This window comes from Artemia sp. Qi Xiang Cuo, chromosome 16 (genome assembly GCF_049724085.1).
Source record: "Artemia sp. Qi Xiang Cuo chromosome 16, ASM4972408v1, whole genome shotgun sequence".
Classification (NCBI taxonomy): Eukaryota; Metazoa; Arthropoda; class Branchiopoda; order Anostraca; family Artemiidae; genus Artemia; species Artemia sp. Qi Xiang Cuo.
In genome coordinates, this window is record NC_142809.1 from 31,187,134 (window position 1) to 31,331,312 (window position 144,179).

The following is a 144,179-nucleotide window of genomic DNA, read 5'->3' on the forward strand; positions in this document are numbered from 1 at the left end:
GCGGGTATTTCAAAGGCGTCGTCGACCCAAGTTGAAAGCAGACAAGGCATCTTATTAACCCAGACTGATGACATAGTCCGACGAAGGAGCATTTTAGCGAGGTACTAAATCAGATTTCTCCCACAACTACTTTAAATATCCCTGAAGAACCACTGTTCGATCTTGGAACATGTTCCGGACCTCTCATGCTAAGTGAAGTCAAGGAGGCCCTAAAGACTTTGAAAAACGGAAAGGCTGCAGGCAATGATTGCATATCACCAGAATAACTGAAGTACGGTAGAAGCGCCCTAGCCGAACCCATATTTGAACTTATTTCCTGTGTTTGGGATGAAGAAAAAGTCCCTAGTGAATGGTCAAAGGCAGTAATTGTAAAACTCTTCAAAAAGGGACAAAAGACTAAGTGTGATAATTGGAGAGGTATTGCTTTACAGTCTGTTGGCAGCAAAGTCCTATGCCAAATAATTCTTAACAGGATTCAGAGGAAAGTGGAGAAAGTTCTGACAGATGAGCAGCACGGATTCCGCCAGAATAGATCATGTTGTGACCTGATATTTAGCCTGAGAGTCCTGCTGGATGAATCCAATGAATGGCAAGTTCAGCTACTTATAGTATTTATAGATTTTCTCAAAGCCTTCGACTCGATACACCGTGGAACCATGTGGAAGATTTTAGTGCATTATGGAATTCCGACCAAAATTGTAAATATAATTAAAGTGCTATATCATGATATCATGTGCGCAGTACAGACAGAGGGTGGCCTAACGGAGTGGTTTTCTGTTCAGTCAGGTGTAAGGCAGGGCTGCATTCTATCACCATTACTGTTTGCCATAGTGATATATTTTGTTCTCCGTGGATGTAGTTTTAGTGGCGGTCTACAATTATTTCCACTGAGAGAACTCAATGATGGTGATTTTGCTGACGATGTTGCACGTATTACCCACGACTCAGAAGACATGCAACCCAACATTAATGAACTCGGTCGTATGGCAAATGTTGCCGGACTCTCCATAAATGCTAACAAGACCAAATCAATTTCGAATGCAGTCATACCTGACTTAGCCGAAGGACATTTGGTTAACAACGAGGAAATTGAGGAAGTGAGAGTTCAAGTATCTCGGCAGAATTCTTACGCAAGATGCCAATTCCGAAAGAGAAATACTGTGCCAAATAGCATTGGCTGGGTCTGCTTTCAGCTACCTTAGAAATGTTTGGAGAAATAATAAATATTCCCAGAAGCTAAACCTTAGAATTTGTAATAGCAATGTGGTCTCCGTCCTTACGTACGGCTGCGAAACTTGGAGTATCACTGCTCAGCTAGAACGATGACTCCAGGCATTCGACAACAATTGCCTAAGGTCTATCCTAAATATACATTGGACGGAAAGAATACGAAATGATGAAATCTATCGTATGACAAATCATACCCCCATCCTTGATCTCATTAGAAATCGGCAATGGATGTATTGGGGGCATATGGTGCGAATTGGGTATGGAAGGCTGCCGCACGACGCATGGTGTTGGACACCCCCCGGTCTCCGCAAATCAGGGAGACCGAAAATGACCCTTGGAAGGTCGCTAAAGAAGGAGGCAAAGCTTGAGAGGTCCTCGTTGGAGGAGCAATGGTTGAAGGCTCAGGACAGGTCGTCGTGGCGAACCACTGTTGCTGCCTTATGCGCCCCCAGGCGTAGGAGGACCTAAGTCTAAGTCTAAGCCAGGTATGAGAGTTACAAGCATGCCTTTGTGGTTATGAGCTTGCCCACTTTGTTCACCCGAAGACACGATTGGATAATGAGACTCGGAAAAATCACTCCTGTCAAATAAGAATTGCCGCTCAATTCTTCCTCCAACCGCACCGACCCCCAAACTCACCAGGCATCAGAACAGACTACAATCCGTCAAGTGCCGAACAAACAGATTTGCAAATTCCTTCGTACCATATTTTGTTAGCGTATTAAATACGTGATATATTTTTTTTTCTCAAAATGACTGTAAAAATAGCATAATTTAGCGTTCAGTTTTGTTTGCTACGAAAGCTATTTGATTAAACGAATACGAATACGAAAAAAATTACATGATTGCCTAAGAAACCCAGGTGCTTTTAGGGGCATTGAACGGGAATTTGCAACCACTCAAATGACCTTCCCCATACTTTCATCTTCTTTATTTCAAATATACTCCCGGATACCATCTTGGGCTAACCACTACTCAGAAGTGAACCTTACGTTTGCGCCAGCTATTAAGGCAGATTTCTCCCTTGCCTATGTAAAATCATTATTCCATGCATTTGAGTCTCAGAGATATGACCACCACCTCCCAAATTTTGTGGATGTCTCAAAAAAGGGATCCTGGACTGCTTGTGGAGCTCACTTCCTATCTTTATGTATAGCAGCTGCAGAAAGGCTCCAAAATGGTGTGAGTATCATGAAAGCCGAAATAGCTGCCATCAACATTGCATTGGAAACCATTATAAAGATGCCAATTCTTCCAAGAAACATCCCTCGTATAATTTATTCCGACTCGAAATCAGCCCTTGCCTCAATATCACCAGAGTATTCAGACTACCCAGACAATGATATCTATACCACTCTTGTAAATAAATAAAAGGTCAATTAGGGATAAAATCCTTTTAATAGACAGTGATGATGATAATAGTAATAGAAATTCACAAAAATATTAGATATTTCGGTCACATATGCAGTAACCGGCATCAGTAGTAAAAACTAAACTAAAACAACTTAAAACAATAGTTTATATACACATTCAAATAAAACTACATATTGTTTAATTCTCTAATTCTTTACAAAGCAAAGGCAGAAGCTAGCCTCTTTGACCTTCTTGGATTCGGTTCATTAGCGTTCAATGATATAACACTTGGACAGAGGTCAACTAGATTAGGTAAATAATTTCTGAGACCACACTGGCTAATCATGATAAAACGAAAAAAAATATATAACACTTTTTTGTCTCATCTTAACAGTTTGGATTCCAACCTTCAGTTCACCTTGGAACTGGAAGATAATAATAAACTGCCTTTTTAAGACGTAAATCTCTCAGCCTTTAATATTTGATTAATAGAAAACCTACACATAATGTTAGGTATTTGCAATTCTCTTCAAACCACCCTCCTTGTGTAAGAAGAGGAATGGTTATATCTTTAGTTGATCGTGTCATAAGAACGTGTTCCAAATCCCAAATAATCCCAGAATTGAATTTTCCAAAGGACATTTTGTTTTGCAATGGATATCCCATCAAGTTACTGGAACCCATCATAGAAAAAATAAAAAAAAAGGCAAAAAAGGATTCATTATCAGTAGAAAGGCCTCAGAAGGTCCGAACAGGACCACGTGGTCCTGTCAGCATTTTTAATACTGACGGGGTACCTAATAAGGGCATAGAGTCCCTAGGGGAGATGGATTTCTGAGAAATTGATTGCGTAATCAAAGTGTGTCAACAACAACAACATCGACCTTGACATTCACTGAGAGCGTGCACTTACAACAACAACAACATCGACCTTGGATCACCTGTGCTGTCGACCTCAATTCACCTATCGTGAATCAATAATTCGCCTTAGAAACAACAAATTAATTCCCCTTTCTTGACAGATCAATCAACCAATGACATCATCTGCCAGACTTTAAAAATTTTCGCATAGAAACGATTCTCCAGGAATAGATCCAAGTCATTAATGTCTTTGCCTCGGAAACAACTCTTGGTCGAACTCCAAAGGATATTAATAGCCAAAGGTCATGGAAACATTTCTCCAAGAAACATCTTAGCGATGAATTGTTTTAGCGCGGGAATCAGGTTTCTTATTAATTTGAAATGCATTAGCACAGAGATGCCAAAAACAAAAGGAACACGCTGAATTACGTTTAGGGATTATAAGTGTTTTAGAGAGGTTATGGAATTATTTCGGCGAAACAGATAGAGACATTTTAAAAGAAGATTTTAGGAGAGATTTTGGAAGAGGTTTTGAGTGTGGTCGTTATAATACACAAGTTTCATTTGAACAGTGTTGTGAGGTCCTCTACCCCAACCCCAAAGGGCTCCAATCCTCCTACCCCAACCCCGAAGGAAGCCCCCGGTCCTCAAAGGCCCCCCAAGCTCCCAAAGGGACACCAGCGCCCCCAAAGGCCCACCCAGACCCCCAAAGGCCCTCCCCGGGCCCCCCAAAGGCCCATCGAGCTCCCAAAGGACCAACGGGGTCCCAAAGGCCCTCCCCCGGGCCCCAACTGCCCCCCCGGCCCCCCAAAGGCCCGACATGTGCCCCAAAGGCCCTCACTGTGCCTCAAAAACCCTCCCCCGGCCCTCCAAAGGTCCCCCGGACCCCAGACGTGCAGCCGGACTGCGCCAGGGGCCCGCCACGCTCCGCCGGGCTCCACTGCAGGTCAGGACAGCGTCACTGGGGATGTGCCGCAGGGAGGCACCGCAGGAACGTGCCGCAGGATGCGCCGCAGGGATGTGCCGCAAAAAAAAAAGTAAACAAAAAAGTAAAATTTCGAAATGTTATCCCTCCAACACCCTCCTCAGACCCCCCACTGTCCGCAAAGGTCCCCCGGGTCCACACAGGACCCCCCGGCCTTCAAGGGCCCCCGGATACCCCCAGGTCCTTCCCCGGGCCTCAAAGAGGCCCCTCTCCATTTTTTTAATACTTTCTTATGGCTGTATTATATCTTTTCAGAACAAGTTCAAGACCCTATTTTCCAGATTCACTTTTCAGAACAACTTCAGAGCAAGTTCCTTTCTTAATGTCCCTCCTAAACCAAGTTTCAAACTTGAAGTACTTATCTTGTTCACACACAACTATACTCTACAGATTTGGATAACTCAACACCAAGAAATATTTTTCAAGAGTCCTTTCAGAGCAAGTTACTTTCTTAATGTCCATACTACACCCATTTTCCACCTTGAAATACTTATCTTTCTCTATCACGAAAATACTCTACAGATTTTTTGTTACCTCAACATCAGGAAATTCTTTTCAAAGACCATTTCAGAGCAAGTTACTTTCTTAATGACAATCCTAAATCCATTTTCCAACTTGAAGTACTTATCTTTTTCACCGAAACTAAACTTTACACCTTTTTGGTTACCTCAAAACCAAGAAATACTTTTTAAAGACCATTTCAGAGCAAGGTACTTTCTTCCTGTTAATTCTAAATACATTCTACCACGTTAAGCACATATCATTTTCAACCGAAACTTTACTTAACAGCTTTTGGGATACCCCAAAACCAAAATATAATTTTTAATGAACATTTCAGAGCAAGTTTCTATCATACTTTCACTCCTCCACTAATGTTCAAGATCTAATTAATTATAATTTCCAACAGCAAATATACTTTAAAGCTTTTTGGTTACATCAAAACCAATAAATAATTTTCAAGAACCATTTAAGAGAAAGTTGCTTCCATAATTTCAGTCCTGAGCCACATTTCCAACTTGAAGTACTTATCTATTTCAAGAGCAATTATGCTTTACAGAAATTAGGATACCTAAACAAAAATACATACTATTGAAAGATCCTTTCATATCAATTTACTTTCTTAATGTACCTCCTAAACCAAGTTTCCAACTTTAAGTACTTTTCTTTTTCGATCACAACAAGACCTTACAGGTTTTTGGTTACCTCAAAGACAAGAAATACTTTTCAAGGACCATTTCAGAGCAAGTTACTTTCTTAATTTCACTCCTAAACTCATTTTGAAACTTGAATTATTTATCTTTTTCATCCAAAACTATACTTTACAGATTTTTTGATAACTCAACACCAATAAATACTTTTCAAATAACATTCAATATCAATTTAATTTATTAATGTCACTCCTTAACCCTTTTTCCAAATTTTAGTGCGTATATTTTTCACCACCAAAAATACTATACAGCTTTTTGGTTAACTCTATGCCAATAACTAATTTTATAAGACCATTAACGAGCAAGTACATCTCTTTCTTTAAATCAAAAACCAATTTCCAAAGTTTAGAAATAATCTTTTTAAACAAAACCGAAACTCTACAGCTTTTTGATTACCTCAACACCACGAAATACTTTTATAGGACCATTTAAGATTAAGTTACTTTCTTAATATCCCTCCTAAGCTCATTTTACAACTTGAAGTACTTATCTTTTTCACCAGACAACTATACTTTACAGCTTTTTGGTTACCTAAACATCAAGAAATACATTTCAACGATCATTTAAGAGCATGCTTGTTACTTACTGCACATCCTAACCCAAGTTTCCAACTTGAAGTACTTATCTTTTTAAACACAACAATACTCTAATGCTTTTTTGGTGTCTCTGAAACAAGAAATAACTTTCAAATACCTTTTCAGTTCAAGTAGCTTTATTAATCACACTCCTAAATCCATTTTCAAACTTTAAGTAATCATATTTTTGATAAAAACTATACTTTAAAGATTTTTAGTTACCTCAAAACCAAGAAATACTTCTCAAAGACCATTTCAGAGAAAGTTACTTTATTAATTTCACTCCTAAGCCCATTTTCCAACTTTAATTACTTATCTTTTTCCCTCACAACTATAGTTTACAACATTTTGGATAGCTCATCACCAAGAAATACATCTCAAAAACCGTTTCAGAGCGAGATACTGTCTTAATGACCATCCTAAACCCATTTTGAAACTTTAAGCGATGATAATGTTAACAGATAAATATACATTACACATTTTTTTATTACTCAAAGACAATAAATAAAATTAAAATACAATGTAAGATACGTTTAATTTCTTAATACCCATCCGAAACCCATATTACTACTTCAAGTACGGATCTTTTTTCACACACAATTATACTTTACAGATTTTTGGTTACCTCAACAGCAGAAATTACTTCTCAAAGACCATTTCAGAACAGGATAATTTCTTAATGTCCCTCCTTAATTAATTTTCACACTTGGAGGCCTTTTCATTTTAAAAAAAAACAATTCTGCACAGATTTTTTTTTTCCTCTACAACAATACATACTTTTCAATGAGCAGGTCAGAGGACGTTTCTGAATTAATGTCTCTCCTCAAACCATTTTACAAATGGAAGTAATTATATGTTTCATCCCAAAAATATACTTTAAACGTATTTTGTTACATAAAAACCAAAAAATTATTTTCGTGTAACATATCAGAGCAAGTTAATTTCTTAATTTCAGTCCTAAATCAATATTCCAACTAGAGTCACTTATATTTTTAAACCAAAACTATACTGTAAATCTTTTTGGTTACATCAACAAAAATAAATAATTTTCAAGGACCATTTGAGAGCAAGTTGCTTTACTTCTTTCCCTTATAAACAAATTTTCAACCTTGAACTAATTATATTTTTTACCGACACTATACGTTAAAGATATTGTGATAACACAACAACAAGAAATAATATTTAAGGAACATTTCAGAGAAAGGTGCTTTCTTACTATCAATTGTAGGCCGATTTTCAAACTTGAAGCACATATCTGTCTCACCCGCCCCTATACTCTACGGCTGTTTTGATAAACCAAAACCAAAAAACACTTTTCAAGGACCATCTCAGTGCAAGTTACTTTTCTAATGTCCATACTAAACCAAATTTGCAAAATTAAGCAATTATCTTTTTTCAACCAAACCTATACTTTACAGCTGCTTGGTTACCCCAACACCAAGAAATAATTTTTAAGGACAATTTCAGAGTAAGTTGCTATCCTAATGTCACTCCTCAACCAAGTTTCAAGATCGCAGCACTTATCTTTTTCACCAGCACATATACTGTAAAGCTTTTTGGATACCTAAAAACCAATATATACTTTTCAAGGACTATTTCAGAGCAAGTTGCTTTCTGAATATCACTTCTAAACCCAGTATCTAACTTAAAGTAATTCTCTTTTACATCACAAATACACATTACAGCTTTTTTTATACCTCAAAACCAAGAAATACTTTTGAATCACCTTTTCAGAACAAGTTTGTTTCTTAATTTCCCGACTAAACACATATTATATCATTAATTTATTATCTTTTTAAGAACCAATATAACTCAAATATTTTTTGATAACTCAACACATAGAAATAATTTTCAACTAAATTTCAAGATAACGTTACTTTATTATTGTACCTAAGCCAACATGAGACCTACTTTAAGTAAAGATCTTTTTCAACATAAAATATAACTAAAATAATTAGTTTTAACTAAACAAAAATAAATACTTTTAAACTAACATTTACTATCACTTTCCTTTATTAATTTACATAAAACACAAAGAGTCACACTTTAATTAATTATCTTTTTCACACAAAAATATTCTTAAAAGAATTTGGGTTGAATAAAAACCAATAAATACTTTTCAAAGACAAATAACGAGCAAGTTACTTTCTTAATTTCCATCATAAACACATTTTTTAACTTTACTTACTGAGTTTTTTCACAAGAAAATATAATTAAAAGCTGTTTGTATACATCAACACCAAGAAATGCTTTTCAAGGACCAATTCAGAGCAAGTTACTCTCTTACTCTCCCACCAACACACATAGTACCACCATAATTACTTATATTTTTCATCAATACTATAACTTTCAGCTTTTGTTATTCTCAAAACAAATAAATTATTATCAAAGACATTTTCAGATAAATTTTCTTTATTAATGTAAATCATCCACCAAAATTCCAAATTGATTTACTTATCTATTTTTAAAAAAATCAATAAATTAAAGCTTTTTTTTTACCTCAACACAAAGAAATACTTTTCAAAGACCATTTCAGAGCAATTTACATTCTTAATCTCCCTCATAAACCAATATTCCAACGTTAATTACTTATCTTTTTCACTCACAACTATACTTTACAGCTTTTTGGTTACCTCATCACCCAGAAATACTTTTCAAAGACCATTTCAGAACAAGTTACTTTCTTAATGACCCTCCTAAACCTATTTTTCAACTTCAATTACTTATCTAGTTCACCACACCTATACTATACAGCTGTTTGGTTAACTCAAAACCAAGACATTCTATTCAAAGACCATTTCAGAGCAAGCTACTTTCTTAATGTCACTCCTAAACCCATTTTGCTACTTGAAGTGCCTATCTTTTTCACCCACAACTATACTTTACTGATTTTTGGATAACTAAACACCACGAAATACTTTTCAAAGACAATTTCAGATCAAGTTATTTTTTTAATGTCACTACTACACCCAATTTAAAAATTTTAATTATTTTAATTTTATCCCACAAATATACTTTACAAATATTTGTTTATATCAAAACCAATAAATAATTTACAAATACCATTTCAGAGCAAGATACTTACTTAATGTCCCTCCAAAACCCAATTTGTAAATAGAAGCACTTATATTTCTCATCCCAAAAATATACTTAACAGCTTTTTGGATACCTCAACACCAAGAAATACTTTTCAAAGACCATTTCAGAGCAATTTACTTTCTTAATGTCACTCCTATAACCATTTTCAGACTTGTAGTACTTATTTTTTTTCAACATCAAATTTAATTTACCTCTTTTTCGTTAACTCAAAACAAAGAAATAATTTTCAAAGACCATTTCAGAGTAAGTTAATTTCTTAATATCACTCCTAAACCCATTTTCCAACTTGAAGTACCTATTTTTTTCATCCGCAACTGAAGTTTACAACATTTTGGTTACCTCAACACTAAGAAATAGTTTTCAAAGACCATTTCAGAGCAACTTACTTTCTTAATCTCCCCCCTAAACCCATTTTCCAACTTGAAGTACTTATCTTTTTCTCCCACTTTCTCAATTAAAAATAAATTAGTATTTAATCGATTCTTTTTTTTCAAATAATATAAAAATTTTCCACTTCGGTTCAGATTTTTCTCAAGGGAATGAAAAATTTAAAATAATGTTCCAAATTTTCTCAACAAAGTGATGAAAAGTTTATGATCTCGTCCGAATTTTACCAAAGAACACTCTCAAGTTCTAATTTATCCAGGGAAAACAAAAATCTTACATTTCAGTTCTTTATTTCACAAAGGCATAAATAAATTTAAAATTCAATTCTAATTTTTCGGTGGTAGATAGAAAAAGTAATAACAAACTTGTGAATATTTTCATGGAAGATGAAAAGTTCATGTCCAATTTAAAATTATTTTCTTGCGAAAACACACAAAATCAGAAAAAATGTTCAATGTTCCTTTAGTACCTACACAATTAGACTAAAAATTAAGATATTTATGCAGAGATTCAACTAGCTATGGCTAAGTTTGCTAAAGACAAGCTATTTTCATGCAAAAACACACAAACTCAGAAAAAATTTTAAATGTTGCTCGAGTAACTATGCAATGAGTTTAAAAATGAAGATATTTATGCAGAGTTTCAACTAGCTATGGCTAAGTTTGCTAAAGACAAGATATTTTCTCGAGAAAACACACAAAAACAGAAAAAAAATTATCATTTTTCATCTTGGCCCTACTATATTCGGCTTATATGAAGTTATATATTGAGTGTGTCAACTAGCTATGTCTTAGTTTTCTAAAGACAAGCTATTTTCTTTCAAAAAAACACAAAATCAGAAAATATAGTGTTAGGTTAGATTAAGTTAGGTTAGGTTAGGTTAGATTAGGTTAGATTAAGTTAGGTTTGGTTAGGTTAGGTTAGGGTAGGTTAGCATATGTACGCGCGCGTACATAGGCTAACCTAGCCTAACCTAACTTAGCCTAACCTAAGTATTTCTTGGTGTTGAGGTATCCAAAAAGCTGTAAGGTATAGTTGTGATGAAAAAGATAAGTACTTCAAGTTAGAAACTTGGTTTAGGAGGGACATTAAGAAAGTAACTTACTCTGAAATAGTCATTGAAAATTATTTCTTGGTGTTTGGGTATCCAAGAAGCTATAATGTATAGTTTATGTTGAAAAAAGATAAGTACTTCTATTTTCAAAATGGGTTTATATGTGACATTAGGAAAATAACTTGCACTTAAATGGTCATTGAAAATTGTTTTTTGTTTTTGGGTTATCCAAAAAGCTGTAGAGGATAGTTTCGGTGAGAAAGATAAGTGCTACAAGTTGGAAAATCGACTTAGAATTGACATTAAGAAAGTAACTTGCTCTGAAATGGTCCTTGAAAAGTATTTCTTGGTTTTGAGGTAACCAAAAAGGTGTAACGTTTAGTTTGGGTGAAAAAGATAAGTGGTTCAAGTTGGAAACTGGTTTTAGTAGTGAAATTAAGAAAGCAACTTGCTCTGAAATGATCTTTGAAAATTATTTCTTGTTGTTGAGGTATCCAAAAATCTTTAGTGTATAGTTTAGAGTTAAATATATAATTTACTCAAGTTTGAAAATGGTTTTATTACTGACATTAAGATAGTAAAGTGCTATCAAATGTTACACGAAAAGAATTTCTTTGTTTTGAGGTAACCAACAACCTGTAAGGTATAGTTGAGGGATGAGAAATATAAGTTCTTCAATTTACAAAATGGTTTTAGGAGTGACATTAAGACAGAAACTTGCTCTTAAATGGTCTTTGAAAAGTATTTCTTAGTGTTGAGGGATCCAAAAAGCTTTAAAGTATAGTTTTGGGTTAAAAACATAAGTAATTCAAGTTGGAAAATGGTTTTATGAGTGATATAAAGAATGTAAAGTGGTCTGAAATGGTCCTTGAAAAGTATTTCTGGGTTTCGAGGTAACCAAAAAGCGGTAAAGTATAGTTGTGGGTTAAAAAGATTAGTACTTGAAGTAGCAAAATGGGTTTAGGAGAGACAATAAGAAAGTAACTTGCTCTGAAATGGGCTTTGAAAAGTATTTCTTGGTTTTGATGAATACAAAAATCTGTAAAGTATAGTTGTGTGTGAATTATATAATTACTTCAAGTTTCAATATTGGTTTATGAGGGACATTAAGGAATTAACGGGATCTGACCGTGTCTTTGAAAAGTATGTCTTTTTTAAGAGTCATCACCACATCTTTAAATTAGCTTTTATAGTTAAATATTTCCTTACTAACATGGTTAATAGTTTTTTTTTCGTGAGATCAATAACGTAAAGTGATCTGACATGGTCTTTGAAATGAATTTTTTGGTTTTGTGGTATCCAAAAAGCTGTAATTTTTTGTTTTGTTGAAAAATAGATAAGTACTTCGAGTTTGTAACTTGTGTTAGAAGGGACATTAGGAAAGTAACATGCTCTGAAATGGTCTTTGAAAAGTATTTCTTGGTTTTGAGATTTACAAAAAGCTGTAAGGTATAGTTGTGATGAAAAAGAGAAGTACTTCAGGTTAGAAAATGGGCTTATGATGGAGATTAAGAAAGTAACTTGCTCTGAATTTATCCTTGAAAAGTATTTCTTTGTTTTGATGTAAACAAACGTCTTTATAGTTTAGTTTAGGGTGAAAAAAATAAGTACTTCAAGTTGCAAAATGGGTTTAGGAGTGACATTAAGAAAGTAAATTTCTCTGAAATGGTCTTTGAAAAGTATTTCTTAGTTTTGAGGCATCCAAAAAGCTTTAAAGTATATTTTTTTGTGAAAAAGATAATTACTTCAATTTTGTATTTTTTGTTATGAGGTTAATTAATATAGTAACGTGCTCGGAAATGGTCTTTGAAAAGTTTTTCTTGGTGATGAGGTAAACGAACGGATTTAAAGAATATTTTGTTTTGAAAAAGATAAGTACTACAAGTATTTAGATTGTTTTATTAGGTTCATAAATAAATAAAAGTGATCTTGACATTTCGTTGAAAAGTAATTCTTGGTGTTGAGTTAAAAAAAAAGATTTAAATTATCTTTTGGCTGAAAAAGATAAGTCATTATAGTTAGAAAATGTGTTTAGTAGTGAAATTAAGAAATAAACTTGTTCTGAAAAGGTGCTTGAAAAGTAGTTCTTAGTTTTGAGGTATCAAAAAAGCTGTAAGGTGTATTTCAGATAAAAAAAAGAACTACGTCAATTTAGAAAATGTGTTGATAAGTGACAATACTAAAGAATCTTACTCTGAAATAGTTATTGAAAATTATTTATTGGTGTTTTTGTATCCAAAAATCTTGAAAGTATAGGTTCTGTTGGAAAAGATAATTACTGCAATCTGGAAAATGAGTTTAGGAGGGACATTAGGATAGAAACTTGCTCTGAAATGGTCCTTAAAAATTATTTCTTGGTGTTGAGGTATCCAAAAAGCTGTAATGTAAAGTTGCGGTTGAAAAAGATAAGTACTTCAAGTTTTAAACTGTGTTTAGAAGTGACATTAGGAAAGTAACTTGCACTGATATGGTCTTTGAAAAGTGTTTCTTGGTTTTGAGTTAAGCAAAAAGCTGTAGCGTATAGTTTCGGTGAGAAAGATATGTGATTCAAGTTGGAAAATGGACCTAGAATTGACAGTAATAAAGGAACTTGCTCTGAAATGTTCCTTAAAAATTATTTCTTGGTTTTGAGGTAACCAAAAAGGTGTAAAGTATAGTTTCGGTGAAAAAGATAAGTACTTCAAGTTGGAAAATGGGTTTAGGATGGTCATTAAGAAAGTAACTTGCTCTGAAATGGTCTTTGAAAAGAATTTCTTGATGTTGAGGTATCCCAAAAGCTGTAAAGTATTGTTGTGATCGAAAAAGATAAGTACTTCAAGTTGCAAAATGGGTTTAGGAGGGACATTAAGAAAGTAACTTGCTCTGAAAGGACTCTTGAAAAATATTTCTTGGTGTTGAGTTATCCAAATCTGTAGAGTATAGTTGTGGGTGAACAAGATAAGTACTTCAAGTTAGAAAATGGGTTTAGGAGGGACATTAAGAAAGTAACTTGCTCTGAAGTTGTTCTGAAAAGTGGATCTGGAAAATAGGTTCTGGAACTTGTTCTGAAAAGATATAATAAAGCCATAAAAAAGTATTACAAAAATGGAGAGGGGACTCTTTGGGGCCCGGGGAAGGACTTTTGGGGATCCGGGGGCCCTTGAGGGCCGGGTGGTCCTTTGGGTGCCCGGGGGACCTTTGAGGACCAGGGGAGGACCTTTGGGGGTCTGAGGAGGGCGTTGGGGGGCTAACATTCGAAATTTTTACTTTTTTGTTTACTTTTTTTTTTGTGGCGCATCCCTGCGGCACATCCTGCGGCGCTTTCCTGCGGGGCCTCCCTGCGGCACATCCCCGGTGACGCTTTCCGGACCCACAGTGCATCCCTGCGGCGCATCCTGCGGCGCGGGCCGGGCCCCCGGTGCATTCCTGCAGCAGGTCGGGGGTCCGAGGGACCTTTGGGGGCCGGCGAAGGGCCGGGGAGGCCTAAGGAGGGTGTTGGGAGACCATGGAGGGCCGGGGGGGGTCCGGGGGGGGCAGGTGTGCCCCAGTGGAGGGTCTTAGGGACCCCATTGGTCCCTTGGGAGCTCGATGGGCCTTTGGGGGGCCCGGAGATGGCCTTTTGGGGTCGGGGTGGGCCTTTGGGGGCGCCGGTGTCCCTTTGGGAGCGTGGGGGGGCTTTGAGGACCGGGGGCTTCCTTCGGGGTTGGGGTAGGAGGATTGGAACCCTTTGGGGTTGGGGTAGAGGACCTCACAACACTGTTCAAATGAAACTTGTGTATTATAACGACCACACTCAAAACCTCTTCCAAAATCTCTCCTAAAATCTTCTTTTAAAATTTCTCTATCTGTTTCGCCGAAATAATTCCATAACCTCTCTGAAACACTTTCGCCCAAATAATCCCTAAACGTAATTCAGCGTGTTCCTTTTGTTTTTGGCATCTCTGTGCTAATGCATTTCAAATTAATAAGAAACTTGATTCCAGCGCTAATACAATTCATCGCTAAGATATTTCTTGGAGAATTGTTTCCATGGCGTTTGGTTATTAATATCATTTGGAGTCTGACCAAAAGAGTTGTTTCCGAGGCAAAGACATTAATGACTTGGATCTATTCCTGGAGAATCGTTTCTAGTCGAAAATTTTAAAAGTCTGACAGATGATGTCATTGGTTGATTGATCTGTCAAGAAAGGGGAATTAATTTGTTGTTTCTAAGGGGAATTATTGATTCACGATAGGTGAATTGAGGTCGACAGCACAGGTGTTCCAATGTCGATGTTGTTGTTGTTGTAAGTGCACGCTCTCAGCGAATGTCAAGGTCGATGTTGTTGTTGTTGACACACTTTGATTACGCAATCAAGTTCTCAGAAATCCATCTCCCCTAGGGACTCTATGCCCTTATTTGGTACCCCGTCAGCATTAAAAATGCCGACAGGACCACGTGGTCCTGTTCGGACCTTCTGAGGCCTTTCTACTATTATCTCCACAAACTCCAACGGATATCATCCCTTTAGTGGGTGATAAGAAAGTCTTTACTGTTTTGGTTTATTTTCCCAAATTAGGTAAAAAACTGCAAAGAATTATAATAAACATAACTTAAATGTCACCTTCAAAAATTCTAATAAAATTCAGAACTATTTTAACTGTGGCAAAGAAAAATCGTGACGTATTTTGGGCATTGGTGTTTATAGGGTTCCGTGCTCTTGTGACTCTTTCTGTGTTGGAAGAACCCACAAGCAACTGTGGACACATGTCCTCAATCGACAAAGCTATGGAGCTACGCCAAAGGCCTGAGACTTTTGATTCCGCCTTGGCTCAACATGCTCAACGTGTGTATGACAACCCGCTCCATTTTGTTTTATTCGATAACATCTCCATTATTGCCCCTGCTTAGGGTCTCATCCAAGTTTTCAGGGAGGCAGTTTAGATAAAAAAAAAGTACACTCACCGAAAGGTAGCTCTCAATAGAGACACTGGAGAAACCTATTTGAGCCCCATTTAAAATGAACAAGTTAATTCTGATCGTTTTTACTTAAATAAAAACAATCACATTTTGCAACCTAACCGAATCTGTGACAATGTTTTACCTGGAAAGCGTTTAGCTTTTTAAAGTGCTCTGTATAAATTAAGAATTGAATTTTCCCATTCATTTCTGTATTTTTTTTATTCAGCTAACCTTTCACCGTTACATGGAAAGGGTCGTCAAATTTTAGTTGTGTGTTGTTTTAAGGTTTGAAATTTTTTATAGTATCCTTGGATTTTTATTAGAAATTTTATTTTATTATCTAGCACTGAGGACTGAAAGTGGCGGTTTTGACCGAAATATTTGCATTTTAGTCCACATTTGCCACTGGCTTGTATAATCCTCTTTTTTTCTCTTTTTAACTATTTTTTTCGTTTTAACTACATTGAGTGAATTGAACTTTACTCTGTCAGATTTGAGTAAATTATCGTAGATAGAATTTAGCCTAAATTCACCTGTGTCGCGACTCAAAGCAATGTTCTGGAATAAGATTTTCTTTATTTCACGAGTTTCACGAAAATTTTGCTTTAAACCCCGATCCCTAGAAATCAAAGAGACATTCTCGAACAAAATAAAATGGTCTGGAAAATAGAAAATATGTTTTGAAAGGGCTGAAATAAAATCTTAGGACATAGAATCTTGCTTTAAAGCAGAAGAAATAGAATCTTTATGCTGTAACAATTTCATTTCCAAATTCTGGTTAGTACGTCCCACATATGAGCTTCCGCAAGTACATGGGATCTGATAGGCCCCACTTTATTGCCCCAATGAAGTTAGATCCTTCCCAGAATTTAGAAAACTACCCAAAGTATTATTACTCTTTAAAGCTACCTTTAGACCATGACTCTGTAAAATTTTGTATATTTTGTTCGATAATTTCTCTTTGATTTCTAGGGATCAGGGTTTAAAGCAAACTTTTCGTGAAATTCTTGAAATAAAGAAATTATACTTGAAGTTGTTTAACAGAACGCCCAGTTAGATTCTGGATTTTGAAATTCAACTTATAAAGAAAGATTGTTTTGAAAACCGAATCATAAGTTTAAATTTGGTTTTCTTTTGCTATTTTCAGTTTTGGACATACTGGATTAATGTTTAATTATTAATAATTGAACGCATAATAAATTGAAGAAATTGATCTTTTTTCCAGGAATTCTTACCATTTAAATTTTTGTTTCATTCGGTGTGTAAAATTTAATTTATTTTCTTTTTATCTGAGAATTGTATTTGTCATACCACCCTTTACCCTTAAACGTATTGACCCAGCACTCCCTCGCAATTATTATTCTGATCCCTTCACCCGTGTAATATTTTCAGTGGGCGTAATTTTTAAACTGCAGTTTTAGGATCTTTTTACGGTCTTGCAAACCTGTTAGCTAGGCAAAGGAAATTTTACGGAAAATATATTCTGCTCAAACTCGGGATAGCCAAGTAAATTTGTTTAAATATCTAAGGCCTACCTTTACAACTTTTAATACTTTAATAATTAATAACCCTGTATGAAGGCTAACTCCGAGATAAAAAAAAAATTAAAAGAAAATGTGGTATAATTTATTTTTTCCTAAGAACTATCCCTAAATACTATCTTCTTACCGTAAAAAATGCACAACTGCCTCCCCCTCCTAATGAGGCCAAATTTAGCTACAGACTATGAAAAATAGAGGATTCAAACGGAAGTAACCCCAAGAAGAAGAAGAAGAAGTAACCCCAAAAATATTATCCATAAGAAAATTTACAATACAGCTTAAAGTAAAAATTTGGGTATTAGGCTCATGTTATTTTTTTTTTTATCAAGTTTTAAATATTTTCGGACATATTTATCACGAACAGTTGGTTAATAATGCCAAATAATGTTAGTGTGAAGTAAAAGAATTAATCAATTTTATATGATTTGTAGCCTACAGCTATCATATCCAGGCATTAAATGGGCTGATATAAAAGTGAGACTGTAATAAGCATTAAATTTGGAATATGGATGGTCAAAGGGTTGGTGGGAGGGTTTGGGGTTAATTGGTTACTATATAGTAATTACGAGGTAACCAAAAGTAAGAAAAGCATAGTAGAAACATACAATGAAAAACATGTATGTTCCGAAGGGACATTTTCCACACGGGGGTGGGTATTTTTCGAGGTTATTTTTTGGATGGGATATTTTCCGCAGGGGTATTTTCCGTGGGGAGTATTTTTAGCAGGGGAGCATTTTCTGCGGGGTATATTTTTGTGAGGAGGGGGGGGGTATTTTCCGTGGGAGGTTTTTTGTGTGTGTGTGGGGGGGGGGGGGGGGTAAACACCTAAGTCCTTCGAAGCAGCATGAAAAACCAGCAATGTCTCAATTGTCATCAAAATTCCCTTTTTAAATTAAGTTTAAATTTACTTGTTTAGTTTAGTTCTTGTTTGTTTTAAGTTTTAATATTACCCCGTACTTATAGGTTGAATTTTTCTATTTAATTTACTTATATAGAAACCGCAAACAATATTTGTTTTTGTTTTTAAATATTTTAATGAATATCTGAGATTAATGACTTAATAAAAAATTGCTCCTGGTATTTACAGTTCACATGTGTTCACTATTTTTCTTCTTTTCTTTGAAAACAAATTTGAAGTTTTTGCCGCAATATCAGCAATGTGTTTTCAGCTATGGATTCCAATCCGGGGCTCTGGCTCTAAAACCTATTTTGTAAAAGGCTTGATCTACTACGCAGATACAAGCCCTACTTAAGCCTGAGAACAAAGCTAAAACCAATTTTGGCTCCCAAATTTTCGCAACAAAATTCCATTTTATTTTTTCCCCGAAAAATCCCCGAACCTTGAAAACCTGTCCCCGAAAACTCCCCGAATTTTGAAGACTTGTCCTCAAATTTTAATTTTCGAGAGTGGAAGCCCTGCGTGTGCCTAAGTAGAGTAGGAGGTACCATTTCTGCCACTTTATGTTCCTTCCGGTTTTTCTGGTAGGTAATTCTATTCTACAGGGGCATTACACCCTTTCAAAGAGATTTACGCAATTTCTAGTTCAAGGTAAATACATGTTTTTTTTTTACCATCTATTGAATTCTACAAGGCCCCCGTACCAAACAGGTTTTTTTTGATAGATATTCTATTATACTGGTCATTACATCTTTCTTTGCCACGAGATTTACGCAATTTCAAAGTTCAATGTCTTTTTTTTAGTGATAAATCAAAACCAGCATGTCTTGTTTCGCTGTTATGCAATTATTTTTTGTATATATTCAGGTTTCAAATTAGATTCTTCATCAGTTTTGAATAGTTTATTCAACTTAACACTACTGCCATTTTTTGCGAACATTTACATAGAAAAAATGGATAATTCTAAGCAATTTCTGGTGAGTAAAATTTTCTCATTATTATAATAAAAAGAATTTGTCTTGTCATTAAGTTAAGGAAGAAATTCTTTCCTTACACTAGAATTAAGGGTACTTATGCACTTAGAAGCCTATTGTTTAGGAGCTGAAACCTCTACATAGTTCTCTTATAGGCTAAAATTTACGGTGAGATTTTTATCAAGATCAGTGGGTCATTTTAGGGATGTTTTTGAAAAAAGTGCTTAGCTTTCGATCGGTAATTTGGGATTAGAATAAAATGTTGATTCTTTTAATGTATTAATTGTTACAACAGCTTCCTTTTTAGAGTTTCGGTTACTATTAACCTGATTTTCTTCTATCATATAGTTCGTGACCTCATTCTGTTGGAAAAATTAGTTCACTGATATTTTTAGATCATTGTAGTGATATGGCGCTTTTGGTCTTTAGACAAGGAACCAAAACAATTTAGGATCTTTACTGCTTATTATAGTTTAAGAGTTAAAGATTATACTAAAAATATAAATTTGTAACAATTAGTATTTTATTTTGATAATAAAGGAAAATATAAATATTTATTTAATTTAAAAAAAAAAAAAAAAAAAAACTCAAGTAAGGTTTTTTAAAATTTCGTGGCAAACCCATTTTTTGTAGAATTAATATTCAGTTTCTAAAAAAAGTAAATTAAAAACCCTTATTTTTAAATAAATATTTTTTTTAAACTAATTTATATGCCTAAAATAAAATTAATTATTTTACAAAATAAAAATTCATTTTTTTTAAATCCTAAATTTTGCCTTTTTTTTTCAAGGAATCGGATATGTGCAAAAACCCCCCTTCTGACAAGAAATAAATATATAGAAAATGTGTATTATTGCAAGCTAAAATACCATCAATTATAGAATATACAGGTCTAATTACACACAATCTGAACCAGTCATCAATTACAAAAATTATAGCTACATTGCCCTCTAGCCCCCGTATTAGCTCCAAGCATGATGGAGGTATGTTAAAGAGAGAATTGACTGTTGTTCATAATGCCTCAGCTCATCCTACTGAAGATCGTGAGCTTGACTCCAGTCATGTTTCTCCATGCAGTTCAGATATGGAAGCCAAGTCAGAATTCGTAAGTATATACATAACTTTTTCTGTTCATATTTTCAAAAGTAATGTAAAGTTTCTCAGGCGCATTGCTTTTGATGAGTAAAATTTAAATTTTGTTTCTAAACTTTTTCATTTTATTTCATTAACAAAATTAGCAGTATGTAAAGTAATAATTATAAAGAATTTATATAAAAAAAAAAATTAAATCGTAACTACTAACAAAGATGAATTAAAATGAAATAATTACGATATTAAAAAAAAAATAAATAATTGAAAAACAAAAAAAAAACAAAAATAATTTTCTATTTAATAGTTGGCAACCATTCTTAAACTGGCATTGTTGCGCTAAACCATTTGCGCGCATCCAATCCTTATAAGATCTCCCATCGCTAAATTTGAATTTTTAATCCGCCCGACAGGTATAACTCGAATTTTAAGTGCTCCTTGCAAAGTGGGCTTTAAATAACAGGATGTCGATCTTCGATAAGCACTTAACACAGGAAAAAAGTTTTTAGTAATCTCTAATTATGTCTTCACAGCGATGTCAAGAAACATTATTTGGGGCGACCTCATTTCATCGAAACACTTAGGTGTTTTCGAGACAGAATTTGAGGCTTTTCTATTTGAACAGTGTTGTGAAGTCCGATACCCCCACCTCGAAAGGGCATCGATCCCCCTCCCTCAACGGACGTTCCCGGTTCCCAAGGGTTCTCCCCGGGAGGGGTTGGGGGGAGGAAGAGCGGTGGGAGGCGCTGCAGCAAGTAGCGCGAACCCGATAAGTAACACCGGGATGTGCCGCGGGCCAGGGATCTACCGCATGATGCACCGCAGGGATGCGCCGCGGGGATGTGCCGCGAACAAAAAAATTGCTTGATAAAAAAAAGAAAAGTGTGTTATAATTGTGATAAAACTTTCGTCAAAGAAAAAAAAAACTTAATCCATTCATTTTCTAGTTTCAGGGGGAAGCTGTGAAAACTTCTGCCTTCCCTGGCCCAGGACTTCAAAGTATCATGGGTAATTGCCCCCTCTCACCGGATGTTAGTGAAAGTATGTTATTTGATATTCCCCTTGATTTTCGATTTACAGCTGGAAATCCGGATAGTCTTATGCACATTTTTTGCCTTCCGTTGTCCGAGGACATTCTTTATGGCAGAAGAATTAGGATTTAATTAAGTACTTTAAAAACCGGGATTGAACCCGAAACCATCATAATACCCCCGGACGTAATGAATTTTTACCTTTAAAAATATTCACTAGATCCTTAGAGAACGTACAGTGTAGTTTATAACCCTCCCGTTGACCTTGCTGACATTCTAGTATCTGAAACAGTTACTATTCTCCATAGTTATATCGACAAAAATTTTAAAATTATTGAGAGTCAGCCAACTAATTTGTGAGGTCGGGGGGGAATTAGAGTCACATAGCCCCAAAAAGTGTTCCGCCGAATGGGACAAGACACGGGCGTTTTTTATTTTCATGTACCGAACGGTCAAATTACTTTTAACCCAGATCTCTACGAATTCCTCTTAACTAAAATAAGCCGGACAACTACAGAAATTTATGCTTTTGATAAGATTAGTGAGAGGGGGAGGGGGTCCACCATTTTATAGATTGAACGCATGGATCTGAATCTCAGTAGATTTAAAAAAAACTTTATTTTAAGGGGAGCGGGTAATCCAAAAATAAAATGTCACCCAGATTTGTTAGCTGCCAAAGGGGCTCAAGGTTTCGGATTTGACACTGGACTGCAATGTTTTAAGTACGCGTCTTTAGCAGCAGCCCATAAGACATTATAAAATGAATCAACAATGAAAAATATTTACAAACTTGCACTTAACGGTGTAAAAATTTTCCTTAAATTAATTTTGTTGTTTTTTTTGGTAATGTTGAGGTTTAAATTAAAAGAAAAACCATATCTTTATCAAGAAAATTGAATTGTGGGGGGGGGGGGGTTTGTTCTACAGTAAGACATAGAATTTGCAGATGGGGAGAAAAAAACGGATAAAAAAGGGGTTTTGTATTCAGTGAGGACACCGATGATGGAAAATGTTAAAAATTTGGAATAGATTATTTATCGGCCTCCTAAAGATGGAAATTCGTATGGCCATTTTTTCCCTGTTATTGCAATAATTCGACTCCTATCTCAAGGCGTTCAGAAAGGAGAACGTTTCTATTGCGCAATGTGTCTGTCCTCGTTCACATCCGAATGACCGTTTTGAGATCACATGGACCATTGCAAAATTCATGGGAATCAGAGAATAAAAATGCCGGCAGAAGGCAGACACTTTACAGTTTAAAATTTTTCAAAATTCTCTTCTGCAATCTGATAAAGTGTCTTTGGACTGTGAAACAAGACTGATTGAGGTATCGGACCCATCAAAGCCAAATATAGTCAAGGAACACAAACTAGTTGCGTGTTCCTCTGCGCATGCCCATTGCGACACAATACATACCAGGATCGGTGGAGAGTTTTTTTTACGATGGTCGAGGAGGGCATTAATTACAAGCTTTTTGATTCTTTAATAAAAACAGCCCAAAGGACAATGCCAAAATTATGTCATTTTAACTACCCGAAAGCATAATCGGATACGGGACGGTGGGTGTTGGAAAAGAGAACAATTTTTTGTGTGTGTAGGAGGATCCTTACTCCACAAGATATGGGCCAGGACCACGCCCATCTTATAGACCCTATTTCAACGGGGAAAAGTAGCTTTCGGGATTTGTATCACTATTTGCGTAATTTAAAAGTTTATAGACAGAATGGTATTTCTGTTTTTATAAAAAACGCGACATCCGACCTGCAGTATGGTAAAGGAGCAAGGACTCATCTTCAAACACCTATCCCAGTGGATGATGCATTGACGATAGATAGGTGTCGGAACAAAATCATACCTAAATCAGCGGAAAATCTGCTTGTTTTGGAATTTATGTGGAAATATACTGAACCTGGCATTGAGCGCCCAAATAAAATTCGCTTCTTAGAGTCCTACTATTTGTCTCCCTACTTACTAAGTGAATTAATAATGATGCAAAAAAATGATGACGGCTGCAATGCTTTTCCTAATCTCAATCAACAATCTCCAAATTATTTATAATATGGGTAAACACTTAAGGAAATCTATGCTAATGACCATTATTTTTCCCTGTCAATCTTCGCTGAGGAGACCATTCTTTGTCGTGATTCGTTTCACGATAATCTTCATGATCGTAGGTGTACCCCCGATGACTATAATTTCGCAAGGAAAATTGGGGCAGAGGAGGGGTTTAAAACTAGCTTTGACTATTGCAAGCTATATTTGTAGAGTGACGTATTAACTTTGCTTGACATCATTTAAAAAAATACGGATAAAATCAATGAGGAGGTGAATCTTGATTTGGGTTATTATTTTTCTTCGCCTCATCTAGGGATGGACCTCCGCCTGAAAATGCGGGGGGGAATAATTGGGATAATTATTGAACTTGATCAGATCATGGTCATCAAGAGGTCTATGAGGGGGGGGTTTTGTTTGTCATTAGGGCCGTATATTTGTTAATGATCCAACGGTAGATAAGATTGGGACAAAATTAACCGCTGTGTTCTTCAATATGAATTCTCTATACCCCTCAGCCATGTCACATTATTCAATACCTTGCGGCGACTATAAATGGCTCAATGACGCTCAAGCTCCCCATGTCCCCAACATTAACAGTGTTGAGGAGAATGGGCCTGTTGGATGTTATTTTGAAATTGATGGAGACATACCAGTCGAGCTTCAAGATTAAGGAAAGGATTTTGTTTTCCCGTGTAACAATAGACCTGTGACTAAGGACTCTTTGAGTACTCGCAATAGTCGTTTAGTCGCGGTGGACGGATTGCATTTGACGACTAAAAAACAAAAAGTTATTGTTGACCTTATGATAAAAAAAAACATATTTGTGCACAAAGTAGTATTAAAATTGCTTATCAGACACGGTTTCTATGGCACAAAGGTTAGCCGATCAATTAGGTTTAGTCAAAATCATGCCCTAAAAACGTTTGTTGACCCCTTTTTTAGCAAACTTTCTTCAGCAGTGACGAAGGTTGACAAAGACAATTATAGACTCATTTTAAATTCGGCTTTCAGCAAAATGTGTGAGAGTGTTTGTAATAGAGATCTGTACAGTGTCATGGCTGACTATGCTCAATGGGCATGAGTTATAGTCAAACCCAATTTTGCTTACGGCCCAATCCGTTGTTCAGAAGAGTCACTTTTGACTAGGAACATGAGACGCATTGTCTTGAATAAAAACCGTGAAGATAGCAGTGCTATCTTGGAGATCTCACAAAAGCTCATTTTGGAATTTTACTACAATGTGGCTAGGGTACAGTGGCCGGAAAAGGGGCAAGTAGAGGTCTGCTACGGTGACACGGATTCTCTACTGTTAAAAGTAAAAACATTAAATCTAATTGATGATTTGGCACACGGTGAATTTACCAGTTCACGGATGGACTACACCAATGGGAGTAGGGTTATTTACCCTTAGATTTTAAAACGTCGGACACCAAATATGATTCTATTTTTTAATTCTGAACCAGGTCGCGATTTGATTTCCCGTGGTATGTTTGTAGGTCCAAAGGTGTACTTTATACAGACACACAACGATGAAATCAAGAAACGTTTCATAGGAGTACCGACGTGCTATGTGGACAAGAATTTCGACATGAACATTTATGGGAATTGTATTGTTGAAAATGCAATTCCACGAGCCAAATTGTTGGCAATTCATTCATTGAACTACAGGAACTTTACTGTAAATGTAGAAAAAATAGACATGAGTACCATTTCCGACAAGGTCTATGTTTGTCAAGATGGTGTGACTACCCGCCCCCTTTATCAATATTTAACTCCAGACCGGGTCGAGTGTACTGCCCATAGGAAAAGTCTCGTTTTAAATAAAGTCCTGTAACTAATTTCCTAAAAACCTTTTGGGGGGGGGGGGGCCTCGCGGCCCGGGAGGGGGGGGGGCCGGCCGCCGCCAGCGCGGGGGGTGCACCGTCACCAAAGTTATCTTTTTTTTGGACTTAGAGCAGATTTTTTTTTCAAGTGCCATCTCTCTAATTTAATGTTTTTTTCTCTATAAATAAACAAAAAAAAAATTTTTTTCTCTCTGTACCTATGTAAATGTTGTATTTTTTTATAAATAAATTTTAAAAAGGTGTATTTTTTTTTTCAAGTGCTCTCTCTCTCTAATTTAATGTTATATTTTTTTCCATCTAAATAAACAAAAAAAAGTGTTTTTTCTCTTTATCTCCATTTAATAGTTGTATTTTTTAATATGATCAAATTTAAATAAGTGTATTTTTTTTTCAATTCCCTGCTACTTTTTTATGCTCATATAATAAAAGAAAAAAATATTATCCTTTATCTTTGTCTTTGTCTTCTTGTATTAAAGGGGCTGAGTCGGCGTAGGGAAAAATTATTTAGTCATTAGACAATTAGGGTCTACAGTTAGTTGTCCAGGTGAACTTTTTAAAGGAAGTTGTATCAATTTAAAACACCGTTCAGGTTTCTTCTGTGTGGGCCCTCAATGTCGGGCAAAACAACACTCTTTACTAAAATAATTAAAAATTGTGGTGAAATGTTTGCGGAAAAGCCGAAAAAAATCTACTATTGCTATAGTATTTGGTAGGAGTCATACAATAAAATAAAAGCAATTGCTGCCACCACCATGGGATCGGTGCAGATACAGTTCATACAGGGACTTGATGTTTTCAACATTATTGAACCAAACTCTTGGCTGATCATTGACGATCTGGCTGAATCTATTGAACAATGTTCTCAGCGATTGTTGCAAATGTTCACTATTCGTTCTCATCATGAAAAGATTTTCATTACTCTGGTTTTGACAAATCTATTTCATCAGAGCAAATGTATGCGAACAGTTGCTTTAAACTGGACCTACTATATCATCAACAGAATAGTTTGTGAGTCTTTGTTACTAATAGCCCTCAATAAAAAAATCCATTAGGTAGACTTTAAGAATCTACTCTCAGCATATAATCAGGCAACTAATAAACACCCTGGTTATATACTAGTAGATCTTAACGATAAGAGACCTAATGATCTAATTTTACTCATAGATATTTTTAGCAAGGAAATTACAGTATATTTCTTGGTGAACACCAAAAAGAGCTAGTAGTCGCTATCATGACATTGAAGCAACTACATGAAAATAGGCATTTTTTTTCAGTTTTAAACACTTCAAAACCTCTCCTTAGAAAAATAATACTCAACACGGTCTTGACAATGATTTCATTAATCTAATATCCGAACTTTGTTTAAATTTTACCGAGGGTATTTTTCAAGTACCAGAAGTAGTTAAGCAACAGGCAAAGCAACATCGTTCCATTGTACTTACATTGACATCTAAAAACAAAGGAAGGAATTTAAAAAACAAATGAGTTCGTCAGGTAGGCGGTAGCATTTTCACGCTTGTACTGCCAATAATGGCAGGACTTGTAAACAGTTTTCTCTAGATGGCAAAACCCTATAAATTGACCCAGATAGAAGCTGATCTCTCACCCGGCGAGCACTGTGTTATCACTACTTTTCTGGTTGACGTAAATGAAAATAGTGAGGATGATAAAAACTGATTTTACGTCTAGTTGATCTTCATCGAGTGGGAAAACACTATCGATCGCTGCACACTGCTGCTGCTGATCTCAAAAAAGACACACTACCACAAGCATCCGATGTTGCTGCGAGGGCTGCTGGTGCCGCCGCTGGAACACAATTAAAGAAAGAGGACGTAAATTAATTTGTTTTGAAATTTGTAAATCTAATCCCCATAACTTATGGTGAACAAATTACACGACTCTTAATTTCCGGCTGGGGAATTGATGAAATTCAAGCGGAGATATATGGGGATGAGATTATTATTAAAGGCATGAGCCATATTCATATATATATGCGGTATAACATTGCTACAACTCTTAAAGGACTCTATTCTGATGACACAAGTTTATAAAACTTTTTAAATAAACTCAAAATCACCAAACTTATTATTTGCAATAGACTAATTCAAAATAAAATAAATGAACGTGCATCATCAACATCATCAACATTAAAAGATGAACTTGAAAAAGAAGAAGATTTCACATCAATTTTGGAAAATACTAGCACCCCACTGATAGCTAGACAAAAGCGAAGACGTATCAAGTCAACGTCACCACCAGCAGAAGCCAGTATGCAAAAGGGTAGCGGACATTACACAACGTGTTTACGTTCAAAATGGCTGAAGTTCAAAAAAGTGCTTATGAAAATATTGTCGAGGCGGGGAGTTTAAGTCCCCCCACAACTCTTTCCGAAGTCACAGGTTCTCGCACTAAAAGTGTACAAGACTATCTACAAAATGAACCAAGTTACACTTTGTACAGAAATCATATACTTCGTGCCAATCAATTTCGAAAAATTAAAGCCTTTTACACTTTGCATATAATGCAAGCACATATCCTGACTCTAGATGAGCTTCAAAGACGTCAAAATACACAGTACAAGTACATTCTACTTGCAATCAGTTTTTTTAGTCGCTATGCATATGCAAGTCCGGTGCGATCAAAGAGAGGTGTTGAAGTTGCTAAGGCCATTGAAAATATTCTCAAAAAGTATTCATAAAAAATAATTCAAAAGTATCTTGGTAGTGAATTTGTTAATCCTCATTTTGCAAAAGTAATAGAAAAATATAGTACACTGCTGTATCATAGTCACAGTCCTATAAAGGCTGCATTGGCCGAACGATTGATAAGAATCATTCGACTTTTAATTTCAAGATATTGTACATTGAAAAATACGCCGGCTTTTATTCATGATCTAGATAAAATCATTTTGATTTATAATCAACGACCTCATCGATCATTGTCCAACTCTTCACCGACGGAAGTTCATCAGTCGGATCATAATACAATTAACACTTTTCTTAAACAATATTCCAATGAATCAAAAGTCAAGAAGAAGAAAAATAAATTCAATGTTGGTGATACTGTTCGAATTAATAGAAAAACTAATGTTTTTGAAAAGTGGAATTACTTGTGGTCAACTGAAATTTTTAAATTGTCAAAAATCATATACAATAAAAAAATAGATTATATACTGAGTTATAAATCAGATGTAGAGAGTATCTTCTGCTTTTATTAATATTAACTTAAAAAATTTAAAAATGATAGTTAAGCCTATAAAATTGAAAATATATTAAAAACGCGGACTCGCGGAGGTAAGAAATAGTTACTTGTTTGATGGCTAGGGTACTACTATTATTTTGATTCTTGGATTGGTATTGAAGATATTGACAATATCTCATGATTTCTATGGATCTTTCATGCACAATGTTTCTAATCATCTATACGATGACTTGAATACAACAAGTGATTTTTTGGCAAAACTCTCCCCCACCGTCAAATTTTAAGGTACACATGAAGTGGCTCTTTTTAACAGTATTCTCAAAAATGCCAATGATATCCTGAGAAATGATCGTAAATATGAAATAAAAATTAGACCCTATGATTGGCAGCCCTCAATATGTGATAATTAGCTACGTAAAAAAATCAAGGTGCTGAATGACCCATATGTTGTCGTACCCAATTTGGAGCGCGCCGGCATGTATGATGTATGTCGCACTCTCTAATAAGGAATTTCTGCTCGTACATAGGAGCATTTCATTTCACCGTTTCACAGGCGGTGGGCAAGATCTACATTAGTTAACCCATAGCAAATGAAACGGATGTTCTAAGATATAACCTCCATAATGTACTTTGCTTTCTGCTCCAAAAAACAACCTTTAGAATAAAATGGCATTCTAATTTCATTTTTGACGAATACCAACCTGCCCTCTCCACAGACACTTGTATATTTCTCTACGCTTCATTTGTGGAAACATCTTGGGTTGGTATTTCAACTGTCTCCCTCCTACGAGTTCGTGAACAAAAAACCAATCACGAACCTGTTCATTATTACAATATACGGCTTTGTAAGTGTAGTCCAGCAAGCACTTCATATGCCAAACTCTGTCAGGTAACACTAAGAACTGAATTAGGTGATTCTATAGCAATGACAAACTGATTAGCTTTTAGTAATTGTCATTTTCTCACCTGCTTAAACGACAACGACGGTAAAACCACCTAAAAAATGAACAATAGAAGAATTCAGTTTGTCTTTCAAGATATTTACTGTACTGTTGGTGCCCTGAGTCCACGTCAAATAGGCAATGGATTGGACTACTACAAGGGGCGTACTACAATGTCTGGCTATGGTCTTGGTAGCTGGTTTGCTAGGCTATTTCGTTCTGCACTACCCCGTGCCAGAAAATATTTTGTACCTGCTGCATCAAATTTTGCTGCTTCCACACTACAGGACTGGGGGTCGGGCAAGAATTTCAAGGACAGTGTTAAGGAAAATATTAGATCTACAGCCAGAGTTGTTGTTGAACAATTAAAATCTCTACAAAATGGAGAGGGATTGAAAAGGATGCGTTCGCGTCATTCAGCCATCAGTCTCCTCCCAGAAGGGAGGCAAAGGACATCAACAAGGACTTTGAGAAATAAAACAACGAAGGCCAATAAGCAGCAGAAGAAGAAAAAGAAAAAGATTGTTAGATCAAAGAAGGATTTCTTCTCTTAAGATGACTTATCTACCCCACACTGACTCATATCTGTCTATCATGTCCTCAGTGAATCTATTCAACTATAAAAATGGGGAGGTCAGTATCAAGGATTGATACTCTGAACAATTTCACCCTCAGGACCCCCTCTTGGAACATAGACATTATCAAATATTTTCCGATGAAGACTCTGTCATTGATTTGTCGTCAAATTTCATTGATTTAAATGTCGTGGTGAAGAAAAATAGAGATAATACAACTCCAAATGCCAGCGATGGTCTGTCCTATGAAAACTGTATTCTACACAACCTATTCAAAAAAATTAATGTATTTATTAATGGAACATTGGTGTGCACTAGCAATAATTTATCAAACTATGCTAGCTACATACAATTTATGATGATGACGCCAAAGGCGTACAAGGAGATGAGAGGACAATCTTTGGGCTATGAATATAGAACAGGTGTTGATTCTGACTGTGAGTTTACTACTGCAGTCACGCTGGAGTATCTTCTAGTTTTACAATTAAATGATGAGTTATTCAATATATCCCAATGGCTACCCACCACTGTCATGATTGTCATAAAGTTACATATGGCTACGTCTAATTTCATTCTGAGAAAAACACTTCCTGCGTCATGCGATGAGATTGTCATTATCTTATCGGTAAGTCTCCACGTCTGGAAACAAAAATTTCTGAACTATTTTGCATTGGCAGTGGAGAAGCTAAGAGCCAACGGTAACTACATGAAACTTCGTGTCCCCCCTCCAATCACCAAACAACTTCTCAGTGCAATCGGCTCTCGTAGCTATAGTAAGTCACCATTTATCAATGGAGAAATCCATTCAAAATTGGCTTTGACCTTTATGAAGAGTGGCAGCGCTGTTGGATCCTGGACTGAATACCCCCATGATTTTAATTTTTTCGGTCTATCTAGCCTCGTTGGCAAAGTGAATGGTATTCCACTGTACACTCATTTGATAAAAAATACTATAGGAACTCTGTACGAGTTGACCATGCAATCTCGAGATCATGACTCTTAACTATTTAAAAATAGAATAACCGATTCAATGTTTTCAAAAAATCACCGGGTTATTGTTTTGTATTTGTCAATCACGCACGATATAACAACAGTACAATCTGGGAATGTAAATTTATAGTGTTCGTTTGCCGATGCTCTGGCCGAGAGTATCACACTAATATCGCTGAGTTAATTTGAAAAATATTGTGAAATAATGCACGAAGTCATTTTTCTACTTTACCTAGCGCCATGAACACTAACCAAATAATCAAATTATTTAGTATGGATCCAAACTTGTCCCAGTACAAGTCCTTTTGCAGACCCTCGGACTTCATTGAAAAAATTCCAAGTGTTAACAATACCCTAATCATTGTTAATAGCAGTCCATTGACTTTGAAGATTGGTCATTGGCTATGCATCTTTCAAACATCAAAGAATCTTGAATTTTTTGATCCTCTTGGCCTATCGTATAAATTCTACGCTCTATACATCAGCAACTTTATTGAAAGCAGGGGGAAAACCATTATTCAAAATCAACGAAGAGTACAGGATTTAACGACTAAGACATGTGGCTTTCATGCACTACTCTTTTTCATGTTCAGATGTCGTGGCTACACCTACAAGCAGTTTCTCAACATCTACGTAGATTTCCCTCAATTGAACGATTTTATAGTTGATACTAGACTTAAAAGTTTATTTAATATTTATTTTAGTGCCCTGATAATAAAATTTTATAAATATTTTCGATAGACTGTTTATTAATAAAAAAAAAAAATTTATATAAATGATAAAACGACTTTTCTACTCTTTAGATTTCATCCACTACTACTAGGTATTTGTCAACAACAACTAACGCAGGTAGATAGTCTGAATTCACAGTGTACTGATCCTGATGTACTGCAATACCAGGGTCAAATATTCTACAGTAGAGTGTGACTTCACTCTTGTCATATCTCTTTGTATAGTCAATGATACTATTCTCATTAATTCTATAGAATTCACATGTTTCAATTTGCCTATTTGAAGCAATTTCACAACCAGTGTCCTCAAGTGTCGAATCACAGTCCTTCAAAGTCAAATAAAAATCAGTTGGATTATAATCATAACACCCAGTGTCTTCACAACGATGACGTAGAAACCATATTCTTTTGTTGTTCCAACAGTTGAATCGTTGACCCGGTTCCTCCTCCCAGAACAATCTAAAACCACGACGATACCAATCTCGTACCAGTAAACTAAAAAAAAGGTTAGGATTCTTTCCAATCATACCGGGATATGTACTCTCCCACTGATTACATTTATCATAATGACAATTGGAGCATAGGTGACCTATAGGATGAGATTCACACAACTCTTCAAGACAGGAATTGAAACCTTTAATTTGAACAGCAGATCCTCTATGCAATTTACATGGGTTGTATAATTTAAACTTTTCATCATACTCATCAATCATTGTGCAATTTTAACATGATGACCAGCTGCCAAGTGTGTACATAAATACATTACATGTATGGAACATTTTTTCATGTGTTGAGACTCTCAATGCCACAATGAAATTGAGCTAGCAACAAAAAAAATTGTGTGATAGAGAGAGAGATGATTAAATCCTCACTGGTCACCATATGTACCATGAAAAAAAGTACATAAGATCTAAACTAAAGATTAAAAGCATAAACACAAAGTCAGTGTTCCGTGTTAGAATCGATAGAACACACAATAGCTTACGCTCATATGGACATCGACGACTATGATTCATGAACTAGTATAATTATTTATATTCAGTTTTCACTATGTTAAAAAGCATTACCCGATAAAATATCGTCCTTTTAATATACAGCAATAGAAAAACTTCATATATAATCAAATGTTCGTCAGTATGAAATTGATTCCACATTTTAATTAAGTACACGAATCTATCCATTTTTTTTTTTTTTTTAGTAATAACACACACCCACCATACTTAAGAATGCCCATAATTTATTTTTTCTAATACGGGGTATAAACGATTGAAAGATATAGAAAGAAAAAAAAATACCCGATTCTTCTAAACATTGTCACATAACCGTATTGATACAACAATAATCAATTATTCAGGGATCTATTGTAAATATATTTCTATAGTAAAGGTAATGCTGATTAAAGTTTATTTATATTAAGAGTATTCACTTTTCCAGCAAAACACAGCCGCTCCTCCTGCTTAAATTTGCTTAATGATATCACATATCTAGCATACATAGTGTCCCATTCAAGACATAGTCTACAGCCAGCAGTTATTTCCACAGATACATTAGGTACTCGTATATCGTTGCTGCTGCTACTGTCGGTTCCATCATTAATCTCCAATAATGTAAATGCACCACTCATTTTTTTTTCTCCACTAATATCCTTGCAAATAAAAAAAACTATTATCTTTGAATTAAAGTGTCTTAATAATATTAATTGCACAGAAAACTATTCCTTTTATTCAAATCCTAATCACCAATCAAGTTATACTCGTTCCTCTTGGCAAAGGTGTAATGACCTGTAGAATAGGACTACCAGAAAAACCTGTTTGGTACGGGGGCGTCGTAGAAGTATAAGGCTATGTGAGAGGATACTCACTCTCTTTGAAAGGGTGTAATGTCCCTGTAGAATAGAATTACCTACCAGAAAAACCGGAAGGAATATAAAGTGGCAGAAATGGTAGTTCCTACTCTACTTGCCTAGCCCTTTAGTTCTCAGATAAGTAGCGGGGTCTTTCACCAAGACATCTCTGCCTGGCTTTTTACTTGTAGCCCTATTTTATTTATTTTTTTGTGATGATGGCTAGACACATGTCTAGACCAGGGTTGCTAACTTTTAGGTCAATGAATATGTCCCTTGAGCATCCAAAAATGTGTCCTTTTCACCAAATTATGTCCGTATTTTGTCTATAATATGTCCATAATATGTCCATCTTGAAATATCAGAAACTAGTTTTTTTACGACTTGAAAACCTCTTTCAATGCGGTCAGTTAACATCGAATATAATGAAAACGAAAAAGATTCATTTAGTACATCCATAGAAAATGAACTAGTGTGAAAGCACAAAAGTCATAAAAACATGTTAACAGCAAAAATCTAATTATTGGAGCTTAAGGATCATCTTCCTACGAGAGTTTCACTTGACAGGTATGGTCGGCATGAGGGTCAGCATTTTGACTTCTTTTGGTAGCTTTTTGTTAATCAGAGTATTTCTTGCGCATTTCATAAGGGACAATCCAGGAGTCAAGCAACGTTGCGGAGCGCTAGGTAGATGGAGCGCTTTGGGGATGTGACATCCCTAAAAGCATACGTACTGGACCTTTGAACAATGCTGAACAAAATAGATGTCAACAAATTCTGATTGGATGCTCGTTTTCGGAACTGATAGGCGGGGGGGGGGGGCTCAAATCGCTTTTGACTCCTATAAAGGGCACTAAACTTCAAACAAATGAGCCCCCTCTGAAGTTTTTACGACTACCCATTCCATAAAACCTTATATGCCTCTGGGGCATAACTTACAACCCTTGTCCCAGGGCTCTTAGGGATTGTGTAAACGCTGATGGCATTATTATATGTTCTTTGGACCATTTTTAACAAAATTACTATCTAAAAATTTCTGTTGGATGCATCTAGGGAAAAGAAGAAGTGGGTGGAGGGGGTAGCAGGTTTGCCTCTGGCCACTTCTGACTCTTAAAAATAGCACTAGAACATCTGATTTTCAATCCAGTGAGTCCCCTCCAAAGTTTATAAAACCAACCCTTCCATAGAAATTGTATATGTTAATAATGGGGAACTAGTATAACTCGTGGCCCTTGCCCTGAAAGCTTTTGGGGGGGGGTCATCCAAAAAAATACAATTCCTGGAACTTTTAATATATACTGAACAAAATGGCAATCTCAAAATTTTGATTGGACATGCTTGGGGAAATGAAGGGCGGGGGCGGGGGGGGGCTGTTCGCCTTCCAATCACTTGTGATTCTTATTAGAACTTTCAATTTCCAATTGAGCCGCTTTCGAATTTTCAACGACAACCCTTTCTACACGATGTGCCTTGGTCAGAAGTAAAAAATAAAGTGTAACCTTATCGCTTTTTCATTCATTAAATAAAAAACAAGTTTTTTTCTATCTGAAGTAAGGAGTAACATAAAAACAATACAATCAAAAATTATTCCATATATTAGGGGAGCTGCCCTTTCCTTAATACCCCTCTCTTCACGCACAAATCTTTTCAAGAGCTTTTAAAAAAATTTTTGATTCAGTTACACGGTCGTTGTGTTTCAAGAATCGATCTTAAAAAAATAGACAGAAGGTCGAACATTAGCGCAGAGAGGGGGTTCTTGAGGAAGGAATAGCCCCCATCATATAGTGAATAATGTATTTTCGCTTTAAGTTTTAATGTCACTCCTTGCTTTCGGTAGAAAAAACTTTTTTTTGTAGTTATTTAGATAATCCTATCGTTTTTCAGATAATCCTAAAAAATCCACCCCCTCTGTATAAAATTTCCCCACGAAAAATTCCTCTATGTAAAGTTCCTCCCATGTAAAATTCTTCCGCCGAGAAATTACCCTCGGACAATTCTATTCCTGCTGCAAATCCTTCCCAGAAATTTTTTCCTTAAGATTTTGCTCCTTAAATTTCCTTAAGATTTCCTTAAGATTAAGATACTCCTTACCATACCTTTATTTGAAAAAAGACTTGTATTCGTTTAGTTTCTGATCCTTTTAAGGTCATTGGGCACTATTTGGAAAATACCCCCCCCCCCCTAAAAATTTTAGCCCCAGAAATTTTCCATGGAGAATTTTTCCTGGTGATAGTTCCCCCATGAAAATTTTTCCCGTGGCAAATCCCCCCCCCCCTCCAAAAAACAACATCCCAAGAAAATTCCAACTCCGCTGAAAACTCCCCCCTGAGATTTCCCTCAAAGTGTCTCTACATGTGCAATGGGATAAACAAAGAGAAAAAGACAAATAACATACATTCTGTATAAAAATTCTGGTAAATTCTCCCCATGTAAATTTCCCCTGAAAAATTAACCCCCAGAAACTTCCATCCCAATTGGAAATTCCCCCATAGATAATCCATCCCCAGAAGATATCCTTCCTCCCTTGGAAAATGTCGGTATACTTCCCTATAACAAATAGGCCTACTATATGTAAACAATGGGCAAATGTCATAACTTATGGCCCTTCCTCTGGTGGTTCTGAGGGTTCAATCATCTCCAAAGACATATCTGTTCATATGGTATCTCAAAATTTTGATCAGACAACTTTCAGAAAAAAGGGCGTGGGACAGGGACTAGTTTTCCTCCAATTTTTTGGTCACTTAAAAAGGACAATACACCTTTTAATTTTCCCTTGAACAAGCTCTCTTGTAAAATTCTAGTGCCACTGGCTCGATATGATCGCCCCTGGAAAAAGCAATAACAACAAATAAACATGAATCCGTGATGCTTTTTCTGGCAAACACTACAAAATTTTATTTTTATAGATATAAGCTTGGTACCTCTACAGTGGGGTTTTCTGATGTGCTGAATCTGATGGCGTGATTTTCATTAGAATTCTTTGACTTTTATGGGGTCAATTCTTTGACTTTTAAAATTCTTTGACAAATTTGCCAATATTTTTTCGAAAATTTGGCAAATTTTTGTCAGGCCCACTAATGGGTAACTTAAAAAATATCATATATTTGGAATCAGCACAATAAGCTAATATTTTGGTACATCTGTTGATTTAAAAAGTGATTCCAGATCATCAAGAATGTATTTTTTTTTTTTTGCTAACTTTTCATTTTCAGTTAGTAGTACTTGATAAATAGATAGATGTTTATGCCTGACTAAAGGAAGCCGGAAGCAATTGTTAACGAAAAAGGTGTCTGCTTGACTATTATCTTGACTGTAGCGTAAAAGCAAGGAGAAATAAAATCGTTCATAGATGAAAGAATACAAACTCGTAAAGAATTTCAAGAGTATTTGCAGATAGTTGTCTGCGGGAAAGAGCAAGCAACTCTGAAAAATAATGAAGTTTGTAAAAAGAAAAACGTTGGTACAAAAATTAGTAGAAAATAAGTAGTTAAGCAAATTTAGTGCTAGACAATTAGTTTTAATACTGATTTGGGGGAAAATGACATTTTGTTTCACAAAAATATGTATCCAGCGGGGAAATATTCCATTTTGTGCCATAAATTTGCAAAATATGTCCCTTTTATGTCACAAATTTTCTAAAATATGTCCGTTTTTTGCCCTATTACGTCATTATGTCCCGGCACACAGGAATATGTCCACTGGACACGTCCAGATGGCAATGCTGGTGTAGACATGGGATTCTAGCTAGAAATGATTGTGAACGGCCCCTAACTAAAGAGAGAAGAAGAAGAAGAAGAATTTCCACTAGTGTTCCCCTAAACTTGGAATTAATGACCAATATAGCTGTTCTAGTGTTAGGCGGTAAGTTAACAACGTGTTTCTTAAAGTGTTTCACCCATCCCCTCGAATGGGTGAATGCGTAGCCCAAATTTTATATTTTCCATGCAGTTTTTGGGATAGGCCTAGGCCTAATTTAGCAGTAAATTTTTATCAAATCATATTATTGACTTACAAATAAAGTGAATGTACCACTCAATGCCTTTTTTATGCTCTTTCCAATTATAATAATCGGTAAGTTTTTACCAAATCATATTATTGACTTACAAATAAAGTGAATATACCACTCTATGCCTTTTTTTATGCTCTTTTTGAATATAATAATCATTTTTGTCAGAAATGAATTTTAGCCCTCACCCCCTATATATACCAATTCAAGGTATATATTTGCACATTAGGGGGGTGGGGCAAAAGTTTAATCTTACCTCTCATTTACATCAGAAATAAAATCTACCCCCACCCCCCTAATGTGCAAAGATATACCCTGAATTGGTATAAATAGGGGTGGGTTGAAATTCAAGTCTGATAAAAATCATTATTATATTTAGAAAGAGCATAAAAAAAAGGCATTGAGTGGTATAGGCTATTCACTTTATTTGTAAGTCAATAGTCTAATATGATTCATGGGCGCCCATAAGCTGAATTCCAGGGGGGGCAAACTTTGCCTAATTGCTACTTTTAATGCTATATAATAGAAATCTCAGAACAAAAATATAAAAATAAGGCAGCATCATTCGGCCAGGGGGGGGGGGCAAGAGCCCCCCCCCCATATTGGCACCCATGATATGATTTGGTAAAAATTTACCTAATAATCATTTTTGTTGGAAATGAATTTTACCCCCACCTCTATATATACCAATACAGAGTATATATTTGTCTATTAGGGGGGTGGGGGTATATTTTTTTTCTGATGTAAATGGGTAGTAAGTTTAAATTTTACCCCCACCCCTCTAATATACAAATATATACCCTGAATTGGTATATAGGGGTGGGGTAAAATCCATTTCCAACAAAAATGATTATTATATTTGAAAGAGCATAAAAAAGACATCAAGTGGTATATTCACTTTGTTTGTAAGTCAATAATATGATTTGGTAAAAATTTACCAAAAAGGCATCAAGTGGTATATTCACTTTATTTGTAAGTCAATAATATGATTTGGTAAAAACTTAACAATTTAGCTTGTATGAAATTGAGGTAATAATATGATTTGGCGAAAACTTACCAATTTAGCTTGGATGAAATTGAGTCAATAATATGATTTGGTAAAAACTTACCAATTTAGCTTGGATGAAATTGAGGTAACATTTTTGCAGTTCATATTATTGACTTACAAATAAAGTAAACATACCACTTGATGCCTTTTTTATGCTCTTTCCAATTATAATAATCATTTTTTTTGGAAATGCATTTTACCCCCACCCCTATAAATATCAATTCAGGGTATATATTTGCACATGAGGGGTAGGGGAGTAAAGTTTAAACTTACCTCTCATTTAAATCAGAAATAAAATTTACCCCCCCCCCCTCTCTAATGTGTAAATATATACCCTGAATTGGTATATATAGCAGTGGGGGTAAAATTCATTTCCAACAAAAATGATTATAATATTTGGAAAGAGCATAAAAAATGGCATCAAGTAGTATGTTTACTTTATTTGTAAGTCAATAACATGAATTGCAAAAAAATTTTACCAAAGTATGTCCTAGGAAGGTGTTTTGAAGTAGGCCTACCTACCTCCACTCCTTCTCCCTCTAGAGGGTCCTGACCTTTAAAAATCTGTGTGTTTTAAAAGTGAAACCTTGCAAAATAGATCTTCTGCCTAAATGAAGTACAACAAAATTTTTTCAATTTCACAACTTTGCTCAATCCCAATTTATTAGGTGTAGAAATATGCAAATACATTTCCTAGATTTTCAAAAAAAGACATCAATATGGCTTAAAATTCTACTTAAAAAACAGGAATTGCATTTTCAGAACTAAAGCCAGAGAAAAAGAAACTGATAACTAAAAATTAAGGTAAAATGTTTTTTGTCAAAATTTCAATATGTATAGAGACCTTTCATGTATACAAATTTCAGGACCATCTAGAGAGAAGAAGTAGAGGTATTTACTTCAAAATACCTTCCTGGGACATACTTTGGCCTGTAGATCCATCTCTGAAAGTTTCATTTTCCTGACCTAACCCCTGTCAAAGATTGCCAAAACTAGCTAAAGTATAATTTTACCAAAAATTGCTATTTGCAGCTGAATCAGGAATGGTTATTAGCTCTATTATTTTCCTTAGTCTTAATAGCCAAGGCTAGTAAAATATTTTTTTAAAACAAAGGTGACCTACAGGCTAAAGTAACCTATGGGTAAATATTGAGCAGTTAATGTAATTGATCTACATATAAAGTGAACATACCACCATTTTTATGCTTTTTCTGATTATTATAATTATTTTTCTGACAAATTCAGTTTTAAGCCTGTTTTTTACCCTTAAAAATGATAATTCTTTTCTATGGTTTTTTGGTATAAAAAGGGTTAAAACATTTGTTTCAAACTTACTATTTCATAGTAAAATCCATTCTGTTAAAGTTATTAATTTAACTAACTTTTTCCACAAGACAATTTTTCAAAGAAAAGTAAAGAGCTCCACCAAGCCAAGAATGAGCAAAAATTATGCCAAATGATCTTCCAAGCATAAAATTAACACATATCACAACTCAAAGCAAGTCAAACTCAAAGCAAGCAAAAATTAACATGATTAGAGCTGATAACCCCCATGACTTCTCAAGACCAGAACACAATTTGCACACTGCTGAAAAAAAATGACAATGGATTGTCAGTTTAATTGACATATACTGAGATTTCTTCCTTAAAGGTTTGTTGATTTTTTATTTATAGAATTAAGAAAGGTGAACACATTTCAAGTGTATTTTGTTTTCAGTAAAGTGCAAATTGTGTTCTGGTCTTGAGAAGACATGGGGGTTTCAGCCCTACTCATGTTAATTTTTGCTTGTTTTGTGTTTGACTTGGCTATTTATTAAATTTCTGTTTGTTTTGAGTTTCATTTATTTGTTGATAGTGATTTTTGGTAATTTTACATTTAGAAGATTATTTGACTTAATTTTTGCTCATTCTTAGCTTAATTAAGCTCTTTACTATTCTTTGAAAAACCTTTCTTGCAGAAATTTTTTTTGAGCTAATTATGTTTGGTTTTTTAAGTTAATTTATTTTTGTTTTTATTAATATAGTCTTTTTCTTGAAAAAAATAATATTTTATATCTTTTCAGTTTTTCTTTCTATAAGAATCCACAGTATGGGCAGCTATTTGTATGTTGGAGGAGCTTTTTCTACAATTTTTAATCCTGACACAAACAGTATAATTTTAAATTTAATTTTATAGCTTCTGAAGTTGACCTGAAAAATAAAACTTAATATCATTCCCAAGAGATTCTATCTATGCCATTTGACAACCTGGATACACTTGCACTCTTTTTATTTATTTCAAATTTATTAAAAGGGCTGTTTGCCCTCCAATCTCTTGTTAGACTTCAACAGGGCACCAGACACTTGTGCTGTAATTAGAGTGCAAGGGGGAGGACTTCCCCCTTCATGTATCTAGTAAAAACATTTTAAACAAAGTGAAAACATTAAAAAAAAATTTCAGTAGCCTAAACTGCAAATTATGTTCTGGTCTTGAGAATGTATGGGGGCTGTCTAAAACATAATTGTCAGAACTTTAAACAATGCTTAACAAAATGGATATCTTAAAATTTTGATTAGATGGGTTTTGGGCATTGATGGGTGTAGGGGGGGGGGAAGCTTGTTGTCCTCCAATCACTTTTGACTTACAAAAAGGGCACCAGTCCTTTTGATTTCCAATCAAATGAGCCTTTTTCAGAGTTTCCACAACAACAAATGATCATCTCAAAATTTTTATCAGATGCATTTTGGGAAAATATGAACTGTTGGGGGGGGGGGGAACCCACCCTCTAGTCACTCTGAATCTTACAAAATGCACTAGAACTTCTGATTACCAACCCAATGAGCCCCCTTTGAAGTTTATACAATAACCCTTTCTATATATATATTATATGCCCCCAGGGCATAACTTAAAACCCTTGCCCTGAGGACTGTGTGTGTGTGGGGGGGGGGGGTTGTCATCCTCAAAGACATAATCTCCAGACCTTTCAATTGTGTTGAACAAAATGGCCATCTCAAAATTTTGATTGGATGTGTTTGGGGAAATTGTGGGCATGGGAGGGGGGTTAGCTGCCCTCCAATCACTTTTGACTATTAAAAAGGTCATTTGCCCTTTCAATTCCAATCAAATGAGCTGTTTTGAAGTTTCTATGACAACAAATAGCCATCTGAAAATGTTTATCAGATGGATTTCTTGAAAACCAAGGTGTGGGGGGGGGGTATCCACCCTTTTATCACTCTGAATCTTATAAAGGGCACTAGGACTTCTGATTACCAATCCAATGAGCCCCCTCAGAAGTTTATACAATCACTATTTCTATATGTACCTTATATGCTCCCAGTGTGTAACTTAAAACCCTTGCCCTGAGGGCTTTGGGGGGGGGGGGGTGTCAACCTTAAAGACATAATTTCCAGACCTTTCAATTATGTTGAACAAAATGGCTATTTCAAAATTTTGATTAGATATGTTTGGGGAAATTGTGATCATGGGATGGGGGTCTGTTGCCCTCAAATCAGTTTTGACTATTAAAACACTGGCCCTTTCAATTTTCAATCAAACAAGCTGTTTTCAAAGTTCCTACAATAATAAATGGCCATCTCAAAATTTCTATCAGATGCATTTTGGGAAAACCCTAAATGGTGTGGGGGAGGGTATCCACCCTCTGATCACTCTGAATCTTTAAAAGGACACTAGAACTTCTGATTACCAATCCAATCAGCCCCCTCCGAAGTTTATACAATCACCCTTTCTATATGTACCTTATATGCCCCCAGGACATAGCTTAAAACCCTTGCCCTGAGGGCTGTGAGGGGGGGGGGCTCATCTTCAAAGACATAATTTTCTGACTTTTAAATTACTTCGAACAAAATAGCTATTTCAGAATTTTGATTAGATGTGTTTGGGGAAATGGTGGGTGTGGGAGGAGGGTCGTTGCCCTCCAATCAACTTTGACTATTAAAAAGGGGACTGGCCCTTTCAGTTTCAAAGCAAATGAGCTGTTAGTATAAGCTTTAAGTTACACCTTATTGAGTTTGTTTTAGCTTAATTTGGTCCCAAAATTTTTCTGGGGTTGCTGGTGAAATAAAAACTATTTGATTTTGTTCTTGGTCATAGTAGTAATATTCTTCATAATCTAAAAACTTAACTAGTTTTGTTGTTTCTGTGACTTCTGCACCCACCTGAGAGGGGTCAGACTTGCCTCCTAGTATGGGATAAATCTGACACACCCGGGCAGATCCTGTGTATACAGAGATAAAAATTTTGTCACCTTAAGACATGATAGAGGATACCTCTATGAACAGAGAAACAATACAAAACAAAAACTTTTGTTAATAGTTTGTATGTGCCACAGAGGAACACAGGTTTTTTGCTTACTATTGGGTAATTCCAACAGTGTTGGTCTTATCCTGTACATAGAAAAAGTCTCTGAGAATGGTATTTTTAAAATTTTTATTGTAAATATGAAAAAGGTAACACCATACTTCAAATAAGGGGAAAAATTGTAATTTTAATTTGTATAAGAGACTTTTTTTTAGTTGAAAAAAAGTAATTTTTATTGAAAAAAACAATTTCAATCAGAATTGGAGGGAGTCAACAGAGCAAACTTTTGATCACTTGTGCTTCTTGTACAGAGTGATGACATGCTGAATTTCGAATGACGGTAGAGTGAAGGGACCAGCTACAGAAAGCTTTAATGGTCCTGCAAAGATGTATTCTTCTTCAACTATGTCAACGTCATCTTTTTTTGGCCATTCATATGAATAGTCAGCTATGCTCAGGTAGCAAAGATATTTTATACAAACGCGATTTTTGTCAGGAAAATCAAGTACCCTTCTGATATATCAGCCTTGTTGATCCCGTTTGGTGTCGTATGCTACAGCATAGTATTCATTTAATTGTTTTTTTAGCTTCTTTTTCTGTTCTTCTTCATTCTCAATGTCAACAGTATAACTTATGTCCATTTGGTCAGTTGAGGAAGCAGAGAGATGTCATAGTCTTCACTGGAAAGATCATCTTTCTTTTTCTTTTTCAGCTTTGGCTTGATTGTCTTCTCTTTTACTTTCCCTGTTTTGTGCTCAAACTTTTCTTTTTTCTCCTTCTCTTTTTTGTTCAAGCACTCTCAAAGCATATACAGAAGCGATTATTTCAGCTTCCTAAGCACTACTCTGCCTACCAGATGTCCTGGGTGCTGAGGCATCAAGAGGGGGGTGGTGTACTGAGTCCAAGAGAAGCTCTTCAAAGGATTTCTCCTGTGTATGAATCTTTTTTAGACTAACCAACACTGAAATAGTAATCTCATCAGTTGCAATAGTCACTGTGGTTGTCACTCTTGTTAAATTCTTACTCTCTGATTTCTTTGTCTCAACATGTCATTTTAATTTGCCTGGATGAAATTTTGCCTTGTCAATCACATTGCAGTTGATACATGCTGGAATAGCAGAATCATAAATTTCTGTCACTTGAAATGATTTTTTAATAAGTGGAGGGGTAAGGTAAGTCTCCCAGATCTGACATAAAAAATTTTACGAGTCCTTGTTTTGGTAAGATGGGTGTGCTTGTAGCCGGTTCACGAGCTTCTGCTCAGTGGACAATTTCAGCCCTTTGAAAATAACTCTGTCAAGGGGCTGCAAAACAGGGGCTAGCAACTTAAGGATAGTAATGTTCTTTAATGAAGCGAGTTCCACAAGAGGCAAGGATAAATGGGAGCCATGGCTGTCAAGAATAAGAAGTGCTTTTCCTTTCACCTGAGGGAGGAAAACATCTTTAAACCAGTTATAGAAGAGGTTCGGTTTCATCCATCTTTTCTTAGTAGCTGAAAAACATGCATCTGGACAGTCTTTAATTGGTAGCCATGAACTCAATGTGTTTTTCCCTGAGAAAACTACCAATGGTGGTAGTTTTTCACCTGATGCACTAATACATGTGAGAATAGTTGTGTTATCATGCCCATTGCCACCAGTTCGTCGCGTTGCTGGGGATCCTTTCGCGCGAGCGATTTTGAGGCTATCAGGATCACAACAAAACGGAGTTTTGTTCAATTTGTAACAATATTCTGGTTTTTCTAAGATGTCAAGCTCTTCTGCTGTTTTCTGTAGCAGGTCCTAAAATCCCAGAATGATGAAAGGGTCTGCTTGTTGCATAGCCCTCAGGTTTTCAAATTGCTCAGGTTTCTTAAGCAAGATGTTGTTTTGTTTCTTAAATCCAAACCACCAGTCTTCACCTGGCCGGTTGTTTGTGAAATGAGTACTAATTTTGTTCACACTAATATATTTTTGCACTTCATCTAGGAATTGTTTCCTGATAAGCCCCATTCCCCATTTTTCCATAAATTTCAGTGAATTTGCCATACTCTGCTCAACTTGAGGTGGCAGTTCCAGAAGTCTTCTGTGAGTAACAGCAGGCAAGTTGGGGAAATCTCTTTGCTTCTTTGTCTGATCAATTAGTGTTGTCTTTGGTATGTTATAAAGCATTGCAGCTTTTTTTAAAGACATTCGAAATGATAGAACTTCATCTTTGGCTTGTTTAAACTGTTCAGCAGTATATTCTCCACCTGCTCTGTTGTTGCTTTTTCGGTTGTATTTGCGCGGTATCTGGAAGGAATGCAGCTTTATAGTAAAAATAGTAAAGCGTAGAAAAGAAAAGCAGGCACAAGAAGAAAAGGAGAAAAGCGTTTACAGTAGAAAGAAGAAGAAGAGCTTTGAGCTTTTCGATTTATATAAAGAAGAAGTACAAGAAACGATTAACTAATCAAAATATTCAGAGAAGATCCAAAGAAGAAAAGAAGAAAATATTCAAAACAATTGTGTAAGAGAATGTGAAAATTTTGTGAAAACAGGACTATCAAGTGAAGTTTTCTTGATTATTTTTGATTTAGATAAAGTGGAGAATTTATCTCAACCATGATCCCAATGAAAATACCCCCTGAGAAGGGAGATACCAATAAACAAATGCTAGGCCCCATCTCCCCATTACCAAGTGACCTTTCTGAGAACTCAGACTCCAATGAAACCATGATCTCTGTCAACTATGAGGACTCAAATCACCATGATGATGGCCTCAAAACTGTTACTCCTAAAAGATCCAAGAGAAAAGGGTACACCAGTTTCTCCCCATTAAAAACAGTTTCTACTCCATCCCCATCTTTTTTGGAAGAAGAGCACTTCATCCACATTCTGCCTATCTCTTCTGAAACCATGTTCCAAATAAAAACATCCAAACAATTCGACTTTAGCTCTACAAAATTCTGAAAATTAATTTCAACCTCAACATCTATAGAGATGTTTCAATATTAATATCTATTCAAGCCGGCTATTAATATGCAAAAACGACTGTGTTGTCACTCGATTCCCTTGGAGGCATTAAGGTCCATTCGAAGAAATGGATTTGCCCTCCCCCTGCCCAAACAAAAATTGTCATATACAATATCCCTAATGATATTCCCAAAACTGATTTAAAGGATGGCCTTATGAACTGCAAAGGCCAAAAAATATCAGTACCAAAAATCACCAGACTTAGAAAAACCAAACAATGATGGCATATACATATCTAAATCCTACCTGTTCATCCTGGACTCCAACCTAGAGAATTTCAGTGAACCTATATCCTTATTTGGCCAGATAAAGCCTTACAAAGAGTATAAGGCTAAGCAAATACAGTGTGAAACATGTCTGATAATGGGTCACACAAAACAGCACTGCAAAACAAACCTGAAAAGGTGTAATCTATGCCAAAATATCCATCCTCCAAACACAGTAAACTGTGCAAACAAAAAATTAACATGCATTAATTGCAAAGGTCCCCATTCTTCTGAAAACAGATCTGTATGTCCAAAATACAAGTCCAGAACAATGGCTCTAAGGTTGTCTGAAAAAGAAAACATCCCTTTTCAAAAATTAAACTCATGTTGCATAATGCATATACACCTGAATTCTCTCACACAACCTACTCAAAAAACTTTACAGCATAAAGCTACAAGGACCCAACCACAAAAAACATTCCCTGGAATCAAGAATTTAGACTTCCACCCCCTCTTCCAACCAGAGACCAAGACCCAGAATCTTCTAGTAAACCTGCAAAACTGACCTCATCAAAATCCCAAAGGAAACATCAGAAGAAAATCCAAATCTACTTACAAACTTATGCCTCTACATATTCAACTTCAACTCACTCTCCAGTACATCCCTTGCAAAAGATCAAAAGTCCTCAATTCTAGAAGAAATCGCTAATACCTACTTCCCAAAAAGTCTCAAGGAAACAGCCAACTCAAATTTCAGCACTATACTCAATAAACTAAATTTATCTATGAATGGCTACCCCTCAGTTACCTCTATCCACCACAATTTTGCAATGGAATGTGAGATCATTAAATGATTATAAAATTACCGTCCTTCTTAAGTATACTTCTTCACACAACATAGAAATACTACGCCTCTAAGAAGCCCATATAAACTCATCAGTTAATCTCAAAATTCCTGGTTATGATGTCCTAAGAAAAGATAGATCTTCCAATAGAATTGGTGGTGGAATCGCCATCCTTGTAAGATCTCACCTCAAATTCTGTGGTATAAGCCTCCCTGATTTTAGTCATGACATTGATGCAATTGGTGTAAAGTTGTGGCTGGCAAATGGAGGTTTCTGTTATTAATTTATATAACCCAAATGGTAATAACTTCTCAAAATCAAATCTAGTGGTTGTTGGGGACTTCAATGCCCATAGTCCTATCTGGGGTTATTCCACCTTGAAATAATGCTGGCAAATACATAGAGGAATTCCTCACCAATTTTACCAATATAGTACTAGTGACTCCTAGACACCTAAATACCTACATCATTAAAAAAAAAGTGGGAGCTATTAAACTATTGATCTTCAATTAGTCCCATCAAATTTCATAAAAAAAATTACTGTCAACAGAATTGACAACCTCCTAAGCAACCATTTTGCCATATGCACAAAGATTGCTGACCCAGCCATCATTGATAACTTCATTCCCCATTATGTGTGCCAAAAAGCAGATTGGCCAAATTTCTCCCATATTCTCTCAGACCATGACTACTCTTCACTGTCCACTGACCAAAACCAGCTCTCCAAAAGTCTCACATCACTACTTCTCAATGCTGCAAAACTTACCATACCCCAGTCCCAATGCCCAAATAAATTGAAGAATAATAAACCCCCCAAGCCATGGTGGACATCCTCTTGCCAAGAAGCTTGGCACAATAAAAGGAATGCCATCAGATCCTTCAAGAGAAATCCATGCACTGGAAAATATATAGCACAACTACAAGCGGAGGCAAAACTTAAGAGAATAATCAAACTTGCAAAAGAAGAGGCATGCAAAATCTTTCTCTTATCAATGTCCTGTGAAATGCAAGAGTCAAAGATTCATAAATTCCTAGACAAGATGTGTGGCAAATTCTCCACACAGAACCCCTTCAATTAGCAGCTAAGTCTAAATGGTCTGCAGCTGGAAACCAACAAAGAATAGCTGAATTTTTAGCAAAGTTTTTTGAGAAGAAATTCAGAAACACCCCTCATAATTCACCTCAGATCAGCCTAATACCTCATTTTGACTTGCCTGGGTCCCAGTATCTACTCCAAAATTTTACAATGATTGAGCTAGATAAAGCAATCAATTCAGTTAAACCCAAAACATCTTGTTGTGGGTTTCGACCAGATCCATCCATCTTTGCTCCAACACCTTCCTATCGAGTTTAAAAAAGCACTCTTATCTCTCTTGAACAACGCCTGGAGTAATTCCTTCTTCCCATCCACTTGGAAAACATCACTCAATATCCCTATATTAAAGCAAAATAAACCCAAAGAAGACCCCAACTCTTTCAGACCCATTATGATTACCCCAGTTTTGAGAAAATTATATGAGAAGATAATTCACTCCCGATTGTATTGATTTGCTGAGTCTAACCACCTCATCCCACATACCCAAACAGCCTTTAGGAAACATCATTCTTCCATTGTCGCATTTGTTTGCTTAACCAATGCCATATCTGAGTATCTGAAAGATAGCCAAATCCTAGTTGCAGCCTTTTGGACTTCCAAAATGCATATGATAATATCCAACATCCACTCCTACTGCAAAAATAATCAAAAATGGGTTTCCCACTACCTGTAGTGAATTTCTTTAAAAGTTATCTATCTGAACGCTCTTTTGTTCTCCAAGTAAATTTCTACACCTCTTCTAAAAAGTCTATCTCCAAAGGCCTCCCCCAAGGTGCTGTCCTCAGCTCTCCTGTTTTTGCTATATTTATGGGATCTGAACCTACTCCAAACAAATATTCAGTTTGCATATGATATAGTCCTATGGTCTACCTCAAATAATTTTGAACTGGCCCAATCCAAGTTACAAAAGTCGCTTTATGCCTTTGAATGCTTCTCCAACAATTCATGTCTACCTACCGCCCCATCAAAATCAGCTTTAGTACAGTTTCATAATAAGAGAAACCCCCATTTGCCCTACTAACCCAACATGGTGTTGTCATCCAAGAGCAACAACGCATCAAATATCTAGGCCTCACTCTGGACCAAAAACTAACTTTCAGGCTCCACATTGAAAATGTGAGAATAAAATGCCTCAGAAAAATGCGCATTTTACAAAGGCTACTCAATACATCCTGGGGTTGCCATGAAAAAACTCTAATAAATTTCTATAAGACTTATATCAGATCTCAGATTCATTATGGACTAATTGTCTATGGCTCATGCTCAAAAACCCTATTTTGCCGTCTGGAGACTGTCCAGAATACTATGATCCGTACTATACTTGGCCTCAGGAATCACACCAAAATCAATTTCCTCCTCAGCGAAAGTGGTCTCACCTCTATTGTTATGCATAGAGAAAACCTACTTGCCCACTACTTTACAAAAATTCAAGGTAATAGCTCCCATAGATTACATGATTGACTAAGAAACCCTGGCGCTTTTAGGGGCCTTGCATGGGAATTTGCAACCACCCAAATGACCATCCCCCTACCTTCATCTTCTTTATTTCAAATATACCCCCAGATACCATCCTGGGCTAACCACTACCCGGAAGTGAACCTTTTGTTTGCACCAGGTATTAAGACAGATCTTTCCCTTGCCTATGTAAAATCATTATTCCACGAATCTGAGTCTCAGAGATATAACCACCACCTCCCAATTTTTGTGGATGGCTCAAAAACGGAATCCAGGATTGCTTGTGGAGTCCACTTCCCATCTTTAGGTATAGCAGCTGCAGAAAGGCTCCAACATGATGTGAGTATCATGACAGCTGAAATAGCTGCCATCAACATTGCATTGGAAACCATTATAAAGATGCCAAACCCTCCAAGAAACACACCTCTTAAAATTTATTCAGACTCAAAATTAGTCTTTGCCTCAATCTACCCATAGTATCAGACTACCCAGACAGTGATAACTCCACCACTCTTGTACTATTAAACTAACTACTTAAACAAGGTATATTCATAAATACCAATACATCCCAGTTCATATGGGTATTAAAGGAAACCACAAAGCAGATGAAATAGCTAAATCTGCCCTTCAGTTTGAAATAGTATCTGGAAGGCCTATCCCAGTAAGAGATATAAATCATTGGCACCTAAAAATTTATCTAGCAAACCAACGCCTACCAAACCTTTCTCTATTTACATCCCGGAAAGACTCAAAGATGTACCACAGAATACAATCAAATCCTACTGGCCTTAACTGCCAAACTTATCACTATGAAAACACAGCCCCTCCAACAGTAACAAGCCCTCTTTGCCGCCTATGTCAAACCCATGATGATACCATCAACCACGTTCTTTTTGGTTGCCCTGTGGCAACTCTCAACCATAAAAAAGAATGGCTAACTTTATCTGCTATATTCAAGCGCCTTAAGCTAATCCCTAATAATGACCAACTAACACAAAGCAGACACTCTTCAATTGACGATGCCAAATTGTTCAAAGCTGTCTTTAACTACCTGAATATAGATGGTTTCATCAATGATTCATAAACTATTATTTTTAAATAATAATAGTCTAATTTTTATATTTGATTTCCCAGGATACCCCTGACATAATCAGACAATACGAAAAAGGTTAAATGGATTTATCCGAAGCCTATAACTGAAGAAGAAGAAGATAAGAAAAAGAAAAAAGGATGGGTATTCATCATTCATCAACAGCAGCAACTTTATAAGAAATTTAAATAAATTTTCTTGTGAAATATTATCGCATTCAATCAGCAGTTGTACCGAACCAATCCTGCTCAATTCATCCTCAGGGCTATACTGCGGTGTTTCTCCTCCCAATAGTATAGTGCAGACGGTTTGATATCATTCTATATCCCTTCTTGTTTTAGTTTTCTTTTTGTTTAAAGCTTTTTCCAATATGCAATGATTAGAAGTCCTCCAAAAAAAAAGTCCCCCCAGATCCCACCTCAAATCCCAGTGAAAGTGATACCCATCTTGGCTGGTCAAGCACACTATCTCAAAGTTCAAATGATAGCTCCAATTCTGAGAATAGGACAATGATAATTGTAGGGGCTAATGTCACCATAAATGATGATAATGGGTTTCAAGAGGTCCTTTTTAGAAGCTCTAAAAAAACGAAAAAAAATCTCCCCAATCAAAAGCATTTCCCCTCTCCCTGCCCAAGATCCTCCCTCCAAAAACTTAGGAATTTACCTTGAAATCACTCCTACTGCCTCCTTTGAAATAAAAAAGATAACTGGAATAAGAGTTGCAATTTTCAAATTGATAAAATCAATGTTCTCTCTTAATATTAACCACGATGGATCTCTGCTAATAGCTGTCCAAGATCAGAAATCAGCAGACACAATAATTAACCTAAAATCCCTTCTGAATACCCCAATTAATGCATCTAAATGGAACCCAAAACAATCACCAACAAATATAGTAGTTTATAATGTTCCCCTAGAGATATCCATTCAGGAGTTAAAAGAAAGGCTGGCAACACAATCCCAGTTGAAGATGTTACCCAACTTGGCAAACCTAACTCTAATGGCCTAAAAACTAGTAGATCCTTCTTATTCACAATGGAGGAAAAAATTAATAACAAGGAAAAGTTATTACTATTTGAGCAAATCAAAACACACAGAGAATACATATCTGAGCCTACACAGTGTCAGAAGTGTCTCAAGCTGCAACACGCAACAAACAGATGAAATGAAATTCTCCTAGAGTGTAGTAATTGTAAAGCATACCATCCTAAAGAGTTGACAACTTGCAACAGCACTCAGCCTACATGTATCAATTGCAAAGGCCCACATGAATCTACAAATAAATCACTATGCCCTGCGTATAAGAAAAGAGCTCTAACTCTCCAAATAGTAACAGAGAAGGCCATCCCATACCCCTTTGCAGCAATGGAAGCAAATGCTGCCCAACAATACCAAATAAAGCCCGTAATATAACCACATACACATCCCAAGCCGCCTGACCCTACTGCCTAAATTACTTTGCCGACACAATACTCCTGGAATCCCCTGACCGAACATCCCTAATCGAAATACTCATAATTACACCCCGAGTCCTTTTATAAGTTTAGTTTGTAAGCCTGCCCCCCCCCCCCTCCCGAGACGAAACAAACCAGAAACACAACCAGGAATTAATTCCTTAACTGACAAACAGGATGCACAACCAAACATGCAATCCCCAAATATATGCTTATTCGTTCTAAACAGTAATGCAGTTCAGGCCATGAACATACATCAACTACAGAAAACAAAAATCATTGCAGATTTGGCAAAAATCTACATCCCTGATAATATGCTCATTCAAGCAAAAAAAGATCTTGCTTTACTTTTAACAAAGCTGAACAATGATATACAGTCATATGAAAAATAAATCAACAACACAACACATGTCAATACTCCAGTAGAACATAAGATCACTCACAGAAAATAAGTTAAATGAACTAATATCTTTTTTGAATAATAATTCCGTTAGTATTGCTTGCCTCCCGAAAACTCATTTAACCCAAAATCAACAAATTAAGTCTCTGGGATATACTTTCCTGAGAAAGGATAGATCATCAGAGAGAAAAGGACGTGGTGTAGCTCTATTAGTTAAATAATATAAAATTCTGTGGCATCAATTTTCCAGATTTTGCTAATGATGTTGATGCAATTGGTATCAGTGTTTGGCTGAATAATATAAAAACCTACATAATAAGCTTTTACAACCCTAATGGCCGAACTACAGATGCCATGGATTTCTTTAATTATATAAATAATTCTAATATGTCAAAAAATATCATTATTTGTGGAGATTTCAATGCCCACAGCCTTTTGTGGGGGAATAAACCAGCAAATAAAGCTGGTAAATTGATTGAGCATATGACTTCAAATAATAATGAATTAGCTGTTGCTACCCCTCCAAACCTGAATACTTATTTCAACCCCAAAAGTGGCAGATTCTCCACAATTGACCTAAAAATTGTGTCATTAAATATTTTGAATAAAATTTATATGAATAAAATAGATAGTCTGTGTACTGACCAGTTTGCTATAGTGTGCTCCCTAAATGAACCTGCTGAAACTCTACCACATACCTCCAAATATATCAACACTAAAGCAAATTGGTCTATGTTCCAAAATAAGCTAAATGATGAAATCACAAGTTTCACCCCAAATTCATAAATTTCAAACACGACAGTTGACACACATGCTGAAGCATTGACATATTTACTAATAAATACAGTTAATCATGCTATCCCCAGGACAATACCCAAGAAAACCTTCCCTAAACACGTTCCTAAAGCATGATGGACAAATGAGGTCCAAAATGAATGGAGAATAAAAAAGGCAGTTAGGACAGAATTCATACAAAAAACATCACCTACTACATATTTAAAAAAAATTACAAGCAGAATCGAATCTAAAAAGGACTATAATAGATGCTAAATATAATTACTGGAATAATTTTGCAAATAATCTCTCCAGGGAAACACATGAGCCAATCATATATAAAGTCATCTGCCACATCTGAGGGATGAAGACTACTCCCATCCAATTCAATTGTCAAATTATACAACATAATACACACTATGAGAATGATAATGAAAAGGATAAGTTATGTGCATCTCTTTTTGTCACCAACCTAACATCAAATAATTAAAGCAAAATGTCCCCAATTCCTAGGAACCCAAGTTACCAACCACACCCAGAAGCTGAGTACATAAGCTTTCCATTTTGAATACATTAAATGAATAATATAGTTTATCATTTTAGAACCGACAGGATTGGCAGCCATGGTTATACGCAGTTCACAGGGATGCCTACTATCATCACCTCTCACAAGCAGGAACAACCAAACGTTTTTATTCATGCTTGGACATACTCTGAGCTCACCGATATATGGAAATTTTCGTCCCTCCTACCACTCCTAAAGAAAAATAAACCCAAAGAGAACCCTGAGTCCTATAGGCCCGTAATGATTACTCCTGTGATGGGGAACATAATGGAGAAAATAATCTATCACTGACTCCTCTGGTTTGTTGAAAAAAACAATATGATCCCTCACACTCAAACTGGATTCAGGATACACCACTCCTCAAAAGATGCTTTCATTCTGCTAACAGATGCAATAAAAGAATTATTCTCAGAAAATAATGTCCTGTTTGCAGCTTTCCTAGATTTTGAAGGGGCATATGACAATGTGAACCCCCAAATCCTTTTAAACAAACTTGCAAACCTTGGACTACCCCCCAAGCTAGTATCTTTTATAAAATCCTTAATAGAAGTGCGAAGTTTCATTGTTTGTGTTGGTTCATCCTCTTCACCCCAAAAGACAACAACCAAAGGCCTACCTCAGGGAGCAGTCCTCAGTTGCCTCCTGTTTACCCTATATCTCTGGGACATGAACCTACCCCACACGAACCTACAATATGCTGACGATCTGGTGCTATGGTCATCTGGCAACACATTTGAGATAGCACAGTCAAATCTGCAAAAGCCATTTTTCCACTTCGAAAAACTCTCTCAACATTCAGATTTGCCCATTGCACCTACCAAGTCAAAAATAATCCAATTTCACCAGAAGCGAAACCATGTTAAAGCAAAACAAACTCTAAATAAAAAAATTATTCCAGAAGATTATCATATTAATTACCTAGGTCTCATGCTTGACCAAAAACTTAATTTCCACCTCCACATTTCAAATACAATAAAAAAATGCTATAGAAAAACAAATATACTAAAAAGACTTCTTTCCACACCCTGGGGCTGTAAGGAGAAAACCTTACTCCAGTTTTATAATTATCATATAAGACCCCATATTGACTATGGGCTCATCGTATATGGTGCATGTGCAAAGACCCAGATGCAAAAAATTTAAACAACACAAAATGATATAATACGCCTCATATTTGGTCTTAGGAAACCCACAAGCACCAAGTTTCTGCTTATGGAGAGTGGATTAACAACAAAAAGGGAGAGACGGAGCTTTCTCTTGACAAAACATCTTACAAGAATTGAATCAAATAGCTCACACACCCTACATAATTGGCTAAGAAATCCAGCCATGTATAGAGGCATTGCAGATGAGTATGCCAACATTCAGAAGAAGTTCCCCGTACCAGCAAAGTCTATTGCACCCACTTTCCCCCAAGCCCCTCCATGGAATTGGTCAAATCCCATAATAAATACTAATTTCTCAAAGTGAAATGAAGATTTAATCCCCATGACTTTTTTCCAGAAATAAATTTGCTGAACTTAAAACAATTACCTATAAAAATAATTTCCAAATATTTGTCGATGGTTCCAAAATGGATGAGAAGGTAGCAAGTGGTGCTTTCCTTCCTCTCCTGAAAATTGCAATGGGTGAGAGATTATATAATAATTTATCTATAATGTCTGCTGAGTTAAATGCCATAATCATGGCATTAGAACACATTAAGGAAAAGCAACCTTTGATTGCAAATTCAGATAATATTATTGTATATTCCGACTCTTTATCCAGCCTTGAGTTGCTGGCCTCAGCTCCTCAGTATAAGTTGGACATTGACACTTATCATTGTCTCAGTATTATAGATAATCTGGTTTCAAGTGGCATAAAAACTTATTTTCAGTATATTCCTAGCCACTCTGGCATAAGTGGTATCATTAGGTTGATGAAATAGCAAAAAATGCTATAAATATTGACCAGCCAAGTGGGAGACCAATCCCAATTAGAGATATTTACTGATGGAGGCTATCAGATATTAATTTTAATAAGATTAATCCTATCCTCTCCCCCTTTTCCAATAAGTATCTTTCTAAAATTTATCATAGAATTCGTTCTGGAACAACTGGACTAAATTTTCTTGCATTCTCGTATAAGTTTTCTAATTCAAGTGGTTCAATTCCCCTGTCCCCTCTTTGCAGGCATTGTAATATGAATAATGAAACAATTGACCATTGCCTATTTGAATGTAATATGCTGACGTCTGCACAACATACCCTGCTCTGTAAACTGATAAAATGCTTTAAACACCACAAAATCTCACTATCAGCCAAGAGCTTAGCCAACTATACTTGCACACACAGCATAGAAATCGACATCTATCAACTCATAATTGAACTCCTAGAGTCGAAAGATCTACTGAAAGATATCTGAAAATATCTAATAATCATGAGGCAATCAAGCCAGTAGCTCTGTAGCCCACAGAATGAAGCAAAAGGAAAAGGGCTAAATAGTATCACTGAAAAGCCCGTCTGCTGTTAAATAGAAGAAGAAGAAGAAGAAGGGTATCTTTTTGTAACGATCAAAAAGGATGACCTTTTTATTTAGTCTCTCAATGGTTTCCTTTCTTCTAAAACATCTCTTTTTTGGAATGTGTTATAGCCTACAAGAAAAAGATGATCATGTGGTTTTTATTTATGATGATGCTTGTCAAACCAGAATCCCGTTTTAATAAGGGTTGTTTTTAATCTCGAGATTGCATCATGGTGTGGGATATTAAAGGGCTTCCAACAAGATTATAAACTTCATAGGAGAATTTTTTTAATGGCCATACCTGTGCAGCGATAAATGATTACATCTTCTGTTAATTGAAAACCAATGAGAATGGTTACATTTGACTTGCTGAAGTTTGTAAAAAAACAGATGTAAACACAGGTGTGTTTATCATCATAGTAGAAAAGAAGAAGAAAATGGAAAGGGCAATTTTTTGGGACTTATATATAGACAAAGAGCTTATATATAGTCCTTCAATGATGCTTCCTTTATTCTAAAATATATCTGGTAGGGTAGGAAGATAAAAAAAACAACAAGAAAAGATACTCATATTGCTCCTTTCTTTCGTAAACAAAAATTTGTCCATGGTATGCTTTTAGACAACTACTTTTGGAGAATAAATTTTTCCATGACATATTAGAGAAATGGCCTCAGTCCACACAGAATTGATAAGTTGATTTTCATTCACAATAACTATAGCCAGATCCTGCAGTTCTAATAAACTTCTGAAGTTTGCCTGAAGGAGTTTTTTTTTTTACTTTTTGTATACAGTAATTTATGACAAATAAAAATACTATTAATTTTGATAATTAATTCTGTTAGGAATACATAGCTGTTAGATATTTCAACTATTCTGCAAGCGTTCTGAAATGCCACAGCCATTTCGTTTCTACCAGATTTTTGCTTTTCTTGATGGATAACAAACAAGACCAGCGTCCAGCCAGCAACTCCTGAAGTATCTACCTCATGAACAGGCCCAAATCTGTTGTAAATTAAAGATGGGATTTGAGAAATGCTGGTAAAAAAATAAACGTTTCTGGTGAACAATGATTGTGTTGGCTTTCCATTATAGGTGTGATGCTGGGGACTATTGGTAATTGTAGTAGCAGTGGTAGCATATAAATATTCCTTTTTTGATCATGTCCCTTATCATTGCCTGTAACTTCCAAATTGATATACCCAGTTGTTCATGAGTTATGCCCTTTTGACAATCCATAAACACATAACATGTTTTGATTGAGTTCAGCACTCTCCTCAAAATTCTCTGAAAGGCTCCACTGTTTTTTCTTTGTCTTTTTGGAAAATGAAGTTCAAACATGAACACCTTTCTCAGTGACATGTACAATATGTAAGCAATGAACAGATAGCCAAACTTACAGGCCTTAACCTGAGGACTGTGGGGAGGTTGACATCCCCAAAGACATAATTACCGGACCTTTCAATAATACTGAACAAAATAGTTCTCTTAAAATTTGGATTGGATGTGTTTTGGGGAATGATAGGATTGTGGGGAGGCTTGTTGGCCTCCTTTCACTTTTGATTCCTAAAAAGGGCATCAGATTTTCTGATTGCCAATCAAATGAGCCTAATCCAATCCAAAGTTTATACAACCATCTGTTCCATAAGAACCTTATATGTCTAGGGCATAAGTTACAACCCTTGCACTAGGACTCTGGAGGATTGTGTCCACCTTGAAGCCATTACTATATGCTCTTTGGACTATTGTGAACAAAATGACCATCTAAAAATTTTGATTTGGATGTGTTAGGGGAAAGCAGGTTGTCGGGGAGGGAAGGGCTGGTTGCTGTTCATTAATTTTGACTCTTAAAAAGGAACTAGAACTACACATTTCCAGTCTTAAAAAAAAAACTTATTCTAAAAGGAACTTATTCTAAAGTTCAAACAACCACACCTTCCATTAAAAGCTTATATGCTGCTGGCCCCCACACTTTGGGGGGTTGTGTGAATCCGAAAGGCCTCGTTATGTGATCTATGGACTGCTTTTGAACAAACATCTTTTTCAAAATATCAGTAATATAGCACATAAAAAAATATAGATTTCTTAATATAATAGCTATAGCCTAATATACAACTATCAGCTATTAATCTTATTTTAGAACAAACTTATCTTGTCTTGTGTTTTTTAAACAAAAATATCTGTTTTGCATTCACTTTCCCTTTGGATACTCAAAAGTCATTCTAGTCCTTTCATCATACACATTAAATGACAAAATATGTTTAAAATGTTTTAACTTTAATAAATAAATAAATTATTAAAACTTTAATATACATATATATATCAGTATATGTATAGTAAACTGACAATCCACAGCCATTTTTTTGTTCAGTAAAGTGCAAATTATGTTCTGGTTATTGCCCTCCAATAACTTTTTACCAATAAAAAGGGCACTAGCCCTTTCAATTTCCAATCAAATGAGCCTTTTTACCAATAAAAAGGGCACTAGCCCTTTCTATTTCCAATCAAATGAGCCTTTTTCAAAAATTCAACAACAACAAATGGCCATCTCAAAATTTTGATCAGGTCCATTTTGGGAAAATATGAGGTTGGGGGGGGTATACACCCTTCAATCACTCTTCATCTTAAAAAGAATACTAGAACTTCTGATTACCAATCCAATAAGCCCCATCCGAAATTTATACGATCATCCTTTCTATTATAAACCTTATATGCCCCCAGGGCATAACTTACAACCCTTGCTCTGAGGGCTCTGGGGGGCTGTCATCCTCAAAGACATAATTTCTATACCTTTCAATTACGTTGAACAAAATGGCTATCTCAAAATTTGATTGGATGTGTTTGGGGAAATGATGGGCGTGAGAGGGGGGTTAGTTGCCCTCCAATCACTTTTGACTATTACAAAGGGCACTAGCCCTTTCAATTTCCAATTGAATGAGCCCTTTTTGAAGTTTCTATGACAACAAATAGCCATCTCAAAATTTCTATCGGATGCATTTCGGGAAATACAGGGTGTGTGGGGGGTATCCACTCTCCAATCACTCTGAATCTTAAAAAGGGCACTACAACTTCTGATTACCAATTTAATGATCCCCCTCCAAAATTTATACGATCACCCTTTCTATATATACCTTATATGCCCGCAGGGCATAACTTACAACCCTTGCCCTGAGGGGGGGGTGGGGGGGGGCGGGGTTGTCATCTTCAAATACATAAGTTTTGGACCCTTCTACTACATTAAACAAAATAGCTGTCTCAGAATTTTGTGGATCTGTTTGGGGAAATGGCGGGCTTGGCAGGGGGGTTAGTTGCCCTCCAATCACTTTTGACTATTAAAAAAGGGCACTTGCCTTTTTGATTTTTAATCGAATATGCCCTTTTTGAAGTCTCTACAATTACTCCTTCAATACAAAGTGCCCTGGTCTAAACAAAAAAACAAATAAATAATACATTGTGCCCACATTGCACTTTTCTTAGGCAGTGCTATGTTTCTTCTGTCAGCTTTGATATTTTTTGACATATAGGTGAAATAGCAGTTTTTTAGTGGCCTAACAGAATAAAAAGAAAACATGGTGAAATTGTTTTGAACTTCTTTTATTTAACTTAATCTTGACAAATCAATATTTGTGAATAATGGATTGGTAATGAAATGGTAAATTTGAAGCTACTGTTTTAACCCATTTTATATCCAAAACATATAGGAAGAAAATATCATTTTCAAGGGTCCTAAAAGGGCTTAAAATTAAATTTGTGAGAAACGCTATTATTATATTCAGAAAGATCATAAAAATGACATCAAATGGTATGTTCACTTTATTTGAAGGTTAATTATATGAACTGCTCAATATTTACCAAAGTATGTCCCAGGAAGGTATTTTGAAGTACCTACCTCTTATACAAATACATTTCGTAAATTTAGTAAAACCCATTGATATGGCAGAAAATTTTACTAAAATACCAGGAATTTCATTTTATGAGCTAAAAGCCTGAAAATTAAGGTTTAATATTGTTTTGTTTAAATTTCAATACATATAGACCTGTAAAGTAGCCCTAGCTAAATTTCTAGGACATAGAAATCAGAAGACAGTTAACATAATAACTTGGCAATACCTCCTCAGACTGGTTTTGGCCTTGAATTCGTTACCATACTGAAAGTTTTATTTTCCTAACCTAACCACTTTCCAAGATAGCAAAAAGTAACTTGTCTAGAATTTTGCCCCCTTAATGGGGCCCTAAAAGGTAGATCAGTCCACAGTAACCAAAAGTTTAAAAACATGTTTAAAAAAAAAAATTGTAGGTTTTTTTTAAAAAGAGCCTGAAACCCCTAAAAAATGACCACAGTAAAACAGATGTTATTTCTTAGGGGTTTCTAGCTCTTTTCAAAAAGTCCTACAGATTTGTTTTGGTAAAATCCAGCTAGAATCCCCCTCAAAAATGACATCTGTTTTGTTGTGGTCATTTTGAGGGGTTTCAGGCTCTTTTTAAAAATCCCAACAATTTTTTTTATACATGTTTTTAAAGTTTTGGTTACTGTGGACTGTTCTACCTTTATGGGTCCCATTAAGGGCTCAAAATGTAATGTCCCCCAGAAGTAACTACTGAATTATGAAATAGTAAAAAACAGTGGTATGATTCTAGACAAGCTACTTTTTGCTCTCATGGGAAGCTTTTAAGTTAGGAAAATGAAACTTTCAGGCTTGAATATACTGACTAAAATATGTTTGGGGGAGAGGGGGAGTCCCTAACTGCCCATTCCTCTGTGTAATACAGATCATTGCATATTACTGCTTATTTTCTGTTCACATTTAATCCTATATTAGGCTAATTTAAAAAGTATGAATATGTGCTTACCTTAATAAATTTCCACTTTTAACCTTACTGGTAACATACTTATATTCATTAATTCTCTTTTAATTAACATCCACATATATAGTCAATATCTGGCATAGCAACAGGTATACTAAACAGGAGCGTCTCGAGGCTCATTTCATTGGAGGGGGGGGGGGTCGTTGTAAATTTTACCGAATCGCTACATGATTTATGCCGAATTTTCTGCAAAAATCAAGAATTTTGCTAAATTTCGCCCGATTTTGCAAAATTTTTGCCTTCGGCGAAAATTTTTCCGAATGCCAAAAAAGTTGGGGAAGCGGGCGGTGCGGCCCTCCCCGCACCCCCCCCCCCTTCCGAAACGCCCCTAATACTAAAACCCAATCTGTGCTCAGATGTAGCTCTGAATTAGCTAATTGCTTAAGAGTACTCAACTACATCATGTTAGGGTGGGACAAACATTGTTTTTACTTAACAGCTGGTCTTAATTAATGAAAACTGAAATTGAGATGATGGAATTAATGAAAACATCATGACCAATTTTTGTGTCTAAATTATGCCCTGAAACAATGTTTTTAAATTGCCCGCCCTCCAACATTTCCATGATTTTAGCTATAGAACTTTTATTATCTTAAAAAGGCATTAGAACTTTTAACTTCCAATCAAATGAGCTTCTTGAAAAGTTTCTGTGACACTGCTATATATGATAGAGCTGTACTGCCTATGATATTGCTTATATACCCCTTTGAAAACCTGTATGCATATAGTTTTTTTTTTTTTTAATTAAAACTCTTCCTATGCTTTCCCTAAAAGTTTCATCTTAATGCCCTTAACATCATTAGTTATAGCAACCATAGCAGTAGTATTAATTGCATATACACATTGCCTTCTGGTTAGATCAAAATCTGCCACAACTTACTTTGAAAGATCCAGCATAATAATGAAAGCTGTTCTGAGACATTGCTGTCACCTTTTTGACAATCTAAATAATCGTAGTTTGTTTTGATATAGTTTAACATCTGCCTAAATGCTCATTGAAAGCTTCAGCTTACAGATAAAAACCAAGAAGACAAGAAAAATAATAAATAACCAAGTCAAACTCCAAATGAGCAGAAACCGCTGCAAAGAAGAGTTTGGCTTACACACTCCATGTCTTCTTAAGATCAGAACATAATTTGCACTTTACTGAAAACAATCTGTATTTCAAGCAATTTATTTTTATTTTCCATAACAACAGTAAAAAAAAAGAAAAAAAACCCATCAAAATCAAGATTAGTGAAAAAAAATTAATGTGGATTGACAGTTTAATATATATACTGATATTCATTCCTGAAAGTCTTAATAGTTTTGGATTTGTTAACGATGAAAAACAGAAAACGTATAAAATGCATTTTATTTTCTGTTAAGTACAAATTAGGTTTGAGTCTTTAGAAGGCACAGGACAAATTAGTCCTACTCTTCTTTGTGGTAGTTTCTACTCATTTTGAGGTTGAATTAGTTATTCTAATTTCTGTTTGTTTTGGGTTTCATTTATTTATTGGTGGTGTTTTATATAATTTATGCTTTACAAATTATTTCACTTTATTTCTGCCCATCTTTGGTTCAATGTAGCTCTTTACTTTTCTTTGAAAAACTTCATTTGGGGATTTTTTTTTTAAACTAATTTCTGTTTGCTTTTCATTGGCTTAGTTTTTTCATTGGCCAAGAAAAAAATACTTTGAATCTCTTCAGTTGGTCTATTGCCCTGAATTTAAATGATACACTTCAACCACATATAATTGTTCTAGATCCCTTAATAAAATTTATAATCTTCCCACGTTTTTACTTGATATAAAGGTAATATGAGTACCTTATTTGAAGTTGTATTTTTACACAACTTTTCATTCTTGATTGGGGAAAGTCTTAATGATTATAACTTATTTATGCCCTTTATAGATATATGAATGTATACTGAGGAGTAAAAGAAATAAACAAAAGAAAAACTAAAAAATGTAGCAATACCATGCTTCTGAGGAGAACAATTATAACAACTCTCATAATTTATTGAGAATTACAACATATTGAGACAACAATAAGCCTTCTCATAATAAATAATTCCGTAATACTAAGGCTATGGTGGCAAACTATTTATCCTTCAAACAAGACAATTAAGGAGAAAATCTATCATGTCATGTCTTAATCGTCACAGAAATTGATCATATTGCTTATCCATTAATCTGAAATTTGCAGTCTTTCCCTGCCGGCACTTTGAAGCGGTGCTCTTCAGTTCAAAATTTCTATTAAAAAAAAAAAAAAAAAAAAAAAAAAAAAAAAAAAAAAAAAAAAACTTAAGCGCAAAAGCAAGCTCTGTCTTGTATTACAACTGAAAATTAGCCTCAAATTTTAAACCAGAATAAAAGATTACTTGAGCATAATTATTGTGGCTCTATAAATAGGGTTTTCAGTAAATTTGTATGTTGTTAGAATTCATGTGAAACGAAGATATCGCTACAGTTAATATTGTACAGTTCCGTGACTGTAAGCAGGAACAAAGAGACGTTTTTCCTTAATAGGATTGGAAATGGTGTCACTTTTTGCTTTGTCTCCATTTCGTGTAGGAATATGTCATCACCCCTTTTTGGGCAGTTGTGTTTTTCTTATATAAAGAGTTGTCGAATGGTAAGTATTCTCTAAACTGAAGAACAACAATTATTCAATCCTGTGGCATCTTGAACAAGCTAAAACGTTTAGTTCCTCTTTTTAAGGATGCGGTTTTATTGGTCGTAATTTGGTAGAACTTCTTGTGAAAGAACCAGATGTGGCGTTTATTAGAGTAGTTGATAAAGTACCTCCACAAATGGCATGGCTTAGCAGAAAACATGCAAGTGTTTTTGAATCTGCAAAAGTACAATTCAGTAGTTGCAACCTTTTAAATAAACGTAAGTGTTCAATTTTATGTTTATTTATTTTGCTTGTATTTACTCATCTTAATTTGGTAGAAAAGGTTTCGGTAGAAATTTAAATAAAATAGACTTGAACCACGTATCATGATCCTCTGGCTTTCCAAGAACGCAATTTAAATCTTTTTCTTTTTGAAATTCCACAAAAGTACTTAAATCAACTAAGGCAGTTGATTAAAGTTGCTCATCTTAACGAAGAGCAACTAACTGCTCTTCACAAAGAGCAGGGAATGCTTGTATTTGCCATCCATTAGGGGCTTTCATTGTCGCTTTACAGTTTGGCCCTTAGAAAACTACATGCTTAAGCAAAACATAAGAAAGCACACCAAATGACAGTCTATTGGTTGACGATCAAACAGTTCGTGGTAACAAAGTGTAAGTAAGGAGTGACTCAGCCCAATAGTAACCGAAACTATAAAAAGGAAAACTCTAAAAATCATTTTATAGTGATTTCAAATATGTAAGATTTATTAAGTATAATGTCACCCGTTAATACCTACAAGCCTGAAAAAATTTGCCTGATTTTCAAAAAAAGGGAAACACTCCCAAAAACGAATCTTAATGAAAATCATATTATTAGATTCAAGGAATCTGAGAACTCTACTGTAGAGGTTTCAACCTCCCACCTGCGAAAGTGTAGAATTTTTTCCAGATGAAAGATCACGGACGTGTGTTTATTTATTTATTTTTTTGTGATTTATTGAGTTTTCCAACATTCCTATACGAATTTATTTTTATTCGTCTTACTTTCTCTTTGGCGACTCAATTTTAAATGTGGAGATGTTCTGTTGAATTGTCCGAGGAAAATTTTCAGCGGGGTTGGATTTGCCTGGGGAATTCTTCCGGGGGAGTAATTTTCTGTGAGAGAAACTTTCCATGGGGGGGGGGAGAGAACTTTCCAAAGGGGGGGGGTATTTCCGGCATGATTTGGAAAACGATCAGAAATTAAATTAAAACAGGTTTGTTTTAAATGAAAATATGATAAGAATTTTTGAGGCGGAATCGTCCGCAAAAAATTTCCTGGGGGGGGGGGGGTGTTGTCAGCGATGATGGAATTGTCCGGGGGATTTTACGCGGGGGGAACTTTATGGAGGAATTTTTCGTGGGCTGGGGAATTTTGCATTGAGGAGTAGGCAGATTTCTTTATATTATTTGAAAAACGATCAGAAATTTAATAAAAGTCAAGTTTTTTTTTACCGAGAGTAAGGAGCAACGGTAAAACTTAAAACGAACAGAAGTTATTTCGTATATGAGGGGCTACTCCCTCCTCAGTAGCCTACCCCGCTCTTTACCCTAAGTTTGAATTTTTATCCAATTTCTTTAAGAACGACTCCCGAAACGCATAGAATCAGAAGCTTTTTAAAAAATACTATAAAACTTTATCGTGAAGAGCGAAGGATTGAGGAGGGGGCAGTCCCCCTCATGTACGGAATAGTTTCTGTCTCTTTCAAGTTTTAATGTTCCTCCTTACTTTCAGTCGAAATTTTTTTTTGTTTAATAAATATATTAAAATCATTTAATCAATATATAAAACCAAAAATATCCAACGATTTTCAAAAGATTAAAAATCTAGTCGAAAATGAAAGATTGTATCTAGTTAAAATGTCGTATAAGAAATTAAAATGGAGTACAGCTTATCAAAACTATTTAAAGAGGCGCTTAACACTGAGATGAGAGACTGAGAGACAAAAGACTGAGAGACACTTTGTCACTGAGAGACAAAAGACGGTTTGGAGCTTCTTACATATTTTGCCTTTTTGGAAGACAACTCCTTAATGAAAGCCTTTCGGCAAAAGATGATGTAAAGGGCCCCACTTCTATTCTATGTGGTCATTAAAACTGGCAATTTTAAGGGATAAGTATAAGGGCTATATGCACTAAAAATTATCTTAAGAGCCCTCTTTTAAATTTCATCGATTCTGTGTTCATTTTCCTCACTTAAGCCATAGTACCAAACAGGACTCCCTGACATCAGTTCTGTTGAACCACTTCAATTGTTTCAGGAGTATATTGACGTTTTAGCTATGTCAGTATTCTACAGTATGCTTTTTAACCTAATTGTAGGATTTATCCAGCACGGTAGATTAAATTAATATGGTGATTTGCAATGATCAGATGATTAGGTGGTTTGCGTGTGGCGTTTTGCTGACGCCATGCATCTTCTTGTAAAAAAAAATCTAAAGAAAAATAAAAGTTGACAACATGATTAAATTCATTCTTGTGTTATTAAAGTTTGATTTAATTAAGGGTGTAAGTTTTTGGATCCAACCTGGAGTTTTCTGAATGCAAAAGTTTATTTTTTCTGTGTTTGAACTTTTTTTTTATTATAAAATGGTTTGGGCTAGGTTCATCTGGAGGACATGGCTAATTGGAAACTGCAAAAATCTTTCGGCCCATCGGGTTAAAAAAATTGGTGCTGTGTATTTTTTTTTTTTTTTAGATTTGTTTTTTTTTTTCAGGGGGAGGCGGAGTTTTTTTTTTTAGTATCTGTTTTTACATGCTCTTTTACCGAGACATAGTAGAAAGTAAATAGAAATTTCTTCAAGAAGAGTCTGAGAACACTCTAGCCCACGTAATCCTGTAACTTTATTTGGTAATATGTTATAGTTAAAACTCTGATTTGACCTTAAAACTGCAAATGTTGAGAACTGTCATACTTACCCAGTAAACATCTTTTGTCCTTGTCCTCTGAAGTTTAAAGTACGTATCTTTTTTTTATAAACATTGGTGTATATAGGCAAGCAATTATGGTAATCTGGGGATTAGTCTCTCTTTTTAGGGGTGAGGGGGAGGTTTCAAAATGCTGAGGGATATGAGGAAAATGTTGAGGTATTTTCTACTGATTTTAGTGAATATACGTACATTCCCTATTTTGTAAATTTTTTATTTATTGTGACCATTTGCCTTTTAAGAGGTGCCCAGGACATTGAATACGAGGAAATTTTTCTATAAGAAAAATTGTCTTCATTTAAAGAAAAAATATGTTCTTCCTAAGTCGAATATTCATACTACATTTTCTCTGCTGCAATGAAATATGACAAGCTTGCATGCACATTAGATTAGTCATTTTTTACTCTTTTTTAAGCATCAAGAGAGAAGGTTTTTCTTCGTGAGGGTATGAGAAGCTTTGATTTTGTTATCAACTTGGCTGCTGAGACCAAGCCAGGTCAAGACGAAGCCGTCTATAGAGAAGGGATCGTGTCCCTTTCAGTGGCATGTGCTGAAGAGGCACTAAAAACTGGCGTTAAGCGTTACGTGGAACTTTCTTCTGGAAATATGGGAAGTTCTGAAAAGGTAAACGAATTTTAAAATCCTGTTTGTCTGCTTTTAATAGCCTAAGTTCTATGCAAAACCATGTACCCATAGAATGTAGATATGCTGACAGCCAACGTTAGTAAAGCCCTTCAAATTGCTAAAGGTCGTTAGCATCAATGACCAAAAGTACCAGCTCAGGAAAGTCCTGAGAAATTCCGTATAGTTCTAGTAGGTTCCGCTAATTCACGATTCTACGGGTGGTAAGAATTGTTAGATTTAATTAAGTTACAAAGTAAACTCATTTGGGTAGAGATTAGGGTCAAAATTTGCGATATTTAATGTATAATGGCAAAATTAGCTTAACTGAGACTAAAGTCTTGCACGTTTTTGGGCTAGTATAGTACAAGAAAATCTGGCAATGGGCACTCCATGGATTATTACGATAACCAGGTCATTAGGGATTAGCCAAACGATTGTTGCCAATTTGGACTAGTAAGAGTTGCATTCTGCTAATGAAATTTACAAAATTGTCTCAAACGAGTAAAAAAAATTAGTTTAAAAATTATCGAAATCTTATTATAATGGGAAATTACCCCGTATAGGCTAATGATCTTCACTATTTCATCGAGTGTAATCAAAGAAAACCTGGCGATTGTGGTTTATGGGTTATTTTAATGCTAGTATAATGACATGGAAGAAAGGTGTGTTTCTACTATATAAATAATAATATGCCTAATCGAACATTTAGATCCTATACCTAAATGCGAAATAGTTGAATGAGAAATTTCATGAGAAAAATCAAAGATTCCGAAGCCAAAATAGGAAACAATTTAAATAGCAATGAATCAAATGCAATTTGCAATTATTAATCCGAGAGTGATGATTTGATCGACGCATCCTCTCCCCCTCCTAAATCAACCCTGTCCTTCTCTTAAATATTTTTTCAGCATCTCTAGTCTGATAATCATATTAACTAAGTAATTTGCTTCCAAGAGAAATCAAGATAATGCCTCGGTGATCAATACCCTCACTCTTGTCACCTCTTTTTTAAAGGGTTCTAAATGTTGTTTTTTTAAAGTCTTTACAGGGTCGTTTTTCAAAAATAATAATCGTAATGTCCGGTTCTTTGTTCACAACTTCACAGCCTCCATATTTCAACAATCCATTTACCATGTTATAACCATCTGTAGCGTTAAATCCCTTTCCAAAAATAAGTTATTATTCCCTTCCAAATTATTTTTATTCTTTTCTATATCATTTCCTAAAAATTTGTCTCGACCTAAAATATTCTCAAAATGTTCTGCCCATCTTTATATGCTTGTCACTAATCGAGGCCCTTTTCCTATCTTTATCCGGGACAAGTCCAGACTGATTGCTTTCTCTCAATTTCCTGACACATCGAAACAATACCTTACTATTAGCCAAACGCCGTCTGTCTGCATTTTCCTCATCATCGACAATTTTATTCATGGTCTTTTTATCACATCTCCTTAATTTTACACTTTAAAGTCTTCTCTGTTTCCCTAACTTTTGTGTGTTCTCGTAAGATCTAACGCCCAGAAACTTCTTCTACAAATACCTTGTGTGTTTTATCAAGCTTAAAGCGTTTTAACCAATATTGCTTACTGTGCTTCTAAAGTTCCTCTTCAATTCATCTTCTGCCATCAGACATCTTAATTTTTCAAAAATTATTTCATCTTATCTTCTACTTTGTTGAATTCTCAACTCAAGTTTTGTATTCACCTTTTCTTGGAAATTTTCTATTAAATTCTTATCCTGGAGTCCATCAGCATTATTACTACCTAGAAGGTATTCAGTTGCCTTTCCCAACGAAGGTTACCTTTCCTATATACTCTAGTGCCCAGTATCAATCCTATCAGTCTTCAATTAACAGTTGCATAATCAATAAGGCTAGCCATCGTACCATCATGCGAGTATTATGCTAACTTATTGGCCATTCTCTGACCAAATAGCTAACGTAGGGGAGCCTTCTAGAGGAACGACGAGGATGATGAAAAAAACGGAGGTCTAAGTTTATTAATACCTGCAACATGACCCTTGTAGGAACGAGAGCTATACTTGGCAGATGCACTTAGACGTGTGGCTTAGGTGGACCAGACAGATGATGTGGTAGGCCTGACAGAGCATGTCACTGAGGGAACAAGTGTCGGACTTGGCAAGTGCACTTTGGTGCTTAGCCTAAGTGGATGAAAAGACGAACAGATAAAAACTATTCAATGGAGTATATGATTTATCTGTTTCATACTGTTCTCTGACAAAATTGAATGTAAACAGTGGCTACGACTTATCCACTCGGCTGTATTAATATTCTTCTTATCTACGGATTTGCTGTTGTTTGCACTATCTTTATTCATCGTATAAAAGTGGTCCATCTATGCATATCAACAATTCTGGTAATACTCTGATTTCAGTAAGTCGGGCATCATATTTATAATGAAAAACCTTAGAAAACTTATCTCCGGCTACTCTGAAAACCAAGTACCTTTTTATGAGATGAACTCTTAACATATTTGGGTTTTAGATTTCTGAATGGCAATATTAAATCCAGATTTCAGTTAACAAGCTCAGAAATTTTACATTTCAGCTTTGGTGAATATCAGAGATAATCCCTGAGAAATATACTTTGTATGTTTTTATTTAGAAGGGTCACACTTCTTTAAGGATAAAACATTCTACCATCTAGAATCATTTGCTAAATATTTCCAGAATGATCGCAAGTAAAGAGTGGGTAGAGCATATACATGTGTGCCAATTTCGGGGGGGGGGGGGCTCCGATGTCAGCAAGGTATGTCATGTTTACTATTTGTGAAATCCGCCCTTAACCTGTTTCGATTTGTTTATATTTTATATGTGTTTACATCAAGGAGGCACACTTGTGCCTCTTTAAAGAGGCGACCAACCACAATGTTAAGCGTCCTAGCGGTCGCAGAGAGACAGCGGTGATCGCATTTGTAGCCCAAGCTCCAACTAAGAAACGTGCAAGATTTCACCCCCCTCCGACTTTATCTTCATGGGTAAAAGTGGGCCGGAAGTTTCGACCCTCCGACCACAGCCCCCCTTTAACGTTGTCCGATTGGGTTGAAATTTAGAGGTTAAGCTTTCCTAGGGCCCGGGAACTTATTCTCGAAATTTCAGCTCAATCCGACCACTCCTTCCCTGTTTTCCAAAAAACAAATATAGCCACTTAATGTTCATTTCTCTTTTTTTTTTTTTATCAGCCACGCCTACAGGCCACAGTTGGCAATGGATCCGGGTGAATGAGGACTCATTCGAAGCGGAATTCGACCTGTTAGGGCCTTTTGATATTTTCAGACCGAAAAAATTATCCCCCGAATTTACATTTGCGAAAAACCTCGTTTTCCTATAAGAGCCTATGTTAATTTTTCCCACCACAGCCCCCCTTTAGCGTTGTCCGATCGGGATGAAATTTAGAGGATAAGCTTTCCTGGGGCCTGGGAGCTTATCCTCAAAACTTCAGCTCAATCCGATCCTTCCTTTTTTTTTTCCAAAAACCAAATATCAAGTTTTGTGGGGATTTGCTTGCGTCAAAAATAGATACGAGAGACTAAAATAATATAACAAGTGTCTCTGTGGTACAATGGTCGCTGTTCCTGACTGTCAGGTGGAAGATCTGGGTTCAATTCTCTGTCAGAGAAAATTTTTTATATACTGAATTTAAAGTTTAAAAAAAAACTCAGTTTCTTTTTGAAATCCAATCTATTAAATCCTTCGGCTCAACAGGTGTCTCCAAAAGAATATCACAGTCGGCCTTCAGCTTACAGGTAAGTCTCCACTGCTTTGATAACATGCCGTATACCCACATGCTTAAAGAAAAGTTTAAAGAATAAAATCGTACTGTTCTTTTGATTCGATTAGTCAGGTATTAATCAAAGCACCACAAGAATTTTCAAAAACGTAAGGTATTGAAGACAGCAGCCCTCCAACGTTGAATACTGTAAATAACAGCTAAATGTTATTAAATCCCAACTAAGGAAAAAAATGTACAAAAACCTACAGAAAATATGTGAAAAAAAAACTACGTTTTCTAAAGAGTTAAAGAGGCTGAGTCACAAGTTCGAACCTTAAAACGTACAGGGATTAGGAGGTGCTGTGGGGGGGCAGCCGCCCCCCAAACCCCCGCTTCCGTATATGAAAGGGGCTGTGCCCTCCTCAACGCCTCGCTCTTTACGCTAAAGTTTTTATTGTTTAAAAAAAAAGAGTTGTGAGAAAGTCAAACTTTAGCGTAAAGAGCGAGGCGTTGAGGAGGGCACAGCCCCTTTCATATACGGAAGCGGGGTTTTGGGGGCGGCAGCCCCCCAACTGTACCTCCTAATCCCTGTACGTTTTAAGGTTCGAACTTGTGACTCAGCCTCTTTAACTCTTTAGAAAACGTAGTTTTTTTCAAATAATTTGTAATAGTAATGTCAGATTTTCAAGTAACTAATGCATATGGTATACAAATTCCAAATTGTATAATATAGTATGAACTAAACAACAACATCACTTGCTTGATAGCAAGGGAACTAAATTGGTGTATTTGCCAAACATTACCAATTATATAAAGTAAGGTTAAAGGAGATAAGGTAAAAGACAATATCTTATAATTGTTGTGCTTGAACTAATGGAAACTGAAAAATCTAATTATGAGAAATAGGCTGAACGCATGAAACATCACCTGTGTTACAGTTTTAAATACGTTGTGTAATTGTCCAAATAAGTCAATTATTAAGGTTACATTTAAAAAAGAAGGTTCCCAATCCTCATTTTCATCAAATCCTCTGCGCTTTTAAGATGTTCCTCATTAATTGCTTGTTTAGTGTTATTTTGTTTTGTTCATCTATGTTAATTTCATTTAAACCCTCTGCATGTTCTAAGACCTTGTGTTTCTTCACCAGTGACAATCTGTTAGTGTTTTTGTGGTACTTGTCAGGAATCCGTTAAACACGTGAGAAAGACCGCATTTAAATCTCAAAGATGCTTTATGAAAAACATGTTTTCGCTGCCTTGTCAGGTATTGCTCACTTCGTGACAAAGATCTAAACTTTAGTTTTTTGGGGTTGAGGGGGCAAAAAAAAGGTACCTAGGTTAGGTTATGTATTTAATATATGCTATGCTTTACCCCTTCCTGAAGCCCTTGCTGATTCCAGGTGGGAATCAAAGGTCAAGCTAAGCTTGTATACCTCCATGGCAGTGATGGTAGTTACAGGCAATGAGGCTCGATCTTCTGTCCCTGGGCAGCAGAGGAAATCCGTCAGCATACCTCAAAGCGGTGGAAGGTTGTATATACCACTGAGCTCCACGCCGAGCGATTTGGTGGCCAACGCGATCCGGGTGACCCGCAAGACTGGGGACCATGCGGTCAACTCTATTCCCAAGAAACATCGATGGATTTGAGACCTAGAAGAAAAGTTGTAACGGCTACGGCGTCCCCGGCAACCGATGTGGCCCCTGTATTGGCGCGGGTGTCGAGAAGTAAACAAGCCAACCATACTACGGCGTTCCCGGTAGGTGACGCGACTTCGAATATGGCGGCGAAGTCGAAAAATCATTTTCATGCCATAAATCTAGGAAAACCCACTACAGTCATTAAACAGGGAAAATCTAGAATAAATGTGGGATGCTGGAATATAAGATCCGTCAAACAAGAAGCCACGCAAGTTTTTCTTGTCCATGAGATGGAGAAGTACAACATAGACATACTTTGCATATCCGAGACCAGAATTTCAGGTTCTGGCTCCATAGTTTTTACAGCTCCTGAAACGCTACATCAATTCCATTTTTTCTACTCCAGAGGAGAGGATAATTCGGGACTCCACGGAGTTGGTTTCATCATGAACCCAAGAACCAGAAATGCTCTCCTAGAATGGGAACCAGTCTCTTGTAGACTTGCCAGAATCAGACTAAAAGGAAACCCCGCAAATGTGTCGAAAATTTCTACCTTTGCCCCCACCCGTGACACTGCTGATACGACCAAGGATGGTTTCTACGGCGAGCTACAGCAGCTGTCTTCTTCTGTTGCCGCACGTGATTACTTGATTGTTGCTGGAGACTTCAACGCAAGAGTTGGTTGAAGTAAACGAGAAGTAAACAAGCCAACCATACTACGGCGTTCCCGGCAGGTGACGCGACTTCGAATATGGCGGCGAAGTCGAAAAATCATTTTCATGCCATAAATCTAGGAAAACCCACTACAGTCATTAAACAGGGAAAATCTAGAATAAATGTGGGATGCTGGAATATAAGATCCGTCAAACAAGAAGCCACGCAAGTTTTTCTTGTCCATGAGATGGATAAGTACAACATAGACATACTTTGCATATCCGAGACCAGAATTTCAGGTTCTGGCTCAATAGTTATTACAGCTCCTGAAACGCTACATCAATTCCATTTTTTCTACTCCGGAGTAGAAGATAATTCAGGACTCCACGGAGTTGGTTTCATCATGAACCCAAGAACCAGAAATGCTCTCCTAGAATGGGAACCAGTCTCCTGTAGACTTGCCAGAATCAGACTAAAAGGAAACCCCGCAAATATGTCGATAATTTCTACCTATGCCCCCACCCGTGACGCTGCTGATACGACCAAGGATGGTTTCTACGGCGTGCTACAACAGCTGTCTTCTTCTGGTGCCGTAAGTGATTACTTGATTGCTGCTGGAGACTTCAATGCAAGTGTTGGTCCGTCTGACAAAACCACAAGACAAGTCCTGAAAAAATTTGGACAAGGTAACAGATGTGAAAATGGGAAAAGGTTGTGAAACTACGCCTTGATGAACCACCTTGTTGTCACCAATACCATATTTCAGCACAAACCTAGCCACCTTTTAGCTTGGCATTCAAATGACGGTGTCACTATGGCTCAAATAGACTTCATTCTCGTACGCCAGCGCTGGAGAACCTCCGTACAGGACTCTCGCTCTTACAACGGCGCGGACACAGGCTCGCAGTCTGGGTCTGACCACAGGCTTGTTGTTGCAAAAATTTTGCTACGTCTTGCAACTCGGAGAAAAAACAAGCCCAAGGCAGGATTCGACAGTGGTAAGCTCCAAGACAAAGAAGTTCGGCAGGCCCTCAATTTGGAACTCACTACCCGATTTGACGCCCTTAGTTATTTTTAAAACCCACCCCCCGAGAAAATTGGGTCTAAATTAAAACCTGGTTGGACTTAGACGGACTATTATATCATAGGCCAATAAAAAAAAAAACGACAGCACTGGATTACCACTAGGACCCTGTCAATAGTCAGTGAGCGAAGACAAAAGATGAGCGGCCCTAAAGAAGAAACAAAAGTGCTGCGTAGACAGGTAAAACGCTTTTTCGTCTGGACCGCCGCTAAATGTGGGAAGATGCTACCGTGTCGTTAGAGAAAGCAGCACGCTCACATGATACCCGCAAGCGTTACCAGATCCTGAAAGAGTCCGTTGGTAAGAAAGCTGCTGTCTCAGAAATAGTCAACGACAGATCAGGAAAAATCATCAGTTGTCAGAAGGAGCGCTTAACAAGATGGAAGGATCACTTTCAGATCCTCCTAAACCCATCCCCATCATCCGCTCCTGATGCTTTCCTACCTGCCGTTTCTAAAGAACCCTACGACGTCGAGCTGGATACACCGACCAGAGCCCAAATACCAAAAGCGATCAAGACCCTGAAGAACCACAAAGCCTCAGGTGAAGACGGCCTCCCCCCGGAAGTGTACAAACAATGCCCTGAGGTCACTGCTGAACAGGTCCATGGCATTCTCGAAGAAGTGTGGAGGACCAATTCTTTCCCAAAAGATTGGAAGACATCAGTCATTCTCCCTTTCTATAAGAAAGGAGATAAAACCGAATGCAAAAATTACCGCGGAATAAGTCTTATAGACATTGCGGTCAAAATATTCGGGATCATACTCTTGAACCGCTTCAAAGGGGCAAGGGAGGAAAGAACCCGAGAAAATCAAGCTGGCTTTCTGCCAGGTAGAGGCTGTACTGATAATATATTTGTTTTTCGCCTCATTATCCAGCAGTTTGAAAGGTACAATCTACCCCTGATCTTGATGTTCCTAGACTTCATTGCCGCCTTCGACTCTGTCACTCGCCAGAAACTTTGGAAGATCCTAGAGAATGACGGAATACCGCTGAAGTTTGTTGAACTGGTGAAGGCATACTATGACGCGTCAGTGAGCCGAGTTCGAGTCTATGGTGAAGAAACTGAAGAATTCCTGGTTGAGTTCGGAGTAAAACAAGGGTGTGTACTCTCTCCGACTCTGTTCAATTATTGCGTCGATTGGGTGCTTGAAAATGCACTGTCGTCCTATCCAGGAGTTCATATCGGACAGAATTTTTCACTGACTGACCTCGATTATGCGGATGATGTTGGCCTCCTGTCAGACCCCGTAGAAGCTCAAAAAATACTTGACAACGGGGTGGCCTGGGCAGACCTGATCGGCTTGAAAGTCAGCACAGAGAAAACGAAATTCATGGCTATTAACCACGACACAGGACCATTCACACTAACTGTCAGTCAATCAAGTTCAGCTGGAAAAAGTCAACTGTTTTACATACTTAGGCTCCCAAATATGTATTGACGGATCTTCCGACGCTGATATCCAACAGAGAATACAGAAAGCGCAGACAGTCTTTGCCTCCCTTCGGAAACCCTTATGGAATCGCCGCGAAGTCAGTGTCAGAACGAAAGTTCGAATCTACATGGCACTAGTCCGCACCGTTCTCCCTTACGGATGCGAAACATGGTCGGTAAAACTACAGCATGAGAATACACTGAAGGTGTTTGAGCATACCTATCTGCGAAGAATTCTCAGAATACAGCTGCGTGACCGTATCTCCAGCGCGGATCTACGTCGAATGTGCAATATTCAGAGAGATGTGGCGCTCACTATTAAAGAACGCCTTTTGAAATGGTTGGGCCATGTATTACGGAAGGGGCCAGAATACTTACTTTGTCAAATACTGCTTGTCGAGCCTATTAGCTCCTGGGAGGGAGACCAAGTAGGACAGAAGAAGAACTGGTGGACCCTGGTCAAGTCAGAACTTGGACCTATCGGAGGATTCAAAAAATTCAGACACAGATGGTCAACTCAGTGGCTCGCTTTTGCAGAGCAGCTGGCAGAAGATCGCTCAACATGGTCCAAGAAGGTCTCCAAGATCATCGATGCCGGGCGAGGTGGAAACGCCTGATTCCTGCCACAAGTAAGTAAGTATGCTTTACCCCTCCCCCCCCCCTAGTGTGCAAATATATAGCCCAAATTTGTTTCATTAGCATTAACCAAACTTCACATCTCGCGTGTTTACCGGATTCTTGACAAGTACCGTTTTTGTTTAGTCTTTACAAGGGAGGTCGCATTTTGAATAATTGTTTATGCTTTATTACTGTGTATCAAAGAGACGGACACAGGTCATTCAGCTATTGGGTCTCAACACCAGTCATATTGAATTTTTCTATCCCAATGTTTGTGCTTTCAAATATGTTTTTTTCTCTCTAAGTCTAAAAAAAAATAATAATAATAATAGTTCGTCACAATTTAATATGTTCCTTTTTTGGTAGGACAAATTGCCTTCAATCTAATAAGTAAAATAATTTTTAATGATTATATATATATATATATATATATATATATATATATATATATATATATATATATATATATATATATATATATATATATATATATATATATATATATATATATATATATATATATATATATATATATTATCTTTAAACAAGCAACTGTGGGTGCATTTATGTATCAACTGTCTTGGCTTTTTCTCCAATTAATTAAAAAACTTTTTCCACCAAAAAAGTTTTACAAAAAAAGTAAGGAACTCCATTAAACCAAAAATGATTAAGAATAGAATCAAATAATCTACCAAGCATAAAACTACCACAAATCAGTATCAGTAAATAAATCAAACCCAAAACAAACAGAAATTAAAATAAATAACAGAGTCAAACTCAAAACGAGCAGAAATTAATATGAGTAGGGTTCTAAACCCCTATGTTTTCTAAGAGCCAGAATATAGTTTGTACTTTACTGAAAAAAATTCAAATGAATTTACTGAAAAAAAATGTGCATTGTCAGTTTAACATACATATGCTGATATTTATTGCTTAAAATCTTAATTAATTTTCGATTTCTTAAAGTTATAAAAATGAAAACATGTAAAAGAACCATTAAACATTAAAATAATAGCTCAATCGAATGAGCCCTTTTTGAAGTTTTTAGAACAACGCATTCTATAAACACCTTATATGCCCCCAGGGCATAACTTACAATCCTTGTACCGAGGGCTTTGAAGGGGAGGGGGGTTGTCATCCTCAAAGACCTAATTTCCAGAACTTTCAACTACGTTGAACAAAATGTCAATCTCAGAATTTTGATTGGATGTTTTTGGGGAAATAGTGGGTGGGAGAGGGGGGTTAGTTGAACTTCAATCACTTTCGATTATTAAAAACCTTTGAATTTCCAATTCAATGAGCCTTTTTGAAGTTTCTACGACAGCGCTTTCTATAAAAAACCTTATATGTCCCCAGGCCATAACTTGCAACCCTTGCCCTGAGGACTGTGTGGGTGAGTGTCCTCCTCAAAGACATAATTTCCAGATCTTTCAACTACGTTGAACAAAATGGCTATCTCAAAATTTTGATTGGGTGTGTCTGGGGAAATGGTTGACGTGGAAGGGGTGTTAATTGCCTTTGACAATCACTTTTGGCTATTAAAAAGAGCACAAGCGCTTCCAATTTCCAATTGAATGAGTCTTTTTCGAAGTTTCTGCGATAACTCCTTCGTACAAAGTGTCCTGGTCTAAAATAAACCAAAAAAAAAGAAAATAATAATAATACATTGTGCCAACATCGTTCTTTACTTGGGCAGCGCTATTGCGCTGCCTATGATTAGCCATGAATTGATGGCAACTTGATTTTAATTTAATTCAATACGCCTTTAAGCCTTAGGTTGCTGATGGATGATAGACTATCTATCAACAAGGGGAAATGATATCATTTTTATACATTCCTGTTAGCCAAGGATTCATGGCAACTTGATTTTAATTCAAAAATCAACGTTGATTTTGTTGATTTTTGAATTGAAATCAAGTTGCCATCAATCTATGACTAATTGGAGAAAAAGCCAAGACAGTTGATAGTCTGAGTGAGAGGCACAACTGGCATAAGTCAGGAATGTATAAAAATGTTGTCATTTTCCCTTGTTGATAGCATCCCTGCGGCGCATCCTGCGGCACTGTTCTGCGGTGCTTCCCTGCGGCGCATCCCCCGCGGTGCTTTCCAGACCTACAGCGTATCCCTGAGGCACCGCCTGGGATGCGTGCCGTGACTACGGCGCATCCCTGGAGCGAGTGTCGCGTCCAGGGGACCGGTGGGGACCGGGGGAGGGCCTTTGGGGTACATGGAGGGCCTTTGGGGGCACGGGGCTGGCCTTTGGGGGTCGGAGAGACAGTTGGGGACCTTGGGAGGGCATTTGGGACCCCGTGGGTCCTTGGGGAGCTCAATGGGCCTTTGGGGGGCCCGGGGATGGCATTTGGGGGTCTGGGTGGGCCTGTGGGGCGCCGGTGGCCCTTTGGGAGCTTGGGGGGCCTTTGAGTGTCCGGGGGGGCAGTTGGGGGCCTGGGGGACATTTGGGGACCGGTGGAGGGCCTTTGGGAGCTTGGGGGGCCTTTGAGGACCGGGGGCTTCCTTCGGGGTTGGGGTAGGAGGATTGGAACCCTTTGGGGTTGGGTTAGAGGACCTCACAACACTGTTCAAATGAAACTTGTGTATTATAACGACCACAGAGTTTCACCATTAAATTCTCTTCTAAAATCTCTTCAAAAATCTTCTTTTAAAATGTCTCTATCTGTTTCGCCGAAATAGTTCCCTAACCTGTCTAAAACGGTTTCGCCCAAATAATCCCTAAACGCAAATTCAGCGTGTTCCTTTGTTATTGGTATCTCTGCGCTAACGCATTTCAAATTAATAAGAAACCTTTTCGCGCGCTAAAACAATTCATCGCTAAGATGTTTCTTGCCTAATTGTTTCCATGACCTTTGGTTATTAATATCCTTTGGAGTTCGACCAGTAGAACTGTTCCCGAGGCAAAGACATTAATGATTTGGATCTATTCACGGAGAAATGTTTCTAGGCGAAAATTTTTAAAGTCTGACAGATGATGTCATTGATTGATTGATCTGTCAAGAAAGGGGAAATTAATTTGTTGTTTCTAAGGGGAATTATTGATTCACGATAGGTGAATTGAGGTCGTCAGCACAGGTGTTCCAAGGTTGATGTTGTTGTTGTTGTAAGTGCACGCTCTCAGCGAACTTTATGCAAATCAAGTTCACTGGTGCTACTCGTGACAGGACCACTTGGTTTATGGTTTTACAAGTGAGAAAGTTCCTGTTTTTCCAAGTGAGAAAATTCCTGTTTTTTCATTCTCAGTGATAAAACCATAAACCACGTGGTCCTGTCACCCTGTTTTTCAAATTCTCACTGACAAAAACCATAAAACATCCATAATTTGATGTTGACATCCGATAAAAACATCAAATAAATCGACCAACACACACATATACATCAAATAAATAAAACATACAATCTAGAATGGTCATGTTTTTCCTTTTTAGAAAGCTACTGTTTTTTTCATTCTAACTGAGAAAAACCATAAACCGTACATTAATTTATTATGAAATAATTCTATGTGACATTAGCCATGTTTTTCAAATTATAACTGAAAAAAACCAGGGAACGTCCATTAACTACCTCAATAACCTCGACCAACACACATAATCATCCGATACATTAACAAAACCCTTGACAAAATATCTGTTTTTCCAATTCTCACTGACAAAAAACAATAAACCACATGGGTCTCGTGCCACTATATGGTGTTAAAAAAAGTTGTAGGTGGCAGCAGGGGTGAAGGACACGAGTATAAGATAGCTTATAGCTCATCTGTCCATCCATCTTAAGCCACAACTGAGGTAGATAGTCATAGAATTTTAGGGATGATCGAGATTTCCGGGTTGACTCATGACGGACAATGTTGACGGGAATTGAATGTAAAAGGGCGACTGAATTTGCTTGTACTCACAGGCGAACAAGTGACCTAAGCCTAATAGGATCGCCTGTTTACAGTCTCATGCAGACTACCGTGTTTTAAGATTGATACATGACCAACAAGTCTCGTGGACTCGCTGGCGATATTTTCTCGAAAATGGCTCCACATTTTTTTTTTTTTTTTTTTTTATTGAAAATTGCTACCCTGCGATTTTCTAGCCTGAAAAAGCGACCTAGATAGGTTACGGGTTTTTAGTCGCTTGACTTCTAACCGTAGACAATTTGCTGTCTTTTCATACTGCAGTCTTTTCAAAGATATTTGATTATTAAAGCAAGTCCAACATCTAACAACGATTTGTACTAAGCTTCAAACTTTCGGTTTTCTTTTTTAAGGTTTCTGAATAGTTTTAAAGCCCTTGTTAAAATACATACAAATCTTTATGCCATTGCCAGTTTTTTGCTCTTTAAGCAATTTAATGTCTTTTCATATAGTAGTCTGTTCAAAGATATTTGATTATTGAAGCTAGTCAGATTTCTAACAATGATATGTACCAAGCTTCAAACTTGTGGTTTTCTTTTTTAAGGTTTTTGAATTGAAGTTATCCCTTGTCAAACTAGAGAATAATCATTTCTAATAATTGCAAATTTACGTTTTTCGGCCCTTCCTACTATTTTATACAGCTGGTTGCGTTTAAACCTTTAAGCTTAATCACGTAGCGGGTTGATTTTATCTAACAAAAAAAAACTAGTTTTAAAATCTTCAGGTATTTTCTAGTGTGAATTAAAATATTAAAATTATTGCTCAGGCACCGTAAATATTTTTGTAGTTTACATAATAACTTTAGCGATTCTGAACTGAACTTAAAAAATTTTTTCAATTTTTTTCCACGTCTTAAAAAGACATTGCTTATACTTGTACGAAAAGAAATTTAGTAGTGATGTTTTTCTAACAACGATTTCTACTAAGCTTTAAAGTTTTGGTTTTATTTTTAAGTTTTTTCAATTGTTGTAATCCCTTGTGATTTTTGCTCTTTAAGCAATTTAATATAAACTTCTCCATACATGAAAGGCTTGAATTTTTCCACACAAGTATGACAGCGTCATTGCAATTCTGGTGTACAGAATTTGTTCAAACTTTCGACCTATCTAGATCGTTCTTTAGGCCAGAATATCGCAGGGTGCCAATTTTCCCGAAAAAATATGGAGGCGTCTTCAAGAAAAAATACATACATACATATAGGCTACAATTAATGCTCACTTAGAAAGAATAGTATATGGATTCAAGAAGAAATACTGTCAATCAGAATTTCTGATTTGTCGATTGCGATTGTTACTGTTGAAACACTTCTTAGTTTAGGTATTGATTTGGTGTAGTATTATACCAAATCAGTTGTTAGTTTAGGTGTATTATGATTGGGACAGAAAGATGGTTAAGGTAGTTATTTTAAGAAAAATTGGCCAAAAACAAAACAAATGATGTCTCCTTCTTTAATTAATCAAAAAATGTCACCCCCATCTTACCTTCTTCGAAATCCTCACAATTCCTTCTTCTACTTTCTATTCCTTTTTTGCTAAACCTTATTTGTCATTGTTCTTTTATTTTATGTAGGAAAATATAGACTGGGTTGTAGAAACTCTAGCTTTCTAAGAAGCGCTTTGGAATATTTGAAGAAAAAAGTAGAAAGGCTTGAAAATTAAAATAATCTGAAAATTACCCACCCCTCTTGCTCCTCCAAAATTTAGACTAATGTGTGTTTCTGCTTCTGCTTCTTTTTTTCCTTTATTTAAGAATTTCGGATTTACTTTTTGAACAGAAATGTCCAAATAAGTAGGATGTCATAAGGAAAAATTTAGGGAAACAGGAACATCTTGGGAGAGTGTAGAGATCTTTGACTAGATTGGGATGGAGGAGGAGCGTGCGTAGCTGCGTTGGCTTCAGGCGGCTTCGTGCTCCAGCGGGTTGTTAGCAGTAGTAGTAGTGGTATAAGCGAGAGCAGAAAGTACTAGTTACTGCTGTGTTTATTATTTTGTTTCAATAATGTCTTGTTTATTTAACAGCATGCAATGAAAGAGAATGCTAATCCAGAACCTTGGACAGTGATGGCGAAACACAAAAGGATGGTAGAGCAAAAGTTGTCAAAATTGATCCACGATGTTGATATTATTTTCATAAGGCCACCCCTAGTCTATGGAAGGGCTGATAGAAATTCGTTAAGTATGGTTTTTTTTTTTGCCCCTATGTGCTGTGTCGTAGAAATCACTTTATTACCAGGTATAAAAGGAATTTTAGTTATTTTCTTCCTAGGAGGAACTTTGAACCCGTTAGCAACTGATTTTTGCTGAGCAAACTAGAGGTTAAATTCATGATTTATTTAAATTTATTTATTTTTCGAGTTAAACTTATCCGTTAAATTTTAATAATTTTTTTCCCCTAATTATATTCAGAGGTTTTTCACTATCCACTGGCTGGAAAAGAAATGATGACCAATTAACTCCATTTCCTTTTAGCTGTTTCAGATATTTAGGCCATTGTGTTGCATATAACTTCCCTAGTAAAACTGTTAAGTGGTGTTGCTTCTAATTCCCGTTTCCGTGGATTGTTTTAAAGGATTTTGTCCTGGGGAACGTTGCAAAGTTGGAAAGATAAAACTCTCTTAGAACTAGACTATGCAAATGATTTGATTGCCATAAACAAAAATGTCTGCCGAATTAACCAATTTTTGCAGCTTTTGTGAGTTCAAGGTGGGAGAATAGGTTTGAAAATTAACGTTTAAAAAAACTAAGTTGCCGAAACCAGGAATAAATACTGATAAAGAGGTGATTTTTCGTAATGAAAAAGTCGTTTAAAGGGATATCTTTACTTACATGGGTTTTGCTATTAGTAAAAATTATATATATATATATATATATATATATATATATATATATATATATATATATATATATATTATATTATATTACTTTAATTGCCTTTGTGGCAACCAACTCCTAACATGCATGTTAACGCTCTGACATTTCATTCAAGCCGTGTGAAAAGGTGATATTACGACTAGAGGCTTTAGGTATTTTTTTTATGGTGTATCAAGTCTCATTCAAATTTGAGAACATGGCTGTCATGGCCCGCTTTATCTCATATCGAATGACCTTTTTATTAGCTATATATATCTATGAACGAATTTACGACTCTAGAATTTCCGGCTTAGTTTGTTTTCAACTCTGTGAACTAAAAATCAAGATTAATAGATTTAAGCGGAGCAACCCCGGGAATGCACTTAAAGCTAAATGGCTCACAAATAATGTAAAATCAGTATGAGGCCAGGGTTGATAAAGGTAAAAACTATGCATGTTACTATGCACTTAAAGGGCTTTCCGCATTTTGGCCACCGTTTCCTTTTCGGATACTTGGCGCGACATTTCCAGCTTATATCTGGTGCCAGTAGGGCATTGAAACGTCATAGAGAGCTGTTATGCTTTTCTTCTTTCTCTCTTTTTTGGTGTCTATAATCCATTGCCACAAAAAGGACTGAACTTGAATTTTTTCGCATATAAAAGAGAGGGCCATCTGTGTTGTAATAAACCCATAAGATTTCCTGCTATTAATACGTATCGTCCATTGAAATAGATTTGTGTTATTTGTGTCTATAATTGTTGTTGTTCTAGTGTCTCTTGGTAAAAAGAACAAAAAGAAGAAAATAAGATTTTACTATCTTTGTCATTAATCTTAATTAAAATCTGAGAGTACACTTAAAAAGTAAGGAAATGAAGCTGTTACATCCAAAAATCTATAAATGCCTATCCAGACTTCCTTGTTTTTCCATCAGACAAAACCCCGGGATTTGGTCTGGGGAAGGGGGGTATGTTCGCACCCATTGGGAGCTATTGTCCCAGCGAAATCTTGAGAAAACAGATATGTAGACTAAATGAATTTTATAAGAAGCAGCTAAATAATTAAAAAAAAATCCAAGCTTTGGCATAGAGTGTAAATCTTTCAAAATCTTTGAATATAGCTGTTATCGTGGCTATCTATAAAGATAAGTTTGGAAATGTTGGCTGAAGAATGGAAAATATCCTAAATATAGACTTTTTACATTTTCAGTGCCATGGATTGCCATAGCTGCAGTATATAAGCATGTGTCAGAGACTATGGAAATACTTTGGACGGAAAAATTGCGTCGTGACGTTTGCCATGTAACAGATCTCTCACGTGCCATCTGGCATTTGACGTTAAACGGTAAACGAGGTGAAGTTTATAATATAACAGATATGTCAGAAACAACACTAGGAGAAATTATCGATGTGATTTGTGGAATGATCAATGTGAAATATTCATTTCTAGGGAACTTTTGGTCTTCTTTGGCAAAGGTGAGCACATGTTCGGCTTTTTTTTTCAAGGCAAGCAGGTTAAAATTAAAGTTTACGGGCCTTTGCGACAACCAATATAAAGTGGTTACAGACTTTTACAAAATACATGGTAATTTTTTTTTCTTAGATCTTTTAATTGTTATTAAACTGGATTCCAAATAATCACCTCCTTCAGAATTTAAATCATTTTATTCTATTTTGTTTTTCAAAATAAATCAATGTACTTATTTAGCTTTTGCTTGAAAAAGCAATCAACAAATGATTGCTAATAATTTTGATATTACCCCTTGCTCCAAACAGCTTTAACGATTCAACGGAACTTTTTCTACTTTTTTTTTTAATTCAACTTCGATTGAGTTCTCGTGCGATCTATTTCTTACTCTTATTATTAAGGGTAAGTAATTTAAAAAAGGAAGGGGGCGGGAATAAGTTGAGTGGTTTCTGGGAAACAGGGAAGGAATGATCTGGTCCAGCTGAAATTTCAAAGATATTACCTCTAACCCTCTAAGTTTAACACCGATTGGTAATTGTTAAGAAAAGGAGGGGTCAAAATTTCTAGGATGATTTGATTGGGGAGTATCGAAGGGTTATTCTTGAAAAATGGAAGCGTAAAAATGTGTTTTGTTGACCCTCTCCCCCGTAGTGAGCATCTTCTTGCACCTCCCCCCCCCCTCCCTCCATTAAGGTCTAGAACTGCATGCACTTATGTTTGTACGTCTACGTATTATAGAGAAGGTAGTGCCTCTAGCTAGTTTGAAGGGAAATAAATTAAACATTTTTTCCGCATGACATACTTGGACAATTATTGCTTACTGTGGTCCCTTACGTGCTGTCAACTATGAACAACAATAATCTAACCTTTGCCCTTTTTTTTGTCTGAGACATTAATTGCAGGTTGTCAATCTATTGACCTGAGTCGAGATTTCACGACTTGGTGAGACTTTTCCTTAGTGAAGTATAAACCAGTTGAAAAATTTTTAGAGTCCAAATCTGTAATAAGAAGCTTATTATATGAAGCATGTTATATTACCATATAATGGCGATAGGAATATCGACCAAAAGAGGGTGTATAACTAATCCTTTTTCTTCAAGGTTTTCATTTTATTCACAAGCTTCTTTCTTTCATTCAAAGGCGAATTGGTGAACAAATATCCCGTGAAGGGTCTCTCTGTTTCACTTTATTGTGATCGGTGTTTGAGTATCTTTCTATTTGATTTTATTAAAAAGAAAATCAAGTGCCTCTAACCAGTATTCAGACGAATGAAATTCAGTAGCTTTATCATTTTCCATAATTGAATAGTTAATGCTTGACTTGGCACACATTTAATCCCGATTAGGATGACTGAAGTTGGATCATTATTATTTTTTTAATACTTGAATGTAAATGAAAACTGCGGTAAAGTAAACCATACCCAGGCATAGAGAGGGAGGATACCCTCCACTGATTTTAGAAATGGTTAAATATCTGTATCGATGGGTAAGGTCATGCCCGCCATGTACGCAAGAATTAATTTGAGTGGGGTTTAGGTTTGTCAAAATTCCCAAAAATTAATTATTGTATAAAAGAAAGAGACGAATCAGGAAATAGTGAGTTCTCTAAGGTTTCCCAGACCCACATCCACCGTGTACGTATCTATATCATTCCTGAAAATAATTTTAAGAAAAGTTTTATAATAAGTTTCAAAATTTATTGATTGCATTGCGTTTAAAAACAGAAAACGGAAACGGCTTACTCTTATAAGGAGCTGATTTTATGGCATTACCATCAATTCACGCCCCCGTGCCTTGGCTCAGCGACCCCTTCGTCCAAATTCTAAAAGCCACGTAATACTATTTCGTTCCATAAATATTGTGTCCGTTTATCTACTGCAGAAATATGAGTTGAAGCCTTGTTTGATGATTAGAATATTGGAAGCTAAAGTGATGATAGTGGACAAGTATGGGTCTGAAACGTGGGTGCCGCGAAAGACGGGGGAGGATATGTTAGATGTTTTCTAGAGGAATCGTTTACGGATTATTTTGGGTACCCGTCTGACTGAATGTGCTTCAAACAGTAAGCTGTACGAAAATTATGGTTCTGTCATGCTTTTTAGGGCTATAATGAGAAAAAGATTGAGCTGGCTAGGAGATATTCTGAAGATTAAGGATTATAGATGGCCGAAGATCGTCCTTTTCGGCCAGACAAAAAGTAGGTCGTCCCCTAATTGGGTGGTAGGGGGTCGTAAGGAAGTACTTAATGAAAATTGGAGCTTCCTGGGAGGGTATAAAGAAGGAGGCTTCGAATAGATTTGGATGGAGGAGGAGTATGCGTTGTTGCGTCGACCTCAGGTGGCTTGATGCTGCAGTGAGGTGTCAGTAGGTAGGCTAGTATCCTTATTTACATGGACCTTATGCCGACTCCCTGTCCTCCATCTTTTTTGCTTTTATTACCGTTTCTCTCATAAGGCTTATTTAATAGTGTCTTGCAATTATTTTGGATTTGTCCTCTCTCTCTCTCTCTCTCTCTCTCTCTCTCTCTCTCTCTCTCTCTCTCTCTCTCTCTCTCTCTCTCTCTCTCCCTCTCCCTCTTCCTCTCTTTTTCTCTCTTTTTACTTCTCGTCTATCTTTCATCAACTTATTACAATAATGTTTATAAAGATTACTATTATTAAATTGTATAATTGTCTCTTTTGTTTCTTTTGAAATGCACTTTTTTAACAAATTTCTTTCAGCTGGACCTTGAGGGAGTTGTAGAAGAGGGAAATGAGAAGCATTTAAATGAATGGTCACGATTATGCAAAGAAAATGGCCTTGAAAATACACCTGTATCGCCTTTCATAAGTAAAGAAACAATTCTTGGTAAACATTTGTGGCTGGATACTACTAAATTGAAGGCGACTGGCTTTTGTCCATTGTATCCAAAAATTGAAGCTTGCCATCTAAAAGAGGTACACTTTCAGCTAGTTACATTATTAATAGTATAGAATCACTTAAAAAAAAAAATGACTTTTCTACCTTTCAGTTGTTTACCAGGTCGATTGAAATTTCGAGATATTGGTTGAGTCATAGAGAGTAGGGTAAGCCATAGAGAGTAGGGTAAGTAGAGTAAGCCTTCCTTTTTGAACCCTCCCAAGAAGTTCCCTTTCCCTTAAATCCTTCCCTACGACGACCTGTCATACCATTTGGAGGCAACCTGCTTTTCGTTTGGCCCTAGATGGTTGGCCGGAAAGACGATATTTGGCAATCTGTCATCCTCAGAACGTATCATAGCCATTTTACCCTTTCTCTTAATGTATCCCTAGAAAGTGAGATGGAACCACAGTTTTCGTTCAGCTTACTGTTTGAAATATGGTCGGTCAGACGTGTACTCAAAAGAATCCATATAAAATTCCACTAGTAAACATGTAACAAATCCTCCTTCGTCTTTCGGAGTGCCCTTTTAGAATCATACTTGACCACTGTCATCACTGTAGATTCTAACATTCTAATCTTGGTTCGAAGACTTACCTTCCTATTCTTCCAAAAAAGAAAAAATCCAGTTGTGAAATTGCACCTTAAGTCTTAAGGCTATTCTACTTTTATTTTCTTCACTACCTCCACTATCTTTTCTTATAATACTGCCAAGGTACTTGAAGCTGCCTACCTGATCAATCTTCTCGTTATCCAACGCCACCTCTTCACTTATTCTCAATGTTAGCGACTTACTGTTCTTAAAATTAATTTTCAAAACTTATTCTTGCACCCTGAACTCTCAAAACCACGCACGTAGCATCATTTTAATATATTTGTCTGGTTTACCATACAAGGATAGAACCTTCGGCTGAATCAAACGCTTGCTCATAATAAATACAACTGGGGACTAGATGGATCTGATGACACAGGCATTTTTCAATTATTAATCAAGAGTGAAAATTTGACCGACGTATTCTTTCCCCTTCCTAAAGCTACACTGGTCTTCTCTTAAAGCTTTATCCGCAGCATCTCTAAGCCTTAAATAATTTTCTTTCTATAGAAACCAAGCTAATGCCTGTAATTACCGCACTCTCTTATCACCTTTCTTATAGAGCGGTTTAATCAAAGTTTTCCAAAAATCACTTGGTACTCCCCCTTTTTCAGAAATTACGTTCACAATCTTCAGTAATTTACCTCTAACCTCATAACCACGATCTTTAAGAGACTCATTTACCACTCTGTCAGGTCCTGGGGTCCAATTATTTTTTAATCATTTTAGTACTGTTTCTAATTCTTCTTACAGAACAAATTTTCCTTCACTTCCAAAGTTTTACAAACTTTGTCGTCCTTTTCCATATCATTTCCGGTTATTTTGTCACAGTTTAGCAGACTCTTAAAATATGATGCCCATATCTCTTTAACTCTTTTCTTATCACTAATTGTGACACCATTCCTGGCTCTAACTGGGAAAAATCCAGATTGACTGTTCCCTCTCAATGTTTTAACATGGCAGTGCAATATTTACTATTATGCCGTCTGGTTGCATCTCTAGATCTTTAGCAGTTTCATCCATTACCTTCACTTCACACCTTCTTAATTCATATTTTAATTTTTGATCTACCTCCTTACGTTCCTGTTATTTTCATATGGTCTATCGTTCAAATGCTTCTTGTACAAAGCCCTCCTCTTCTTTACTAAACATTACTCCTCCACAATATTCTGCATATACGGCATCTTTTTTTCTTTTTTCCGTTTTTCTTCCTCAGCTAGCTGGGCACTGGAACATCATAGAGAGTTGTTTAATGGCTCATTTAAAGGAAATTGAGTGGGCGTTTTCACTAATAGTCCTAGCTATGTTTCTAACTGGCCTCCCAAAGACACCATCTGCTACTTATTTTCCTAAAATTCCTGACATTCCGGATTAATTTTCCTCCGCTTAATAATGATTGATATTAGCGATATAGTCTTGTACAAATCATAAGCAATAAAATTTTCATTATATCACTCATATCACTCGTTCTATCACTCCTATAGAATTTTCATTATATTGAAGGTGTTTCATTGGAAGTAAACTTTCTTTACATCGTGGCTTTGGAATAGTAACTATTATATCAGGTAGTTTGTCCAACGTATCAACGTACCAAAGGCCAGAACAAAATTTGCCCTTTGCTGAAAAAATACAACTGTTTTTTCTTTTATAACTTCAATAAATTAAACCTTGAAAAATTAAACCTTGAACCTTGAATAAATCAAATAATATTAACATTTTGATTACTAAATATCAGTATATGTATATCAAACTGACAATGCACATTCATTTGTATTTTTTCAGCAAAGTGCAAATTTTGTTCTGGTTTTGGGAAGGCCTAGGGGTTTTGCGCCCAAATTATGTTAATTTCTGCTCGTTTTGAGTTTGACTCGGTTATTTATTGTAATTTCTGTTCGGTTTGGGTTTCATTTATTTATCGATGCTGATTTGTGGATGTTTCACGCTTGGTAGATTATTTGATTTTTATTATTTGATTTTATTTTTGTTCATTTTTTGTTTAATGGAGTTCTTTACTTTTCTTTGAAAAACTTATTTTCTGGAAAAGTTTTTTTAATTAATATATATATATATATATATATATATATATATATATATATATATATATATATATATATATATAACTGATATATATATATAACTGATATATATAACTATAACTATATATATATATATATATATATATATATATATATATATATATATATATATATATATATATATATATATATATATATATATATATATATATATATATATATATATATATATATATATATATATATATATATATATATATATATATATATATATATATATATATATATATATATATATATATATATATATATATATATATATATATATATATATATATCAGTTAGTTCCTGAAAGAAGTATATAAATAAAAAATCCTTGTCTGTATATTTCCAATAACCACTTTAGTTTCAATAGTATAATATGTAATAAATTTTCATCACTGGTATCTTCCATGTAAGTCCTTTTCTGTCCTCAATTTAATGCTTTCCCATGAATATTTCTTAAACATTGGAATTAAAACCAAAAAATTACCCAATGGAACCACAAAAAATACTTTTAAGAGTTGAGATTGAAACATGATGCTAAATTAAAAACCAGCAATATATTCTATTTCAAATTTTTTCTGTTTATATTTATCGAATCCATCTTTTTACCAGATGCCACAATTAAATTTTTGACGATTTTACGCTAAAGTAAGTTTTAACGTGTGTGGAGAAGACCAAAAATGATAGGTGGAGACTTGTTTTTAAATTTCGAAGTGAAATCGTAACATCTAATATATCATATAATGAACGTTCAACTATATGACGTATACTCAATATAACGTTCGACTATGTGACTTTTATTTCCCTAGTGCTCAATACTTTTAGATTATTTTTCGACTATGACGCGAACTCCCCGGCTAGTTCAATGGACTTCAACTATATTATGTTTATTATCCTAGTGCTCACGATATGACCCTAGAATATATGAAGTCCACTCTCCCAGTATGCATTTTTAGAATGTGAAACTATTATCATAATATTTCATTACAGAGTTTGTAATATCTTTTATTATAAATATTTTTGCTTGTTCTAAATATATAGATACTGTATAAAGTTTTTCCAGGATGAATATTATAATTGGTTTTGCTATTTTAGGTGATTGACGAGTTCATCGAACAGAATCTATTTCCCGCATCAGTATTTGGATGAGAAGGCGCATTTGCAATTCCTATGAAGCTTATTTATGTGATACATTGTTTTAGGATTATGTTTAGAATTTTAGAATATTTTTTTTAATTCTTAAAATTTTGTTTGTAAAATTTCGTTTAAAAGTTTGTTTCTATTCCAGTAATTATCTTACAAAATTTCCTGGCAATACTCCTGACACATTAATTTTTTTTTTTTTTTTTTTAATGAATTTAATCTGAAATTTCTTTTAGTTTTGTGGGATTATTTTTTAAGTCGAATCTAATTGAGCAAGACAATGAACCTAATTATACGGGACGAATCTTAATTTTTATTTGGATGACTTTTAAGCGAGCTTCATTAACATTGAAATTAAAGTTGGTGATTGATGATTTCAAGTTGATGAAAGTAAACTGCTAAAATTGATTAAATTAATCAGACAAACTGACTGTTATCGGCCCTTTATCATTTTTTTCGCTAAAAGAAGAAAATTCTCAAAATTGTCCCTTATGAAGCTCTACTTTCTTCTCCTTCTATCATCTTTAGGGGCTGCTTTCCTCGTGCCCTAAGCTGAGTAGAGTAGGATCAATTGATTCAATACCTTTCTAGTGTTTACTAGTTCAAGACATCCTTAAAGTTAAAAGGTCCACATCGATAAAACCAAAAGTCAATAACGAGGGTAGTGGTTTTATGATATACCCCATTTAAATTAAACATTTACAGAGTCATTTTACTCGTTTTCCTTTGCTTTTACAAAAAAACTGTATAAAATGACTTTGGAATAATAAACCAACCTTTTTATTGTTTCTATGTTTCTCTTAACTGTTCCTTAATCCACTTCTACTTTTTATTCATTTGAAAGTCCACAAATCAGCTTAGGTTTTGTAAACACCTTTTTGTTAAATCAAAGTGTGGTAAATTAGAATTTTTTTAAACGAATAACTGCGCTGATATTAATGTAAAATTACCTAACACACTTTTGTGGTAGTTTCTGCATGAGTAACTGGCAAAAACTGCTGAAATAAATAAATAAATTATCTATAATATATAAATAAATAATAAATAAATAAATAAAATAATTCTCTGAAAAAAAGAGAAGTGAAATCCTAGGAGAGAGCGTAATGGATAGCTATTGACTGTAACATGGGCTGACTAAAAATTGACTATTTATTTATCTAGAGCATTAGACCGGCATCCTTGTCGGTCCTTGGGAGCTGAAAATGCTGAAACCCAAATATTGCTTGGTTCTTTTGTAAGGTTGTTACCCAATTTTTTATATTTGTTTTGTAGTGGTTTCATTAGTCTAGTCGCCAAGAAGAGGAGTAATGTGAATTATTAATCAGTTGTAATAGCAATGATGGTATCATAGGCTTCATTTGGGTTCCATCGGTATTTGCTTTACTTGTTAGAATATGGCTTTAATTGGAGCAGGACTGTTTTTGTCGCACAAAACAAAGTCTGATGGTATCGTGGAAATAGCGTCTTTCGGGTTTCAGATATGCCCATAGTCCTACTCATGGTATCATCCTTGGACTTAGAGTTGATTTAAAAGTTATTTAACTTAAGTTGGAGGTAGTTATTATTTCAATATAGAGTATTTTACAGTGATCTTTTTGTATCGTAATTAAAGAGATAAATGCCTAAGATATAGTTGTTTAACATTGTGATGTCCTACCTCAAAAATTATTTTTGCAAGAAACTCTAAAATGAGCCTCCATAACACACAAGCTGAATAAAAATGATACTTTGCTTTATCCCTCATTCTCAGTGGTAGTTGAAAATATTTTGTCCCGACTTGCGCCTTATCGCTAGGCCTAGCTCTGCCTTATTTAGTGGCTTATTTTTTTGTAGTGCACTTATGTGGTGTTTATGTAGTGTCTTATGTCTTTGTGCACTGTTCCTAAATATACTTAGCTATAATGATATTTGTGACAACCACAACTTGTTTCTGAGTTTCTGTCAGTCGGTGGAAGGGTGGACTAATAAGAACGATCTTTTTTTGTGAATATTTGAAATTCAGTTCCGAGTTGTAGCTGTTACAAAGGGTTGTAATTAAGCATTCTCTGGGTTGAACCATAAGCCAGGTTGATCCATCAATTTTGCTATGCCTTAGACAATATCTGAAAAGCGAGGGAACGTGGGCTCCATGTCGTTCTTCTCAGTACTTATTTCCACAATTTACTAACTGCAAACAATTAACGCATTTTAATCCCGTATTTCTTCCTTAATTTTAGTGCTATTTAGGGAAAACCTGGAAATTTGTAAAATTGACCAATCTATCTGTTTAGTATCTTTTGCCCAGTCGTTTAGGGAACAGACATGTTAGATGGCGTTGCAGAATAGTAGAAAGTCTTTTCTTACTAAAATTCAAGCTGTAAATTTCTTCCTATTTTTGGAATTCTATTTGCTTGTGACCAACTAATTAGTTAACCTTCAATAACTAATAAAAGTAGCTATACTACTTTCACTTCGTGACATTGCTTAGGTTGATTTTTGAAAGTAAATATTCATAAAAATAAAGGTGTCCTTATATATCCTTGCAAATTCCATCTTATCATTAAGTAAACGATTCCGCTTCAGTGCTTCCTAAAAGATTGCTTGAAGTTCTACTTTGAAAATAAAATAAAATGAAATTAGGATAAGTTATAAATTGAGTCTGTCAGAACTAAGTTTCTTTCATATTAAAGCTCGTTTTCGTGGTTCCTTGATTGTTAGGAAATCGTAAGTACTTCATCACTGTTACTTCTAGAACTTGTGCCTGAAATTTCCACACATCTGAGGTAATTGCCAATAATTACTTAATAAGTTGATCCCAAAGAGAGAATCACCAGGCCAATCTATGTTCAGTTACATTTTGGTCCTTCTGATCTGCGTAGCCCTGCTTATCCTCTGTTTGAGAACATCTTAGCAAATGATTTTCAGCTATTATCTCAGAACTGTAAAAATATCTGATATGACCTTTAGGCCTGACTAACAATTTGGTAAACCTACCAGTCAATCCATTTAGTTCGTTTTGCAAAGTTATCTTATCAGAGTCCATACTACCTCGTTTTTCTTTGCCTGTTGTTGCGTTTTATTTGTTGCTTAGAAACAGCCTCAGAATGTGTGGTGCGTTAAGATATTTCTATACCTGATAATGTTATTCATTAAAAGAATTATTTTATTTGCTGGATAAATTGTGCCATGTATTTATTTTCTAGTTCTTATTGTCTTGTGAGTTTGCCCTATTTGCCTTGTCCTTTTACTGTTTGACCGTTGACCGCATTAACATAAGGTACAAGTTTATTGAAAATTTGCACAGGCTTATGAGCTTGTGCATAATTGTGTAGGCTCACATGACCTCGGAAATAGCCGAATTGGCATTTACGAGTAAAAATAGAGAAAATTGGTTTGTTGTTTTATCCGAATCACCTCTGTCTGACTAGTGTCATTCTAGTAGTATTTTGCCACAGTGCCAAATGGAACTTTAGATGTGTAATCTTGTTAGCTGCTTTTGTGCTAGTTTTGCAATATGATCATGGCCGGGTGTTTTATTAAAGTTAAGAGTAAGAAATTTGTTTTCTACTTCTGTGTTTTTTTATATTTCACAACGAAAGAGACAGGTATTGTGCCAGGATAATACCTGGCACAGGTATTATCGGAACTCGTAAGAACCTTAGTCAAGCTATTGTTAATATTTGCAGGCCTGCCGACACCTATGACTCCGCACGGCCGTCAAATCGGTAATTACTTGCTTATTCTGCTTTTTCTGCTGCAACCTATGCTTTAGAGGACTAAAGAGGGCTTAATAGGGAGAAATATGTTAAAAAATGAATTACACCACAAGCCGAGCCTTTCTTATCCCTCTTTGTTCTTGTCCGCCCCAAATCGTTTATTTTAAACGATGAAAGGGCGAGAGTAAATTACTACGATTTAAGTCCTAAATAGTGTCAAAAGGATAAAAAAATTTTTATTTCAAGTCATCTTTTTTTTTTTAGTTTACTCTTTTTGCCAAAGTGGTATTAGGAATAATAAGCACCATCTATGCATCTTTGTTACCACCCAATTTTTACAAAAAACGCGCTTTATTGACCTTCATTTTTTGCCCAGCCTAAATTATAGCTTTAATATTTACCTGCTAAATAGTATTATTAGTGAAAGGATGCTTAGGAACGCGATTTTTAATTGTAGTTGGAAGATTAAATTTTACAGCTAGACTGTCGAGTAGAGTAACTATTCAATGGGATAAAAACTTTCAGGATCTTCATTATACATGTGTTTTACTGTTGAAAAGGCACTGATTTTGACCGCTCTGCTCAACCAAAAATTGAAGTAAACGTAACTTTGAACTATTTAAACGGTCTTGTACGGAAATGGCACAGATATATTTTAGGGTCGCATGTGGGGATTGCCAGAAATGCGAATTTCGCGAATGTTCGTGGGAGACAAAATTGATGCAGAGTTGCTAATGCTTTGAGCTAAATTGCCCCAGTTTTTTTTTATTAGTTTTTTACCGCAAAAGATTACTTGGTGCATCCTTAAAAGTAGGTTTAAAGATTTTCCGGTCGTCTCGATTCGCTAAGCTCGCACAAAACCGAAAGTTGAGGTAATTCAAAACTCTCATGGCAGTTTGATTGGGCACTTCATCGTATTTTGCTCGGGGTAGAAACATCAAACGGAGTGAAAAACCGAATACATACAGATTATATATATATATATATATATATTATATGTGTGTGTGTGTGTATATATATATATATATATATATATATATATATATATATATATATATATATATATATATATAAAACTGAAATTCTGAAAATATAAATTGGCATTCGTTTAGTTCTGATTGTGAAATATTATTTATTTATTTATTTCCCTCAAAAACGAGGAGTATAAAAGATAATTAAATAAATCTTCAAAAATCCAAATAACACACCATCAAACATAGCAACAATTTACAAATTGCCCAAAAGAAAACTTAATCAAATGCAACAAATAGTAATAATGAAATCATGCACTTTTTAAACTATAGAAAAAAAAGGAAAAAGATTATGAACATAAAGTATAATGAATGAATAATATAGATCCTGTGGATATTGCCAAGAAGTTAATTATTATTTGGATTTTGCTGAGTAGAAATTGCTGTTAGATGTGGCATTATTAACGGCGGCTTAGCTAACTGCAAGCTTTGAGTCAGCGTGGATAAAATAATTGACTCAAACAGGTTTGGCTTCCTACTGTATATTATTGAATAATGCTCTATATTATGCTCCTCTACTCTATAACTCTAAGTTCAGAAACGCTCAACAAGGGATACCATCCTTCTGGTCCCAAATTTGTGATTTTAAATCTCTAGAATGTGATTTTGCTGTAAAATATGTAAATTCTAAGGCTGAAAAATGCGCAGTTTCCAAGAGAGATTAGAATGAAAAATTAAGTCAACTTGAAACGATAAGAAATTACTACAAACAAGAATAGGGCTACTAACCTCCCGTTTCTAGATCTACTAAGACAATTACATCATTTCTTCCTTACCAAAAATCAAAAATATTTAAAGCGTTTTCTATTATAATTACAATGTTAAAAAAACAAAAATTGACATTCGCTATGATTGTCATTAGAAAATAAAAAGAATTACAGAAAAATGAAACAGCATAGTAGATAAAAGACTTTTGAGTGGGGGGGGTGAGGTAAAGGGTATTGAAAGATTTAGGTATAATTATTGCTCAAAAATAGACTAGAAAGAAAATAAGAGTTTCAAGTTAAATGAATAATATTCTGAGGGGGAGGGGCATATGGGTGATAGCGAATATACCGTACAATTTTATGGGGGGGGGGGAGCATACCTGCATTAGTAGTTCTTAGATTGATGTGGTGTAATCACTATTTAAAAGAAAATAGAAATGAAAAGAAAAAGAACATAATGTGCCTTTCTGAGAGGAGGAAATAAAGTAGTCTTGTCTCTAAATCTGTATTATCATAAATATAGAATATTTTTAAGAACTTTAGAAAGAGCTAGGTCTTCATCTTATGATGAAATAAGTTGGCACTTGTCTGCGTCTACTTATGGAAGAGAGATTATTAATGATGCTTATCAAATGTGGTGTATATGGGGGCGGGGATAATTTAAACGGAGAAAATGGGTTGATTTCTATTAGAGGTGATAAGCATATTCAAATTCGGAAAGTTTATCGAAATTGATGCCCTAAAATGACCTGAGAGTATATTTCAATTTTATTGTTTAGAACCCGCGATTGAGAAAGAGAATAAGTTCCTCATATATATGGAAATAAAAGATATGGAATTTTGCCAGAAAGTGGAACTTGGCAGATAAAATAAAAGAAAAAATTACCCCCGGGAACAGAATAAGAAGCTTGCTATTGATAAACGTCGTAGTTGTCTCAAATAGGACAATAAAAAAAGAACAGTCAGTATGGCGAATTCTCGAGCCATTATGGTAAACTCAGCATATCCATATGAAAACACCATATACTCAACAACTATCACACCACATAGATCTCAAACTAGTCGAAAAGCATTTAAAAGAATTTGTAGTAAGTTCATTTTTCTTTTGCAAATTTTTATTTTTCCCATTTTTTTACTAAGAAATTGTCACTTTTATCCATATTTGTTGTTAGCCATTTTTATTGTTTAAGTTGGCACGCGACTTGATCAGTATTAATCTAATGCATAAGTTAATTTAACCTAACTTATGCAATCTTTGAACACAATATGTAGGTAAACTAATTTAACCAAGTGAAAAAAAAAATAAAAGAAATAAAAAAATTCTCTTTCGAATGGTCTACTTGACATTGCTGTAAGACATCTCTAACTGCCTAAGTGAACTTGATATAAAGGTAACATAACAAGTCTAAATTAGAAATGATATAAACTTAGTTTACCCAATCTGGAAAATCAAGTGAAGAAAAATGAAAAAGTAGATTCGTTTGACAAAATTGATAAAAGCGTATTTCCTCTGAAAAAAGTGTAACTTTTAAAGCCATTTCTTCCGACTAAGGAGACTGGTCTGCTGCACTTTATAGAGTCTATGGATTCATCTCTTGCTTCGTCTTCGAGAAGTGATGAGTGGATCAGCTATTACGTTTTCTGGTATTACTTGAGAATTTGTATTATAAGGTTTGAGGCTATATGGTACTCTCATTAGTTTCGAACGCACAATCATTGCATTTAGGCTTAGAAATCTCTTTTTCTCTCTCTCTGAATTTGTGATCAGCTTACCATCGGGCTCCAAGTTTTGTGGAATATATTTTAGGAACGGTTCATTATCCAGTCTTTTCTAGGTCTGGCATTGGCGGTTCTTTTACGTCTTTCAGATGGATTAAGTGATCTTAAGTAGAAAACGTTACCATATAATTTTTCTAAAACAATGTGTGTACCACAAAAAAAAATAATTAGTGGCTTTTCTCCCTGCTAAAGTAATATTAAGACTGTGTACTTTATCTTCCAGCTCAATTGTAATCTCTTGATGCCTAACTATATTAATGAGTTGTTGTCTCACTAAATTCTGATTTCATTAGCATGCGCCTGGTGTATTTCCCTTATATTTTGTAATAACCTTGTTACGCTATATTTTGTACTAACCTCGTTATACTTGTTGATTTACCGATCGTCAAATCGGCCAAGGTTGTCTTGTTAAAGTCGTAAGTTATTCATCGCCTGAAAGCGGTTTTGCTGAAAATAACCTTTTTTGGCGAAACTGAGTTACAAACGTTATCTTGTGTAAAAAAAATTCTCTTTCGAATGGTCTACTTGACATTGCTGTAAGACATCTCTAACTGCCTGTATGTTGCAGTTCTCCTTTGCCGAATCACTGTTCTCCTTTGGGATTATAGGATGGTCCGTTTTGCCGAAAGTTGCTGATTTGCTGAACGCGACTTTGGATAAGAAAAAGACGATCTTTCTTATCTTAGTGAACAAGATATAATTATGAGGCCCATGATTCGTGTGGTCAGATTTATGTGTGCCTCAAAATTGTAATCAAATAATGAGCTACATGATGCAAGACATCCTGAAGAAGCATTCACAGGTCCAGAGTATAACGATGAAGTATTCTGAGCCTGGCCACTCCATGATTCAGGATGTTGATGCTGTTTACAACGTCATTGAGAGGTCTTTGAAGCACAAGGAAGTCTTTTTGCTACTAGAATTGACAAAAAAGCTTTTGATTGTTCAGCCCCCTGACCCCTTTGTCAATATTCAAATGACCAAGCAGAAGTTTTTTGATTACGCCAAAACGTCCAAATGCTATAGATATAATTAGTGCCATTTTCAAAGGTGAAATTATTACAGCCTAAGCAAGGATTTTGCAAAAGGGGGTTCTACAGAACTTTGTTTGCAGATACTACTCCTTATGTAGCGCTGATTGCACCAGAGGCTAGCCCAAGGAGGTCATTGCCCAATGTGTCAGCAGTGAATGTTGTGGAAAGGTTGCTGCCTCCTGTATCTTCAAGTACAGTAGTTGAGTTACCAACAGCAAAAATAAAAGATGTAGAGTCGCTTTACCGTTTCATGCCAGCAGTAGATGTGGCATATGTGAAAAGTCTTATTAGAAATTGTAACAGAGCTAAGGTACCTAGTACTTCGGCTGAAATCACAGCGTGTCCCGAAGCAGCCTTTGCCGTTAATGCTCTGAAAGTTTACACCAGAAATTGTTAATTTTCCATTTAAGTATCAAAATTAAAATTTGTCTATCAGATGAAATACGTTTTGCTGAAAGTCGCATTTCCAATTCATGTTGAGCCAATTCCGTTTTGCCATATCTTACCTATGTTCCGGAATTTTTGGGCGGTTTTGCCGAAACTAATATTCATTCCATTTTATGTCAGGAAAGGCTCATCTTAGGTCAATAAAAACAAACACAACAATATAAGTGATTTTTCATCTTAATTTTGAAACAAAAATCGACGCTCTAGCTATAGCCGATTCTGAGATACAAATGTCAAAATTTTCAAACTCGTTTTCCCCCGTTTTTGGAAAAACAGATACGGCAAAACCGCTTTCAGGTGACGTATTGTCAATCTAGAGAACCTTCCAAACTAAATAATCATGTAAAAATCCCTCATAGTCTGGTTTAGGACTTTCCACAGCTAGTAGCTTGCATTTTACGGTCAAAGCGTGTATCCCATCTCGCCGCTACACGTTCGTGTTCTATTACGTCATTGTAACCTTAATTCTTCGATTTAGTCCCACATTATTTTTTTTTATTTTTTCACGGGTGTGCGAGGAACCATCCAACTCTTCCATGATATTGAAGCCTAGAATTGCTGCCTACCGAAAATTATTGACTACTAAAAAATTCCAGAGAAGATTAGCTGCTTCATTTATACCAGTGGCTACCTAGATGGCCATTACAGGTAAATGGCTTACACGGTTATGCTAATTGTTTCAAAACATAATAAAGTAAAACAGTAATTGGCTATTATTCAAGTTTCGGTACACTCAAAAAGAAATTTTTGGCAGCCAAAGTTTTGAATTTGAATAGTTGGCTGTTACTCAAATTCCAGTTCACTCAATCAGGAGTAGTTGATTAGTTACGGTTTGGTAATTTGTTACTTTTTTTTCAACTTCCTTAAGTAATTTATCTACCTCGCAAAACTGTTCAACCTAGAACTACGGTCGTTGGGCAAAGTCTCATTGCTAAGACAGGGAATACGCCAACACAGCCACTCACAATCTTCCTGCTCCAATTCAACCTATTCAAACGTCCACTCTTCATCCCCTCCCATAAACCTCCTATTTCCTTTTAATTCTTCCTTCTGATGGCTTTCCACTCCATTTTGAGTCGATCAGCTTTTCATTTGGTCCCAAATCACAGACCAAAAAGCACAATCTTTGGAAATCCGCCATCCTTTCTCAGTAAAACATGCCCTAGCCATCTCAACCTTTCTTTCAACTCATCGAACCGTGTTTTCGTGTGGATTATTGTTTGATGTCCGGTCAGTTAAAGGAACACCTATGACTATCATTGGACAATTCTTCAGGAAAATATTTATGGAATTTTTCTCAGCCTTTCGATGTGCCTAAGTTATAGGACCATACTTGACAGACAAATATTATAATTCTAAAGTTTTTCTTTTATATTTCTTAGCAAGGTAGTTGAACAGCAAGGTAGCTTTTTTTGTGTGTTTTGCTTTATCTATTCTTCAATCTTATCAGCATTAGCGAAATTTTCGGGTTCTGGAACATTGCTGATTTGTTGCAATATGCTGATAATGTGGAAGGACGTTTTCTTCTGACATTAGATGCTGAAACAATCAGCAATTGTGAATGTTGTGTCTGCAGCCTGAATAAAATCTACAACAAGAAAGTTGCGTTTTGAACAAGAACATATTTCTCTGATGAAGAAAGGATATGTTTAACTGAAAATTCTATTGCTGACAAAGGCTCGTACCTATCCTCCCTGCCCGAAAGCTTTCCTACTTACCACGGTCACTATCTTCAAAAATTCACCGAGGAAAAAACTATAGTGCGGACGGAGAGTATAAATGTTGCTAATTTCACCCTTTGGTGTCATGGCCTTGGTTGAATGGAAGCTTGATATTTCCGACTGCAATATCCTTCTAAGAAATGTGTATACTAATCAAATGTAAAAGAGTATCGATTCAAAGATTTACAGCCTTTATAAACCGCCTCTAGCGGTAAATAATGTAATTTTGCGTACATAATTTGTAATAATTAATGTTATTATAAATAATTAAAACACTAATTAAGATGAGTATTAACTAATAAATGAAATGAATATTAACTAGTTACTACTACTACCACTACTAACAACTCATTGCATCACCAAGCCACCTGAGGCCATCATAGCTACGCACATTCCTCCATTCCAATCTATTCAAAGCCTCCTTCTGTACACCCTTCGAGGAAGTTTCCATTTCCCTTCAATCTTTCTTTACGACATCTTCCCACCCCAACTGCGGACGACCTTGTTTCACTTAGCCCTAGATGGTTGGCTGAAAAGGAATTTTTTGACAATCTGTCTTTTTCATCTGCAGAACCATAGCCATCTCAACCTTTCTCGTATTACAGCTCTAGAAAGTGGATTGAAGCATACTTTTTGTACAGCCTACTGTTTGAAATATAATCAGTGAGTCGGGTACCCAAAACAATTTGTAGGCTATTTCTCTGGGAAATATCTGACAAATCTTACTCCGTTTTTCGGAGTGCCCATGCTTCAGAACCATATTTGACCACTGTCATCACTATTGTAAGGAGGCCTTATTTTGTGTAAATTTCGTAACTCAATTTTATTAAAGCTTGGAATTCCCTTTAGCTTCATAGATCAGAAATATAGCGACAATTTCAAATTAGCTTGAATTTGAAATAACTTCTCTTTGCGTAACTAGCCATAAATCTTTTAGTGACACTCTTCGTCCAAGAATCAAACTAACTTTGAACCCGTGATATGTAAAGCTCTAATTTAGACCAGTTTTTCAAGTCCTTGAAAGACTGGAAAGAAACTACTTTTAAAAAAAGGCGGTTGATTGGCTAGGAGGGAGAGAAGGTCGCTAAACGGATCAAGTAGCAATAAGAATATAATTTATGGATGAGAGACAAATCGAGGTAGTTTTGCCTCGGAAACACGGTAGTCTTTTTTTTGGAAATCGAACAAAGAGTAAGTGTTTACTTTGTAATAACGACAAGCTCCCACTGTTTGGCTGAAATTATCCTTGGGGATAAAAGTTTGAAGATAAAGACTAAAATAAGAAGATAAACCTCTAAAAGACTTTCTGTCACTTGAAAATAATTTTAATACGTGTATAAGAGAAATTGATGATTTGGGGACTTGTAGTTTCATTTGTATTTCCACCTGAACGAGGCTTGAGCCATTTGGACAAAACAGCATTTTTTTAAGGTTAGAATAAGCCAAAATTAAACTTCTTCCTAGAAATGTAAGCTTTGAATAACTGAGAGTTTAAGAAGGAAAGAAAACCTTAACCAAGAAGAGAAAGAAGAGAGCCATTTTGGCTTCCCCTTTTCAGCCAAGAGTCCCTTGAGACTTAGCTTGAATTTATTAGGACCTTATATTCGAAAATTGGAATTATCGGACAATAACATTACTTAACCCCCCCCCCCCTTGTGCAATCTTCAGACGTTTATACGAAGAGGAACACACCGTTTCCCTTTTAATCACTCTTTCATTTCGTTAATCCCGTACTGCATCTTTACACAAAGGTAACCTCAATGTTTATACAAGCAGGTTAGGGAGAAAAGGGGAACAATATTATCAGCTTAAGAATTTCTAAACCTTTATGTCCAGATATTTTCAATTAAGTTTCCCTGCTAAAGTTAACGCTTAATAAAGGTCAAAGGAATACACAACCCTTTCAAGAAATAATAAAAGAACCTCTTGGTTTGTGTTAATGAAAAGTTGAATTAAAAGCAAGTACGGTTATTCTTAGCTTAGCTCAAAAATAACTTGAACTAAAGGATTTTTATAGCACAGAACTCAAGCCTTGACTACCTATTCAAGTGTAACCCTTTTAAGTTGAAACATTCGTTAGCTTAGGATTAACTTAATCTTTTTCTTTTCGGTAAACATCGGTGAATTTGAATCAGTAGATCATTTGACCTTAGAAGAAGTTTGGAAATAGTCAACATAGATAGAATTAGAATATTTTTCCTTTTATCTTATTTTATAAATAAAATCAGTTGTCACTGAATTCTGCGTACCGATTCTTACCCAACGCCTCAGTTTGTATCACGCTACCAAATTTATTAGCCCTGCTAGGAGGGGCAACCTTACAACTGGTACCAGCAGTACTCAAGTTCGGTGCAACTTTCGTTTAAGTGGGGGAGGATTAATTAAATTTATAAGATTTGGTAAAATTTAGTTCTCTGTTCCTCACAAGAAGGTGTTTGTTCAGTTTTCCAAACCTATCCAAGACAGAAAAGTTTGAAAAAGTGTTCATTAAAGGAAATTTTAACCTAAGGGGGAAGCTCAGACAGACTTTTATCTTTTATCTTCCTAAGATTCTTTCTTTCTTCTCCTTCTCTTTCTCTTTGCTACAAGTTTTAGTATCCGCGTCTGTAATTTACCTAAATAGGGGGTCATAGGTTAATCATCCCCAAGAGCGTTTAATTAAAATTCTAAACTTAAGGATAAATTTAAACCAAGGTAGTAAGAAAATTCTAATACAATTTATAAATAAACCCATTTTAGCGACTTAAAAGTACTATAAGGAATCAAACCGTTTCCAACGCTAAGAATTGAAAGGAATAGATCCATCATGAGTTTCAATGGAAACAAAATTAAGGAATTAGAAATTGAAACTACGAAACGTGCAAGAGGAGAGAATAAGAGTAGAGGAGGACGCACAAGCTAAAATAAACGCTCTACAGGAGCAATATGGAGACGCTCCAGTCACAAGCAGGCTTCAAAACCTATTTGTGGAGCAAGCGCCCCCCATCTCGTTACTAACATATCCAAATGAAATCCATTCATGGATTATCACACTTAAACAAATACAGAGGAGTTTAGGGAAAGATGATATTGCTATGATAAATCAAGCTATCTGTTATACAAGAGGAGAGATGCAAAGATTCACAACAAGTTTAGATATTCCCAAAATAAAAGATTTAGACCATTTAGAAAAACTTCTAAAAGAAGCCTTTTTACATGAAAAACCAGCTGCACAAAAACTGCAAGAGCTGCTCTCTGAAAAACAAAGGCCATCTGAGTTAGTACACCAATTTTACTCCCGGATCAGGGGAAAGGCAATAGATTATGCAAAAAATTCTCCTGGTATAAGATCAAATGACATTACGATGAGAATTTTTAAGGGTGGCATGCTCCCTTCCATTGGAAGGAGAGTATTAGAACAATCTAAGGCCTCGGATGACCAAGATGAATTATTAACACTTGCAAAAAGATTCAAAGCAATAGATTTAATATATAGGGACTCCTCAGATACGTCCCTAGGAGTAGCAGTAGTAGAATCAAGAGACAGAAATTTCACTAAAAAACAGGGATTTAACCACAGAGTATAATATAAAAACAAGGCAAATGATAAGTATGAAAAAGAAAAATTTTTCAATATTTGGAGACTGGGACGCATGAACGTCGATTGCAAAGTGCCAAAGTTTACGAATTGTGGAAAACCCGGATATTATTATAAAGGTTGTTGGCAAAGTCTAGCATGCATAAGGTGCCAAGAATTCGGGCATTGTGCAGACTAATGTACGGCACCAAATCCCATTGAAAAAAAAACTAACCAGGCCAGAACTTAGAGGAGGTACGTTCCAAGACTGAAAATAAAATCACAAACCCTCCCTCTAAACAACATGAAGATATTTGTTTTAGTGCGTTACAGGAAAATAGAACTGAACCAAGTTCTTTCCCATTTATGTGGACTGATAAAATAGCAGACCAAAATTTTGTAAAATGTTTTGTAGATAGCGGGTGCCAAAGAAGCTTATTAAAGGAGGAAATATTTCAAAAATTCCCAGTAGAGGTTCGTAGACGCCCAGTAGAGGTTCGTAAACCATCCTCCCGAAATGTAAAATCTTTAAGTGGAGAGACTTTACCACTAATAGCAGAAACAGGCTAGTGGGAACAGAAACAGGCTAGTGGGAACAGAAACAGGCTAGTGGGAACAGAAACAGGCTAGTGGGAACAGAAACAGGCTAGTGGGAACAGAAATAGGCTAGTGGGAACAGAAACAGGCTAGTGGGAACAGAAACAGGCTAGTGGGAACAGAAACAGGCTAGTGGGAAAAGAAACAGGAGTCACTAGCACGGACAAGACTAGGACTATGAAGGTCACCAGCACGGAAAGACTAGGACTATGAAACAAGAGTCACTAGCATGGACAAGACTAGGACTATGAGGGTCACTAGCACGGAAAGACTAGGACTATGAAACAGGAGTCACTAGCACGGACAAGACTAGGACTATGAAGGTCACTAGCAAGGAAAGACTACGACTATGAAACAGGAGTCACTAGCACGGATGATTGAGAGGAGTTTTGTTCTGAATATGAATGAATATCTAATCTCGTTCAAGAGGTATTTGTCAGCCGACAAATATGTATAATAAAAAGAAAAAAAAAAGAGTCATTAAATAAAGTTCATTAGAAAATTATTCTTATAGGAGATCCTATCTAGTGTTACCGTAATTATATAAAAACGTCCTTTTGTTACACCAGTTGAAAACTTATAAACGACGGTTAGTAAATATAAGACAACTTAAAAAGATAAACAAGGAAGTGACAAAAGGTTCAATTCAAATAAAAAGGCAGTAAAGAATTATGAACTCTGTTTGAGAAGAGATAAAGTTAGCGTTAATTACCCCACTCTTAGGGATAATATTTTCCCTTATGACCTCTTTCACATTCGGTCAAGTAATACCACAGGAAAATTGCGACTTAGCGCTAATGGTGACCAATGCATATCGGTAAAAATATAGTATTGGCACCATCTAAGGAACAATAATAAAACTAAATCGTATTACCCATAGGATTTAGAATATTGTTGAAAATAAAAGGCACTGCTGATAGGATTTAAAATATCCGTCAAATAAAGGATAAGAATTATAGAAATTTTATAAGAGACTTCTTAAAATACAGCCATACAATAGCTTAAAATAGTAATAATTTGTGATTTCAGTCTCCAACAAAGGAGATGAATTCAGAATATTCGAAAGGTTCGAAATTTTCATAACTCGTAATTTTTTTAAAAATAGAGAACAGGTACAGATTTTTTTTTCCTTTCATCGTAGAATGTATTTGTCTTTGATTTTTCAAGTCTTCCACTGTTACTAGACCTTTTGGCACCTTTAAATATTCTTTCGAGTCTTCAATTATAATTTGAAAAAAAAATTTTGAATAAAGTTTGAAAAGGCCCAAATAAGAAAATAGCATTCAGCTATTCGTAGAGGTCAATTAATATATCTACCTTTTATTAAAGATGTGCTCAATTTTAAACTTAAAGTAATCAAATAGTCGATTTATCTGTGCTTAGCAACACAAGAGCAGGGGTTTGATTTCGGACGCCACGAAATGACAAAAAAAACAACCCGTAGATTAAAGATATCTGCTTGAGCTCATAAGGATTCTGGCTGAGAACTTTGCATAAGTTCTACTACATTAGGAAGTAGATCAGAAATATAGCGACAATTTCAAATTAGCTTGAATTTGAAATAACTTCTCTTTGCGTAACTAGCCATAAATCTTTTAGTGACACTCTTTGTCCAAGAATCAAACGAACTTTGAACCCGTGATATGTAAAGACCTAATTTAGACCAGTTTTGCAAGTCCTTGAAAGACTGGAAAGAAACTACTTTTAACAAAAGGTGGTTGATTGGCTAGGAGGGAGAGAAGGTCGCTAAACGGATCAAGTAGCAAAAAGAATATAACTTATGGATGAGAGACAAATCGAGGAGTTTTGCCTCGGAAACACGGTAGTCTTTTTTTTGGAAATAGAACAAACAGTAAGTGTTTACTTTGAAATAACGATAAGCTACCACAGTCTGTCTGAAATTCTCCTTGGGGATAAAAGTTTGAAGATAAAGGTTAAAATAAGAAGAAAAACCTCTAAAAGGCTTTCTGTCACTTGGAGATAATTTTAATACGTATATAAGAGAAATTGATGATTTTGGGACTTATAGTTTCATTCGTATTTCCACCTAAACGAGGCTTGAGCCATTTGGACAAAACAGCATTTTTTTAAGGTTAGAATAAGCCAAATTAAATTTCTTCCCAGAAATTTAAGCTTTGAATAACTGAGAGTTTAAAGGGGAAAGGAAACCTTAACCAAGAAGAGAAAGCTAAGAGAGCCATTTTGGCTTCCCCTTTTTCAGCCTAGAGTCCATTGAGACTTAGATGGACTTTATTAGGGCCTTATATCCGAAAATTGTAATTATTGGACAAACACATTACTTAAACCCCCCCCCCTTGGTGCAATCGTCAGACGTTTTTACGATATGGAACACACCGTTCCCCTTTTAATCACTCTTTCATTTCGTTAATCCCGTACTGCATGTTTATACAAAGGTAACCTCAGTGTTTATACAAGCAGGTTAGGGGAAAAAGGGGAACAATATTACCAGCTTAAGAATTTCTAAACCTTTATGTCCAGATATTTTCAATTAAGTTTCCCTGCTAAAGTTAAAGCTTAATAAAGGTCAAAGGAATACACAACCCTTTCAAGAAATAATAAAAGAACCTCTTGGTTTGTGTTAATGAAAATTTGAATTAAAAGCAAGTACGGTTATTCTCAGCTTAGGTCAAATATAACTTGAACTAAAGGATTTTAATAACCCAGAACTCAAGCCTTGACTAGCTGTTCAAGTGTAACCCCTTTAAGTTGAAACATTCGTTAGCTTAGGATTAACTTAATCTTTTTCTTTTCGGTATACATTGGTGGAATTGAACAAGTAGATCATTTGACCTTAGAAGAAGTTTGGAAATAGTCAACACAGACAGAATTAGAATATTTTTCCTTTTATCTTATTTTATAAATAAAATCAGTTGTCACTGAATTCTGAGTACCGATTCTTACCCAACGCCTCAGTTTGTATCACGCTACCAAATTTATTAGCCCTACTAGGAGGGGCAACCTTACACTATGCTTCAAATACTCTAATCTTGGTTCGTTGACCTATCTTCCTATTCTTCCAAACGTTTTTCAACTGTGAAAAAATCACTCGGATTCTTGGCTATTCTGCTTATAAAATCTTCATGGCTCCCACCGTCTTTACTAATAATGCTACCAAGGTAAGTGAAGCTGTCCACTTGCGATCTTGTCATTACCCAATGTCACACTTTCATCTTCACTTAATCCTAGCCTTAGCGACTTAGTCTTCTTAACATTAATTTTAAAACATCTTCTAGCACCCTGAACTCGCAAAACCTCTGGAAGTTCATTCATTTTGCTCACTCTTTCATCTAGGATTCTTAAATCATCAGTTTAATCTAATTCCAGGAGAGTTTTTCCTCCTCATTCGATTGCATGGTCTCTCATTGCCTTTCCTGTGCTCCTTAAGACAAAGTCCATCAAAATGATCCATATAAAGAGAAATAGAATACAACCCTGCTTAATTCCAGATTTTATATGAAATCAGCTGCTAACCTTGTTTCCTACCTTAACCACAGCAGTGTTAAGGTAGCGTACATTGGACTAATCACTTTAATGTATTTTTCTGGTATACCATAAGACCTTCTTTGAAGCTCTTCTATCAACATAATCAAACGTTTGCTCATAATCTATTAAACTGAAGATCAAAGGAGTTTATGACTCAGGCACTTCTCAAATATTAACCTTAGAGTGAAAATTTGGTTGAAACGTCCTCTACCTTTTCTAAAACCGCATTGTTCTTCTCTTAAAACTTAGTTGACACTACTAAAAAGTATCATTATACTAACTAATTTACTACCTACAGAAACCAGTCTTATGCCTCTATAATTACCACACTCCCTTTTAGGTGATTCTCTGGGGAAAATCTTCCTCAGTTTTTCAGAGTATCCATGCTTCATAAACAAATTTGGCCACTGTCATCACTGTAGCTTCCAATATTCTAATCTTGGTTCGCTGACTTATCTTCCTATTCTTCCAAACTTTTTTCAACTGTGAAAAAAATAACAAAAAATACCCTAAGCCTTAGCTATTTTACTTTTTAAATCTTTACATCTCCCACCGTCTTTACTAATAATGCTACCAAGGTAAGTGAAGCAGTTCACTTGATTGATCTTGTCATTGCCCAATGTCACCTTTTCATCTTCACTTAATTCTAGCCTAGTGACTTCGTCTTCTTGACATTTTTGACTTCCAAACTGATTTTAGACCATGAACCTGCAAAACCTTTGAAAAATCATTCATTTTGCTCACAATTTTATATAGGATGCTTAAATCATCAGCATAATCTAAGTCTAGGAGAGTTTTTCCTCCCCATCTGATTCCTTGGTCTCCCATTGCCTTTTCTGTGCTTCTTAAGACAAAGTCCATCAAAGTGATCCATGTAAAGACAGATAGAACACAATCCTGCTTAACTCCGGATTTAATAAGAAACCAGCTACTAACCTACCTTAACCACAACAGTGTTATTCTCGTACATACCGCTAATCATTTTAATATATTTGTCTGGTATACCATACAAGGATAAGACCTTTGTTAAAGCTTTTCTATCAACTAAATCTAATGCTTGCTTATAATCCATGAAACTGAGGACTAAAGTTGTTCGATCAGTCAGGCACTTCTGAATTATCAATCTTAGAGTAAAAATTTGGTCAGCACATCCTCTACCCTTCCTAAGACCAAATTAGTCTTCTCTTAAAACGTTGTCTACATTATCTACAATTCTAAAAATATCATCATACTTAGTAATTTGCTACCTACAAAAACCAGGTTAATGCCTCTGTAATTACCACACTCACTTTTATACACACTCTTTCTTATGCAGGGGTTTAATTAAGATTTTCCTAAAATTGCAAGGTACTTCTTCTTTTTCAAAACTGATTGATTAAACATTATAATATTCAGTTGTAACAATCTATTAATATAAGTTATTTGATTATTTACATAGTTTCTTGATTTAGAGGGAACGCTATATCGTTGCCTATAGTGAAGGGCCGTAAGGCTTCTATGTATTTTTTCCCCCTACAGGCACTTCACTTGAAAGAGGTGGTCATAAAAACGTCGAAGAAGAATCGTTTGTTTGATCATAGTTCTAGAGCCCTTTTTAAGATTCAAAAGTCATCAGAAAACAACCAGCCCCCTCCCATGCCCTTTTATTTCCAAAGGCGTCTGAAAAAAATTCGAGATAGGCATTTCTTTCAAAACAGTCCTAAGGTCTAATAACCATGCCTCGAGGGTAGACAATATCCTTCCATAAACCCCGGGACAAGGCCTGTAAGTTATGCAAGTTGCCTATTGTTAATATATATGGTTCTTTAATAGGAAAAGAGGGCATGTTTGATTCTGGGACTTCAAAAAGGGTTAGGGTATTAAAGTGAAACTTCAAGCAAATGTTTAGAGGGATGCCGAAGACATCAAACACAACATATGCTTGCTTGTTGTCAAAAGGAAATATCAGCAATATCTAACGGCTGAGGTTATTAAGTTGAAACTTTCAAGGTATGTGGGGGAATTTTGAAGAGGGTTTGAGGGCAACCAGTTCCTCCCTCTCCTTGATCTTTTTAGGTACCTTTCTCTACTCAATACTGATCGAAATTAAAAAAGTGTCGTTTTTTTTCAAACTAGTCAAAATGTCCAATAGCTATGCCTCCAGGGTTGCCATTCCCCCAACAGCTATAAGGCATGGATTGTAAGTTATGTAATTGGCCATGCAGGATTTATGATGAGGACAAGGGAAAATCTTAGATTCCGGGTGGATTCAAAAAGGCTAAAGGCCAGAATATCAATGGTGGTTTGGTGACAGGAAATATATTTCAGGAACTTTTTTCGTAGGAAAAAAGTCTATGTTTAAGTACTTTTAGGAAAAAACTCTCAAATAAAAAGAGCAATTAAATTGCATACAAAATGAAACAAAATACATTAAATTTTAAACGACATTGATTCCTGGCAAAGGGATTAATTTATTTAACCAATAATATATTTGATTATTATGCATTTAATCTTAAAAAAAAATCAAACTCGGACCAAAATTACGGAAAAATTTATTGCTTCCCTAGATTATAACAGATGTAGACTTGTCTTTATGCAATTTCATACACCTTAGAATGGTTTATAGAAGGAGTAAAGTTACTCAAAAATCATCCTGCCTGCATAGATACCACGTTTTGATTTTATAACGGCCATGTAAAATGTACCTCTTTCATAACAGGACAATTTTTCCCTCCTGAACTTAAATTCCTTATATATTCAGAAATTAAAAGAAAAATAGAATAACGAAAGAAAAACAAAATGTAAACTTACTGTCAAATTTACCCTCTTTCTTTTTATTGTCCTATTCAACTAAATAAAATGAACAGGTTCAAAAAAACTTTCCTCAAAAAAGATTCTTATCAAATAGTTTGTGAAAAAAAAACTGGAAGTAAAAAATCCCTTGGACCAATAATCACAAAATAGAGTTCTCGTGAATATTGCTAAACCGGCAGTATTGGTTTTTTATGCTCATTCTAAATATATAAAATTCTTTCAGTTTATTGTTACCCACCAAAAACTAAAAATATGAGAAAATTTGCCTGATTTTTGAAAAAAGGGGAAACACCCTCAAAAAAGCAAGTGATGTTATTGAAAATCCCTCTATTAGATACATCATATCAGAGAATTCCACAAAGATTTCAAGCTCCAATCTTCAAAAAGTGGAATTTCACATTTTTTTTTTCAGAAGAAACACCGTCGATGCATGTTTATTTGTTTTGTCTTTTCCCAGGGTTTATTGTACCAAACTGAAGGTCCAAAATAATTGGGAGGGAACTCATTCAAGCATAAATTTAAGGCTCTTTGTTAAGTGACCATAAGATTGGGCCAGGGGAAGGTCTTGATTTCATGTTATTTTAGGGCACCAAACTACGGCTTTACCCCCTGAAGAAGAGGACGAATTTGCAATCAATTTAAAATTATGAGAAGCTAATTGATTTAAAAGTATCAATTACTATATTTTAGACTTCCCAGTTGCAATGGTGGCACGTACACGGTGGCAGTACTGGAGCCAATCAAATTGATTTGCTTTATTTGTGATGAAATTAGGCTATGTTTGGTTATCTGTAATTGCATATCAGCTATAATGAGGGAGGGGATGAGTTTTTGTTTAGGTAAGGGTAAGGTAGATTCCTAAAAAAGTACATTTTAATGGACAAACTGCTTACTCTTCATGAGGCTACAGATAAATGTTGAAAGAGCTAGGGGGAGAGAAGGAATTAATTAAATTGTTCCTCTATACGGCTGAAATGTTAAATTCCAATAGCTACCAGCACAGAGGTAGAAAAGGCAAAACAGGTCATCATCAGCCCCACGAGGAAATTTCTTTGGGGTGGCAAATACTACTTGGAACTTAGTTTTCAGCAACTGTAAATGGTGTTATTTTCTTTTTCTATTTATATAAAGTAGTTCACTGTATCTGAATAAATCTATGCAATATATTTAGCGATAAGAAAATCCAATTGCAGAGGCTGTGATGGCTTCCGCTATATAGAAGATCAAAGGTCTAACAGAATTTCCATCCATTCAAACAATATTACTGTTTTTCATCCAACTGAAAACGCTTAGTAGTAATATTAACAAGGACTTTTTGCCAAAATTACTATTCATTGCTAATTTATTAAGTAGGCTATATTTAAAATTTATGCAAAAGTGAAATTGCAAATTTAAACGTAGGACAGTAGGCTACTAATCAACGTACAATTATTGATTTACACATTTTCAAAGCAATTAACCAGGGATTTAAGGGACTGAAAAAATAGTAATATTTTCTTTTTCAATTTTATGAAGTACTTCAAACGAGATCGAGGCCGAAGGCCTCGACCGTGTCCGTTGATTTTGAATTAAATTTATCAAGTATTTTGCAGTAGGTTGCATAGGTTGCATCAAAACATGGCCAATTGTAGGTGGAGAAAAGCCAAGACAGATATACAGAATCTCTTGAAACGGGCAGTGAATGGGAATAAAAATGGTTTCTCTTATTGGACACATAATTGTCAGGTTAGTTTTTGGAAAGGCATGCCTGCCTAGAGTCTCAGGTATGCTGACCAAGAAGTCAAAAATTGACATAAGACCATTAGATTGCCTGTAATGAGAGGCAAACAAAAGTAGGATATTTAAAGAAATGTATGCGTACTAATCAACGTACAATTATTGACTTACACATTTTAAAAGCCGGGATTTGAGATACCGGTGCTTCAAATTATATCTTGGTTAGGTTTAGGTATGACTTGGGAAACAATCAGAAATTAAACAAAAAAAGAGCTTTTCAACTGAAAGCAAGGAACAGATTTGAAACCTATTTGAAAAGATCATTCTTTATGTAAAGGGGGCTGTCTCCTCCTTAGCTTCTTACTCTTTTCTGTCAAGTTTGACTTTTTTTCCAAATTTTTGGAGAAAATTTGCAATTCAAAAGACAAGATTTTTCAAAGCACTAAAAACTTTTATTTAATGAGCAAGGTGTTGAAAAGGGGGAAGTCCCCCTTTTATACAGAGTAATTTATATTTTTTTTAAGTTTTAAACTTGCTCTTTACTTTAGTTGAAGAACCTTTTCTATTTGTTTAATTATATTTTATGAAACTGTAAAGTTTTATTAATACAATACTTTTGGTAACACAGAAAAACGATCAATATTTCAATGATTTCTGTTTGAATTTTGATGGGTAATCAAACAAATCGTGGTAGTGAACTGTAAGTAAGGAGAGAGGCTCAATAGTGACTGAAACTCTAAAAAACATAATTTCGTTACAAATAGATATATCAAAAGAATTGGCTTATTATGCTGATTCCAAATATATAAGTTTCATTTAGTCTTACCCATCAAAAGCTACGAGCCTGAGAAAATTTGTCTGATTTTCGAAAAAAAGGAAAAAACCCCTTCTAAGTCATTGAATTTTAATGAAAACTAGACCATCATATTCAGTGTATCAAAAACCCTACTGTAAAGGTTTCAAGCTCATATTTGAAAAAATGTGGAATTTTGTAATTCTTTTCAGAAGAAAAATCACGGATGTGTTTTTATTTTTTTACTGTTTTTTCCCCAGGGGTAATCGTATCGACCTAGTGGGCGTAGAACGTCGAGATAGGGCTCATTCTAACGGAAATGAAAAGTTCTAGCGCCTTAAAAAAACAGAGTTCCCACGCCACTTTTTTCCAAAAATCGTCCGATCAAAATTGTACCTGATGCATTTGGGGAAAACGGGGTGGAGGGGAGGCTTTTTGCCCTTCGATCTCTTTTGATTCTTAAAAACAGAGCTAGAACTTTCACTTTACAAACAAATGAGCCCTCCCCGAAGTTTATACGAGGATTCCTTCCACAAGAACCATATGTACCCATAGGCCATAAATAACAACCCCTGCCCAGGACCACTTGGTGGTTGCATCGTCACTGGATATTATGTTATTTGACCTTAGAACTATTTTTAACGAACTGGCTGTCAAAAATCTTTTATCTGATATATTTGAGGAAAAAGAGCGTTAGGGGGGGGGCGGGAGGCGAGCTGCCCTTCGATTACTTTTGATTCTTAAAAAGGCAACTAAAACTTTCAATTTCCAATTAAATGACCGCATTTTCCGAATTGATCATGCACTTAAAAGTATAGCCTAATTGGGATATAAATCCAACACTAATGATATAAATCCAAAAAGTTCTCTTTGGATTTCGCATGAATCGTAAACTTATGTAGAGAAATCCAAGGTTTATATGACTTGATTCATTCGTAAGACTGCATAGCATAGTTTTATGTATTGAATTTAAAAAAAAAATCCGACGGAAAAAAAATTAAACTTCAGACGGACATAAATTATCATGCATATAAATATTTAAATCCAATTGAATAAAATGACCAGGGTTGTCAGAGTAAAACTTTTCTGATATGTGCCGTATTTTCGTGTTGAGTGAGTGATAACGTTATTTGTAATTTAAGTCAAAATAATTGGGAGAAAAAGGGTTTTATTAAACAACAAAAGCACGAAGAACAATAGGAAAATCTTTTTGCAAGACAGTGGAAATACTTTGAAGGAATATTTAGGCCCTGTGTCCAAGGGCCGTCCTCAGCAAGACAAAAATTTATAAAAGAAAAAAACTCACAACAACATGCGACCAATAAAAAAACCAAATAGTTTTTTTTTTTAAACAGTCCTAGCATCCGTACTTCAGCGACTTCAACCAGGTTCAAGTTCAACCAGGATTGATAAAATAGAAGATAATAGAAGCTTCAGAAGCAGAAATCGATTGTGAAGTCTTAATGACATTGGTTAAACTCTTTAACGAGTTCTCAATCTATTTCCAATTCCGTAATTCTTTTTACCAGCAAATTAATGGTTTAGCGATGGCCGCACCCCTCTCTGGGTTACAGGCGAATATTTATGCAGAACATATTGAAAATTGGGCATTCGATTTGCATTTTTTTTAAACATATCTTTTGGAGACACTACATGGATGACTTAGTTTCACTCTGAAACTATCTGGAAAATCAACTTGAGGATTTTTTAGATCGCCTTAATACATACGATAGAAATTTACAGTTTACCTTAGAAATTGAAATCGCAAATGAAATCCCATTCCTAGATGTGTTAATTATTCGTAGCTTCGATAAACTCAATTTTACTATTTATAGAAAACCAACACAAAATAATAGATATATGCATTTTGAATCGAACCCCCCCCCCCCACAAGTTAAAAGAGCAGTCGTAGTATCCCTAGTCGATCGTGCCCTAAACATTTGCTCTGATTCCTATATCACAGCAGAACTAAATCATATCAAGGACATACTATTTGGAAATGGGTACCCTATTATATTTATTAAAAGTCTAATTAACTATAGACTGAAAAGACACTTCCGCAAATTTAATGATAGTTTACCATGTGAGATATCTGACAAGCCCTTAAACATAATTTACCTCCCCTACATCCCAAAAATCACTTCAAATCTTAAAAAAGTGGGCACAAAAAATAATCTTTATGTAGAATTTACAAACAATTTTAAAATCATAAATTTTCTAAATTCTGAAAAAGATAAAACCACAGTTACTCGCCAAAGAGAGGTCTATCAAATACCATGCGATTGTGCTAAATACTATGTAGGTAGACAGCCCCTATGAAAGGGGCTGTCCTCTCCTCAACGCCCCGCTCTTTACGCTGAAATTTTTTTATTGTAAATAAAATAGAGTTGTGAGAAAGTCAGACTTTAGCGTAAAGAGCGAGGCGTTGAGGAGGGAACAGCCCTTTTTACATACGGAATAATTGCTGTTCGTTTTAAGTTTTAACTTCGCTCCTTACTTTCAGTTAAAAAAAACTTTTTTTTTATTTAATTCTTCCAAAAGACCAAAGTGAAGTGAAATAAAACTAAGGGCAAAACGACTAGTTCAGGTTAAACAAATTCACGACGGGTACTCTTGCATCATGCGGGCGTTTCTAAAAAGTCTAGTTTGGTTAATGCAAATGAAATAAAACAAAATAGGATAAACATATAATAGTTTAGAAATAAATTTGGGCTATATATTTGCACATTAGAAGGGGGGGGAAAGCATAGCATATATTAAATACGTAACCCTACCTAACCTAGGTACCTCTCCCAGCCCCTACACCCCCAAAAAACCAAAGTTTAATTTTGTATACGCAATGAAAAGCACGCTATCATTGCCTAGTCCATATCGGTAAACATGTCAAAAACGGTTTTATCATTGCTTACTCTATAGTATTTAACCCAAGAGGCCCGCATAATACAAGAGTACCTAGCGACGTTTCTCGATTACTACGGTCTCTGCGTTGGCCCTGCAATGTGTTGCTATAGCAAGCTTACATCTCTGGGTTCCGTATTACCAAGCTAAGGTCAAACCCACTGCGGCATTTTTTCCGTTGGATTTTTTTTTTCAATTCAAAACATAAAACTATGCTATGCAGTCTTACGAATGAATCAAGTCATATAAACCTGGGATTTCTCTAAATAAGTTTACGATTGATGCGAAATCCAAAGAGAACTTTTGGGATTTATATCATTAGTATTGGATTTATACCCCAATTAGGCTATACTTTTAAGTGCATGATCAATTTCAAATTAAAGCCGTCCTGGCTAAGCGGACCTTCGCTGGATGGAGAATTCTTTGTTCAAGGGGTACGAGTTCGATCCCTGGCGTGGCCAGTTATTTGGTATGGGACGCGGGTCAGTGGTATGACTCTTAAATGACGTCATGATTTACTACACGGATAGAACGTTTTGACCGATTTCTAAAACCATGGTTGCAGGAATAGCTACAACCTAGTAAAGAGCAAACCACCTGAGAGAGATGCGAACCACAGGCAACATTTAAGAGAGATGTTTGGCTCATTCGAAAACAAATTATCATTTCTAGACGCTTTTTATACATTCGACATGAAATCGAAATACAGTATTCGTTTTGTTGTAGAAAATAAGCTGGACATATCACTGACTTCAAAATTTGATAAACTTTGAGCTAATAGGCAAGCAAAGCCATTTCATCAAGGGGTAATAGTATAGAATTTTTATTTGTTTTCATTTAATAAATTAAGTTTGAATTAACAAATGTTTGAGTAGGAAGAATCTTTGTATTTATGTTATTTAAAAAATAGAAGGGAGGCACCACACGGACAAATATTTTTAAGGTAATGACTGATAAAATAAAGGTTGTCTACCCTATGGCAATTTATGATGGCTTTATCAAGTCGAATGTAGAAAAAGCGTCTAGATATGAAAATTTGTTTTCGAATGAGCCAAACATCTCTCTTAGACGTTGCCTGTGGTTTGCATCTCTCTCAGGTGGTTTGCTCTTTACTAGGTTGTAACTATTCCTGCAACCATGGTTTTAGAAATCGGTCCAAACGTTCTATCCGTGTAGTAAATCATGACGTCATTTACCACGGTAGCTGAAGTTTCAGTTGTAGTTACAAGGCAAGAACAACCCCAATGTGTCAGAGACACGGTGGTTTGCCATTTTCTATCTGTACAGCAATATTTAATTTTTAAAATAGTTGAATTCGTGTATCCAATTGTAAGGTGTTCCCATGACCTGGGATTTGATGATTCTGCTTGCTTAAAAAAAGGCCATAAAATGTATTATCGCTCCAAAGAAGAGAAGATAAAAAAATTGATGGAGAAGTTCTAGAGGGAGGAAAAGAACGATGAGCTGTTGCATTTCACCAATCGGGTATCAAAAGGACATATCTCCATAATTGTAAATTTTCAGAAAAGCAGAAAAATGCCTCACCTCTTTTTTTTCCCTTCGATAACCATGAATTCAGAAACGGATCGATATGTGAGATCAATACGTATCAAAGTGTTTTTGTTTTACGGTTATCAGAGGGGAAATAAAACAGTTGCGAGGCCTTCTTTCTGCTCTTCTGAAAATTTACAATTATGGAGATACGTATTTATGATACCTGAATGACAATTGCGTTATAGGTGTAGTTTACATCAACTAAGTTTTGTAGGAAGACAAGGGCAGTGATCGGCATTGTAACGTGTTTTCGGGGAAATAGTTTTCTGCATCCTTTTTTCTGTTATTTTTCGCATTTTCCTACTGTTCCTCCAACTTTCTATTAATGTCCCTTCCTCAATTTGATTATTTTAGCACTTTATCTTCCTTATAAATATTCTGGGACATGACGTATAGTATATACAGAAAAGTGATCTGAATATGCTACTTTTGGAAATACAGTTAGATTGGTAAATGAACTTGTTAATATTAACTGTTGGAGATATATTTGAAATTGTAAGTAAGTAAAGTAAGTATGACAGCACTAGACCCTTAAGGTCCAAACCGATGGTGCTGATCTCCGTTTCGTGGCCCTTCAGCCAGGATGCAATGGGGGGTTGGGGTCCAGCCATCCTGTGCTTTCGCAGACCCTTCCTGCTTACCTTCCCCAGACTTCTCCAGGTACCAATTTAGAGCTGGGTCAACTCTGGCTAAGTTTTCAGAGTCATACCACTGACCCGCGTCCCAAACCAAATAACTGGCCACGCCAGGAATCGAACCCGTGCCCCTTGAACAAAGAATTCTCCATCCAGCGAAGGTCCGCTTAGCCAGGACGGGTTTAATTTGAAATTTATCATGCACTTAAAAGCATAGCCTAATTGGGATATAAATCCAACACTAATGATATAAATCCCAAAAGTTCTCTTTGGATTTCGCATGAATCGTAAACTTATTTAGAAAAATCCCAGGTTTATATGACTTGATTCATTCGTAAGACTGCATAGCATAGTTTTATGTTTTGAATTGAAAAAAAAAAATCCGACGGAAGAAAAAATTAAACTTCAGACGGACATAAATTATCATGCATATAAATAGTTAAATCCAATTGAATAAAATGCCCAGGGTTGTCAGAGTAAAACTTTTCTGATATGTGACGTATTTTCGTGTTGAGTGAGTGATAACGTTATTTGTAATTTAAGTCAAAATAATTGGGAGAAAAAGGGTTTTATTAAACAACAAAAGCACGAAGAATAATAGGAAAATCTTTTTGCAAGACAGTGGAAATACTTTGAATTAATATTTAGGCCCTGTGTCCAAGGGCCGTCCTCAGCAAGACAAAAATTTATAAAAGAAAAAAACTCACAACAACATGCGACCAATAAAAAACCCAAATAATTTGTTTTTAAAAACAGTCCTAGCATCCGTACTTCAGCGACTTCAACCAGGTTCAAGTTCAACCAGGATTGATAAATCCCAGGTCATGGGAACACCTTACAATTGGATACACGAATTCAACTTTTTTAAAAACTAAATATTGCTGTACAGATAGAAAATGGCAAACCAGCGTGTCTCTGACACATTGGGGTTGTTCTTGCCTTCTACCTACAACTGAAGCTTCAGCTACCGTGGTAAATGACGTCATGATCTACTACATGGATAGAACGTTTGGACCAATTTCTAAAACCATGGTTGCAGGAATAGCTACAACCTAGTAAAGAGCAAACAACCTGAGAGAGATGCGATCCACAGGCAATATCTAAGAGAGATGTTTGGCTCATTCGAAAACAAATTATCATATCTAGACGCTTTTTATAAATTCGACTTGATAACGCCATCATAAATTGCCATAGGGTAGACAACCTTTATTTTATCAGCCATTACCTTAAAAATATTTGTCCGTGTGGTGCCTCCCTTCTATTTTTTAAATAACATAAATACAAAGATTCTTCCTACTCAAACATTTGTTAATTCAAGCTTAATTTATTAAATGAAAACAAAAACAAATTCTATACTATTACCCCTTGATGAAATGGCTTTGCTTGCCTATTAGCTCAAAGTTTATCAAATTTTGAAGTCAGTGATATGTCCAGCTTATTTTCTACAACAAAACGAATAATGTATTTCGATTTCATGTCAGCTAATAGAGAAAATCCTGTTTCGCAAAAGTAAGACGTTGTGAACGGAAGCAACTCTTTTAAAGATTTATTTGACAAATTTCCTAAAAATCTTTCATGGCAACAAATTTTTTTCAGTGGAATCAGACCATATTGTCATTTGCGGCTTGATTCTATATCTCTTATTCGCTTCAAGCAACTTTGTGAAAATTTTCAACAATGCCTCCGTCAGAAAAATTTGATCTGAGCCTAGTAATGTTGCTAAAAGGAATGGGGTTTGATGGTGTAGACCCGGCCATGTCCACAGGTATTTATTTCAGGAGATAGGAGGGTCAAATGCCAGTCAACACAAATGTAAGCGAATCATATGAACAACTTCAGAGGCTGTGGATCAAGTACAAATCGATACTTGGGAGGAGGTGGGAAGGGGTATGATGGTCATCTATGTTTCCCTACATGCTTGTCTCATTCCTCTGTAATGCAAGTCAATTCTAAAGAACAAAATCTCGAAAAACAACTGTTCGTCAGAACAGTTGTCAGAAATTTATTCGTCAGAAATTTAGTTTGTCAGTTCGTCAGAAATTTATAATACTTGTCATTGTTATTAGGTAGTATCATTTTTAGCAGCCTTACAAAATTATTGCCACGTGTGAGAAATTAACTTTTGTCACTTGACCGATAGAATTTTATTGCTTTTCAATAATTGCATAAAAATTCAGTTGTTCCTTCGCTAAGAAACCAATTACAATTCACGCATGATAGCATGAACAGATTATGATTCACGTATGATAGCATCTGTGATAAGTAGGCTAGTGTCAAACCTTAGATTAGTCGGTGTTTAATGCTAATTAGTGGAGAAATATTGGGTATAAAAATGAAAGATTTTCCATTTTTAGTGATGTTACTCGGCTTTGTATATTTTGCTGTTAATGGAGAAGATAATCAAGTACATCTTCCATCCCTATCACCAGAAAATAAATTAGAATCTGACCTGGAAATTAACACCACAATCTTACCTTCGTCATCTTTACTTGGGCTTGACGAGCCTAACCAACTCGTTGCTGACGACGTTGATGGTGACGTAAACAAGATTCTTAGTGATGGTCTTTTAGAAATTCAAGATCCCAATTATAATACTCCCTACGATTATGAGCGCATCGCAGTCCAGCAAGATTATGGAGACCATGATGAAGGAGGAGAAACCCTTGTTCCCTTCTATCATCCCGCGATGGACATTCCGGTAAAAGAAGGAGATGGTCATTGCATTTGGTATGGCGTTCACGGTGACAGGTACAATGTGAAGTATGACGGATATGGAATTCCGTTAAAAAAAGAAGAAGCTGTTAAAAAGTTGTCTCAAGTTTGTCCAGAGCTTTATTCAGACTTAATTGAAAAGGCTAAAGGCTCAGGCAAAAGAAATATCCGTACCTGCTGTTCAGCCCATCAAATCGACTTGATGGCTTCTAACATAGAAATGGCAGAAGCGTTGGTTGGTCGTTGCCCCAGCTGCTTCAGAAATATGAAACTCAATTGGTGCTACATGACCTGTGACCCGGAACATAGTAAATATCTAATTCAAGGAGAATTGGTGTCTCCAGCAAAAGAAACAAATTATAAAACTCTTGTTAAAAGTATTGACTACTATGCTTCTGATGAGTATGTAGCAGGTATGTACGAGTCGTGTAAAGATGTAATAAACCCAAGCACCAATAGTAAAGCAGTTTATATGATGTGCACCCCTTGGGCTAGTCTCTGCAACCCTTACCGGCTTATGAATGCTTTTGGAATGTCAGTGGATAACCCAGCTACTCCGGGATTCGCACCTTTTGATATTCGGTATCATTTCATTAAAGAAGCTGCTGATGTACCAAAGAATATTACAGTATTTAATCCTAAATTAATACCTTGTAGTCAAGCAATTAGTGAAAGCAGTTCATCTTGTTCTTGTGTCGACTGCGAACTGTCATGTCCCATTCCCCCACTGCTACCTTCCATTTCCATTCCTTCAACCCTTGCAGGCTATAACATTTTCAATTTTCTAATTGTCATGATTTCAATTTGTTTCTGTATTGCCTTTATTGTTGTTAGTTATTATCTACTTTATACAAGAAACAGGGATGTAACCAGACAAAGTGGAGCTCCACAGCGTGATAGTGTTGCTCGACGTCTTGCTGGAGTGGGAAACTCACAGTCTGGGCTAACAGATGATGAATCAAAGTCCTTGAATGGTCAATCTGCTGTAATAGACCCCTACAAAACGGTTAATCCTGTACTTGCTACTCAGTTGAATTTCAAAAATGACAATAGAATGCACAGTGGAGGTAAACTTGGATCTGTTTTCGAAAGACGCCTTCAATCTGCTTTTGGCAACTGGGGACAAGTTTGTGCCCGACATGCTTTGCTTGTTCTCTTTACCGGGGTAATATTTTCACTGGCTTTATCTTGTGGTGTGGCGAATCTGAAGGTTATCGTCGATCCAGTAGAGTTGTGGGCATCACCACAAAGCAGGTCTCGTCTTGAAAAAGATTATTTTGACAAGAATTTTTCACCTTTCTTTAGAATTGAACAGCTTATTTTCTCTACAGATGATTTAAAACCGTTCAATCGAACCACAGTCGATGGAGAAGTCAAATGGTATGGACCCATTTTCAGAAAAGAATTTCTTATTGAGGTTCTTCGTTTACAAAAGCAAATTGAAAAGTTAATTGGCAACAATGGAACAAGAATTGAGGATATTTGCTTTAAACCAATGGCACCGGATTTTGATATATGTGCAGTACAGAGCGCTTTGGGATGGTTTCAAGGGAATGAGAAAATCTTGGATATTAAGAATAACCTCACTACTGGCTATGTTTATGATTATTTGGATCATATAGAATATTGTGCTTCAAATCCAACATCCCCCTCTGATGGCAACTATGAGTCGGTTGGTTGCATGGCCGAATATGGTGGCCCAGTTTTTCCATACGTTGCGTTAGGTGGGTTTCTAGAGAAAAATCAAATTACATCGGATGGCGCAAACTTTTTGAACGCTACAGCTTTAGTTCTTACAGTCCCAGTTAATAACTACCAAAATGATGAACATCTTAGCAATTCAAAAGACTGGGAAGGTAAATATCTTGAGCTAATGGAGAACTGGACAGCACATCACAAGCCAGAATATATGCAAGTTGCTTATGCTGCTGAGAGGTCAATTGAAGACGAACTGGATAGACAAAGCCAGTCGGATATTATTACAATCGTTGTCAGCTATTTTATTATGTTTGCTTATATTACGTTTGCGCTTAGCCAATTCAGATCTGTTGGCAAAGTAATGGTCAACTGCAAACTCACTCTTGGCTTTGGAGGAGTATTCATTGTTGTTTTATCTGTAGTCAGTTCCATTGGTTTTTATGGATTCATTGGAGTGTCATCTACTTTGATCATAATGGAAGTTATACCTTTCCTTGTATTAGCTGTTGGAGTGGACAATATCTTTATTTTAGTTCAAACACATCAACGTGAGCCACAACGATCAACAGAAACTCATGAGCAGCACATTGGCAGAATTGTAGGGGAGGTGGGTCCAACAATGCTTCTGTCATCTGTATCCCAGACATGTTGCTTCTTTGTAGGAGCGTTGTCAGGCATGCCAGCAGTCAGAGCCTTTGCTTTATATGCTGCTATTGCTATATTTTTAAACTTTTGCCTACAAATTACTTGCTTTGTCGCAATTTTCTCTCTTGATATGAAAAGGGAACAGGGTAACCGTTGGGACATTCTATGCTGTGTTCGTGGACCTAAGAAAGACTGTCAAAAATATGAAGGAACCCTACATAAAGTATTTGACCTAATTTACGTTCCTTTAATCTTGCACAAATGGATCCGACCTCTAGTCATTGTTGGTTTTGTTGCTTGGCTTACTACAAGTATTTGTGTTATCTCTCAAATTGATGTGGGTTTGGATCAAGAAACATCTATGCCCCTAGATTCTTATATGCAGGATTATTTTAAGGCCCTTTCGACACACTTAGCCGTGGGAGCACCAGTTTACTTCGTTGTCAAAGATAGTGGCTTGAACATCACTGGCGTTGATGTTCAAAGGAAGATATGTGGATCTGCTGGCTGTGACATTGATTCCGTCGTTACTCAATTATATCTCTCTGCCAAAATCGCAAACAGGACATATATTGCTACCCCATCAGGATCATGGCTGGATGATTTTTATGATTGGCTAAGTTTTTCTGATGAATACACCGGCTGTTGTTTTGTCGACAATGAAGGCAATTTCTGTCCCTCGTCAGGGGATCAGTATTCGTGCTCCAAATGTGAACCCACATTCATTAATATCGATAACAAGAAATTGCCGACTCAAGAAACATTTAATAAATATTTTGAGTTTTACTTGAATGATAATCCAGGTATGACTTGTCCAAAAGGTGGCCATCCATCCTATGGTACAGCTGTCAAAAGAAAAGTGCATGCAAATCAGACTGTTATTATTAGCAGTTACTTCCAAACGTACCACTCAGTCATGAAAACATCTTCTGACTATTATAATGGACTGGCTGCAGCCCGAATGATCGCTAAAAACATTACCACTATGCTCAATGATGGCGACCTGAATGGACCACATGAAGTTTTTCCATACAGTGTTTTCTATGTATTCTATGAGCAGTATTTAACAATATGGGAGGACGTCATAAAGAGTCTTCTTCTATCCGGCTTAGCTGTTTTCATCGCCGTTCTGCTCCTACTTGGTTTCGACTTGTACTCATCGATGGTTACAATGCTAGTCATCTCAATGATAATTGTCAATCTCCTGGGAGCAATGTACTGGTGGGATATCAGTCTGAATGCTGTATCATTAGTCAATCTCGTCATGGCTGTTGGTATATCCGTCGAGTTTTGTGCTCATATTGTCCGAGCATTTGCCGTTTCCACCGAAGATACTCAGATGACTCGTGCCAAGGAATCACTCGTGAAAATGGGAAGCTCAGTACTGTGTGGAGTATTGTCCGACTTGTCTATTGTGGTTTTGGCATTTGCAAAATCTCAAATATTCCAAATATTCTATTTTAGAATGTTTTTGCTGATCGTACTTATTGGTGCTGCCCATGGATTAATTTTCCTTCCTGTTTTTCTTTCGTACCTTGGTCCAAAAAAAGTAACAACCAACAAGGATAGCTATATCATTCCAACATCATCATCACTTGGGATGAGTAGAATTTCCACAGCCATAAGTTTAAGTAGAAGTAGCATTGTTTAGCTTAACTTAAAAAGTGATAGCAATCGAATCCCTTTGCCTGTGAAGAGACCGTACTAAGTCTGCCCGTACCAATTATATGTCCAATTGTGATATTCATGTTCTTTTATTGTTTTTTTTTTCTTACAAAGCTTAAAAACCAGGCTAATACCCTTAATACACACTGGGGTAGAATATACGATACTATTATACCCAGTAACCAGGGTAGGAAGGGAACCTAAAATTTCTAAAATAATGATTTTTTCTATGGCTGTATGCTCATAGGCGTTTTGATATTGCTTGAAGCTTGAATGCGGACTGGGACTCATTTCCTAATTGTGTCAAACTTTTTCTTTTAACTACTTTATTTATCTTGCCAATATGGGAATAAGTTACTGTATAGCGAAGAGTTTCATAAGCAAGTAAAGGTCTTGGAGGTGGCTTCAGCTTTCAGTTATAAAATGACTAATCGCATTGATTGAGATATCAAGATATTTCTAGAGGAGGTGGGGGGATTAGGGGTCTTAAAACCAACTCTATTTCCCTATATGCTTGTTCAATTCTCCTATAATGTAGTAATATACTAAGAAGATTTTGAAAAACAATGGATTTATGGTATGTAGGAAGAAAATGAAGAACAATCAAAAGATATTTCGTCGGATTTCTGCAAGGGGTCCTCAGCGCTGGGAAAGAAGTAATAAGAACTTTAAAAACAGTATGCATACTAGACCATAAAAACATAAGAGGGCATAAAACCTAAGATTAAATTTATGTTATTCCCCGAGGAGCTAACAACTTACAGGGTGTGTATACTGGAGTAGAGAGGGCATAATGACTCCCGTACGTACATAATTTATGCATGTTTTTATGGTTTCTGTCACTGAGAATGAAAAAACAGGATTTTCTCACTTTGATGTATTTTCATGGTCGATTTATTTGTTGTTTCCATGTGTATTGTCTCCGGGGCGAAGTTTGCACATGCGCACGATTCAGGGTCAGTCTAGAGTCAGCAGTCAGAGTGAAAGGATTAAAAAATTAATAAACTTTAGAAAGAGAGAATTAGTTCGAATCTAGTGATTATGGAATACATATTGATCTTTGAGGACGCTTGTCTCGATTTATCTGTCCAACACAGTATATTCACACGTCAGGAGGCAGTTGACGAAATAAAAATGAGAAATTCTCCCCCATTTAAATAGTTTATAACACTTTTGAGAGTTGACTCAAGTTCATCTACTCATTGTATCGATATATTAATTGAAAAAAATAAGAATCATATCGTGGATATATTTTTGAAAACATTGCCAATGGATTCAGTGTAGATGACTCCACTATTCGAAAGAGGTAACGTCACAGAGTTACTTCTCTCCCCATTCTCCTCACTGAATTTATCGAGCGAGGACGATCAGTTTCGTTTTAGCTGTGAGAGAGTTGACATCGGAAACCAAAAAATGTTCTATACATGTCCATTGTGCATGTACACTCTTGGCAGTTGGACTCAATGTGAGAATTGTACAATTATTGATGACTATAGTGAAAAGTGTAAATTATGTAATCCTTGTAAATTACATAGAGGCTATGCAGTACAAATTAAAGGATGTAATTCATGTCTTGAGGAGATTTGTGACTCTCATTCTAGAGGACATCTGTGTTCCAATTGTCACTATGATAAATGTGATCAGTGGGAGAATACTTACCCCGCTATGATTGGAAAGAATCCCAAACGTGATTTTAGTTTATTTCTACGAGATTGGTATCGTCTTGGATTTAAATTATTCTGGGAGGAGGGGTCAGGTCTACGGTTCAACTGTTGGACTAACAAGATAATTTTGTTTCTACGTCATCGTTGTGACGACAATGACTATTATGACTATAAACCAATTGATTTTTATTTGACAGTTACTAAATGTGATTCACAATTTGAAAACACTGCATGTGATGTTGCTTCAAATAGACAGATTGAAACTCGTGAATATCATAATATGAATGCAAATAGTATCATTGACAATACAAAGAGATATGACAAGAGTGAAGTTACATTGTACTGTAGAAAATGTGACCCTGACTTTGCAGTCAATCAAGAACAATATACAGTGAATCCAAATGATTTACCAGCATTAGTGGTTCACGACAGTTGCCTATACATCGAAGAAGAAGATATCTAAAGTGAAGATTTAAAGAAATTGTTGTATATATATGTATTTTATCAATAAGCAATTTCATAAACATTTTTTATTCGCTTTACTCGTAGGGCCTTGAAATAAATTATGTCTATGTCTGACAAGATGTTTTCCACTAGATAGTCCTTCATACGTAGATTGTCACCATCAACGTTGAGAAATTGCTCGCAAGTAGAGCCATTACATCGGAATACAAAATATAGTAGTGCATGGAAGCCACAACTTTTGGTCGTTAGATCCTGCACCCTCTTCCGATTTTAAATAATAGTTTCCCCACTGCTCTTAATATAGATGCTTATGTGAGGTGTGTAAAATGTATAGGATAGACCAAGAGGATCAAAAAATTCAATCGTCTTCATTGTTTGAAAGATGCAAAGCCAATGACCCGTCAGCACAGTCGACGGACTGCTATTAACAATAATCAAGGTATTGTTGACACTTTGAATTTTTCCAAGAAAGTCCCAGGGTAGACAATAGGATTTGTACTGTGACATGTAGGGGTCCATATTAAATACATTGATTATTTGACTGGTGTTCATGGCGCCAAGTCTAGTAGAACACTGCCTTCGGGAGTGATTTCCCAATAGGTTTCATATTGATTTAGTGAGATTAGTGCAATACTCTCAGCCAAAGGATCGGCAAATGTGCACTCTAAACGCATACTCTCCCGTAAGTACTATACTCATATACTGCATGCCAGAGAAATCTAAAACAATGATACCAAGCCTTTTAGCGAACAGTTGTTTGGTTATACTATTTTCAAATAGTTGAAAGTCATGATCTAGGGTTTTCTTGGTCATCTCTTGCAATTTTCTATAGGATTTATCAAAAGATAGATTGTAGAGTGGGATACCGCTTAAATTGCACACAAGAGATGAAAGTTCAAACATCTTGAATTTATATGGGTATTGAGTCCACGATCATATTGCAAAGGCGCTTTTAACAAATTCTAAAGCAAGTTTTGACGGAATTTCGCCATTGATAAAGGATTAGTCAGTGAAGGTGCATGATCCCATGGCAATATGACGTTGATTGGTGATTGTATGAGGAAAAAGTAGTTTAATATTATTTCCATTGGCTCTCAGTTTTTCCACTGCCAAAGCAACAGAACTCCTGACCTGTTGTTTCCGTACAAGAAGTATTGCCGAGGTGAGGGAGAGACTTACATCAGGATTGGCAGCAAGTTCTTTTCTCAATATGAAATTGGAGGGTGCAAGCGTTAGTTTTATATCCACTTTAACATTGGGAGTCAGACATTTTGATATATTAAATATTTCAAGATATATTTTTCTAACTAGTTGTAATTCACCATTTGCAGCATTTTTAAGATCATCTGTACTGTCAGTATTAGTAATATATTCATATCCATTGGAGGTGCCTCTCAATTCCTTGTATGACTTGGGTGTCATAAACATGAATTGCATATAGCTTGTATAATTTGAGAGATTGTTTCTTGTGCTCACCAGCGTGCCATTGATGTAGAGACTAGTTAGACGAAATAAATTATATAATATACAATTTTCATAGGATATTCCATTGGCCCGAATTGGCATTGTATTATCGGATTTACGGACTTTTATTTGCAAATATAAAAATGTAGAAGAAATGTCCATAAAGTAGTCTTCACTAGAATAAATTTGAAAGTGAATATTATCAGAAAGTGGGTTTTGTGGATAAAATTGTTCATAGTATCCATGCTTGAAATTCACATCAACATTTTCAGCATTGAATAGATTCAATGAGGCGGTGATTGAAGGTTGAGAATCCTTATGCGGCAGGTAGGACATCTTAAGAAAAGAAATCCAGTTTTTATCTAACAATTCTATTCCTGGGACTTCTACTTTTCTCTACAGTACGTGTCGGATTTTTCCTTCTTTTCCCTGACAAAAGGGGTGATGTCATTTGCTTCCGACCTGAGTGGAGACTGATAAGTGATGCATTGTTTCTCGACCTTTTTAAGCCTTTACCATTTTGTTTTAATCTCTCACCAAGGGTTCGCACACTGGACCTAAGATTGTATGAAACACTTTTTTTTAAATCCTTGGCGGAGCCCCAATCGTATATCGAAGAGGATGCAAAATCTGTCACAGCAAGTACAAAATATTTTATAGGCCGAGGTAGCGAAGAGCGAAACAAGTTATCACACCAGCTGCCAAGACCGTAGCCAGACATTGTAGTACGCCCCTTGTAATAGTCCATTCCATTGCCCTGTTGTCTTGGGCCAAGAGTATTAACATAGCAGTCAATATCAGGACAAGTGAATCCCATCTTTTCTATTAGACATCTTGTTTTTGAACAATGGGACGAAAATTGCATGTAATCACAGCCCAACCTTTAGAAATTACTATGGGATCAGCTAATTCAGTTCTTAGTGTTAACTGACAGAGTTCCAAATAAGAAGTGTTAACGGGAATCTATTTAAGATGCTTTATACTGTCGTGATCAATATGTTTTCCTTGGGTTTTTCGCTCAAGAACATGTTGGTAGGAACAATGTGAATTCCCGAACCGATAAGTTTAACTAACTCAAGCGTAGATAAATTTACAATTGGCTGTGGAGAAGGCAGGCGGGTAGTCAGCAAAAATGAAATCAGTGATTCCAGCGCTTTTACCGTTGATTATATTAAGCTTAAGGCCAAAAACATCCTTTATATTATCATTGAGAATAACCTTTTCGCTGGTAATAGGTGAAATAATGCAGATCTTACCCTCCTCCTTTGAATAGTTGAAATGAAAAGCTCCTTTTTTACGAGTGGAAATTCTTTTATTAATAGAACGACAAAAATCATTCATACAGGTGAGTTCCTCGTAGGGTAATTCAATGTATGGATAATCCATCCAATTGATTTTTTTTGAATTTCTTCTTGATGACCTGAGGATGGTATTGGCAGCCAATCATAGGGTCTAATTTTTATATCATATATATGATCCTTTCTCAGGATGTCGTAGGTATTTTGGAGAATACAGTCGGCAAGGGCCACTTCATACTTTCCCTCGTCGAATTTGATGGTGGGGGAGAGTTTCGTCCAAAAATCACTGGTTCTATTCAAGTCACTGTAGAGAGGATCAGAAACATTGGACATGAAAGTCACATAGAAATCATTGGGCATTGTTAATATCTTCAGCACTGACCCAAAAATCTAAATCTGAGTTGTATCCTAGCCAGCGAACAAGCAACTGTCTCTTGCCCCTAGAAGTACGACTCTTTGATATCTTTTCAATTTGATACATTTCACTAGTGTTTCTAACTTTTTGCAGTTCATATTCATAAAAACCACCGAGTATCTCATCATCTTTGGTGTCTCGCAGTCAATATGTTGTGGGCTCGGTTTCCAAGATTTTGGACACTTTAAAATGTTCAGTGCTCCATAAATAATTCCCTTTTTCAAAAATATTGATGGTTCTATTAATTCCAACAGTATCATCGACATTGAATTTCTTCTTCACATTTTTTTTTCTTTTTCACCATTGGAATATAGCTTTAGAAAAGCATCAAATTCATTTTCACTGTAGTGAGCATCCCGAGGGCTTGAGTTGGACAGAGATCTATGAGATCAATGGTTGTATATCCGCATGATTTTATATAAATCATGAATAAAAGCAGTTGTGTTTTTCAGTGTACAATATCTTGAAATTAATAGACGAATCGTTCTTATTAATCGTTCAACCAATGCAGCCTTTATCAGGCTGTGACTACGATAAAGTGTTGTAATAAATTTCAAAAGAACCCTTTGCACATGGAGATTAACAAATTCACTGCCGCGATCCGATTAAATTTTTCTATATGAATCCTGTTCAAGAATACTTTCAATGGCCCGAGCAACTTCATCACCTCTCTTTAATCGTAATGGAATGGCATAGGCATATCGACTAAAGACACTGATTGCCACCAGAATTTATTTGTAGGGAGCATTGTGACGCTGTTGAATTGCGTCTAAAGTTAAGAGATCCATTTACATTATATGCAAAGGGAAAAGGGCTTTAGTTTGTCGAAATTGTTTACGGTAAATAATGTGATTCCGATGCAGTGTGTAACTCGGTTCATTCTCTAGATACTCTTTTGCTTTTTTCAACATGCTGTCAGAAACAACTTTAGAAAGTGTTTTGGGAGAACTTAAACTTCCCGCTTCACCAATATTTTCATAGACACCTTTCAGAACTTCATCCATTTTGAACGTAAACACGTAGTGTAATGTCCACTCCCCTTTTGCACACTGGAGGGTGAATCAATCCGTCGTCACTTTAGACTAATAGCTACAGGCGTTATAAAATCATTGCTGCTGCTGCTGCTGCTGCTGCTGCTAGTATTTTCAAATATTGAATCTTCTTCTTTTTTAAATTCTGTTGGTGTTGGTGTTGTTGGAGGACTATATTCTCTTAGTTTCTTTAGAATTTGCTTATTGCCAATAAGACTTTTGGGGAAGTTTTATACATTTAGAAAGGTGTATGGATGAGCATCAAATGATAAAAGTCCTTTACGATTCGTTACCATATCACAAATTAAATCAACTAGATTATAACTTTTTCTCTGAATTATAATACGTTTCCAAGTGGTATCAACTTGAACTTGATGATCACCAGTTTCCAATATAAGATAAGAAAATACGCTTTTGCTTTGCTCTCGATAGGTGAGTGATAATAGGTTAGCAATTTTCAATAAAATAGAATTCAAATCTTTATCCTTCGATTCCACTACTGCTGCAGAATCTTGAGGAAATGATTTCTGTTTGGAGGGATTGGTAACGGCGGTGGGTCTCTCACGATAGGGCTTATGCTTGTCCACACGTCGCAATGCATCTTGAAGTAAAAGCAGTTTTTTTTCATCGGCAATATTCCCATCATTAATGAATTTTCTTAGATTGTCTTGAAAATGTTCGACGGGCGAGAGGACAATTTCAAATGGTGTCAATTTATATGGTTCTGCCATTCTCTCTCTAGAAAAAACTGCTTACAAGTCCTGCAATCATTGGCAATAAAATTTTGAAAAAGCTACCACCCGCTTGAAGGAGTCGTGTTCTTTTTAAAATTTGTCCCTTGTTTTTACAAGCCTAGGCACGTACAGTGGAACGATGTTGGTTCGTATGTTGTCTAACACCTTCTTGCAGTTGAACATTGCCCCCAGTTAAATTAAAACAAAGTTCAGATATGAGATTAATGAAATCATTGTCAACCCCATGTTTGAGTATGGTCTTCCTAAGCAAGGGTTTAGAAGTGCTTCAGACGGAAAAAAAATACAGTTGTTTGTGTAGTTTCTTCAGAGTCATAATTTCAACTAATAGCCTTTCTTACTGTTCACCGGAAGGTAAGCTGTAATTTCTTTGTTGAAAATGTCATTGACTACACGTAGATCCTCGGGTGTGCTCTGATTAAGATCCAGCAATATGTAACCATAGGGCTTGTTAGTCTCCTGAGTGTACGCTGACAGCAAAAATTTTGAGGTGCCAGGGTATATCTGTTTATTGAGAGTCATGAGCGACCTAGAATCATAAACGACTCAATAGGCAATATAAATGGTGGATTTCAGAGCAAGAATCCACAAATATTTGCTATGATGAAACACATTGTGTAGGATTAGGATTATGGAAATGTGCTCATTATGGATGTGAACGGTGAACAACTGTAATACTTTTTGTGAGAACTGTTCAATGGATTCAGCCAAATCATCAATAATCAGCCACGAGTTCGATTCAATACTATTGAAAACATCAAGTCCTCGTATGAATTGTATTGGTATGGTTGTGGCAATTGCTTTTATTTTATCGTAGGACTCCTGCCAAATACTATTGCAATAGTAAATTTTCTTCGGCTTTTCCAAAAACATTTTATCGCAATTTTTAATTATTTTAGTTAAGAGTGTTGTTTTCCCCGACATTGAAGGACCACACAGAAACGATCTGAAGGGTGTTTTAAATTGATACATGCTGCTGCTGCTGCTGTTGACAACAGTTGGACTACAACTAACTGTAAATCATATGTGTCCAATGAATAAGTAGTAGTAATAATTTTGCCATAGATCTATCTACGTTAACAAGAACAACAACAACAAAAAAAATATTTCATGGTCATTTATTTGCAACATGAAAACTCTATTTGTTCAACATGAACAACAACAACAACGATGAGAATAACACTATGTACAAAAAGAACAACAATATTTCATGGTCATTTATTTGCAACATGAAAACTCTATTTGTTCAACATGAACAACAACAACAACATAAGAAAACAATAGCATGACAAAAGTTCATTATCATTTATTTCGGCTATTTGAATACTATATTTATTCGACTTGAACAACGATAAAAAAAACACTTGTACAGAATGAACCTGACAAAATTTTATTATCATTTATTTCGGCATCAAGATAACTATTCATGTCAAAAATGAACAATGATAAAAATGGTACTATGCTCAACATTTATTATAAAAACACTTTTGTCCATCAACAGTAACACTATCTGTATAACACATATTGTCTTAAAAACACTTTTTGTCCAGCGCCAAGAACACTTTATGTACATTAGCACACTTTTCTGTACAACAACAACAACAACAACAACACTTGAAAAAAAACACACTTGGAACATGAACTAGCACAGTTGAAAATTATGAATTTAAAAGGGGTCCCCCCACCCCTCCGGGGGCCGGAAGGCAGGCCGCAGAGCGGACCCCCCCCCCCCGGGGCCGCGGGGCCGAAGGCTGGCTGCGGACGGGACCCCCCACCCCCGGGGGCTGCGATGGAAAATGGATTGTACACAATAGTTGTCGTCACTGCTGCTGCTACAGGTTAGGTTGGGTTAGTTGAGGTTGGGTTAAGGTGGTTAGATGAGGTTAGTTAATTTATGAACGGGTTGGATGGTTAGGTTAATTTATGAAAGGTTGGTGGTGGTTGGGTTAGTTGGTTAGTTGGTTAGTCAGGTTAGGTTAATTTATCCAGGCCAAGTTGATTGCGATAGTCTATGCATTCAACTCGGTCTGAAATACGGTAGTGGCCATGAGGTAGGAAACTCACACCATTCTCGAGCACATAGACTTTGTCGGATATACATGACATTGCATTTTTTTCGACTCTTACAGTATAATTTCTATACTGTAGAGAGCGAATTGCAAGCACTTGTGCTCTCAGCACTAGGCTACTTTCTACACAGTCTCTGTACACGCTCATGTTGAAATTGCTCTGTACAAAATGTGTAGGCACCCCTTTATACGCCTGCTTTTCATCCCCATTATGAGTTTTAACGCAATAAGCCTTAGTGTCTGGGATAACCCCCCGTCATATCAACTCCCACCGAGTATGATATTTTGGTAAGGGTAGTTGGTCGGGGGCTTGAAGTTTCAAAAGATTGACGTAGAGGAATGGATTTCAGATGGTGAAATACATCCACGAGCTGACATATTCCCCCTTTTCTAGATCACCCAATAAATCCTCTGTTTCTACCTTTAGCAGCAGAGAATCTGTATTCCCATAGTAAACTTGAACCTCCCCCTCCCGTGGCCATTGCACCTTGCACACATTGTAAAAAAACGACAACATGAGCTTTTTGGAAATTTCTAGTACTGAACTACCTCCTGCTATATTCTTGTTCAGTACCACATTTCGCTTTTTCCTGTGTAGAAGAACCATGCCAGCCTCCATGCTCGTGAACGATGTAAAATTGGGATCGGCAATAATTCGTGCACACTCTAGAGGGTCAGTCACGACGTCGCAGTGAGATATATTGCAAACGCTTTCACACATTTTGCCAAACGCTGAATTTAGAATGAGATTGTACATTTCCTTCTCTACTCTGGAGTTTATCCTAGAGCGTTTATCAACAAAAGTGTCGATAAACGGTTTTAAATATGCTTTCTGATTGAACTGCAGGACCCTATGTATTTTGGTGATCTTGAAACCATTGTTCACCATCCAGTGCAAAAGCACATGGTGAACAACGATATTCTCCTTAGGGTCCAAATCAGCAATCAGTTTTTGCTTAGAGGGGGTCCAGTGCATCCCCATATCCTCAACCAATGATCGATTGTAGGGACTCAGTGAGTCCCTGCTCACGGGTCGATTGATACAGGGAAAAACAAAATCTCTGACTGAGTCGTGAAGCGCCAGTGGAATGTGTCCGTCAATTTCAAAGAATCATCCTTGTGGCCCATTGTCCTCGACGGTGGTAATGTCGGGGAACTCACAAGGATTCTCAAGCCATTGATAGTTCCCACACGGCAAAGAGTAGTGAGACATTGCCGAGGGGTACAATGAGTTCATGTCCAAGAACACTGCATTCGACTTTCCACCGTAACTGCTTAGTTCGCTCGGATCAGTTGCTAACACACTGTCTCCATGAAAAACATACCCTCCCCTCATTGAGCACTCTACATAAAGGTGTTGATCTATATCGGTTAGTAGGCATACTTCCTCCCCACTAATTTTTAAAATCAAATCCATCACCAAATGTGGTGTGGAAAAATAGTAGCCTATATCTAACCCGAACTCTGAATGGATTTGGTCTGTGTTCTTGCAGACTATATCCAACAGAATTAAAACGTCACTGGCCAAGTACAGTCTACAATAAACCCACCCATTTTTACAATTCCCCTTAGTCCACACCTTCTTGGCAAACTCATATTCCTCGGCTGTGCATTCACTGCTGGTCCGTGAATTGTAAAAAGCTTCAATTGGAGGTAGTTTCACCTCGCTTAAGTGAGCGCCAGAACAGTAATAGTCGTATGCGTATACACCTTTGCAGGTCAATAGGTCATACATTTTACTGTCTGGAAAGTGCTGTTTAAGCAAGGGAAAGCTATCAAAAATGTCGCTTTTCTGCACTTGAATCAATTGACTCAATGCCTTGGGAAAAAAACTAAAGGAATCTAAAAACCTGATTTTATTCCAACACGTATGCCCATTATTTACTACCTGCCATTTCGGCTCGAGAAACAACAACTTCTCGGCCGATTTGGGAATAATGTTATAGGAAAATGAATTATTTACCCATAGACTGTCTACTCCCCCTCCCTCCCTGTGCATACGTGCCAGTACCGGTAAAATGAATTTTAAGTCGTAATTTGAGTTGTGGATAAAAACAGGAATAAAAACCTGTTGGCTAATATTTAAGTTACACGATTGATGCGCTACCCCTCTAAAATTACTACCCCCAGAGGATATTTCCTGCCATAAGTGATTATGGTCTCTGACTTTCCCCCTCCCCCTCTTTTCCCTTTAGTCCCCTTATCCCCCTCTACACACTCCCCCTTACAAACCCACCATATGTTTTGATTTTTATTCGCGAGACGATACTCTGCAGACAACACCATTGGATAATGTGTGTTTCTCAAACGAGAAATAGCGCCATTAGCGGTACCATTTAATTTAGTCAGTGCCTTGACCATGCACTTCCCCTCATCCAATGTTTCTACTATTTCTAACAATCACATGGTGTTAGAATTGTCTCTTAGCGCATGGGCATAGGACACTGCATGAGCTTGATGTTCTTTGATTCGGTTTGGAAATCAAGGATCGTTCACCTCCACCAGCTTAGCTTCACAGTCCAAAGATATTTTGTTGCACTGGAGGAGGGCGTTTTGAAAATTTTTGAATCGTAAAATGGCCCTATCCCCTGAAACCGTTTCCACTGTCTGGTAGCCATGCCGTCTACAGTGCTTCATATGATCCCGTAGTTTTATATCGATACGGAATCGAGACAGGCATGTCGGACAGTAGAAACATTCCTCCCTTTTCTTACCCTCCCCCAGAACTCTACTGATGTCTGTGATTGGATTAAAATGGCCAATTGAATTGGCAAGGTCACTAGATGGTGGTTTGTACAACAGCCAAACCCCAGTGTTTGACCAAATCAATCGACGGGCCCTGTCCAGAGAAAGCAACTCTCTTCTTTTTATAACGAGCCCAATCTTTAAATTCAGTTTCATACTAAACCACAGTAACGCCAATATTTAAATGGGTATTAGCCCTTTCAAAAATATCAATAGATCGTAGCGTTACTGGGTATTTTCCTTCTAAACAAGTGAAATCTACAATGGGAAAATTGGACCCTTCCTTCCCATGTACAGCCCAATCGTCTAAATTTGTCTTGGTAGCGTCACGTGCTAGAGGCTCGAATGCTGATATGAGGAAAGCGTGCTTGAAACATTTTTGACCTGTTTCAAAACAGATCCGCTGGACACCATGACATCCTACTAAATCTGGATTATAATTTAAAACTATTGCCCTTGGCCCCGCCCCGCCTGCCCCCCTCTTAAAATAAAATCTTTCTTAAATTTACAAAAATTCACACTTAAATTTTCAACAAATAAAACTACAGAGCCGCTCCCATTTTCATTAAAGTTCTCATTAAAGTTTTTCATTAAAGTTCTCATTAAAGATGCGTAATAATATGACCTACCCACTCGCAAAAAACACCCTCAAAATTTTCTAAATTTGGACAGATCAAACGCATCTCGGAGTGTATATAATGGTGGTAAACTTCACTTTTCCCCTCATTTAAATAGAACACCTTTAAAACAATTGAAACCTTAATTGAATCCCTCCCCCCTCCCCATAATTGAATTTGGTTCTCCAGCAGTGCATAAATTTTATCTACATAGTCATACACAATTTCTACGGGGTCAAACACAAAATTTTCCCCCATAAATGAATTAAAGGGATCCCCAAAAGTTGCAGTGTAGACAACTATTGCATTTAAAATTGTATTAGATAATTGAAATTCTGGAAAAGTCGTAAATTGGACATTACCCCCTCCCCCTCTTTTATATTATCAACACCTCCTCCACATTGTTTAATATTTGGGGTAGAGGAATCCACTTCATTTGTTTGAAGTGGGAGTAGGTTATTAGTGGGGGGAGGGTTCCCAGTTAATTCATTTGTAAAATCATTTAAAAGCTGTAGCGTGTTTTGACTCAAGTCCCCCTGCTCAACTGTGCTATTATCTACATTTAAAAGAAAATAATTTAAAAAATCATCGATATTGTCACGTATTTCATTAACGATACCACTCCATGGTGAATTGCTGTGGAAGTCCACCGGTGCATCCTCTCCTTCTCCAACTGATGAGGACGGAGACATGGAATGAGGGACCAATGCAACCTATAAATGAAAAATAGCTTATTTTCAGAGTGTTCAAATCATCCCTACTGTTTAAAATTTGGACTATTATTTACATATTATTTAAAACGTGCTTAGTAGTAGTAGTAGTAGTAGCAGTATGAACATAGTAGCATTTGGTTAATTCACTGTTCCCCTACTCTATTGTTATTCTGAAAGTTCCAACTTAATATAAGATATTTACAATCTAAAAGGTTTTACATAGAAGGCAATTTGATTTTGTTCAAACAGCTCCCCCCCTTCCAATTTCCACTATTTAATGCCCCCCCCCTCCGAGCCGGTCCAGCAGGCCATCGCGGCGCTTCCTGCAGCGCTTCCCCAGCCCGCGGCGCTTCCTGGGCCCCACAGCACTTCCCGGGCCCACCGTCACTTCCCGGACGCCGCAGCAACCACCCTTGTATACGATAAACTACAATATTCAAGTGGAAAAAAAACAGCATTTTGAGATAAAAAGAATCTAGTCAATTTATGCCAAGTAATTCAGGCTAGAAATTAACGAAAAATATTATCGAAGAGATAGCAACAGTTTATGGACTACAGTGGGAGAAAGAGAAAATAGGAATGATTAGAAAAAAAAGAGTGGTTTGACAAAGCAAAAACAAAAAAAAATTACATTATATTTAGATATCTCTGAGGTAGGGGGAGCAGAGAAATTTAAAATAATGGGTGGGGGGGGAGAGGCGTATTATAGCGAAAATAACATTTTAATGTCTTTGAAAAGTTTATATTAGGTTGAAAAATAGTTTTTTGTGAGATATTTCTATAACCTGGTCCTGAATAATAAAAAAAGTAAAAAGACAAAAATAAAAGGCTCTCTTAAAGGTAAAAAAGAGCTTATATGATTGAAAAAAATTTACTCACGTCTTCAAATTGATCAACCATTCGACAGGAAGCTGGTAGCTCAGATATTGCGTGAGAAGGAGCCGATGTTTGGCCTGTGGCTTGTCTTGAAGGTCCAGCCATTGCAGATTGCACGGAAGGCTCCGTAGCTAGACTAGGGCTTAAAGAGTGCGCATTTTTGTATTGTAATAAAACCACAGAAGGCACTGCAGCATAACAGGGATTAAAGGGGGCAGCATCCTGTTCGTGTAAGGTGGGGATAGTCACATTCTCACTTTGTTCATGGAGTGCAGATGGACCTGTATCCCTCCTGCTTTGTTTTGGGGTCGTGTAAGGGCTAACATACTTAATAATGGATGGTCTCACGGGGGCTGCCTCGTCCTCTCTCGCCCTCTTAGATGGAGGGGAGACAATAGATTCTTCACAATTGGCCTTAAAAAAGAAGAGAAAAAGTTAGTATGGAAAATAATTTTCCCCTTTTTTTACAGAAGAAAAATTAGTACTCATAACCTAACCATAATTTTGTCTAGAAAATCATTTATCACTAAGAAGCCCCCTAAGCCAAAAGCAAAAGCAAAAGGTAAAATTTGCTAGAAATGCCCCTATTTTTACCTTGCTGAGAAATTTTTTTTAATGTTTCCCGTCTATAGGCCTTTAAAATAGAAAAAAGATTGTTAGCCTAGCAAGTTATAGGTCATAAATTTACAATCTTGGATGTAAATGGTATATATGCAGTATACATAATAAAAGCTATCTTTTTTTCTTAGAAACCTCCCGGTCCTCTTACTGGCCTAACGCGAAGAAACAGTTTTGTTTTTTCACTTTACAATGATACTGATAGAATTGAGGCATGGCCCCCTCCCCCCCCCCTTTCAGCAATGTCCTAAATATATTGTTAGACCTTAATTTGAAAATAACTCGTTTCACTTCTCCAAATACAGAGTGCGTTGGCCAGCGCTTAATTATTGCAATTGCCTGAAAGTTTTGTAACTTGACGGAGAAAAAACAATCCCTTTGGTTAAGCCGCAAAACGTAAAGACACAGGAAAAGGGGTGACAAAACTATTTATAATCTTGCGCGGAGCTTTATGTCAAAACAGAGCAGCATAATGCCTTAAGAATTGACAAAAGTTAGTGGACACTTTAAATCACAATACAGAAAAGCAAGAATTTATCGAAAAGAGAATTATTTCCATTGCGAGAATTATCGTTGTAAAAACAGTGGAGGGTTTTGAGGGGGGGTAGGTAGTAAAAAGAACATATTTTATGTTTTCTATCGAGTATAAAGATAGCATAGTGGATTTTGTATTGTGGGGGAGGGGGGACTTACCTAAATATACTGGAGGGTGACCAAGGAAAGTAATTTTATTTGAAAATAAAAAATGAAAATGTACTAAAACAGAACTTACATTGCTAATTGTGGCTGTCAAGGCTTCAAGCTCATCAATAATATTCATTCTTGTTCTTTCAACTGTGTCACAATACTTTCTGATAATTTAATCAAAATGCATGCCCGTTATATATGAAATCTCAAGGGCAAATTGTTATGCAAAAGGAAAATCATATGTAACCGAGCCTCCGATTGGTCTAGAAGGGGGATGTAACCGAGTGTCTGATTGGCTTAGAAGGAGAAGTGTGATCCTGTTTCCTATTCTTGGTTCTTAACATTCACCCCGAGCGTGCACTTGGCCAAAACAACAATGAAGCCATATTTAAAAATAGAATATTAATTTTTCTCTCTGACCTAAAGACCGTTTATCCCTTTAGACCTAAGATCAAAGAAGCCATATTTGTTTCTTAATTCCCCTTTCGTAAATCAATACATTCTCCCTACCGATTACGTAAATCAAGTTCTCAGAAATTCACTTCCCCCTCGAGTCCTAGATCAATATATTGCCTCTAGCGATTATGTAAATCACCCCCCAGTGTCATTACACCTGGACGAACAACAACAAATAAATCGACCTTGGAACATCCATCAATGTGAGAAAAATCCTGTTTTTTCATTATCACTGACAAAAACCGTAAAAACATCCTTAAATTATGTACTGTCAGCGTTAGACTAAATTGTAGATGACAGCAGTGGTGGTTAGGCAGAAATCCATTTGTCCTAGTCGATTACGCAATCAATTTCTCGGAAATACCTTTCCCCTCTCTTGTCCTAGATCAATATATCTCATCCCCACCGTTAATGCGCATGTGCAAACTTCGCCCCGGAGACAATACACATAGAAACAACAAATAAATCGACCATGAAAATACATCAAAGTGAGAAAAATCCTGTTTTTTCATTCTCAGTGACAAAAACCATAAAAACTTGCATAAATTATGTACGTACGGGAGTCATTATGCCCTCTCTACTTACTGGGCCATATAAACCTAAAAAGCCATAGAACCTCAGCGCTGGGAAAAAAACACAAAAACTTTAAAAAAAAAAGAAGAATTTTACAGAATACAAAAATAGAAAACCAAACCGATCTATACAATAGGTGTAGGTAATACCACAATAATAAATACCGCATAAGTAGAGCATATAGATACAGCTCTAAAGAAATATCTATTAAATAGTAAAAATAAGTATATAATTTGAATAAGTAAGTATAACAATAAGTAATCCTTCTTTTAATATACAACTGTGGGGCAAAGGATGCAACTGACCTTCCCAGGCCTCACTTTTCCTTCAAACTCCAGTTTGCCCTCCCCATCAGCTAAAATTTAGTTTCTCCAAATTGTAAAAACTATGACAAGCCTGCGTAACTCAAGCATCCACTGAAACAGGTCTTGCATCTTTACCTTTGTTATTACAGTATGGCTCTTTTTCTCTGTGATTTTCAATTGATTTGGTGAAATTTTCTCCAACTTGCCCCCCCCCGGATTTAAAAAAATTAGGGCATTCGTTGGGATATAGATTTAGTGATCTACTAATAATGTCGTTGCAAACCATGAACTGGATGACCTCTATTCTTCTTTGAATCAAAGTGCTTGACAAATATCTTCCCGAGACATGCTTTAAAAATGAGTGCATCACATTTAAAAAACAGTGAATTATCACAAAACCGTGACTAAAAAAAAAACAAGCAGGAATCGAACACGAACCCTAAACGAACAGAAATTGCAATAAATAATCGAGTCAAACTCAAAACAAGCAGAAATTATCAAGAGTAAGGCCCAAAACCCATATGCCTTCCCAAGCCCAGAATATAATTATCACTTTACTGAAAAAATTTCAAATGAAATGCATTGTCAGTTTTATATTAATATGCTGATATTTATTCCTTAAAATGTCAATAGAATTAAACTTATTAAAGCTATAAAAGTGAAAACTAAAACATTAAAAAAAAAAATTCAGCAAAGTGCAAATTGTGTTCTGGCCTTGGGAAGGCATAGAGGTTTTGAGCCCTACTCACGTTAATCTTTGCTCGTTTTGAGCTTGATTCGGTAATTTATTGTAGTTTCTGTTCGTTTTGGGTTTCATTTATTTATCTATGCTGATTTGTGGTAGTTTTACGCTTGATTGATTATTTGATTTTATTTTTGCTCAATTTTGGTTTAATGGAGTTCTTTACTTCTCTTTGAAAACTTATTTTGTGGAAAAATATTTTTTACTTAATCTCTGTTTGTTTTATATTGACACAGT

At 36.0% G+C, this 144,179-nt stretch overlaps 2 protein-coding genes and 1 pseudogene across 2 annotated transcripts in view; all 3 read left to right on the forward strand.

Annotated features, from left to right (window-relative positions):
* LOC148942782 (uncharacterized) overlaps positions 1–108 on the forward strand; it is a 1,386-nt gene extending 1,278 nt beyond the window's left edge. The window contains exon 2 of the mRNA XM_089102355.1: positions 1–108. This exon is cut by the window's left edge and continues 386 nt beyond it. Within this exon, the coding sequence (XP_088958481.1) occupies positions 1–108 (108 nt within the window).
* Positions 109–37,160: 37,052 nt separating this feature from the next.
* Positions 37,161–94,835, forward strand: LOC148942783 (uncharacterized). The gene is made up of 7 exons (XM_089102159.1): positions 37,161–37,247; positions 63,686–63,859; positions 66,966–67,174; positions 82,264–82,420; positions 84,302–84,567; positions 87,279–87,494; positions 91,225–94,835. Exons 1-7 carry the CDS (start codon positions 37,217–37,219, stop codon positions 91,276–91,278), a joined length of 1,107 nt encoding a protein of 368 aa, XP_088958285.1. The 5' UTR covers positions 37,161–37,216; the 3' UTR covers positions 91,279–94,835.
* Positions 94,836–122,064: 27,229 nt separating this feature from the next.
* Positions 122,065–126,438, forward strand: LOC148942784 (NPC intracellular cholesterol transporter 1 pseudogene; annotated as a pseudogene).
* Positions 126,439–144,179: the final 17,741 nt, after the last annotated feature.

Coding starts and splice junctions, on each gene's coding strand:
- LOC148942783 (XM_089102159.1), top strand. CDS start 37,217: ATGACCAATATAGCTGTTCTAGTGTTAGGCG. Junction 63,860..66,965: donor TTGCAACCTTTTAAATAAAC/GTAAGTGTTCAA, acceptor CTCTTTTTTAAG/CATCAAGAGAGAAGGTTTTT. Junction 82,421..84,301: donor GGCTGATAGAAATTCGTTAA/GTATGGTTTTTT, acceptor TTACATTTTCAG/TGCCATGGATTGCCATAGCT.